Source organism: Ixodes scapularis, unplaced genomic scaffold, assembly GCF_016920785.2.
Source record: "Ixodes scapularis isolate PalLabHiFi unplaced genomic scaffold, ASM1692078v2 PGA_scaffold9__187_contigs__length_104089568, whole genome shotgun sequence".
In the NCBI taxonomy this organism is placed as follows: Eukaryota; Metazoa; Arthropoda; class Arachnida; order Ixodida; family Ixodidae; genus Ixodes; species Ixodes scapularis.
The window spans coordinates 43,396,299-43,537,366 of NW_024609884.1; the positions used below are offsets into that span (position 1 = coordinate 43,396,299).

At 46.3% G+C, this 141,068-nt stretch overlaps 2 protein-coding genes across 2 annotated transcripts; one reads left to right on the forward strand and one right to left on the reverse strand.

Moving 5' to 3' along the window:
• The first annotated feature begins 62,058 nt into the window (after window positions 1-62,058).
• On the forward strand, window positions 62,059-103,635 carry LOC120848453 (adult-specific rigid cuticular protein 15.7). The gene is made up of 3 exons (XM_040504560.2): window positions 62,059-62,143; window positions 97,069-97,155; window positions 101,890-103,635. The coding sequence occupies exons 1-3, from the start codon at window positions 62,132-62,134 to the stop codon at window positions 102,385-102,387; spliced, it is 597 nt and encodes a 198-aa protein (XP_040360494.1). The 5' UTR covers window positions 62,059-62,131; the 3' UTR covers window positions 102,388-103,635.
• Window positions 103,636-119,914: 16,279 nt separating this feature from the next.
• LOC120848454 (endothelin-converting enzyme 1-like) lies at window positions 119,915-121,444 on the reverse strand. Its single transcript, XM_040220433.1, has one exon. The coding sequence runs from the start codon at window positions 121,442-121,444 to the stop codon at window positions 119,915-119,917; it is 1,530 nt and encodes a 509-aa protein (XP_040076367.1).
• Between the last annotated feature and the right edge of the window lie 19,624 nt (window positions 121,445-141,068).

Here is a 141,068-nt window from a genome sequence, read left to right on the forward strand (position 1 = left end):
TTGAATAATACTTGACCGAGGCAGGAGAACGCGAACTATACGCTACGCCCCCTCGACGTATCCGTTTTTGCGTGTTCCTGTGATTGTCTACGGGCAGGCGGTCCCGGGGTCAGACGTCTGACAGCTGCCTCGTTCGATAAACATCTCAGTCGTCACACTCGTTTCGCGCTGGCGGCGAGATTGCGAATAGTGAAAAAGCAAAACGTCAAATAAAAATAAATAGATAAAAAGTCTCCCGAGGAAGCGGACGTGATCAATATACTATCCTCCACGCTTTCAAGTGTCGCGGGCGGCGAGCGAAAGCGTGGCCCGTGATAGACATCGGAGGTCATGCGTTCGCAGCCACGAGAGGCCTCCTTTTGCAGGAATGAAATACAAAGAGCAACCGAGACGATGCACTATATACTAAACTGCGAAGATGCAACGGTGGGCGTTTCCGAATTCTTCAAAAAAATATGCCGCTTCGTATAAGCACGGTTGCCTTATAAAGTCTGACGCCAGTATATATAGGAGCCCGAAAGGATTTGATTGAACCATCATGGGTGAAGCTTGATGTTTGATTCTTACCTTTTTCTTGACTGTCTTTTTTTTTCTATTTACTTGATAATTGTCGGTGTCGCTAGAAGACGCGGAACGTTCCCACACACGTGTTGCAAACGGGTGCATGTTTCACACGCTTAGCTAATCGTGAAGATAAATGGGGAAAAGGAGCGCTCGGTTTGTGCCTTTGCGACATGTAATCGTTTAGAGGAAGGCGATAAAAATTCAATCAGTTTCGCGAAAGCCGGCGGAATAAAAGAAGATTTATAAGTTATCATCGTGTTTGCAGAGGCGTGTCAAGGACGGCATTAGTATGCCTTTCCGAAAGATATCTGTTGTCAGTGGATCCGATAATTTAGAGTGTCACTTAGTTTCGGTAGTACACATTATGCCGGCAGACTGCCAGCAGCCGTTGTCAATATTATTCCAGTTTAAACCTTTTGTCGCAATATATTTGTGTATTCTTATCGCGTCGTCATGACCGCAACCCGAGGATGGGCAGCAAAATTGCTTACAGATGGCTTGAAGCCGGCAAGTTTTCTTTAGTTCATTGTTTGAGAAATTCAATCGCAGAATGTGTGGGATGCCTACAACTTCATGTCATGTGGTGACTATATATTACATTTTCGTGCATCGACTCAGGTACGAATCAGTGATAAAAGTAATAAAACTTGCAGCTGAATTGGAATTTTATGTCATGTAAAACTCTAAAAACCTTAGCAATGGACTTTGGGTGTCCAAGAGGGGTAGCCTTTTTTTTCAACCCTGGAAATGAACTGTAGTGCACAGGGATGATCCCAGGGAAAGGAGGAGGGGGGGCAGTTACACCCCTCCCCCCAAACCTAACTACCACGGGCGCCCATGCCATTGACATAACCGATAATAGAGAAAAAGTTTTCTATAGGGGACAGACTTGTTTATTTGAGCAGTAATTTGTACGTCGGAGCAGTATAGCACGTGGTTTTTAATTGATTCGTAATTGGGCTTAGTGGCCCGTAGCCTTGGCACTGAAAGCACACTGGTGGCAGGATGACATTTTCTAAACAAAACGTCAGGGCACTTATCCTACCCGTGAAATGAAACGCGTTGACAACTGAGGTGCGACGCCGGAGCCACTAAAGTGTCATTTCGGAGCAGATGGACTGAATGAACGGTAAAGGTCCCTGCGCGCACCATAAAGTCCGCATAAGCGATTCGTGTTAAAAAAGCCGAGTAACACACCGGGCGAAAATTCCATAGCGTTTTGGAAACAATGAGGGTGTATTAAGTAGAGATCATTACGTGAACCTGTTATGCAATTTTATTGGACACAATTAATCCAGGACTGCCTTGTGGTAATTCAAGGGCACTTCAAAAATCGAGCGCCCAAGTGTGACATCCAGGGAATGACGAAACTGCATGCGTATGCATGAACCGTTCCCTGTCGTTGGTGTGGCTACCTGAACGTCTTATGCAATGTTATTGGACACAAACTAATACCACCTTGTGGTCACTGAAGAACACTTCCAAATCGCGCACTCAAGTTTCAAGCGTATACACTCCAAAAAAAGTCTGTGCGTCTACTTTCACGCACAACACTCGGAGAGCCAATTACCGCAACCTACAGAGGCAGCTCAGTGAATGACGATGCCGAAACATATGTTTAGACCAAAAAACGCAGTCTGAGTTGTGACATTAAGCAACGCAAGCGTGACGTTTTGCATTGCTTAATGTCACAACTCAGACTGCGTTTTTTGGTCTAAACATATGTTTCGGCATCGTCATTCGCTGAGCTGCCTTCGTAAGTTGCCGTGATTGGCTCTCCGAGTGTTGTGCGTGAAAGTAGACGCACAGACATTTTTTAGAGTGCACTCATATGTGGTTTCACCGCAGTTTGTCTTTTCTTTTTTTAATTATTATGCGGCGCGTTACGAAGTCTTGTTTTTTTTTTTAATTTTCATGTGTACCATCACATTCCTGTAACAGCCCCAAAGGGCTAACAGTATGAATAAATAAATAAATAAATAAAATTACATAGACCACATGTAAACAAAGAAGACGCACAGACATTTTTAGAGTGTGTAAAACGAAAAAAAAAAGCAACAAAACAAGTGCAGTAAGTACACACACACACAAAAAAAAAGACACGGGTTATATGAGGATGACATTCCAAACTGCAAGTGTAAATCTCCGCTACAGAACGGTTGCCAATACACATAGAAAAAAAAAACGGGAAAGGGATGGTTAACTTCCAACGTATACAGTTGGCTCAAGCACTTTTCAAACACGTCTATAATGACACTGTTTACTATCTCAGAAGGCAGAAAGTTCCAATCTAATATTCACTCTAAAAAAAAGCCCGTGCGTCTGCTTTCCCGCACAACATTTGGAAAGCCAATCCCCGCAACTTACGAAAGCAGCTCAGCGAATGACAATGCCGAAACATATGTTTAGACCAAAAAACGCAGCCTGAGTTGTGACATTAAGCAATGCAAGCGTGACGTTTTGCATTGCTTAATGTCACAATTCAGACTGCGTTTTTTGGTCTAAACATATGTTTCGGCATCGTCATTCGCTGAGCTGACTCCGTAAGTTCCGATGATTGGCTCTCCGAGGGTTGTGCGTAAAAGTAGACGCACAGACTTTTAGAGTGTTGTTCTTGGGAATAATAAAAACTAAAAGTATCGTTGTTTGCTTTTTCTAATATAATTTGGCTTGAATGGTTGCTTCTTAGGGGCCTAAATAACCGGGGTGTCATTTAGCGGTTCAAGTTGATATTAAACATCTCATTCTTACGCATAAATAGAAATTTAAACGTGCTATTTTTCAGCGTTGAGAAGGATGTGGAAGTTTCAGCTGTGTAAGCATATCCTGTACTGATTAGGTTCTGCGACATTTTCATAATATAAACCTAGCAGCCATTCTTTGAACTTTTCAATTTTGCTTATCTGATACGCTTTGAAGGGATCCCATATGACGGAGGAATACTCTAAGGTTGATCGTATTAGCGTTTTGTAAGCTGTAAGTGTTGTTTCGGGTGGTTGCGCCTAAAGGGACACTGACAGGGTATTTATGCTCGCCAAGGTTTTTTTTTTTTTTTTTTTTTTTACATGACATACACTTTGAAAAAAGTCTGTGCGTCTACTTTCACGCACAGCACTCGGAGAACCAATCAGCGCAACTTACGGAGGCAGCTCAGCGAATGGCGATGCCGAAACATCTGTTTAGATCAAAATACGCAGACTGAGTTGTGACATTAAGCAATGCAAGCGTAACGTTTTCCATTGCTTAATCTCACAACTCAGACTGCGGTTTTTGGTCTAAACACATGTTTTGGCATTGTCATTCGCTGAGCTGCCTCCGTAAGTTGCGCTGATTGGTTCTCCGAGTGTTTTGCGTGAAAGTAAACGCACAGAATTTTTTTAGAACGTATGAGAGCTTGCAACTACCCAGCACAATACGCGGCTCGAAATTCGTTTTCTTTCCACCCGAAAACCACCTATCGAGAACTGGCCGGTTTGAGTCGCACCCACTCTCTTCTCCGTTGTCCCGTGCCGTTTTCTATGGTTTAGACACAATTAGGGTGTCGAACCGAAATGTTTTTCGTTCCGGTTTTTGCTCCGGTTCAACTCCGGAGTGAAAAAATAAAGGTTCAAACCGGTTTGAACTGGTTCGTACTCGTATGTTTCAAAAACAATTGGCGACAGCAAAGAATAAACTATGCATATTTTATAAAAGTATTACATATAGAAAGCAAAGGCTCACATTACTGTGCGGAACGAACGAGTTAGTGCTAGGGCACCTCGGGACGTGGGTGAAAGCACAGTTCAATATCAGGCAGCTGATTGAAGAAGCAGAACGTCGTCAAGCATATCCAGAGAAAGACGGCACCTGTGAGACGATAGAATGAACTTCGGTGCAGAAAAGGCGCGCTGCTCGCTGACCTGGGTCGCAGGCACTGCTAGGGCTACTTGCGACAATGGGTAAAGTTTTGGATAGCGTTCCCTTCTCTCCTCCCAAAACTGTAACACGTTAGCGTCCCTTGAAACCCGCGGCTCCTTGTCTAGCAATGCTCCCAAAAGCTGTGCGCCTTGATGTTTGTGTTTCTGAAGAGAAAACGTTTTGGTCCTTGCAGTCTCTGCTACCAGAGATCGAAGCTGTTTTGCTGTTTTCTGTAGTTGTAACTGTTGATTGAATTCCCCCTCCCATTCCCGGTGCTAGACTTTAATTTCGGACAGATTATTAAATCCGTTGAGTTATTTTGAAAGCAGATGCGCCGCAGTATGGCAACTAGTGCAAGTTCTACAATATCCATCGGCCTTTGATCGCTTTCTTATCCGATAAGTTGTACAATGAAATCAAGGCGTTTAAAGTAAATTGTACAAAACTCTGCAAAATTGAAGACAAGAAACTCCAAACAAAGCTTAAACTGAATGCGAAAAAAACAAACAAAAAAACAAGGACAAAGAGGTATAGGCAACACTGGGCGTGTTGTCTATACCTCTCTTTGTCTTTTTTGCGTTTAGTTCGAGGTGAAAAACCAACTAGTCCAACTCACCGTTTTGTCACCAAACAGGCTCATTAATTGGTCACTTTGCTGACGTACGAATGGGGTATGTCCTAGTGTTAAATTTTCTTTGATAAGCCATTTCCGGTCCCCAAGAAAAGGTTGGGACGAATGTAAGCATTTATTAAAGAAATACATAAGACCAGAAATCCCGAAGAATTTATAGTTGCTGTGCTCATTTCGTTTTAGTTCTCGAGACGAACTTTATATATTATGAAGACAACAATTATGTGAAAACCTGAGAATGGAACGTTATAGAGCTTTCCGGTACCAATTGTTTGCGCTTTTTGACTTCCCACATGAACGAAACACCGCGAAAAGAATAGATCAGTTTTGCCCAAAAATAATTATTTCGGTCCGGTTCAACTCCGGTCTGCACGAAAATAATTTTTTTTCTTTCATTTTTTAGTTCAATTTTCAGGTTACTATGTTTTTCGCCACGCACTTTTCACGCAACCTGACATCGCGTATGAACCGAAAACCGCATGGAAAACATATCGATTCCACTCCGGAGCGAGACAAATTATTTCGTTCCGGGTCAACTCCGGTTCGCGCGAAAATAACGTTTTTTTGGGGGGTTTCGGTTCACGGTTCGGGTTCGGTTCAATACCCTGGACACAATCACCAAATATAATCATAGTCGTGGTTCATCAAAGGCACACACTCACTATTAAAAATAGAAACGGAATATGATACCCATTCTTTTGTGGCCACTAAAAATCCGCAAATACGTTGATCAAAAAAACAAATAGTTGCACAGCCACGTGACTTCCGCGAACTCTCTCCTCCTCTATATTTCTTCTCCCTCCCCAGTCCAGTTTCGATTTTGGTTCGGAGCAGTTGCGTTTTCTGACTTTAATAAAAAAAAAAAAATATATACGCGACGCTGTAGCAAAATATTAATTTGGTAGTCTTCTGACACCATAATGAATCGACTGGCAAAAATAAAACAAACATTTTGGGAGGTGCCAGTGTCCCTTTAAGGAACCAGAGCTTCCTCCTGGCAGCCGAGCAAATTTTGTCGATAAGCATGGTCCAGTTTAGGTCAGAGGATAATGTGACGCCCAATTATTTAAATTGCGGAACTTGGACAAGAGGTTGATTAAATTCATATGCAAATGGAAGGATATTTTGCTTGTTGTTAGTTATTACAGAGAACACTGTCTTATCACAGTTTATTTTCATTTCCCATTGCCTACAGCATTCTTGCACCAACTGTGAGGAATAATTCAACCCCACCTGGTCATCATGACAAGAAACATTCGAGTACAGCAAGCAGTCGTCTGCAAACAAGCGGGCAGCAACGTTTGGCCCAATTTGTTTTTATATGTCGTTAATATAACATAACAACAAAATATGTCCCAAGGCAGACCCCTGGGGACACCCGAAGGCACGCTTATGATTCTTGAAATTGATTCATTATTCGCCACAAATTGGGTTATAGTTCTGAGATAGGCTTTATCCTACGAGACAATGTTTTCGTTTAGACCAAGCGTTAGTAAATTTTGGATAAGTTCAGCATGAGGCACACGGTCAAAGGCCGTTGAAAGATCTAAGTATATCGCGCCAATCTGCCCTCTGCCATTGATGTATTTGGTGAAATCATAAACCGTCTCCGCAAGCTGCGGTACGGTCGACAGTGATCTTCGAAAACCATGTTGGTTGACGAAAAAATACATTTGAGTGTTCAGGAAAACTATGCAGCTCTTTCGATACAATATGCTAGAGCAAGCTACAGCATGCACACGTAAGCGATATTGGCCTATAATTTTCAACGGAGTGCTTGTCTCCGTTGTGCCGACAGCCCAGAAACACTAGCATAGACTATAGGTTTTCCCGCTCATAATAATCAAAGTGCCAGCTTTTTTAATCCGTATGTCCGTGCATTTAATCCAGATGTACAACAACTTAATTCAAGTGTCGATGAATTTAATCCAAGTTGTCAACAATTTATTCCCAACGCCATTCACTTTAATTCAAGAGTCACTCAATTTAATCTGTCCCTATCTGTGAATTTAATATGAATACTAACTCATAGGTTACAACGGTTTTAGAGGTCTAAGTTGCTTGCAAGTCATGAATGACTTTTCACTGTATACGCGCGTTGAGAGACTGGTTCTCTCGTGAATTTTGAGGAATTTCTTAGACCATAATACGTAAGCTCAGGACTGAATGATAGGGATGTTTTGTCACTTTTAGAATAGTAACGAAAATCTTTAAGAGGCCTGACAGTAAAACCGTGTTTGAAAAATTTGAATTTCAACTAGGTGTATGCATCATTTTCATTGCAAATCAAGGTCCTGATTTTCGACTGCGTGTATTCCACACTCGAATATATGAGTTACATGTCGGTTTGAAGGGCAGGCGCAATGTACTTAAAATGGTTACGGTCATAGGCCGCGTAGTCAACGCGTTGAATTTTCAGCGTCGATTCTTGCGTCGCCATTTGGAGCATCTGCCATCGGTGTTCCTTTAAGGTGGTAGCTTCGGGCCCCGCAAGTACGGCTGTGCTATGCTTGCTGAGGTAAGCTTTCACGTCGGACTTGAACTTGGAAAACATCTCTTGAATTGGGTTGAAGAACGGACTGTATAGCGGCAGGCACTTCAATGAGAGCCCCTGGTATAAGGCGGCGTCTGCGGCTTGTTGGTGTGCGGGATCATTATCAAATATTTACCGCATCCTGGCCAGGGGCAGTTAAAATGATCTCCCTCGAAACTTCCTCCAGAAATTCGTTGAAAGTCAACCAGGACACTTTTTCCACACTTCTCCACAAAAGGACCCTTCATCCGAGGATGTTCATACTGGGCCCTCTGGTACCTGTAGTTCTCGCAGCGGCGTCCTTCCCATGTTTTGACCTCCCAAACCTCCGACTACACTAAATATTAAATTTTGTCCCGTCAAGGTAATATCGAAGTTGAAGCGGGCAGTCTCCCTGCAACCACGAAGCGTTTTTTTTTTTTTTTTTTTTTCACTTTTAACGTTATTGCGATTTCGGTCAACGGGCTGCAGAGAAAGTTGCTTTGTTGTGTAACCGTGTCCACCCAAAAGTCTGTCAATTGTAGATAGGCTGATTTGGACACCTGGTCCAGTTGCTCCAAGTTCTTGTCTGAGTTGCTTCAGCGTGTAGGTTGGGCGTTCATCCACCATAGCTGCCAGATCCTCCACAACATCGGAATCGAATGCCTTCTTTGAGCCTCCTCTGGGCTTCGGGTCATCTCTGTCAGTCTTCGCAATCGACTGAGCAGGTGTCACGTGAATTCCCAGTGTTTCAGCAAGTTGCTTGATGTTACCACCTCGTCGCCAGCAGTCAAGTAGCCGCGCCCGATCTTGACGGGATACCTTTAGATAGGATTGTTTAGGCAGGTTTAGATCCTTCCGAGCTCGACATTGACACCTTGTATTAGACAAGCTCATTACCAAGAGCGTTCACGTGTGTGGGTGACTTGCGTGCAAATCGTCGAACCGCTTTAATCATTTTTATCTGCCTCTGAGAGTTGACAATCGGCTGCCGTCTGCAACCAAGCGGGAGATGCCAGGTTATCGTTTGCAACTGCGGCATGGCACAAGCATACCGCGAATCGTTTGCGGTCGAGCCTGTGGATGAAGCTGCGGCACGGCGCATGACCGCCTCGAAGTTTTTGCAGTCGACCTAAAGTAGCTGAAGAAACCCGTTGCTGAGCCAGCGGTCCTGCTCAAACATACCGCAAAGTTTTCGCAGACGGTTGCCGTAGAATAGCAGACGACGTCCGTCGATGAAATCATCGGGCAGCGCTTCTTCCATCATCTGCAAACACATTGCGGTATGTTTGCGTCGTGTTCTCCACAACATCGACTCATCGATAACATCGACTCCGATGTTGTCGGGAATCTGGCAGCTATATATGGTGGATGAACACCCAACCTACAAGCTCAAAAAAGAGCTTGAGCCTTGAAGCAACTGGGCCAGAAACCCAAATCAGCCTATCTACAATTGACAGACATTTAGATGGACACGGTTACACGTCAAAGCAACTTTCTTTGCAGCCCGCTGACCGAAATTGAGAATGACTTAAAAAGTGCAAGAAAAGAATACGCTTCGTGGCTGCAGGGGGACGCTCCGCTTCAACTTCGATATTATGTGGACGAGACAATCTTTAATATTTAGTGTAGTCGGAGGTTTGGGAGGTCAAAACATGGGAAGGACGCCGTCGTATAGCTACAGGCAGGCACGTAGCAAGAGGGGGGGGCATGGGGCCCGGGACCTTCCGAAATTTTCCATTTTGCTGGGACCTCCTCTTCTCCCTCCCCCTCACACAGCATTTTGTCATGGCGCCTCCCCCCCCCCCCCCCCCCCCCCCTTCCCCGAAACAAAATCCTGGCTACGTGCCTGGCTACAGGTACCAGAGGGATCAATATCAACATCCTCGCATGCACGTCTGCTGACGGGATCCTCTTGTAGAGAACTGTAAACAAAGTGTCCTGGTTGACTTTCAACGAATTCCTGGAGGAAGTTTCGAAGGAGATCATTACAACAGCTCCTGGCCAGGATGCGGTCATTATATTTGACAATGCTCCGGCATACCGACAAGCCGCAGACGCCGTCTCGTCCCAAGGGCACCCTTTGAAGTACTTCCCGATATACACTCCGTTCTTCAACTCGATTCAAGAGGTGTTTTCCAAGTTCAAGTCCGACGTTAAAGTTTACCTCAGTGAGCACAGCGCAATCGAACTTGCGCGGCCTGAAGCTACCACTTTAAAGGAACACCGATGGTAGATGCTCCAAACGGCGATGCAAGAAGCAACGCAGAAAATGCAACGTGTTGATTGCACGGCACCGCAATAATTTTAAGTACATTATGCCTGCCCTTCAAGCAGATGACGTGTAGCTCCCATATTCGGGTGTGGAATACACGCAGTCGAAAGTCAACAAATTGATTTGCAATGAAAATGTTTATGCCATTGAATGCATACACCTAATTGAAATACAAATTTTTCGAACACAATTTCACTGTCAGGCCACTTGAAAATTTTCGTTATTATTCTAAAACCAACAAAACATCCCCATCATTCAGTCTTTAGCTTACGTATCATGGTCTAAGAAATGCCTCAAATTTCACGACAGAACCAGTCACGCAACGCGCATATACAGTGAAAAGTAAATTATGACTTGCAAGCAACTTAGACCTCTAAAACGGTTGTAACCTATGAGTAAGTGGTCATATTTAATTCACAGAGATGAACGCATTAAATTGAGTGACTCTTGAATTAAAATGAATGAAGTTGGGATTAAATTGTTGACAAATTGGATTACCTTCCTTAACACATGGATTAAATTGCTGTACAGCTGAATTAAATTCAGAGGCACTCGGATTAAAAAAGCTGGCACTTTGATTATTATGAGCGGGAAAATCTGTGGTGTTTCTGGGCTGCAGGCAGAGGGAGTTAAGAAAACTAAGTTTAAAACGAATGAACAGATTTAAATATTTCGTCTGGTGGCGGTCTGTGAAGCTCCGTTAGAATGCCAGAAGCTAGAAGTGCGAGCTAGCCCGCGCTCCTGGCTTTGAGACATGCATTTCTAGCGCGAGCGCTCGTTTTGCTGAAGAACGTTTCAAAGCAGTGACCTCGAGCTCTCGTAGTTGTGGAATTGGCTGCAGTTTCAGCTCCACAGTGCTTCTGCAGTGTGCATTCCTCACCATCAAAATCGCTGTTCTTTGCAGACGTTAGGTAGGAGCTTGGAGCTTGATCTGAGCATCTCGGCCAGGCCAGCAAACCCTCCCCCCCCCAATACGTAATTCGCAGGTGTCACCTCTGCTGTGTACTGATGCTTGTTTCTGCTTACTGGTTTCCTCGAGCGACTACTTCTACGGTGTGAAATTAACAAGGTGTACCGAACGCTCGTGGCACATAAAATACCGGTATGACCGTTAATGACGTTACGGGCGAGCTTACAGACCTCGGATATTACTACTCGTCGAAATTGTCACGCGTTGACGCCACCAAGCGACAAGGCTCGCAACTACAGTACCCTTGACTGTTCATGAGCTATTGACGTCACGAGCGCGATACGCATTGTGCTTCTCACTGGCGGACTTTGAAGGGACGGGTAGAGAGCTCGTGCTCACGTCATTTCGTTTCCGTACCCTTTTAAGTTACTCGAGACTCTTTTGCGTCGGTTTAGGGCAGCGCTGTGCAACATATTTTTTCAAAGGTTAACTTCATTGGAGTTTCTGAGTTGGGTGGGGACTGCCTCCATGCGTATTTCCATCGTAAAATGCGGCCTCTAAATCAACGTCGGCGTCCCTTTAAGATGGAACTGCTTTAGAGCCATGGAGAAGTGGTTGGGGCTCTCGTATAAAAACATCTGGATCGTTATGTTTTGTAAGTGTCCAATTAAGTTTTAAAGGGGTACTCCAGCGTTTTATTCATAGTCCCCGATTTGCCTGAAGATTTTTTAAACACACTAACAGAAATCGCTAATATAGTGACCCAAATATTGGGCCAAAATAAAATCTTTCCGCGAAGTTATTAAATTTACAACTTTGAACCTCACCATGTTTTTTGTTTTTGTTTTTTTTTAAGTGAAAGTTTCTACTTGCATTAATGAGAAAGTGACGTCAAAGGAAGGCAGGGGCTCACTCTTTGGGCTGTAGGCTGTTTTCAGCTGATTACAAACAGTTTCATGATGTCAAATGAATGCTTTGAAAGCTCGCTCTAGCTCCCGCGCAGCAGCACGAGACAAATATTTTTTAGTGGAACCAGCTGAACTTACGGAAAATTATAGAGATCCTTATAATTTTCTGTAAGTTCAGCTGGTTCCACTAAACATGTACAACCAACTAGCTCAGCTCATACCCCTCGTACGAAACAAATGCTCGGCATAGTAATCCATATTTAGACTGCCCGCTCGACCCGCAAGCCTGCCTTTCCTTGGCGTCACGGCATTGAAAAGCGCGGGTATATTTGAATCTTGGTTTGGGCGTCATTTTCATTTGCCGATTTCACAATAACTATATTGAATTTTGTGATCCTGAATATCATGACGGAAAGAGTAAAGGCGGGAGATTTCGCAAATTATAGTTAGTTGGGGTAGCTAAAAAAAGTCGCCGGGCCTTGAAGAGCGATTCACACACTTCCGTTGAATTTGACCAAGTGCAACTGCAACGGCTTGCGACGTACAGGTTGCCATGGCAACAGCGGCGTCGGCTCCAACCAAACCGGTTTTGACCCCGCTTTGTTGGAGCCGATGCAACGGTTGCCACAGCAACCCGCACGTCGCAAGCAGACGCACTCGGTCGGGCTCACGCAAGTGAGTGAGCCAACCTTTACAGTCACCAGGATGTGCTATCGCCTTGACAACTGGAATTGATGCGTCCTTTACAGGTAAGGCTATGACCATTCATTAATAGCCCGCTAACTGAAGCTTGCTTTGGTGTTTATGCAAGATTAATTACATGGTCATAAGAGACACGCGGACCTTATTCTTAAAAGTGATCACGGGAGTACTATAAAGGACATTGCAAAAAGGTTTCCGTCTTGGCAAGCGTTTCTCAAGCTTCTCTCCAAGTTGGTTCATAATACGCCCATAATAAGCCACATTGGAGTTCCTTGCGTGGGTGCCCTTGCACTGACTGCGCATTGACCGCTCGAACCACGACAACGCAACGTTCTGGGAGACCGTCAGAGGCCCAGCCCGCCCTGATCGTAATTTCTCCCGTTGCCCAAAGAGACCAAAGAGACAAAGGCAATTCTCTTCGCTGCCCTGTACGCACGTCCTTGAAATGTTCGTTCTCTGATCGTTCGTTGCGTGGGTCGCCTGGTGGCGGTGAGGAGAATGGACACAAACCACAGAATGGCCAAGTCCGGTGACCTTCTACACGATGCTGGAGCCGACTTTGATAATGGCCTCGGAACGCCGATCGTTTCCGGACAGTTCCATTCATTGACGTGTAACGTACGCATCTGGCACGGAGTGACTGATTTTATAACTCAGTATAGTGACCGATATAAGTTGCATCGCTTGCCTTTCTCTAAGCGATTATGGCCCTACTCGAACCAGAGCCGTTATGGCACGCGTTGACATGCCCTATCGGTAAGCTGCACGGCTCGCTGGCGGTGTGCAACTGCGACTCGTGATGACTATAGTTTGATCACTCGCGCCGGTGCTCGTGAGGGCGCGAGGCAACAACAGCAACATATTGCTAAGTGAAGTTAGTTATGGCACCCGATGTCGGCAGAGGATCGTGTGCAATAACCTCATGTGATCAGGTTATTGAAAATCGAGTCTTACGTGCCTCGTGTAAGTTTATGGTTCATCAATGTCTTGCTTCTAATTTCATGAATTCGAACAGCTGTTACACCGACTACACAATGGGGGTAATGAATAAACTCCCACTCCTCTCCCTCCCTCTCTCCCTCCCTCCCTCCCTCCCTCCCTCCCTCCCTCCCTCCCCCCCCCCCCCAATAATAAACGCAATTGACTCTACTGCACAACGAAGTAGAGGGCCTTAGAGTTGCATATTTTTGACCACTAGATACGTGACCTTAAATTTTACGTCTAGATTTTAACGAAGTACCGCACACAAATAATTGCTTATCGATCTTTCATAACAGTACCGACGAGAAAAGTTATGTTTCGTTTGTTTTCAGTCCAAAATGTGCTTTTACGACAAAAACTCGGGCAGCTTCGCAATGCCTCCGCTAGATGCCGTCAGCCGCAGTGCTGTATTTTGGGTTTTTATCGGAGCTAGACACTGATCTCTGGGGCTAACAGTATTGAAAAATAGTTTATCATGTTTTTTTACTGCGATCACAATACAAACCTCGGCTCAGTTTTGTATAAAAGCTTCAGGATTTGTTACGGTCACGTGTCTAGTGGTCAAAATTATACAACATGGAGGCAGCGAAGTGGGGCTCACTTTTGCCTGGTGAACGGGATACCAGTTAATCGCTTTAAGCCCCCCTACCTCGTTGCTACTGTATAATGATGCGAAACTATAGTTTCGCACATTTGCTGAATTTATATGAAAAGAAGGTCAACCAGAGTCGGTGCTTGCTGCTTTGCGAGAAAAGAAAGGAGATAGTGAGTGTGGGAACTAAACGTATACCAAAACGGAGTACGCAATATGTGCATGAGAGTCTAAAAGTCATCTATACTCCGTTAACCCTTAAGCTGAAACTAGAAGCTCCGCCTTCAGCGCGAGCTTTCTGCCCTTACCAACCCAAGTGTGAACGCGCAGGCACGCGCGACCAAAGCACTGCGGAAGCCAGCGATCTCGCGCTGAAGGCCTTCGAGACTCAGCGTAAGTGCGTAAGTGTAAACGGAGTATAGGGCTTTCGTGGCCTAATGAACTACGCACGTATTTTTTTTTTTTTTGAAGAGATCGGTCTTTCACAAAGATGCGTTATAGAGCTTCCTCGTGACTAATTTTTTACTTGCATGCCTGCGGATTTAACACTAAGTATAGGTAATATATGTTATGTTATGTTGCGCGATTTACTAGGAAATAGGATAAAAAAAGAGGGCAATGTATATCATTACCACAAAACAGTGATAGTAAATAACAGTGATGCGATTGCTGTGTCATTTGCGCCAAAGTGCTTCCTGCTACATTCCGCTACATTTCACCAAGTTGGGAGGAATTTGTGCCAACGTTGCACAAAAGCTCATTTCATTTATTCTGTAGGTAAACTAATTGTTCAGGTGCCTGAATCTTGGAACCTTTCAGCCATCACTTTGAATAACATGTGAATTTGTATGATCTTCAAATCGAACAGGACTCAGTACTTGGAAGTTTCATGATACTTCTCATTGTTCGAGGCCCCCCTCGGTCGGTTTCAATTAGCTCAGTTGCATGAGTGCGCTTCTCACCGCGCACAGGCGCTCTACAGTGAAGCCACGCCTGCAAAGTAGACGACATCGCGATTTTGCGTATGTCGCTTCGCTGCGATATACTTAGCGATGTCGTGTAAAGTCGTGTAAACGACTAAAAGACCCTTCTCCAGGGTGGAATGGTAGACGATCGCGCGTCGGGTATTTGAGAAATCAAAATGAATAAAAAATAGAACGTGGTGATTGCTATAGAGTTCCTCGATATGCTCCCCTGAAAGGGGAACAGAGTTGCGCATTTGTTTTCCCAGCGCTGCCACGCAGCTATTGGCCGAGATCAATCATGTGAAGAGCAAAGCATCCAGCGCCGTGCAGGAAAGCCACCGCTGCAATCGCTCCGCTGACGTTGCACGCTCCTCGGCGTATGTTCCCCCGCCTCCTTCTCCTCCTTTTGTTTTCCATGCGCGTCGGCGCGCGCAGCGCCGCTATTCGACGAATTCACTCACGTAACGAGCAAGGCATCCTGGGCCGTGCAGGAAAGCCGGCTGTACGGCCACCTGCGCGTCAAAACTGTCCGATCCGACGTGCGAACTGCCGGAACGACGTTCGGAGTGGGCGAGGGTTTTCGACGCTCTCCGGTGCTACGCAAACCCTCGCCCCCGGACGTCGTTCAGGCAGTTCGCACGTCGGATCGGACAGGTTTGACGCGCATCTGTTAAGCGCTTAACTCTGGTGACATATACGTGACAGTAAAATTCGCAATATAAAACTACGGTCACATTGTATGCCCGACTTCAACATCCTTAAAAGTGAAATGCATTATGAACCGTGTTTTTTTTTTTTAATTTGAGGTTTAAGGGGCAAATCCCACCGTGCAGGACGTTTAGGTCCTTTTTTGAGGGTTTATAACTTTTACTATGTATCCTACAGTCATAAAGTTAATGTCGAAATAAAGAACTGTTTTTTCACGGGAACTTTACTGCAGAGTCTCAAACTCATTTGAGTGCGGGGGCCAGATGTCCCACACCGAAAAGGTCGAGGGCCGATGTAATGCAAAGGGGGGGGGGGGGGGGGGTGTTTGGAGAGGAAACTTCATATGCTTGTGACATCTGCAGGTATTTGTTTTGAGGACTACTTCAGACACTTACCTGATGTGAAAACAATAATTGAAATGACACCGCCTCACTAACATGCTGAAATATTTGTACAGAACAAAAGGGTACGCTCACTATAGTTCCCGTTGCTCAGTTTACGCGGGCACTATTCAAACTCAAGGACGATTTCTATAGGAGCAGTCTGACAAAATACTCGAACATTTATGGTGTTATTTTCTGAAGGCGAGAAATCATAGCTCATATCTTTCCCTTCGGCAGTCGCTCCTGCTGAGCGAGAGCTCATGCAGTTGAGGGGACAAAAAGCTGAGAGGAAAAAATTAAAATGAAACAATATGGATATGTTATAAGAGCAGAGCTATGTATCGAGCCAAAACGAATCGGTGACATTAGATTATAATAATAATAATAATAATAATAATAATCCTTTATATGTACAATGCCCCAGAACAACCTATTGGTTACAGTGTGGTGGCACATAAAAAGTTTAAAAAGAAAAAAAAGAACACCTAAAACAGTACACAATCTCAAGCCCCCCCCCCCCCCCCCCCCCCCGACATATGCTCTCGAAATTAAAACATTTCACAATCATAAACCAAAAATATGCATATCAAGTAGTCGTTTGAACGCAGCAAAATTTAAAAATATGTCTACATGAGTCGGAAATTCATTTAAACAAATTTGCATTCTAGCCAAAGGAGACGGTCTCGTTTGGATAGATCTATAAAAAACGCTTGAGTTTCTAACGACTCGGGCCGGTACATGAAAGTTCAAAGACGACACAAGATTGCTATCAATTTGGCCGTGAACCACTTTGTATAAAAATATAATGTCACGAGCAATCCTTCTTTTTGAAAGGTTCTGGAGTGAAAGTTCTTTAAGAAGGTATTCATAATCAAAATAACATTTTCTATCAAAATATCTATCGTAAACAAGGCGTATAAATCGCTTCTGAACTCTTTCTATCCGTGCAGCGTCGGTCATTGTTAGCGAATTCCACACTGAACTACAAAACTCAAGTTTAACTCGTACAAGGGAACAAAACAATCGAACTACGCACATTATATTTGAAAAATCATGCGTCAAACGTGATATCATCCCCATTGTTCTAAAGGCAGAAGCAACAATTTGTGTAACATGATATGAAAAGGTAAGATTACTATCGAAATAAACACCAAGGTCACGAACTTGTTCCACACGTTCAATAGTGGAATTGCCGATAAAATATTGATGTAAAATTCTTTCGCGTTTTCTGCACATAGATAGCACTTTAGTTTTATCTGGATTGACCAGCAAAAAGTTACATGAGCACCAGTTTGAGATACGGGATACATCTTCTTGCAAAAGAGCACAATCATCTTCCGAATGGATACTAAGATAAAGCTTAATATCGTCCGCAAATAAGAGCAGTTTCGCATTTTGTATGCACAATTCTATATCACTGATGAATATAAGAAAAAGTAGCGGCCCCAAATTCGATCCCTGAGGGACTCCCGAAGTTGGAGTAAATACATCTGAGAAACTATTCAAGATTCTTGTTCTACTCTTTCTATCCGACAGATAACTACGGAATAAGTTTAAAAGAGACGACGAAACGCCGTATAAAGAGAGCTTATACAAGAGTAAGTCATGATTAACCTTATCGAAGGCTTTTGATAAGTCAAAATACACAATATCAACTTGCCCACGTGTAAGAACAAATGGGACAGTATAATCAAGGAGAGAACAAAGGTTCGTTTCTACTGAACGCCCTTTTATAAATCCATGCTGAACGGTGCTTAGTTTTCGACAAAAGTAAAAAGAAAGACGGGCATGTAAAACTATCTCAAAAACCTTTGAAAAAGAACACAACAAAGACACGGGGCGGTAGTTATCTACCCTAGACGCGTCACCGGCTTTGTGTATTGGCACTATCACTGACCTTTTCCAAAGACATGGGAAAACACCATTTCTCAGCGATAGGTTAAATATGTGCATAAGTAAAGGGGCAAACAAATCAGCGCATCCTTTAATAATAAAGTTAGGTATTGTATCATCTCCCGCTGACTTCTTCGGTTTTAATTTTTGAATTGCCTCTAAAATATCATTTATGTCGACCTCACTAAATGTGAAATTGTCGTTGCAACCAGTAGCGCAGATTGAAGACTTGCTTTTGAATTCTTCCTTGGAATAGCATTCACGAAAGTAAGTTTGGAATAAATTAGCTACTTTTTCAGGGTTTGTAACGTAGTCCGTATCAGTACGTAAATAAATATTTCTTGCAGACTCTTTCGTGTGCTTCCTGACAAATCGCCAGAATTTATCAGGCTCACGGTAGAGACTATTTTCTACCGATTTTTTATAAATGAATTTGTCGTGTTTAAACAGTTTCTTTACAAGTGCTCTGTAAACACTGAACTTTATGTGCCATAACTCAATGCCGGTTCTTTTAAACAATTTATGATAGTGTTCTTTTTTACGCATGTAGTGTTTCAGCTCCCTTGAGAACCAGAACTGGTATTTAGAGGGTTTAGACAATCGCTTTGGAATGAACGCATCGATTGCATTTTTCACTATCTTCGTCAAGGATTCAGTCGCAGAATCTACACAGTTATCATGAAGAACCGTTGACCAGTTATTATCACGAAGGAACGTATATAAACCTAAATAATCACCCTTATGATAGTCATATCTGGTAAAATTTTGTCTGTCACGAGACCTCACCGGCAAAGAAAAACATGCGATGAAGGGCGGGTGAAAAACGTCAGGTTTCACAAGAGTATCGCTAACTGGCATGACACTGTCTATAGGGCAGTTTGAAAGAAAAAGATCAAGAACATTCCCGGCCGTGTTCGTGAACTGATTATGCTGAGTTAGACCATTAAAATTAATGAAATCTACTAGACGTGACACTTTTACCACCGTTTGATTATTTCCACTACTGCTTATGCCGGTCGACCAGTTCACTCCTGGTAGATTAAAATCGCCGTACATATGTACTTTAAATTTCGAAAAATCAATTTGCTGTTCAAGCTTTTGTAAATGGTTTACGAACACACTCGAATCCGAGAGCGGAGGAAAATAATAGTTTCCGACGAGGTAATTAAAACCATCGCGTGTTAATAATTCAACCCATACGCACTCTGCATAGGTTTCCAAATCTACCCTTCTGCATGATTTAATGTTATCCCGCACGGCTGTCAACACCCCCCCGCCAAATTTCTTCCCGGTTGCACGGTAATCCCTGTCCCTTCGATAAACACTGTATGATGTTGGAAAGTAACTGGTGCTGGAAATTTCTTTCAATAGCCAAGTTTCAGTTAAACAGAACATGTCAAAATTAGTGGAAACAATAGTTGACATACAGTCATCTGCTTTCGTCCTCAAACCGCGAGTGTTCTGATAATAGCATTTACTTTTTATAGCGCATGCCATTTTTAGCGCGTGAGACATGGAAACAAAGGCACGCAGCCGGTTACTTGCGGACCGCGTGTTTTAGACCTTATCTTTAGTGCCTCGACATTACGATTATTTTTAGTTTGTTTATTATTCAGCTTTTAATAGACCACACTCTCTAATATTGAGAAAAAAAAATTCGAGTTATAACGTCCAACGTTCACGATAGTTTACGTGAACGGTCGGTTGGATATAATGAATTAAAAAAAGTAAGCTATGAGCTGTGCAGATAAGATGTAAAATGAAAAAAAAGTATAAAATGGCATTATTTTATTGTGTTATAAAAACGAAATCACGTCAACTAATCAAAATAACAAGACATTATATTACGCAGCATCCTTCAATATTATATTTTTCAGAACCTCCAAATCGATATATTACACGTGAACAATGTTAGTAGACCTCAAAATTTTCCCATTCAGTTACGGGAAGTTGCAGTTTCTTAATATAAAACACAAATGGCGAAACGTGTTCAAGAATAGCTTGATGTGCATTTGCCGTCGTGTGTCGCTTAGAACGCCACTTCAAAGACAGAAAAAGCGCCAGATGTTAGGGTGTCAGATGCATAGTGCTCGCAGTGAGCTAGCCACAGATGTTAGAACAACAAGCGCAAGGCTGCGGGTGCACCATAGTTGCGTTTGTGCGCGTTCTACTGTGCGTCGGTGCAATGCCTACACATGCCTAACGCGATCCAAATAAAATGGGTGCCATTAAATGGATTCCGCCAGTAGGGATTCCGCCACGTATGCAAAAACAATTTAATGCTTTCATGAATTGCGCAGAAATCAATAGACCGATCTCACTAGCTAGTTTGAGTACGCCCCCGCTGCCGCCATGCGTCGTGGGAGCTGTAGTCTTTCTGCACGCGCGACAACCCTGCTGGAGGTCTGCGCGAGCAGAGCACGAGGCGGCCTGAGCTCTCTCGTGAACTGGCGTCTGCCTCCTACGAACTACAGTTAGGGCGGCATCACGCATGCGTGGAACGTTTGGTGGGATCGGTCTATTCGCAATCGAACTATGCTCGTCAAAATGGTTCGACTATATTTTGTTTCACAACCACCTCGATCGCTTTTAAGTGGCAGTTACATTAACACAAAACACAAAACATTAAAACGACTCGGTGGCTCTGAGCCAACCAACGCGCTGGCCTATGAATCTCTAAAGTGGCAAAAAAGGCGAAAAGGACGAGCGCTCGTCCTGTTCGCCTTGTTTTTTTTTCTGTTTTTTTTTTTTTTTGTCCTCTTCTTTGTTAGCGCTTTTAAATTTTATAGGTTATGATTCTTTTATTGTCAAAAGAGTTGGTCAAAATGAACCGCCATTTTGTTTTTGTCTGAGGGTTGTCAGATGACTTTTGTTGGTTTCGCTTGTAAAACCCTAAGATCAATTAGTTGCTTCGCTTTACCTTAGTTCAGAGCGCAGTCAACGCAACGGGCTGACGAAGCCACAGAAGCAGCGCCGAGAGCGTGAGGTCATGCAGTTTGTTCTCTTTCTGCGCCTGTGCGTTTGGGCTGAACTAGTAGAACCACTGAATAAGCTATGCTTATTTAGTGGCTCTAAGCTAAACCAAGTGCGGTGGGAGATGGTTCGTCGACAGGGTTGGTGCACCGCAGATCAGAGCACGTGGAGAAATGCGCGAGCTCGAGCTCCGTCAAAAGCACAGAGCTCACGCTGTAGAATCTGCAGGGATTTCGGGTTCAATAGACCGATCCCACTAAGCGTTCCACGCATGCGTGATGCCGCCATCACTGTAGTTCACAGGAGGCAGGCACCAGTTCACGAGGCAGCTCGTACCGCCTCGTGCTCTGTTTGCGCAGGCCCTCAGCGGGGTTGTCGCGCGTGCAGAAAGACTACAGCTCCCACGATGCATGGCGGCAGCGGTGGCGTTCTCAAACTATAGCTGTGAGATCGGTCTATTGCCCAGCTGCATCGTACCGGCGGGTGATCGTGTATCACTACTGCGTGAGGCACGTTAAAGACCCCGAGCTAACAGTTGTACTTAACTGGTTAAATTTATAATCTACAACGGGCAACAATGTCGCCGTACGAAACTCCTGCTGTCTAAAAAACTAACGACTAATTTTGAATGCGTCTTGACGTTGCATTTTTAATGTGTGTTCGCGTGTTCGCGCTTTTTTCCTTTTTGGTGTGTTGTCTACACTTTTAATTATGCGACTCTTACTTATGATGAAACAGAGTATAGTTGTCGGACTCCTGGAAAAATATTATATAACTAAGAAAATAACACGTTAGCGCAAAAGACACGAAAAAAAACATAGGCGCATTTAATATAAAAAAAAGGAAATAATAAAATTTATTACAATTCTCTTTTGGAGGCGATAAAGCTTCATGCTTAAATCAATTTAGATTTGAGCGTACCAAAATCTATAAAAGCGAGCTCCGTGCTTTGAACGGCTCCGAGCACGTGCGCTTGTTCACTGGAAGAGTATTTCAGGTACATCGTTCAGGGCAGCATGCTCTCGCCTGCAGGTTCCGCTTCGCTCGCGCGGTGAAACCGAATAATTTACTGGCAAAGTATTTAGTGAAACAAAGCTTAGCTTCTGCATATGTACAATTCCTCAGTTTTCACGTTACTGAACACTGTTCATCATGATTGTTTTCGTTTCCCACTAAAAATCAGCTCGTGCTTTTTCGTGTGCAACGTGCATTAGAGGCCAAAGGAACCCAGGAGCAATCTATTTCGCGGATTGCAAAAAAACCTATGCTACTTAACACGTGTGCCACAATCAAGACAGAATACTCTAAACTTCACATATGGTCGCTTGCGTGGGTAAACAATGTTGTCTGTCAAGAACAACTGCGATTGTATGAAACCACGTGAAAGAAACTCGCTGTTAGCACGCGGCCCTTGGCATGCGGTGAATACTCATAATCGGCGCCGAGAAGATTGGTAGCTTCCAGCAGGTGGAGTTTTTCTATCAACCCAGAGTTAGGATATTTCCTTATTTCTGTTTTAAGCAATCAGGACGAAATTTAAAGGTAATAATGTACCATGAACATTCAAACATTATTGCCTGAGCAGTATATGTGTACAAGCTTTAGCTTTCTCTCCACCCTTAAGTTTCGATACGAATAACGCTATAGTCCGTTCACCATTAAAGGAGCGATGCAAAAATTTTTGTACTTTGCGCAAATACCGCTTAAAACGGATCTCTAACGTTAATGACCGATGAAACACGCGTTCGTTTTTCACCCCACGCAGTAGAAGTCCCAGAAAAAAATTAAAGAAAAACGAGGCGTTCACCCCCTCAACTCGCAACCAGAACAAGCGGCCACGTGATCTGGAGCCGATTATATGCCGCCAGTGTTGATCATAGCCACGCGCTGGGGTTGGCAAAGCGCAGGACACGCGCTGAGTTCCAGACATTGTTATGGCTAGGCTGTTGTCGTCGTTGCAGCGATTGGACACGGGTCACTACCCGAATGCTTCTCGAGCTAGCAATTGTCACGAGCCCAAGTCGAGTGCCCACGCAATGCTCGGGTCCAATCTATGAACCGCATTCAAATATCGTCTCTGGGGGTGTACTGCGATCCCCACGTTACGTCATCTAATTTTGCAAAGGAGAGATTGAATGAAAATGATCGCTTTTGTCCTTGAAATTACACCGCAACAAAGAAGTTTCTTGGCCAGTGGCGTTGCGTGTGAGTATCCTTGAGTCCCAGGTGTGCCAGTAAGCTCGTGTCAAGTGAAAAACATTCCAATTGAATATCGTTGCACAGCTCCTTTAAGCTGAGACCAGAAGCTCCGCCTTCAGCGCGAGCTCACTGGCTTCCGCGCAGTTCTTTGGCTGCGTGCGCCTGCGCGTTCACTTTTGTGTTAGCAAGGGCAGAAAGCTTGCGCTGAAGGCGGAGCTTCTTGTCTCAGCTGTTTTCAATCAGCGTCTGATGTACGCATTTACACCATATTTGATAAACGTCACTCTACCCTTTGCTTATTTTTAATTTTTGGACACCACTGCTTGCGCGCACAAATTATCAAATTAAGTCTGGTACACTGCTTCAACTCTGTGCAAAAGCTCTCCACAGACCCAGAATCTTTGTCCGGCCAGTTGCTGCATTTATCACTGAACTCGTATTGAAATCAATTCTTATCATTTATTGCATGTGAGTGAATTTGTAGTTCTACTTTGGGTTTACCGAGCTCAGTATCTACACCTGAGTGCCATTTTTTGTGTGTTTTCCAGTCTCGTGGTTTTGATTAAAATAAACACCAGCAGTTACCTAAATGAGACACCTGACCAAAAGTAATAAATAGTCAATTTGTATTAATGTTTGAGATATTTCACTCCCGGAGCTAGAATTTTGGAAACGCACGTCTATCACGTTATCACGTTTACCTGGAAATCCATAACGAGCCAAACACATGCGCGACAAAAGATCGGCCCGTCATATAAATCGGATCACATTAAAATAAGTAGAATTGGCCTCCAAAATCCCCGGTATGCTAATTACACACAGGAATTTTTATATTTTTCAACGTGTCGGTTGTTTTGGTGTGCATGTGTCTCGCCGTTAGCTCAGGACGATTTGCGCATTTTGTTCTGACCACATTTGCTGGAGACGAGAGCTCGGAGCGTAGGCAACTAACCCCCTTGCACGAGAACTGGCGCAGGAGTGCGCGTTCCACAAAAAGTTCGCGCAGAAAAAAACAAGAGAAGGACCATGGTTGTCAATTTCAGGATATATAAAAAAAAACAAAAAAAAAAAAAACACTGTATCGATGCGCCACAACACAGGATTTCTTGCATTGTTGTACGGGTCTGGGAGACAATCCTATCGCCATCTGTTGGTTCAGAATCACACCAACCAAGGGTGGGGTTGCACCTTACGGAAGGATACTTCAAACTTGGGTACCTGGAAAGGGTTGACGAATCACGCTTGATTAGCTGGGCTGCGCTATTTGTTTAATCTTTTTTTTTTAAAGTTTTGTTAACACTTTTAGGAGGGCCCCAACTATTCGTGGAAACACCCCAATAAAGTTTAACTTAAAACTAAATTAACTTCAACCGTGAAATGGAAGAGTTTCCACGTGCTGCCTGCATCAATTTCTACATCTAAAATTCCATTGATATGCATCATTAAATTACCTTTGCAATAAAATTACGATTTGTAAAAAAATTCCGATAACACCTAAGCACTGCAGTATAAAGGTTTTTTGCGCGACACAGGGGACAATTACAAGCGAGTAGACACGGACAAGCGTTTGCGCTTGTCCGTGTCTACTCGCTTGTAATTGTCCCCTGTGTCGCGCAAAAAACCTCTATACTGCATCATGAACCAACTAGGCCAACAACAAGTTTTAATTCACCTAAGCACTCCTTACGAGTTGTGAATGCGAAAGCATCCCTGGCTCGATGGCAGACTTGGGAAGTAATCCGTTACTTTTTCAAGTAATTTTGTAATTGCCACGTTACTTTTTGGCGGCAGTAATTTATGATGTAATATCGTTACAAATATTGGTAACAGACTACTTTAATTAATCGTTGCTTTAAAAAAAATTAACATAATAAAGAAACTGGAGCAATATGAGCAGGAAATTCAGGAGCATAAAGATAAGGAAGCATAATAGAAAACCTCGTGAAGAGGAGGATAGCCTTAAAGAAAACACGATTTTTGTACGATCGGTCAATTGAGCCACTACGAAAATGTGCAGGGCATAAAAATATGCGAAAAACAAGAATGAAGGAGACAACGCAGAGTAGGCGTTGTCTTCTTGATCTCCCAGCGGAGGCAGACGCTGATACTGAGCACGGACACCGCTAGCTTTGTCTCGAGAAATACAGGGATCACTGCCGTTCGCCGAAAGGTAGCGGCATGGCGGGTGTGGTTGCAGCTTTCGCTGCCATGTCAGTTTACAAGTGAAAATGGTGCACCTACATTCTTTCTCTTAAACACAATATTTTATTTTTACAGTGACTACCATAATGCAGGCATGTGAGAAATGGAAAGTAGTGTTGCAGAACATTTTTGAAAACATCAAAATTGTTTCTGTTGCTCCCTTTATAGATTTACGGAAAAAGTAGCGTGAAAGTAATTTGTAACGTAACGAGTAAAGTAAACCGTTGTTTTTCGGCGAAAGTTATTTGTAACTGTTATCCATTACATTTGAGGCTCGGTAATTTGTAATTATAATCCATTGCATTTTTCAAGTAACGGGCACAACTCTGCTCGCTGGTGACTGCCTCGCGGGCAGCGGCGGGAGTGCGAAGCTCGGCGCGGCGCGTGCTGAAATCGCGTGTCCTCTCATCATCATCATCGCCCTAGCCACGGGTACCGCTTGACGACGTTAGACATCAAAGCGTAATGTTAGGCCTACCGTTAAGCCTAACGATTGAGGAGAACGCATAAATGAATTGATTGATTCCACACGTGCAAGCGTTGAAGGTTTTGGAACTTGAATACTTGTTGTCACCCCACGAGTTCCCTAAGACTATTTCGCGTTGTTTGTTTTGCTAGACTCTCTCGAACCGCGAATGAGGCAACCGACCACAGAAAATTCGTCGTAAAAAAAAAACAACAATAACAACAACTTAGATGTATCAATTGAGAAGAAAAATGAAGGCCCGCGCCGAGACGTCCTTCACTCTGTCCACGTTTCATCAGTTATGCACCAGGGAGACAAAGGCGTCACACGACTAATGGGAATTTCCACATGAGACGGCGGCATGCCGCGGGTTTTACGCGCCAAATGTGCAAACGGGAGCTGGCCCTGACACCGCACGGAAGTGCAAACGAGGAGTCGTGTCCAGAAAGCTGATGCGGTCTCGGCGATCGCTTAACCGTCGCACTCGCATGCCGCCATCGCGGGCGTGGTGGGTGCGGTTGCCCGCACACAATTGCTTCCCGTCGGAATTCCTACACTTTGTTTTCGCAAGCTCTAGTTCTCGGACCTTCTCGGTGTCCGACATCGTAGCACAAGGATAAGTGTGTCTCATTCTGGCAGTTTGCCCATGGTGAAGCACAAACACGAAACGGTAAAGGAATACCCAGAGTCAATTTTCGAGTGATTTTATACTCAGATGAGGATAAGTTGACGCCACCCTGCTCAGCGAGCCCCTATATGCATGCATCCGGCTGCGTTATCATAAGTGGCTACATTCATGTAATTGCTCCCACTATACACGCTTCTTAGAACCTGCTCGATTTCCTCACGGAAGCGGGAAATGCGTGTGACGCATTCTAGGTACCGCATGTTTTAGTCTGAAGTGCAGGCTCCTGTAACGTTAGCAGCCCGCTAATTTAGAAATCCGTGCGCATATAGGAAATGCATCAATATTAGAACATGCATACCATTGAACGCCCCCTCCATTCACTACCTGCGTTCACATATAGGGGGTACAACAGCCTTTCAACGCGGCAGTATTTCTTCCTCATCGTCAAAATTACATTGAAGTGAATTTTCAGCTTACTATCGACAACGAATGTTTGTTTGTGGTATCGTCCCAAAAGTGATGACAAACTGATGTGTCCAAGAGAGGCCTCCCAGCATCAAAAATATTGAGCCCAGCAAAAGAATGTTTGACGCAACCCGTATAAGAATGCAATCGTGTCCTGCTGTTTCAATTCTGAAATGGGTGATTCTATCAGAAACGATTACGCTGAAAAATTTTGCATTAGGGCGAAATTAACCATTAAACTTGGATCAACTTCTAAACGGCATTCGGAATTGAGATTGCGAACTGACGCAACTGGGTCTTGCGTAATGCTATCAGGAAGTGATTGAACATTTGATTTGTTCTGTTACCCTAACAATGGGGCGATTAAATAAGAATGTTCTTATACAAACCTTGAACGTAAGCGAAAGGTGGACCAGAAATTATGTTTTACTCGGGTATGAAATATGCAAGGCCAAATTTATTTTGTGCTATGCGAATCTTGCACCAGTTGGTGCTAATTTTCAATAACTTCTGAAAAGCTACTAATTTTGCAGTTTCTTTTTACTAATTAAATTGAATTAATGAAAATTGTCATTTGTTTATCAATGCCGTCAAAAGAAACCAATTTTTACTATAGTTTCGATGAAGAGAAAATTGTTTCAGAAGCGGCTTCTTCAGATGTCATGCTCGGTTTCAAGAAGTCCTTATTTCCACTGAAATACACTCGTGAAATACTTTCACGAAAAACACTCGGAGAGCAAATCACCGCAACTTACGGAGGCAGCTCAGCGAATGGCGGTGCCAAAACATATGTTTAGACCAAGAAACGCAGTCTGAGTTCTGACATTAAAGAATAAAAAACGTCACGCTTGCATTGCTTAATGTCACAACTCAGACTGCGTTTTTTGGTCGAAACATATGTTTCGGCATCGTCATTCGCTGAGCTGCCTCCGTAAGTTGCGCTGATTGGCTCTCCGAGTGTTGTGCGGAAAAGTAGACGCACGGGTGTTTTTTAAACTGTAGAACATGTGACGTTTAGACTTCGCGCGAATGTATTAGCATTCGAAGCAAATGAAAATGACGTGTCATTTAAAATTAGTGCAACAGTGCGAATAAGTTTGCTCTTCGAAAAGAGATCAAAACTTTATGCTAACTGTTTGCATATAAAGACGTAGAGATGGCTAAATGCTGAGTATTTATATACCCTCTAAGAAATTCCTGCGCCTCTACTTACCTGCAAAACACTCAAAGAGCCTATCATTGCGATCTAGGAAATGAGCTCGGCGAATAATGAAGCGGAACATCCGTTTAAACCTAAAAATGAACTCTGCGCTGTTGCATTACGCAATGCAAAGCGTCATGCTTGTATTGCGGAATGCAACTACGCAGACTTAATTTTAAGGTCTAAACAGATGTTTAAAGGTCTAAACAGATGTTTAAAGTCTAAACAGATGTTTAAGGTCTAAACATCATTCGCTGAGCTGATTTCCAAGATCGCAATGATTGGCTCTTTGAGTGTTTTGCGGGTAAGTAGACGCGCAGGCATATTTCAGAGTGTAGTTATGTGTTCGTTATTACAGCGAAAAATAGATTTGTCAGCAGCAAGTAGCCTCAGCTTAAAATCCGAAATTGCATTTATATTTTTGTAAGCAGAGTAAAAGTGTTAGCGCCATAGACAAACTTGAGTGCCAGGCCGTCATCAAGATGCTCCTGCCCGCAGGTTTAAAGCAGAAGCCACTTCTTCAGATGCCATGCTCTGTTTCCACCTCTAGAACCCACCTGCGGGTTCTATAAATTCCATCTCTAGAATCCACCTGCGGATTCTAGAAATTTAATTATTCTTCCTACTTAACAGTACCTTCCCCCAGTAAGTATTGCACATATAACAATCTGACCATCGTGAAGACGACGGAGCTTTGACAAAGCTGTTAGGGACCGTATTTTACGGTCAAGGAAGATGTTTAGTGTTGTATTAGTCTATAGTTTCTACGCCAAAGGCCAAACGAGTGTAGTAAATACAAATTGTTCAATATTTTACAACTTTCGTTTTATAATAAAAAGTAAAACCCTTTGAACCTTCCCTCGTGAGTTTTTGTTTAGCAGTAGTGGTGGGGCAACCAGACTATATCACCGTGCTATCTATGATCGGCTTGTAAATACAGAAACTTACACAGAGAAGTAGCAACACTTCCGATTTTCCCCCCCCTTGACTTCATTATATTTTTTGTTCGAATGTGCGAATAGTGGTTCGACTCTAATAGCGCCGCATCACGCATATCGTCTTCACAGTGCAAAAGGATGCCACGGTATACCGGATCTCTTTGCAGTATTGATGCTAGGAATCAGGATGCGACATTCGATTCCAAGTGATGTTCTCACACTCGTGCTATTAGCGACAAGATGTTTCGGTGGCGCCCTCTTACGGTTTCCGTTCGTGACGTCACGACCAGGATTTTCCTCGCCGTGAACCGGCGATTAAGCAGGCATTATCAGCCTACAAGAAGCTATGGTTTGGCCAATCGCAAATGCCGATCACAACGCGACGCTTTTGGCTTCTTGCTTTGTGATTGGCGTCGTTCTCATCGGCCGATGCCGCAATCTAATTGGCTGCGGACCGATAGTGAGATGCTCGGGTCTTGTCATGCCCTGCGAGGCTGTCGCTGATTTTTCGCGCTATTTCCTTATCAGCGATGGCTAATTGGAAAGCGTATCATCGCCACTCGTTGGCCGTGAAGTTGAAAGCGCTTGACCCAACAGTCATGCGAAACTTCGAGGGGGCTCTCAAAGGCTAGAAGAAACAGAAAGCAAGCACAAGAATAAAAGAGCAGCCTGGATCAACTGGCGATAAAACACATGCACACGCACTCACATTCTCATTTTGCCCACTAAGGTATGGCAAAATGAAAAAAAAAAATATTTCATTTCAATAGTAATTTTTATATTTGCTTTAATATTTAAAAAGCACAACATGGGGATTTTCTTAGATGCTTTGACTCTATGCTTAGTAAATATTACTTAACTGGAGCAAGCAAAACGTAAAACAAAACAACACTATCTGAAAGTCACACAATATTTTATTTTGCCCCGCCCTGTGTGGCAAAATGAGACAGTGTAGTGGGGTACAATGATACACACTTAGTAAACCTGATGTGCTTTCAGTTTCTGCAATAAAACACTTGAAACACACTGCGTCAGCTCCAACGCACTCTTCATGAGCTTACTCCTTGCATTCCATGCACTCGATCTATACTGAATGCGGGGCTGCTGGGCTCCAAAGATCTTTGCATAACCAAGCACTGCCAGTCTCTTGTGGTGTGCATCGCACGGTCTGCAGAACGCTAGGACATTATAGTATGTTACAGCTCAAGAAGATATGGCGAGGGAAAGGAAGGCTGGTGAGAAAGAAGCAGACAGAACGCTGGAGAGGAGAGGGGGAAACCACGTCCTCTCTCCAGTGTTCCGTCTGCTTCCTCCTCTCGGCCTTCCTTTCCCTCGCCCTACCTTCTTGAGTTGCAACGGACTATAATAATCTTTCTCTTCAGTTTCACTTTTTTTTTTTGGGGGGGGGGGGGGGGTGGGGGGGGGGGAGAGGGTAGGAAGTGGGCAGTGGAACGCCGCCAGCCTTTGGTTTCTTTTGCCAACATCAGCTTCGCCTTGTGGGGAGATGACGTACAGTGCTGCTCTCCGACCTGCTTGTTCCCTTTTTTTATCCTACGTTAGGTACTTACAGAAGAAATGTTCTTAAAACTTGAAACGTCGGAAAGAACGCGCTTTCTGTAGACCAATCAGAACTACTACTCGTTTCTCCAAGAAAGAAAGGTTCTCTGGACCCACCGAATGTCACCATCTGTATGGAGGGCCACATCATCGTTCCATCTCCGCATATCAAGATCCTCGGTATGACCTTTCAGGCCGACCGCGCGAACACCATCCTGATAAATAAGCTCAAACACACCACAGACCAAGTCACCCACATGATCCGACGTATAACCACCAAAACGAGGGGTATGCGCGAGGTCGATACGGTTCGCCTAATCCAGGCATTCATAATCTCCCGCATTACGTATGCCATACCTTATGCAGTCCTAACCAAGACAGAACTCTCGAAGGTGGATGTAATGATCAGGAAAGCCTACAAACAGGCCCTCGGACTTCCCGTCAGCACGGCCACCGACAAATTGTTAAAACTCGGCCTACACAATACAGCTGACGAGCTCATAGGAGCCCATTTTTCCAGCCAAAGAATGAGACTGGGAGCCACGGGCACAGGAAGACTTCTTCTCTCTCCACCACACCGCATACACGGACGCGGCCTCTTATCCCGGCATAAAAGCCATGACAGCCGTCGTCGTCCAACAAAATCACCATGTCAGCAGCATCACACTACCAAGATACGAACCCTTACAAGCGGAAGAGGCGGCCATTGCTCTTGCCATCGCGCAAACTACGGCCGAAGTCATCATTACAGACTCGCAGCACGCGTGCCGTAATTTCTTCAGAGGAAGAATTCACCGTACAACAGAACGGATTATCTCCCAACACCCGCCGGATAGACTCATCACTATCATATGGACACCCGCCCACTCCTCTGTACCAGGAAATGCAACCGCCCACCTCTTGGCCCGAGAGTTATCCCGCCGCGCCCTGGGAGACGAGCAGGAGCGGCCGGTCCCATTGGTAACATATCAAGAGATCACGCAGCACTATAGGTTGGAGCGACGTACCTACCCACCCCCACATAAACAACTATCGAAAGAGCAGGAACGTCATCACCGTGCCCTACAAACTAACACCTTCCCTCATCCCACTAAATGTCATATCTTTTTCCCTACCCTTTATTCCCCATTATGCCGCTTTTGCGGAGCTCCTGGGACCCTCTTTCATATGGTAGGAGGATGCGACCAAAATCCCACCCAATCGTCTAACCCCTTCCAGTCTTCATACGAGCTTTGAGAGAGAGCACTGACCAGCTCCAACCTCGATGACCAGCCCATGCTCGTGTCGAGGGCTGTGGAAGCAGGGAAGGCTCAAGGCGTCTTGGACTAAGGACTCCTCCCCATCGCTTTCTCATAATAAAGATGTTTATTCTCTCTCTGTAGACCAGCCGTTCTTGTTTTTTTGTAGAGCCGTTGCTCTTCACATTCACCGAGCTGTTAGGCTTGCCTTTGAAGCGCGTCCTTTGGTACGCCCAAATGTGTGGCAACATGAGTGCGAAGGGAGTGACGCTGTTGCTTGACACCTTCAAGAGCGTTGTTCATGGCACTTTCGCTCTATGAGGCCCTTGTGTTTTTATTTTTTATTTTATAGGTTCAGACCATCCTAGACATGGGGAGAAAAAGAATATGGCTCAGGAGGAACCAAGAGACTCGTGCGTTATAGACATGCGTGTCATAGAATGCCAGATTGTCGCGTTTTGCACCACGCAAAACGCGATATTTACGTATCCCGTCACGTAAATAATTATTTCTTTAAAAGAAGTAACCACAGATCGCTTATATTTGGTCCGCATGGAGCTAATAAAGCATACCAATAAAATTCAAGCTTACTTTGGCAGAATAATCGGTGCCAACCGGGTTGCACTTATCGAAGTGAAACCTCTCGCTGAATTTTGCGGCTTTTTGGCGGGGAGTAAACACGTCAACCTTAATTCCGCATTTTGTTTTTCCAGAACACTCCTGCCGAAAGATCTGATTTTTTACAGACGCAAAGTGTAGAGGTCACGGCACCTCTCGGTGAAGTTGAAACGTACCCTGATTGCTAGTCTAGGGGATGGATGGCGCTAAGCACAAACTGTCGCCTTTTGCGCCGCGTCTCATTTTACCCCACCTTACTCTACACAAGCACGCACGCACGCACACAGATACGCACGGACACAGACATACGCACGCACATACACACCTGCGAACCCACGCACGCACGAACACACAAATATTACGAGCGTCGTGACGTTGCACTTTTGGTTCTTCCTGATTGGGGCCCGTGGACTCGCAGCGCCGGCCTCGTTTGGACTCAAGACGCAACGCAGTATGGACCCATTATACGCCCTCGACAATAAATAAATCAGTGCGGTGCGCAGTTGAGAAGATTGCCCATTACCCTAGTTTGCAACTCGAATAGAGTTTTTTTGTTAGGTAATGCGAGTTCACAACGTAGCTTCGATATAACCGAGAAAACAATTCAAGGTCTTATTCTAGCTCAAAGGGCAATTTGTGGACGCTTGGCCTTATTCCTCTCTACGAACCTTGCTACCAATATCACCTCAATGGACTCCGCAGTGGAGAAAATGCGCGCTCACAAGTTTTCTGAATGCATCAATCGCAAAAACCGCTGTAAAAAAAAAAAAAAAAAGAAAGAAACAATAGGCGACTTTTGAAGCAATTATCGAGGCTTCGCCATTTCAGCCTGTGAACGATCGCTACTGGGCAAATGCGTGAAGGAATCTATACTTTGCATTGCCTTGAAGGGGAAGACAGCGCGCGAAGTGTGCGCCTACCGGGGTACGCATTATTTACTAAGCATCGGAAAGATTACACCAAGAGAGGTATGAAGATCAAAAACGCAGCTTGAAGGTCTAATGTTTCAAGAGGATATGCTTTGTTTCTGACCGACGTTCAAAAATGAAGAGATTGCTCCAGGATGATGAAGTGAAAAACAAGAACGGCAGGGATACAGGAGTCAATTACACAGAACTCATGCGGCCAACAATCAGAGTCGACAATCATTCTCGCCGTGTTCATGGCAAGTGGTAGATTCGCTTGATTATTTACAGACTACCGTGGGGTGTTCTACATTTTTTTTTTTGCAACGAATGATTTAGTGGTTTGTGGCACATTTCTTGAAAATCTTATGTCTTTTTTCAATGCGGTTAGGAAAATGACAGGATACTGTTTAACTGCCGAATTATTTAATTATTCCTACAAAATATGTTCATATTGTAACAAACTTTGTTGCACGGATGAAAGATTGAGATACCTCCCCCATTGGAGTTTTGTGAGTGTAGGGGCCCTAATTTGGACACTTGGCGAGAAAGACGGCGAGAAGTCTGACGGCTATGATTGGCCGGCGCCGAGGTCAAGTGCGGCGTCGGCCAATCACAGCCGCTAGATTTCTCGCCGACTTTTTCGCCAAGTGTCTAGATTAGGGCCCTAGTTCTGCATAGGCGACTGGCACCTTTTTTCATCTGACCTTGTAATGCATACGTTGCTGTCGTTTATGAGAAAGAATAGCAACTCGAACAACCGTGTGGTCCTTTTGCCGAAAGTAATTGTCTCCAACTCCACCTAAGAAAAAAAAGAAAAAAAGCGAGGACGTCAAAGGTAATGGAGTCAGTCTTTCCGTGATTCTAAAATTAGCTTTGAATGGCGACAGCTTTAGGCAAAGTGCGAAACGACGTCTAGTCCATCTAGATCGTTTTTGTGCGTCGGTAAGACATGTTCCTGTTTACCTGTTTTTTTGTGTTTTTTTTTTACTGCTGTTTTGGCGTGTTTTTGCTCTGCAGATCGTAATTGCACAGTTAAAAAAAAAAAAAACGCACGCAGAATTACGTCGGTTTTCCTACTTCATTCGAGTTGCCAGCGGTCTCTTCGATAGAGAATCAATTGTGCAATTTTTGGGCACGCATCGGGCGGCGCGGGACCATCAGAACGAGATGCCAACATTCCGAGCCGCGCGCGTGCACCGCTGATCCATCAAAAGGACGGCAGCTCCACGCACGTGGGAGAAAGGAGCCGAGGTTTCGCACGAAGCCATCGTCTGTTTGGCCGGAAAGAAAGCGTGACGGGTGTGTCTCGGAAGAAGAAGAAAAGACACAAACAAAATTATAAACGAACCATCGTAGAAGGGAGTAAAAACAGAAATAGAGAAACAACAGGCGGTACGAAAGCAGGGTGGAGAAATAGGAAAGCAGTACCACACGTCGGTGGCGGCTAGCAGGACGACATGAATCTCTCCATCGCTGGGGTGGGAGCTGTCATTCACAGAACGATGTAGATCAGTCCGATTTGAATGGAACCTTTCTCGCGCGGCGAACAAAGATCTGGTAACGGTATCGACCAACCTTAATGTGTTGTAGAAAAACAAAAATGTTTTGGCTGTGCCGGGGGTCCCCCGTGGTGTAAAAAGAAAAACAAAATGGCACGTCATGTTAGAGTTCTTCGCGTGAAGCTGGTGATGCAATGATGCGGAGGAGCGCGATATATAGTCTCCAAGAAGAGGTCAAGAAGAGCATCTGGTGTCCTCGGGTAGTTCGTTTCGTTGTTTAGCGCTCCAGAGACTGCGGCCACTGCGGCAGACTCTCTGTCTTCGGTGTCGTTTCCACGTCAGGGTCGACAGCAGCTGACGCCAATCATTTCAGGCCTTTGTGTCCGTAGTATAGCGGATGGTATGAGCTGGACTGGGAAGTTTTGAGCGGAGTCTTTGAACTCCTTCGGCAATCATCGAGACATGCGGGCGCGGCGAATTTGGTTCCCAAGGTCAGACCGCTTCTTCCCTCTCGTATTGACCGGAGATGTGTTTGTTGCGTGCGTGTGCGAGTGTGTGTGGTGGTGGTGGGGGAGGGGGCGTTCTTTTAGAACAAGGCGTCTACATTACTTTGTGTGTCTCTGCAGCGCTGTTTCGGGCAAGAAAGCTGTACATCGCGTTGTCCTGATGAGGACTTAATTTTGAAGGCGACAGAATAAGTCTACCAAGCAAACAGGCATTCGTTTTTATGTGAGAAAATGACATTGAACCGTGGCTGCTGTGTCGACTGGAGTGTCGGCGGTCGATTGCCGACATTACAGTCAGTACCCTCCCCTCCCCCTCTCCCCAAAGAAAGAAAACCAAAGCGGTGCCATTTTGAATAGTTTTTTTTTTTTTTTAATTTTTGTTGTAAACGGATTGTCTCTGCATATTGTTTGGAAATGTTTTGGAAGACGTTTCGTAAAGCTGCATCTTGTCGAAGTGAGAAGCGTTCATAATCAAACGATCGCATATAAACCCTATTCAAGAGGTCAAAGTGACCTCTTGAACTCGTGGCAGCCTTTTCTAAAAGGAAATAAATATCTCCAAAACTTCTCTCCTTAAAGCTGACACGTGTGATGGTGTTTGCAAAAGCAACCTTTTGTAATGGTTGGCATTAAAGTCTGATGCGCTCCGATATTTTTCTCTTAATTTGTATCTCAACGTCGTTGTTTGTCATCATAAAAATCATGTTCAGAAATCATGTATGAGTCTGTTTGCTGTTACCATCGTGCAGCACATTCAAGAGAATAGTGGGCACGGTTTTGCTTAGCACAGCAAAGGTTAAGAGCGTACGAAACTGCTTTCACTGCGTGAGCTACATTCCACTCAGGGCTTATTGGAGCGCCTTTAAATCGCAACAAAATGGTGGCTGGTGCAATTAACCTGCCTACGATATTTGCTATTGATCGCGCTGTGTTCTGCCGGAGACTATTTAACGATCCTCAATTCGAGATAATGGAACCATTTTTCTCAAAATGCCGCTTCAGGAGCCGCGCACGATACCTGGATTGCCCGTTTACGTGTAGGCCCCTCGAGCAGAGACCTTGAATCTTATGCATCGCCGTGCACCGAGCAACTTTTTTTTTCTCGAAAAGTTACGTTATACTGATCGTTTATTAAGGTTACATGTGCACTGGTCGATTCTTTCCACTTTCATACAGAAATTACCCCACTTTCCTTTAAATACGCAATATGCTGTACACGCAATTGATTCCTGTAGAGTCGTTTATTTTCTACTTTTTCTCCTCCTTGTTTTCTTCAATACGGGATCAGCAAGTGCCGCGAGACCGGAGCTTGGAAAAGCTCAAGAGCCCTTTCCCGATCCCTCTGGGCACGATGCTGCCAAGGTGAGCGCGGCCCGGCCCCGAGACACAATGGTCCTCGCACCCGACCGCTCCCGCCTTGTACGTTCCCCCGACGGCGGCTACTGCCGCGGCAGCAGTTTCCTAATCGTTCATTGTTTACAGTGGTAGATAGGAAGCACAACAAACCGGGCTACAAAGTGCCGCCTCGCATATTCTCGGAGCATGACTGCAACGGCTGCATAACAAAGAACACCCCTTTTCTTCTGAAAGCAACAACCGCAAAAAAAATGAAAGATAACAACAACAAAAAAAGTAAAATAACACGTAACTAAACCTTCCCGAGTCGGCGCGCGTATATGCGCCGACTCGGGAACACCGTGTTTGAAAGACTCTCCCGGGAGTTGAGCGTCCGTGGAGAACGCGTTCGGGGGTCTCATGATCTTGGTCGTTCTGGTGGATTAGTTTAATTGTCCAAACCGCGTAAAAGAATGAATATAATGAGAACCAATTAGGCCGGCATTAGCGAGGTGGGACAATGCAATCGAAAGAATCGGAATTGATTCGAAAGGCGCCGCCTTGCCCCGCGTTTCGCAGAGAGGTCGACCGGTCGATTGACGACTCGCTATCTCGAGACGTGGTAAGGGAACAGTGGCGGCAAAGACAATGCTGCAATGGCGTCATGGCTTCGTTGCAGTTTTCCTAATTGGAACTCTTAACTCGGAACACTCTCATTTGCTTTCTCCTTTCTATAATCTGTAGTCAAGTGCACTTCGAACATTCCCACGCGCGAGAGTTTGGCGCTAGCGTCGAGGCAATGAGGCCGGAAGGCCCGATACCGTGACGGAGGTAGTTTCTAGTGTCTTTTTAGTACGCACTATTTTGAACACGATATATAATTTCACAACCGATGAGCCAATTTGAGCTGGACTAAATGCGTCTCACATTAGTTGTATGACGCATAAAGTTTACAGCACGGGAGGATTATTAATGCTAAATGTAAAACCGGAGTCACACTGCTCATCCATCATACAAAACACAGTCTGCAAACAAGAGTCACCGCAATATCTGTGGTTCGAACGCCGCTTGTTAAGTTTCTCCTTGAACGCCATGCCATGCAGCACTCGAAGCACGGATCCCGCGGTGACTCGCGTTCGAATCTCTATGCAAATTGTCTTTTGTATGATGTATAAGCACTGCGGCCCCGGCTTAAAGGATGCGATATCCCATTTGAAAAAGACATATAACATTGTATTTTGTTGAGTTTACGTTCCCTACCAACCAAGACCGCTTTAGAAGACCCAGCGAATTACTGGACTGTCTATGTCTCATAAGGGATGCTGAATTCGCCACCAAAACCTCTGCACGGCAGGCGGAGGACCATGCAATCGCTGCAATATACGGAGCACGCCCAGCTGATGCTGGGCGTGCTCCGTACATTGCAAAATTATGATTGACGTGTACACGCGAAGTGCGTGGGGACAATAGCAAGGGGTTTCAGCTTTCCATTACCCCTGCTCAGATCGTCTGTTCAAGTAAAACCGTTATTGGACTTCATCACTTGCCCGGCGGGCTCTGTCCATAGTTCGCACTCGTGCAATATACAGAACGCGGAAGTGCAATCTTTCCTTCACTGCGAGCTGCCAAAAAATGTAAACACTAAATACAAAGGCGCTTTTCTTTTTTTTAGATTTTAGATTGCACTTTGTTTGGGAGCCACTGCGGCCCAGAAGTCTGAACGTCCCATGAATTTTACAAATGAGAGCTACAATAACTCCGCTCGAGCTGATTATGAGTGGTTCCCGCGTGCGATATTGAAACGTGATCTAATTCATCATTACATGCTACTTTCCGGCAGGAACCAAGTGTCTGCCTATTTACAAAGTAAACAACGTAAAGGGATATTACGTTATAAAAAAGTACGTGTCGCCAACAAGCACGCCTTTCTAATTCGAGAGGCGAAAGTCGATTTTACAAAGGGGGCGTACTATAACAAATAATCCGTGCAAAATTTCCCAGGAACGGGGCGCGTAAGCAAACAAACATTGCAAAGCATAAAAAATTCACTTCGGCCATGAGTGTATATACACGGCTTGCACGTGATCTCACAGCACCATGTGAATGGTCCTTCCTACTTGTCCTTGCCGAGAAAAAAAAATTAGGTAGTGCGAAAGGCACTGTGCAGAAGGTAAGTATACGCGTTCGGCAGCAAGGCCATCACAGTGGACGCTAACGTGACGTCATCGCAAGCCATGTATATTGTATACACACGAGCTCCACACCCCGTATGAGAAAAGTCGGCCTCTTGAAATGCGCTACCAGTCGGCGCACCGTGAGCTTTATGTGAGCCGCGTACTCGGTGTGCATTGCCGATCGAGGGTCCCACGTGCCGGACACACCCGTCCGCACAATTGCGGTCTGCACCGCGCGGGGGGAATATGCATGAGCCCACTTCCGCGCGCCGATGCGAGCATACGCGATGATAACAGGTGTGGGAACTCCGCTCTCGCCCCGCGCGGGATATGGTCGCCGCGAGGCTGCGAGCTGCCCTTTCGTCCTGGGAACTAGATTAAGCTTCCGTCACTGGCGGCAGCACCTCGTACCGTCGCTGCCGCTGGTTTCGGGTTAGCGAACACCGCTCTGGCCTGAATGAAGGACGTTCGAAAGAAGAACATGAAAAAAGGGGGCCCCGATCGTGCTAAGTTTAGCCTTGGCTACCATTTGGGCCCCGAGATTGAATTCGGATCGGTGCGTTTGCTTGTTCCACTACTATGGTCAATTGTGGTGGAGGTGTAACGAGCACCCATGGTCAAATTGCTGCTCCATGAGGTGCGAAACGAAGTTTTGTTTCATGGTGATCTGAATACGTTATATATAGGCGCCCGATGTTTAGTCGTACACTTGGGCAAAGGGTGGCATCGGTAAAGTGCGCCCTGTGCTATACGTTTTTTTCTTTGACGGAATTATCTGTATCTTGAGCAAAGAACCATGATGAAAATAACAATTCGTTTATTTATTTTTTTTTTTTTTTTGTCACGGCGGTTGGGTGTGCAGTTGGGGAGTTTTAGCAGATCGTTACGCGCGCCCTCCATCATCGCGCTGGGCACGCGCTTCGGAGCACAGTAGTAGTACCACGACCGCTTGATCACTGACGCTTCGCTACGGAGTGCCGCTTCACCCAGGAGATGCATAGAAACAGGAATCTAGATGATTTTCCTGAGTTGGTCGCTGGAGCCGCGCGGACACGAGCAATGATTTTGTGTTGCTCGCGCCGTGCGCCGCTCCAGCTTGTTCGCCGCCAGCAACCGTTAGACCCTTTCACAAATTCAGTGCCATCTGGTGGATGAAATATCAGTCCAAATTGTTGTATACTAATGGCGGATAAAATCTGTTACCTATCCATGAACGGTAGACATACGTCAGTTACGGTGTTTTTTGCTAAACAGTTATTTCTTTATTTACTGCAGTTTCGATGGTGTCAAGAAACTAACCACTTTCTACGAGGCGCTTATAGTCGAGTAAACGTCTTGATAAAATTAACCTTTCATTGTCTTGAGCTGTCTGGGGCGCGCCGAAACCGAGCACTCCAAGGACTCAAATGACAGCCTCAAATGCGTAGCGCATAGAAGCTTATAAGTCTCGTCACAGTGGCATCGAACAGCAATACAGCGAACTATATAGCGTCTGGACGCTCAGGCTCCGCATCGGTTTCTGTCTTCAAATACTTCCTTCCCCAGCCATCAAAATGCCAGCATTGGCATGTTCAGATGATACACACTATAATACCCCTGTCAGACGGGCGTCTTGAAGGCCTTTGAAGTAAATGATCTTTAACACAAATCTCGTTTAGGTGGTGTCAGACGCGCAAGTCAAATGTCATTCGGGCTGAATGACATTTACGATCAACGGAGTTACAACAGCTCCGTTAACTCCTCAACTGCCTACTCTCGTCGACAGCGATCGCGGGTAACTACGAAAATAATAATAAAAAAAATAGTACTCTTATTTAGGAATTCATCCGTTAGAATCAATTTTAAAAACAATTTATGAAGCTCTCTGCTTACTTTAGAGCGACTTCAGCGTCCTTTTTTTATATGCGTTTTATATATACTCGCGGCACAGCAATCCTCTCTTCCTTTATGTTCGTACTCGTCACTGCTGTCACTGCTGATCACTGTGCTCTCCGTTTTCCTTATCTCTTCGCTTTTGATCTTTTTTTGTGTGTGTGTTCTCCGTTCTCCTTCGCTTGTGGTTTCATTTTATGACTTAACTTTAATTTTGCAGTATTCTTTCTGTATTTCGCTTGGAAGGCCAGCATCTGGCCCTCCAAGCGATCGGCTTCACTTTTTGCCGATGGCACGGCAGCTCGGATGGCAGCCAAGGAGCTTTGCTGCTGCGCGTGCATACAAAAAAGAACATCAACCTGAGTCTCTGGTGCTTCCGAAGGCTCCAAAGTTGACACTACCGGAATCGGTGGGGTAGGCAGGGCGGACCGAGCAGATGAGGAACCGGACAGAGAACAAACTCACAAGCCGAGGAACAATGGAGAGTTTTCGGGCGGGAGCATCATTGTTGCCTTTAGAGCGGCTCGTACCATCCCGTACCAAGCAAAGTTACTTTGCTAGCAAAAACAGCACGTGTAATCATAAAAAAATGAACGTCGTTTACAACTCCCTGTAACGCCGAATTAGAGCGCAGCTTTTGAGGGGGAGGAGGGGAAGGTATGTAGGATGGGGCTATGCCCCTCCTCCTCTCCTGTCCTCCCCTCCCCCATTTAGGTAAAAATTTTCTGCTAAATTTAGCGGAAAAAATTCACCGCTAAATTTAGCAGGGAAAATTTTTCGGTATATTTAGCGGGGAAATTTTCCGCTACATTTAGCGAGGAAATTTCTCCGCTAAATTTAGCGGGGTAATTTTTCTGCTAAATTTAGCGGGGAAAAGTTTCCGCTAGATTTAGCGGGGACAACTTTCCGCTAAATTTAGCGGTGAATTTTTCCGCTAAATTTAGCGGGAAAAATGTTCCGCTATATTTAGCGGGGAAATTTTTTTTGCTAGATTTAGCGGGGAAATTTTCCCGCTAAATTTGGCGGTAAATATTTTCCGCTAAATTTAGCGGGGAAAATTTTCTGCTAGATTTATCGGGAAAATTTTTCCGCTAGATTTAGCGGGACAATTTTTTCGCTAAATTTAGCGGGGAATTTTTCTGCTAAATTTAGCGGTGAACATTTTCCGCTAGATTTAACAGGGAAATTTTCCGCTAAATTTAGCGGAGAAATTTTTCCGCTAAATTTAGCGGGAAAGTTTTTGCGCTAAACTTAGCGGGGAAAATTTTCCGCTAAATTTAGCGGGCAAATTTACTCATCATGCACCGCGCGGTTACGCCGACGGCGACGCCGCTCAAGCTGGAAACGGGCGCCTAACAGCCATGGGCTCTAAAAAGTTCATATAAACACAACCCATGATATTGTTTACAAAAATAAATGGCAATACATCAGCGATTTTTGTTTTATCGAGCCATTTATTTTGCTAAATGGGTGACCGTCGTCTCCAACAAATCGAAAACTACAAATGCAATGAACATCTCCTAAATTGCATTCGAGATGTTTTTCGACACGTCTGACACCCGCAAGCTTAAATGACCTTTGAGAATGTCGAAGGCCTCTGGCCTAGATGGCATATGAGTTGACCGTCTGGCAGGGGTATTAGGCGATGATAGCTATCGAAGTGGTCAGACTGAATTTCGCCACGGGTCTATACGACTCACCAGGACCGTTTTCAAACGCAAGCCGTTTCCAGCGGAGCGGGAACCAGAATCCTGCGGCCGTTATTATACAAAGTGGTTGTGTGGTTTTTCTATATATCTGTATATATCCTCGGAAAACAAAATCTGCTAAAACTCCCCAGTGAGTCTTTGAGGATGATAATGATTATCCAACTCCTGCCAAGTCGGTAGCAGAACACGACCACAATGCGAACCTGATAAAGTTTCATGTTGTGATGCGAGTTACGCGCTTTTACTTTCCGCTGTGCGTTTCGCCATTCTGTTCGCCTTTCAGGCAAAAAAACAACGTACTTTTTTCTTTTTTTAGCGGTTTTTGAATCTTGAGAATCGATTCAATATCACAAACACCACTTTTCTGAGTTTCCGTTAATAACTGAACGGCGTTCCATCGAAGAAAGGCGTAATCACCGAAATGTAGTGTCACGCACGTGGGGATATTCCACTAAACGTCATGCTCAGGGGCTAACGAAATAGCTATAAAAACAAAGTCAAGACAGCACATTTCGATAATTTGGCGAAACATGTTCAACTCGACTGAATGACGCGTCTAAAAGAGCCAAATGTTTTTATTTGCCCGGCTGAATTCACTTGCTGGCGAGCGCGCGCGCAGTGAGCTAGTGGCTTCAGCAAAGTCAGTAAAGACGCCATCGTCTGCATTCGTTTGTGTAACACAGCACCGAGGCGGAGTTCTTCCAACGGAATGCACCTGTAAAGACGGGGCTGCTCGCAGCGCTCTGATTCACCGCGACGAGAAGGAAGGACGGAAACATGCAGTCTTCCGGCTGTCGCTGCAGTGGTCGACGCCGGTGCGCTTCTCGATCTGCCGTAAAAGCGCGGATCCAGGAAACAGGATTTGTCGTCCAACAGTCCTGATTGCGTGCACTCGCAAGACATTGGAGTTTGAAACGCATTTTGGAAATAACAACGCATCAAGCAAATACGAAGTCTCAACGTCGGCAGAGCTCAATACCACGCGACCGTTAAAATTGCATAATTCTCAACCGTAGGAAAACAAACAAACGAGGGGAGAACGAAACTACCAGCTCTAGAAGTCGTATGATCCCGTAACGAGTGGTAGTGGAGACCGGCAGCCCTTAGTATTGCAAAGCTGCACTCTCGTTTCGATAGCACCTTGGAAATAAGCGTTATTTTAACGCGTCACTCTGGTTAACGCCTCGAGTTTCTTGACGTCTGCCAGGATTGCCTGAAAGCCTCAGGATTGCTTATTTCTCTCGTTCATTAACATCTTTATTTTATTCGTATACACTATTCGAGAGTTTTTCGAGGGGAAACAATCCATAGCAATATAAACGATGCGAGGGCCATCGTTATGATATTTAATTACCAACCGCCTAAGGTAAAGTCGTTCATAAAAAAAAAAAAAAAATTATCCGTGAATTGAACAGACTCTTCCGAAGCTATATTCACTTACTTTCAAACAAAATAAAAAAAAAAAATCGTGATTTTTTTTTAAAATGAGTAATTTGATTAAAATCACTTTAGATAGAAAATAAATATTCCTTACCACTAGGCGTATTTTTAAGCATGGAAGATTGATTTATCAATTCGCCCGACCACTGATAACAATGCGAAATAAAGAATTACTGTAAATTCAAAGTACTGTTTGATTAACAACTTTTTATAGGTGCAGTTCTCGCCATATTGGAACAAACACAGCTTGATTTTTTTAGTTAGTTAAAACTCTTTATTTACTTTTGCTTTCACGTTCTGACTTGAATGCAATAAAACATTACTTTTTTTTTTTTGTTTCGATTTTATTGCAATGGGACGTTACGTAACTCGAAGTATGTGGAAAGTAGAAATCAAGTTCAATGCTCCAATTTGCCTATAAGTTTGTTGGAGTCTATTGTTGGTGTTTAGCATTTTTGTCAATCTTTCTTGCTTAATGTTTCTAAGATTTAGATACAAAACAAATGTACATAGAAAGCATCAACTTATAGAAAAACAGTGTCAACTTTCCGAGGGGAGAGGGCCGGTCAGGATGGTGACGACCGATGATGGCGTTCGCCCGATGGAAGTCCCCCGGGAAGTCGAATAAGAAATAAACAAACTAAAAGTTGGTTGATCCCGCTGGACACATTACGACGTCGGTTGGTTTGCGATGGCCAGTGTGGCCACGTTTATTTCAAAACAAAACGACAACAAGTCAACGGTAATTTACATTGCAAAACTCCCAACATTAAAACCCATACTTTAGTCCCCAGTCTCAAGAACCGAATCTCCCTAGAATCCTCTCGGCAGCCCTTTTCTAGACTCGTAGGGGCCTCCTTTCCCTCCAGAGACGGACCAATCGCTTCAAATTTGCCCATTGTCACGTGGTACACTCTTACCCAATGATCAGCGAGCTGTTAACGTGATCCCCCTCCGACACCTCAATGGTCAAAACCAAATTCCTTGTAGAGTCACTACCTGCTTTCCTCGCCGCCTGGCTGGCGCCACCCAGTGAAGTTATTGCGTCGATTAAAAGCGAAGTTTCTACACTAAGCGGCGAAATACACCGGACACAAGCACACCCGCTTAAAAGTCACAAGTGCGGACAGAAGCCCAAGACACGGGTGTTCCGGCGCCCCAAACTGAAACCCAATTCGTTACTTAACGCCAGGGGTTTGACTCGTCTCTACCGAGCCCCGCGGCTGCTCGAAGCCCCCGTGCTTGGGGGCGGAAGACGACTCCCCGTTCATACTATCCCACGAGCGTACCCCCTGCAGCGGGTCTGCGAGCAAACGCCCAAGAATGCCGACACAAACATAGACAGATAAAGAAAAACAATGCCGACGCAGCTATAGAAAGATTAACTTTTCCAAAAACAAATCTTACTTAATACAAACAAAATCCTTCGTTACTTAACAAACGGTAAATAAAAATATATTTTCAAGCTTATTTTTGCGGAAAAGCTGCGATTTAAATCATAGTGTGAAGCTTGTTTGATTTAAATTACGATTTATATTTTGATTTCAGTCACGATTCAAATCATATTGATATTATTCTCCACCCTGCTTTAAACCTCTGAAGAAGAAAAGATGTATGCAGAAGAGTGCAGAAAGAAAAAGGGGGAACCTCACAAGACGCACCAGTTTTGTTAGAGCAGTACTCACGCGTTGCCATCTTATGTGTCTGCCCCCGTTTTTTTCGTGTTGCGAAAAACTTCATTTATAAAAAAAAAAAGAAAAAAAAAGAAAAAAACTGAATTTTCTTGTTGTTTTGTGCAATTTTTCGTTCAGCCGTAAATACATGCGAAATGTCACATAAAACTCTGGACCACTTTATTCGTATACAGTAAAAGAACAAAATGTTGCTCACCCCCTGTTAGCCGACCTTGACATTTCAACTTAAATCGCCTCGTTGGCTGGATGAATCTTCTCTCGACCGATGGGTCAGCTGAGCAGGCTTCGGCGCTGAACTCTGTCCGCATGTGCACCGACGTAAATATATCAATGTCACACTGCAGCGAGAAAATATACCTATAGTTGGTGACAGGTCAAGAATGAAATGAAAGCTCCTGCCACCTCTTTCCACATTAACAGAGGGTAAGCTGGAGAAGAGGTCGCCTCCTCTTCGGCGTTCGCTCTGCAAAAGTGGAAAGAGTTGGGAGGAGCTTCCACTTCGTTCTTGACCTGTGACCGACTATAGTCCAGGTGGAATTCAGCTGCCCACAATCAAATTTATACAGCCCATCATGAGGCACAGTTCTGTCGTTTATTTTACTTTATGAGCCCACTGTCCACGTTTATGAGCTTGCAGAGTATCAGCCACAACGATTAATGGAAAACTTAGTAAATGGGCTAATTTGTCTAAGAGCTCGTCGGAATACATCTCCGTGCTGTACCGTTTTACAGCGAAGCTGTTGAAGGCTAGGGTCCCGTGGATTTTTCGTGTGCGGCAACAAAAATGTCGTCACGACTTTGTGACGTCACGTGACCTCAACACCAATGCAGTTTCCCCACTAAATTTAGCGGGAAACTTTCCCCGCCAAAATTAGCGGGGAAAATTTTCCGCTAAATTTAGCGGGGAAATTTTCTCGCTATATTTAGCGGGGAAATTGACGTCACGTGATCTCAACACCAATACAGTTTCCCCGCTAAATTTAGCGGGAAAAAATGATGTCACGACTTCGTGTCACGTCACCCATGAACAAATTCTGCGGCAGGAGGAGAGGAGGAGGAAAGGAGGAGGAGGAGGGAAGCGCACCGCCCTCTCTTTGTCGTCGTTCCATGCCGCTTGCGTGCCTAGTTTCCTTTCCTTCCGCCAGGTGGCGGTCCCGTCACGCGTGTCTAGTTTCCTCCGGTTCCTCGGTGCGGCGATAGTCCTCGACATGTGTGTGCGTACCGTTCGTCACGATGATCACCGATCAAGACATTAAATGTGTTCGTACCATCCGTGTCGTGTGCTGAACAGCTTCGCTGGTCATCGACCTTCACAGAGGGGAACGGCTCATAATTTTTTCTTTGCTTTTTAAAGGGGTACTCCGGCCGTTTTTTGAGCTACCTAAACAAATTGCATTTTTTGACTACCCGGACTTCAGTCGTCATGGTATGTTATTTATTTTCTCGAAATTCAAAATAGCAATTGAGAAAACCATAAATGAAGATGATGCCGAAACCAGCATTCAAATTTTCGCGCGCTCTTTAGTGGAGTGACGTCACACATGGTACAGACTTTCAGGTCGTGCAGGTAGTCTTAAACAGAGTATGTCGAGTGTTTTTTGCGTGCTTCTCAGTGAATCAGTTACTAAACATTCTTTTCTCACTATAAAAAGTCTTGTAATCAGTTAGGAACATGGCTTACTGCCCACTTTGTACCATTTCTTTCGTCACACTTCAATGTTGCCAGTAGTGGCTCACGGTTTGAGAAACACGATGAAAACGAAATTCGAAGATTCAATAACTTCGTCAATTTTTTTTTTTCTTTTCACACAAAACTTGGGGAACTCGTAGAGCCATGTCTGTCGGTGTGTTGAGCCAATTTTGAGGCAAATCAGTGTTTATGAAGAAATCGCCGGAGTACCCCTTTAATCCTGCGGGAGGGCCTTTAATCCTGCGGGAGGGTCGATTACCAACGATGCAAAATTCACGGAAATCTTAAAGAGTATTTCTCTAGATTTCAAATGATTCCCAAATTTCCGGGAAAAGAAACGCCTCATTTTTTTAGTTGTTTCTTTTCCCGGAAATTTTGCAATCATTTGAAAATTTGCCTTAGCTAGAGAAATCCAGCAATCTTTTGAAAGATACCGACATAGATCAACAACGGCAAGAGTTTTTTCGCCAGGTTTCGTGGTAGTACTAGTATTATCCTCAATTATTTTTTAATGTTTATGAGAGCTTTGTCAATTTTGTAGATCTTTGAGCTCACACGGTGACAACAGCAATACTCTTCATCATACTAAACGCTAGATTGAGTATAATCTGTCAACTTGCAGCCACCATTCGTCGATTATGATGTTATATTACACTAAAGTATGCATATATGGTGATGCAGTAGCGGAAGATCGATAGCGTGTTATACAAGTCCTCTGGTTTTGGCTAAGGGCGTGACAATGTATTAACCGGGAAGTATGCGATAGATGACATAAAAAAATTGTCTTCTTTACATGCAGGCCCACACTTCAGAATAAATCAGCCAGCACTAGTTATCACTCCTCTCTTAGGTTTTGAAACTTTATTTTGATATATTTTTAACATTTATTGCCATACACTCTAAGAAATGCCTGCGCGTCTACTTACCCGAAAAACACTCAAAGCCAATCTCTGCTATCTACGAAATCAGCTCAGCGAATGATGAGACGGAAAATCCGTTTAGACCTAAAAATGAAGTCTGCGCTGTGGCATTACGCAATGCAAAGCGTCATGCTTGCATTGCGTTATGCCACAGCGCAGACTTCATTTTGGGGTCTAAACGGATGTTCCGCCTCATCATTCGCTGAGCTGATTTCCTAGAATGCAGAGATTGGCTCTTTTAGTGTTTTGCGGGTAAGTAGACGCGCAGGTATTTCTTAGAGTGCAGACTAAAATGGCGGATAGAGGCAGGTGACAACCACAAGCGCGTGTGTCTCATCCTATTTGCTCCCTTGCCTCGCCACCGCACCATTTTTTTTAATGAAGTAATGAATTTAATATGGTTCGTGTGTTTAATCTTCCACCTGAACTGTCGAAGACATGACGTGCGATATGATTATTATTAGTTTTGACGTAGTGATTAATGTAGATTTTACCGCATGTTGCATAAATGTGCATAATAGCTTGTTAATAATGAAAATAAATTGAGCGTCAGATTTTGTTTTCGTTTTTTTTATGCGAAGAGAAAAACGAAAAAAAAAAAAGTTTTTCTCTTTAACATTTTTTTTCGAGCCCTTTTATGACGCTTCCGTTTATCGATGGTGATCGTCGACATCCCCGTTTCGTGCTCTGCGCCCTGACCATGAAACGCGCAGTAAATTATGCAGCAACTCGTTTTCCGCGCGACGTTTCCGTGATTACGGAACGAGCAGGGCAGATCGCTTTCTTCTCAGCTGATCGTGGCCGTGTCCCGCGGACCGGTCGGAGCTTTTGTAATGTTATCATACCGCGGCCGCTCTATTTCTGTGATACTTCCCGCCCCGTCGTGCACGCGCGTGCCAAAAAAGAAGAAAAAATTGTGTACTGGAAAAGAGGGAGAAAAAAAAAAGATTCAGAGAGTGTTGTAATATTAGCGATCGTAAAACGGAAAGGAAACGCAGTCTTTGAACCGTTCTCTCTCTTTACTTGAAGTGAGACGTCGTATTCATTTCGGTGTTCTTTCGTTTACTTTTAAGTCCGAGCGCAGCCGAAGATCCTCGGGAGCCAATCAGGCGGCGTCAAAAGTGCATCGTCACGGCGCTCGTCGTCTCCGTGCGTTTGCTCAAACCGATCACGCATAGTGGATGCGCCGCCGCCATCTTGCGCTTTTTCCTGTTCGTGATCGGTTCAGCCAACGATAAAAAAAGAAAAAAAGAAAAGAAAAAAAAAACGCAACGGCAACGAGCGTAGCGACGCTGAACTTTTGGCATTCGATTGGCTCCACCGGATGACGACTGTGAACACACGTGGCGTTTTCCCGATTCAGTTCAGAAAACGAAACACATACGACCGTCATATACATTTATTTCACTTCTTTTCCTGCTGTTGTTTCGTTACGCGAGTGTAGTGTATCTTCTAGTGTAAAAACTGTAAAAAAATGTAAAAAATGCTCATCGCATTTTTTTTTGTTCTTTTTTTCAGGCTGCGCGTTGCCTGGCATTGCGCACCACACTTCCGCTATATAGGCAAAAAAGATTCGCGTAAACCGCGCAGGAGTGCGGCTTCGGTATTGGCCTCGTTAGCGGAGCAACCATCGCTGCATGAAGCTAGGGCTTGGTGAAGAATTTGTTCGCATTTTCCTGGTCGTTGTTTTAGGTTGGGCTTGTCCGGCGAGCTCATGAACAAGACGCGAAATCCCGAAGCCAACGCATACGCGTGTGATCTCAAGAAGATTGCACCCCTTGGGAAGGACTGAAATATTTTGAATATGCCGCTAATATGGAGATAGACTCGTAGTTCTCACTGACACGCACCAAAGACGTGAGAATAAGAGCAACCCTTAAGAAGGGAAGGAGAAAAAAAAAGGAGAAAACAAAGACAGTGGAGAACTGCTGCGTCCTATACCGCTATCTGGAGCAAAGAAACGGAAGCACTTCCCTCGCCAGTGGCCACCCTTTGCACTGTTTAGAGATTTCCTGATTCGGAAATAAACTTAATATCCAGGTCCTGTTCAACATTTCAAACCGCCGAGCTTTCAAATTGGGCCCATGCCTCGGGCGTCCTCCCGAAAGTTTGATTTATTTCTTTTATGTCAAATACGCTCGTGGTGAGAAAAAAAAAATTAGCTATACAATTTTGGTTATTCTTTATACGCGTTATTAATAGCTGAATTAGTAAAAAAAAAAAAGGATGTTAGATATTAACAAGAGAAGTGGGAAGTCCGGAGTTGATTGAGGTACAATTTGGTACTCGGTTTTGGAATGCAGCCGGGCTGCCATTTGGACTAGCGATATTACGAAGATGATCAGCGAAAAGGACGATGTAGGTGGTGGACGAACTTGTTTATAATCAAATATAGGGCTTTGATTTATGTAAAAAGCATAGAAATGAGAGATTATACGGTGATAGGAAAGGCAGACATTTTCATCGCAGTGAAAATGTTCTTATCAACCACGTGTGAGGTTACGCGTGCTATACGAATTCAATCAGACTGAAATCCCACGACGGGGTTCCTTCCTCGCCGAGTAAAGATGACAACGTGGGCTACTTGGTAGACGATTTAGCGGCAAACAGCGTACAGACCACATGAATCATAGGAGGTGACACAGGTGCGCTGTGTCACCTCCTTTACGCACTCAATTCTGCATGTAAATGCGCAGCACAATTCTCCTCTTTGTTCCTCTTCTACCCAACATGGCCGTCAAATTGCGATTCCATGCGCTGTGCGGTCACATCCATGCAACAGCAGTCCCGTGGTCTACGCTGTTTGTTGAAAGCATTGGTGGTACAACACCGAGGATCCACAAGAGCCGGGTGCATACTTTTCCGATATTTTGGTACGCCAAGAAAAACACTGTTTCGTGCTTGCTATCATAAACGAAGGCTCATTTGCTGCATAAAATGTATTTATATTTTCCGGTCTTCCTCAGCTACGCGGAGCATAATATCTGGCAGGTGATGTCAGCGGAGTCACCTTTCGGTAGGCGTTTTCTACTCAACCTTTGACAAAAATGAAACTACCGTTCCAGTAATGGCTCTCCGAGGCTCCCGGTACCTCGATACCTCGAGACTTCCGGTACCTCGATCGATGCACACATCTGGAAGGAACCCGAGTCTTCAGTTGGAGTATTTTTCCAGAGCAAACATCGCAGAGTGTCAAAGTTCGACCCCCTCCCCCCTTGAAAAAAAACAAAAAAACATTCGATGTGACGCGGTCTTTGTGGTACGACCGCCGATGTCGAACCACAAATAGCGCTTGTTCCGGGCGAACGCGGTTTGTGTTGCGCTTTTCCTGGAAAAAAATACGAGGCATTACTAAATCGCTTCTTTTTATCCTTTTTTTTTTTTTTCGCATTTGGCTTTCGTGCCGCGGTCATCAGGTCGAAAAGCAGACGACGTGGAGACAGTGGATGTGGCGTGACGCTGTGATCGTTTGTTAGCCGCATGTTTAATGGCGGGAGACAGGTTCCATTGGTAATAAACGTAAATAAATCAAACAAACAAACACATAGACACATGCACGCACACACAGAAGAAAAGTACAATAACGGAAAAACGCTGAAACCAATTGGGTCGGTCTTTGGTGCTGAGAATCACATTGCGTTTCCCGTCCAAGTTGAGAATCGCGCGGCTATTGTATTAAGTCAGAGTCATGGTTGATTGGACAATCGATTCTTTCGTCTTGTGTTTCGTTTGAACAAGAAGGAAATAGAAGTGTTTTTTTCTTTAAGGGGTTTAGAAGAAATTAATTTATATTTTTAATACAATAGTCGACGTTTTCAACAGAAGAGGAAACTCAAATCATTTCTCTTCCCTGTGAAAATCGAAGGGTCTTCTCTTCCCAATAAAATGCACAAAAGCAGCGCACAAAAGTAGATAAGGCAAAAAGAAGCGTAGGAGACAAGCCCTATAGCGATGGAGGAAAGCCGAACTTAATTTAATCGTATGTCCCGGTTACGCGTCGTCAGCCGATGAAATTAAACACAAAAACGTCTGGTAAAAAAAAAAAAAAAAAAAAAAAGCCATTAAAGTTTACCACTCACAAAAAAAAAATCGCAAAATCTTCGAGATTGTGACAAATCAGTAAACTTCTGAAGTAGCTGGAAGCAGGAGCTGAAATTGGTTTGTGAACGCTTATTTTGATTGCGTAAGCAATGTAGAGGGCTCGCCTTCCGGGCAAATAAAAGTCCGTCGACGGTGTACCGCATTTCGGGTGAAAAGGGGGAGGGAGGGGGGGGAGGGGGGGGGGGTGAGGCGGTGGCGCTCTAGTTTTTTGTTTTGTTTGTTTTTATTTTGTTTAAGGGACACGGAGTTTTTTTTTGCGAAGTGAAAGGATGCGTGCGCACTTGCAGGAAGCCCGCCGCCACGTTACGAGACGGAACGGGGCCAACACTCCAACCGCATCAAGCTCCTCACACGAGAGGCGAAAGGGCTGAAGCCACGCGCGAGTCAGTGATACATTCGCACCTTGCACCGCCGAAAGAGATATCTGCCCGAATTAAAATACTACTTTTTTTTTTTTCTTAAGGACCTCCCGGATATGTATTGCCGGCGCACGCTTGTATGCATGAATTTCGTACGTCCCGTTTTTCACTGCGCACAGTAGCGTCGTAAAATCAGGTTATGCAGTAGCTAAAACGCTGAGCGCGGAACGGCATAATGCGCCCAAACCGACTTGCCGGGGATGAGGCTTATTTTTAACCACCGCGCGGTGTATTTACGCCAACGTCCACTAAAAGTGGTGTTCTCCGTCGTCTCAAGACCTGTCCGAAAGGGTCCGTGAAAATGTCATCGAAATCAAAGCTAATACGGGATATTTCAGCAGTCCAAAATGCATCAACACAATCCGGTATTGACTTCTTAAGAACGTCACGGTATGGTATAAATTTATGGCAGCGTTCGTCGTTTTGCGATTGATTGCTGATTGGTTAACGGGCGGTGCTGTTATCGCACGTATAGACGACTAAAAAAAAAAAAGAAAATCCGAAGCGCCGATTTTTCTGCAATGCACTTCGGGGAGCCCGTTGTAGCAATCTCTTGTGGGATATCGGCGAATGTAAAAGGTTGGAAATATGTATAGACCCCCCCCCCCCCCACCCCCCCTCTTTCAAAAGAAAAAAAAAAACAAAAAAAACATCGTTGTGGCATCGAGCATTGTAAAACGTCAAGTTCACTGCCACAGCGCAGTGTGTTCTCTGAGGTAATGTATCAGCCTTGTCATCCGCCGATATCCCACCGTAGATTGCAGTGCTATGCGGGAAAGTAGGAAATGCACCTGTGAATTGACAACTTCATCGCAGGGCACGCCGATCAACGGAGTGTGCCTAAACCAATGGCGATTGCGGGAAAGCGTTCTGACCTCGAAAATGCTGCGCTGCAGGTACGCGGTACGAACGTTTCGTGCTCGCGGTGTCCCAACGCGCACGTTATTTTTGGGTCGGACCATCTTCTGGGGTTCGTCAACCATTCATCACAGTGGTTAGCCTTTCGCGTGCTGAGAAAGGAAAAGGACGCGCGGGCATTTTTTTTTAAGGGTCTATTGGTTATGGACAGTTTAGGAAACGCAGGGTGCGGCCTATTATATTCATGCGTGCTGCCTCGTGATTGGTTTTCATGAGTTCTTACCGGCTGATGCCGCAATCTGATTGGCTTAGGTGCGATAGTAAGATGCTCGGGATTCGCCGCACTCTGCGCACAATTTGTTTGTTTGCGCAATCTCTTCTTGTAAAAAGAAATATATATATATTGTATACGGGCCACGAAACGGCAGCAATAAAAAAACAACAACAAAGGAACAACGGAAGAAACAAAAAAAAAAAAGGAAACAGAACACGCCTTTGGGTCGTCTCGTCACATAGAATTGCCATCATTCACTCCTTGGCTCTATACTTTTTTCTTTTTTTTTCGCGTGTCAGGCTTAGCCGGGCAAAAAACGCAGCTCCAGATACAATCACAGTTCGGTTAAAGAGCTTTTCCCCCCATGGATTGGATCCGCTTCAACCGGACCGTCCGGCTGCGGCCAAACTTCGCGCACAGTCCCGTCCTGACCTGGAACTGTCGCCGAGGCTGTGACCGGAGCAGGCTGTGCCAACAAAGGAGTGTCGTCGGAGCCCCGACGCACCTTCGTGCCGAAGAGGCAGGCACGAGAGCGTGCGCGTCGTCAGTGAGTCACGAACTCCGCGAGACAAACCTCTATTGCCGCTCACGTAAACTTAGTTTCCGTTTTTCATTTTACTGCCTCCCGCCCTTCTTTCTGAGAAAGAGCTACACAGAAATCGCGAGAGCGAAGGAAAAAAAGAAAGCAGAAAGAAATCAGCTCCCCTTGTCTGCGAACGGGACATTACTCGACCAGAGGGCCTTCTGACTCCACACTCCACGGACCAAAAGGAATGAGGTGTCCCTGTAATAGCCGCCATTATGTAAATCCATCTCTAGGAGCGCAAGCCCTCTTGAGCAACGCGTTTTGTCCTTTCAAGCGTCACAGTGGAGGGGATCGTATCTGTGACACCCGCGCAAAAACACATTACGGTATGCACCATAATTTGTCGGTGTCGGTGGCATTGTATGCTAATGCCCCGACGCGCGGCTTAAGAAAGAGGAGCGCGTTTAAATAGTGCTGTCGGCACCGCGACTTTCACTGCAACCTGTGGCCGCCGCTGAATATGCAATGCATCGAGAACTGTGTCCCGCCGCAACTGATAAGTGCTGCCCATGAATAACTGCCGCCACTCACTTTTGCCTCTTGCTCGTTAACCATCCGGCATAAGGGAATCGGTGACCAGAGCGCACACCAGCTCGGAGCACGTGGAGAAAATGCTCTCGCTGCAGAAATCCTGGGTTCAGTCCCCACCCCTGCCCGTTTAGATCTGGATTAGCATCGTACCGGCGTGCAGTCATGTATCACTACTGCGTGGTGCACGTTAAAAACCCTAGGCTAGCAGTGTTACTGCACTGGCCAAATTTCTCATCTAGAGCGGGCACACCAGACGCCCCCCCCCCCCCCCCCCCCCCCATTGGGGTTTACTAACTTCCTGCTGCCTAAACATTAAAAAAAAACAGCGTTGTGCGTGCGGCTGTTGCATATCGCGTGTGGAGTAAAACTGTTAATGACGAGTTTCTAGATTTTTGCGGTGCAAGAATTGCAATAATCAAGAAATAATTGAATTACAGTCTAGACTATGTAAACACTTTTTTTTCTTCTCATCTACCTGTTCCGATAACGAATTAATCGGTTTATAGAATCAACCTCAGAAACCGTTACCCATATTTGTTGGCGATGAGACCCAATAGCCTCCTCTAAACGAATGCTACGAGAAAACCCGCACGGTGAAGCACAACAGTGTAGTTAACTCGAAACGGGATACAGTTTTAGAGTTCGTCTGCTTTAACGACCAACTTGTTTGACCTATAGTTTGACCTAGATGACATACGCCCGCACCGTTTCTTGCTACACAAAATTTATCCTCGAGGTAAACGCTATGCGACGAATAAGCGAAATAACAAGAACAAACAACGTAGGCCGGTTTGATCGCAAAGTGAAAGTTTTAATTGAAACTGCGCAGTGCTTACGCCGCTTAAAATGACCGACTTCCGTATCGTGTTCGGATTGCGCAAAGTGGCTTTAAATCTCGCGTGCGCAGTATTATTTTCCCCCTCGGAGGACTGTGCATTTAACAACCGTACGAGGCTCTTAGTATCGCGGAAAAGAAAGGAATCCACCTCACTTTAAGGATTCAGTATATACACGCGCAACAAAAGCAGCTCGTCCCACTCTCCTTTTTTTTTTTTGTTGCTTTTACGAGAAAGAAAAAACAACAAAAAATATCATCAAAGGGGGGTAAAAAAAAAAAAAAAAAGGTTACAAGAGACAGAGAATAAAGTACGAGGCGATCGTGTTGTTTTTGACTCTCACTGCTGCTTTCGTGCACGACTGAGTGCGCCATTTACGTTGAAGCAAAGAATCCGTCGCGCGCCTTCCGTGTCACTTCGCGCGTGCGCCCGGAATGTCACTTTATTCGGTGCGCACGCTCGGCCGACTGTAAGCACATTCTTATGCCCGTGAATATACCCGGTACTTAAAATTGGTTCACCGAGATTCTTCGCATTCAGCATGAAGCTTTGACATTCGAATCGACATCACGGACAAACGGAGAATTAAGGCGGCTTACAGTACGAGCAATGTATACTGGCAAGCGGATATCGACTCGCCCGTCAGTGGAAGCCCGCCTCTTTCCAGGCTATTCCTTTTATTTGTGTATCCTAAAGAAAAAAAAAAAAACATTTCTGAGTACAGCACACTACTTTTTTGGTGATTTCGTGTCTCGAAAAGACGCTTCGCACTTTTTCAAAGTTTTTAAAATGGAAGCCGACGTTTCACTCAGAAACAGCGAAACGTCTGCTGACATGCATAAACTTTCGTGAGGTTCGTTATAGAGGTCTTCCTGGCATACCATCGTGGCTGAGGGAATGACAAAATGTGGCCTTTGTGATCATCGTCTACGGTTATATATTATGCGCATGTTATTCTAGTTTGCCTCGGAGTGATTGTTATACGGAGTGACTGTGACATGACCGCCATACAAGAAAGGCCCCAGACAGTGTCTGCACACTGTCTTGTACATGGTCAGTCTGACCGCCACTTAAGGGCCTTCGTCAGTGAGGTGTATATTGTACGCAACAGAGGTCGAATGTGTTGCACTGCAGTTTTGGCACTGGAGCCAAAACGCCCCCTTAGGAGGGGGCGTCTTGGCTTAGGCGGTACGACTGCCTGGGATTTCTAACGTACGTCATGTGCATTATAGTGATTAAACCTATGCATACGCCGGTATAATTCCTGTTCATACCGAACCATCGGACAGAAGTGAAAATGAAAGTCATGATCTTCGAGTCTCAAGTACAGCTTTCGGTCCACATGCTGTCCAGAGCCTCCATCTCAGCGGCCTCCCACTTCCTCCCTCTTTCTCCTACTCCCTCGTCCCTCTTTCTCTCTGTGATATTGTTTCGGGAACATGACCGAGTTCCAATCACTTGAGTGCCATGCAAAGCAGGAAATTTCAGTCGCTGCATTTCCACACCTTTCACTCACAGAGCGAAAAGGCAGTCTCTGATTCCCACAGTCGTCTTTTCTGGGTGCGCGAAGGGGCGCGTAGGGTCTACAATCAAGCAGCTACAAAATTGAAAACTACCACGCACAACGCCATGGATCCCCGGTGTCACGAAGCAGATACGTATATACAACGAAAGAGAGAAAGAGAGAGAGAGAAAAAAAAATAAACGAAGAAAATACGCTTAGTGTTATTTCCACAGTGGCAATAAACAAGAAACACAAAAGAGCAACCACTTCCTTCGCAAGCAGAGCAACAGTCAGCACCCTGCCACGTTCCACTTTGCTCGCCTTCCCTTCCTTTAAGTCATGTTTTTTCGTTTGTTTGTTTTTTGCCAGTTTTACCTGGAGTGAACCAGCTGGTTCACTCCATGTTTGACGCTTTCTTCAGTATGGACTCTGTGGATCTTCCTCGTAGATTACGCGTTGCGAACAACCTCATTAAGCGAAAATACAAAAGAGAAGAGGGAAAAAAAAAAGAAGAGTTTACGAGCTTATTTCCGATTCCTACCCCCTGAACCACTTGTCCGCCCGTCCATACTCGCTAGCTCGTTAATCGGTGTAGTGCAGCTTCGAAGATAAACTGAGAACATCGAACAATTACGCCACCCCGGTGAGACAGAGGCGTGAATAGTAGTAGCACGTACGCGTCTGCAGCGTGCATTCACGATGTTCCTTTTTACGGCTTTCGTGGTCCGTTAACCCTCTTCTCTAACGGCGGCAGCACAGCAGCGGCCCTAATGAAGTGGACTCGACGTGTATACCAAGTCTCGTCTCCGTGATTAGTTCAAGTAGCTAATACGCTGCCGCTTCGTCCGTGAAGTGTTCATTAGACCAATTATAAGTACTAGAAACAAGGTATCTTTCACGATGCTTCCACCCCTTGTTACGGAGAGAAAAGAAAATAACATCACTACTGTATTCCCCTACATAATGGGTGTGCACTATTTATGAAGAAGGGCACGCGTGCCGACTTCATCGCCGACCTTGCGATGGCAATCCTAAGAAGTGCAAGAGAGACTCCGGCTCTGAATTCCTAGAGAAAAACGGTGTCCTTGTCATTCGCTGGCCGCACCGACTACAACAACGCAGTAATTGATCCTCCGCTTGCAGTGTCAAAAAATACACAAAAAGTTTTTTTTTTTTTTTTTTTTTTTTTTAGGGTGTAATTACGGTGTTTTAGAGAGTGTGATGGATGGACCGGGAAATGCATTTACCGCAAATATGAAAAACAGTGCCGTCTTTTCAGGATCATAGTCCGCAGACAGTGCATGTTTAGAAGTTGAAATTTTACAGGGTGTAGACTATCTACAGGTGTAGGCTATACAATAATTTTTTTTCGAGATAAACGTTTTTGAGGACACATAAAGGAGTTTTGTGAATGTATGTTATGAGGATTTATTTGTCATATAAGCTTGTGTGCTAAGTGCTAATATAGCAGGCATTTGTCAAGGTGTGCTGTGTATGGTAATTTTTTACGCGCGAACAATGCACCATGGCGGCAAATAATATTTTAAAAAAAAGCTTTTTTTGTTTTTGTCTTTCAGCCACAAAATGCGTTTGCAGTATATGCACCGGTTGTGAACTCTAGTCCGGAAAACAGGGGTGAATGAAATTTGCAACACACTTAATAGCAGCCGAAGTACACTTGGTGATATCAGGGGTTTGAAATACGAGATCCCATTGTCAGGTTGAGAAACGTGACACACACACACACGTTCTTGAGTGTCTCCGTAAGACTTAGCCATCATGCCAACTGTTCTTTTAGCGAGCTGACTAGGAAGAGAAGAACTGAGAAATAATCCCAGTGCGGACGGCAATATTTTATGGATGACGACGAGGAAATGATTTATGAATGCTTCGAATATTTTCTGTTTACATGAACGATACAAGTGACGTGAATAAGGAAGCTAGCTATATGGATTGCGCCCTTTGAGAACGCTTCCGGTCACTCGCAAAAGTATTTGGCATAAAAGAAAACGGAGATTAAGTTAGACCAAGATAATATATGCCAAATTTTTGAAGAGTATCTAATCCTCTGATGGACGTGGTACTATTTATACGTAATCCTGCAACTTCGCCGGCTGAATTTGGGTAAGGCTAATCGTGAGCGCGTGCTAAAGGTATAAAAAAAGTTCTACATTTGAGTTATAGACTTATAGTGTAGATGTAGTAAGAAAACAAAGAAGAAAAACACAACGAGCTGTTTGATTAGAGGAAAATACAGTTTCGCTGGAATAAATATCGACACAGCAATCTGGTGATCGAGGAGGTCTCCGACTTGTTAATGAGGAGCTTCTAAGTAACGCATTAGCACCATTAAACCGGTGTTTAAAAAAATTGGACAGACTGCTCTTTATGGGTTTTGATCTATCATTTCTGTAGAAAATATCAATACCCCCAAAATATCAAACCACTCGGAAAGCTTTTGGTGATTTCAAGCTGTATAAATCGATTAAAAATCAGCATTTATTCGAAATAAAAGCTCCATTAGAATAATAACCGTTTTGGGCAACGTGAGAATAGTTTCTAAATCCCATTTGAATAATAGTCTATATCGGTAGGAATATCTGCATATGCTCATGGACAAGGAGCACGACGTTTCACTTGCCCACTGTTCCTGCGCACGACGCATTTTTCGGGTGTCATTGCATTCTGAGCTTCGTCATTTCATGGGACCCTTCCCTTGCTTACAGTGACTGACTACCGGCTTGTTCTGCAGGGAAGTAAACGCACTGACTTTTTTTTGGAGTGCATATACTGCATCAAATGGCAGATGGTCGTAGATGTAGAGGACTTGAACGTCTGAGTAAACTAAACGGCACAAGCTCTCCGAAAACAAAAACGACAATATTAAACTCCGAAAAAAAAAAAAGAGAAAAAAAAAAAAAGCAGCAGGCGTTGAAATTTAAAACACAAGACTCTTATTGACTTTCGTTTATGAGATACTTGCAGCTTTGTCCTCATGGCTCATGGGTTTTTGGCGTGTCTGTCAGCACCGTTTCTACACTCTCAAAATTTCTACGAGTACAAGTTTACTTCCCCGTGATGAGCTTGAAATACCGATCACTGGCCTTTCTTTAAACGTTTTTATGGTTCTATAGACAGCTCGAATGAGAAACACACTGCGCAACACTCTTTGCACGAACACGAGATTGGCGCTCCTTCGCATTTTACTTCGGTATTTGTGGGAATCAAATTTTACCCCTTAGGTTAATATCCTGAAGGATCACTTTCCACCACACTAGTAATTTTTTTTTTGACACCTCTTTCATACTAAGAGAAAAATGGACAAAATTGCAATCGCTTCTTCGCGCTAACAGTTGTCGCGCTCTGTAGGTTATACTGCGCCCCAATGGTCACGTATTCCCCGAGGGGAAGATGCGTACACCCGTGTTGCCACCGAGGTTGCACGATTATTGAAGCGCTGTACTGCTGCTTTACTTAGGAAAATTAGGAAAATCAATTAATGACGTTCGAAATGCGCGAAGCCTATGCATGCAGACACTTGAGTAGAATTTTGTTTAACGACCAGCAGACCTGAGAGTGGATTGGCACATCCGGTATTACTACGATCGTCTTGAGTTGCCCTCTCGTATTCCGTGCAAAGTCATTGCTTCGTACGGCGTGGAGAATGGGACAACTTCCGTGCGTGTGCCTGCGTAGTTTGGGCGGGACAGTAGGAAACCAAAGCAGCATCCGCCCATTTGCGGACACGCTGGGCTCGTCCGAGCTGTATACCAGTTCATTTCTGCAGTATTGTAGTACGTACCCCAAACCCTAAGATGGAGGTGAGAGAAGACCAGAGAAGGGAGGCATTCACGCAGCCTCCGATTGAACAACGTACACCACCAAGAATGAAAGTGAAATCTCGACACGGAAGGTGGTTTCCGACGTCCGACTCACAACTTCAAATGCAAACAGCACTAGCCGTATTACCTCGATGGAGCTAAGAAGAGAGTAAAGAAAGCTGCCGGCTCCCCGCAGAGTGTACTCGTCAAGGAACGACTTTATCGCGCACGCGGTCGCTCGACAAACACGACCAGCCCTAGACGGTACGGCACGTCCGTCCACCCGTCAGTCAATCCCAACGACGGGGCGACCTCCGCCCACGTCAAAACAAACGACCATCACGACATCAGACGACAACCTGGCAATGAGAAAGTTTATTTCCTGCGCCGTCTCGGGGAGTTGTCGGGAGAAGTCCAACCGAGTTACCGCTCCGGCCAATCGAAGAGGCGCGAGAGCGTGTCAGTGCAAACAAAACCCGAGTTATCCCCGAGAAAGCCGAAAACAATTTGGGATGGGGAGGAAGAGGGCAATCTGGCGCTGGCCGACGGCCGTCGCGCGGGTGGCGTACCAGGACCGCTCGTCTCCCGGACAACGGCGGCGAAAGGGCTGCAGGGCGTGGACGTGTCGGTCCTCTCCGGCGCCCCCTCGCAGGGTCCCACCTCGCCCGCACGCCGGTCGGCAGGAGAAGCACATGGCCACGCCAGAGACGACGACGAGGGCGACCTAGATCGCGCTTTCTCTCGCCTCCCTCGGCAGCCCTTCGTCGGCCCCTTGGAACCGCAACTCTGGACTTCGCGTCCTCGCCAAGGAGAAAGCGAGCACCGCGTGACGTCACGGCCGACGCGTTTTTCTGCGAGAAAATCCCCGGTTGCCCCCGCCCCCGGACAGGGCCCGACATCCAGAGAAGCCGCCGGCTACCGGGGTATATAAAAGCGGGCCGGAAAGAGAGCCGCCTGGACGTGCCGCACATCGCTCCGTTCCGAATCCCAGCCCTCAGTGTGGTTCCGGATTACCTTGTCGTCGCCGCCCCCACGGGAGTATTCCGCCATGATTGCCAAGGTGAGACCCAACCCGGGTTCGGACCCGGAGTCGGGACCCGTGCAATTGTTTTCTTCTAGTTTGTGCATCATCGCTCGAACCTAGGGTCAGAACTCTCTGACCGGAACTGATCCCTAGGTTTGCCGGCGAGATGTGTTATCGGAGTCGTGTATCTGGTGCATTCTCCCGCTGGGCTCTTTATTTTTGAAATTATTGTCCGAGTTCTGTTTTTTTGTATTGTTGTTATCCATTGATTTGTATTTTCACTTTGGTCACTTTGCAAGTGACAGGAATCGGTGTTTTTGGGTTTGTCCTGTGCAAAATGCGGCTCCTCCATACTTTTACCCCTGATTTTTTTTCCCTTTCAAAACTCCGCCATCACTGATATTTTTCTACGAAGCGAACTGACCCCGCAATTAAGTAAGTGGTAGAAACTACGTAAGAAAAATATTTTTTTTTTTTTCTTGCGAGTGGAGTCACAGATAGGGTAGATTCGGGGATCGGCGGCTAGTCGTTAATGCACCATAGCCTCACGAGCTTTCACTCGAAAAGCGAAAGCTCATTTCTGGGTTCGATCCCCACCCCTCCACGTTTTGATCTAGATGAGTACATCGCACCGGCGTGCAGTCGTGTAGTCCCTACTGCGTGATGCACCTTCAAACCTCAAGTTAGCAGTCGCACTGCACTAGCTAAATTCGTCTACATAGCTCAAGAGCAGATCGATCGTCCGCTGTCTACCATTGGACGTCTAATTTCAATATTGAGGATAATCTTCGCCAATAGGGAAACATCTAATGTCCAGAAATCACCGAAAGGTTATGGTCCTTTTTTTTTTTAACGCGAAAACCTTATAATATTGATTATGGGCACTGACAGGAGAGGAACGGCAGTGACTCGTTCAGTTGTCCCGCCTCCAGCGTGCAGACCTTCCCTACTTTCGATAATGCTTCGGTGTCTCGTGAGCCTCGAGCGTGCATGCGGAGTCAAAGCACGGTGGAAGGCAACGAACGCGTGCAGGAGGCCAGGCATCTGAAAGAGATGCCCTGCCGTTCTCATCTTGTCAGTGACTAGAGGAAAGCTTGAAAATTCAACGCACATTTTGCTCCTATTGATTTTGATTGGCAGACCTTCATCGCGCTTAAACGGATGCTGAACCGAAATCTGGATTCCACAAAACATGGCGGCCAACGCGTGCAACGAGATGCTACAAACACCAAAACATCACTCATAGAGCGATATTTCAGACGGATGACCGCATTTTTCAAAAAAAAGGGGGCGCATTTGACAGATATATTTACGTCTTGTTTCCCCGAGGAGGAAAGGGAACGGCCTCTTCTCCGCCTCGCCGCCTTGAGGGAGCGAAGTGAAGAGAGGAGGAAACGAGATATGTTGACGTCACGCGCCTCGTCGGCCTCGTTCAATCTCAACTTTTTTTCCAAAAATACGGCCGTCCATTCGAGATATCGCTTTACGAGTAGTGTTGTAGGGATTGTTGTATCCCGCCTATACAGCTCCTGCTTTGTTTTCTGAAATCCAAGTTTCGGTTCACCGTCCCTTTAAAGGAGCCATGAAACGATGTTTCTACTTTCGCTCAATACTACTTAGAATCACTCCCTAACGCTAATAACCGAATAAACTTGCCTTAGTATTTCCTTCTGCACAATGGCAGTCGCCAAAAAAAAAAAAATTCAGAAATATGAGCATTGAGCATCGCTCATCCCCTCAACCCGGAGCCAGAACAAGCAGCCGCGTGTCCTGGTGCCTATCCTATGCCGCCAACGTGAATCATAGCCACGCGCTGGGGTTGGCAAAGGAGAAAACGCGTGCTGAGCTCCAGGCATTGATAAAGGGTGATTCACACGCTTGCGTCAAGTCGGACGGAGTGCGAGGGTTGCTATGGCAACAGCGGCGTCGGCTCCAACAAAGCCGGTTTTTACCCCGTTTTGTTGGAGCCGACGCAGCTGTTGCCATGGCAACCCTCGCGCTCAGTCGGTCTCAACGCAAGTGTGTGAATCGCCCTTTGAGCCTGGTTCAGACAGTTGCGTTTGACTGCGTTTGACTGCGTTGCGGCTGCAAGAAACCAGGACATCCCTGCTGCTAATATCGCGTGCCAAGATGAGTCCTTGAATTGGATTCCACGCTTCATACGAAGCACAGATGTGCCGGTGACTGGCTTTCGGTTCTCGACGCAACGCAGTCAAACGCACTCAACCGCAAGTGTCTGAACCGGCCTTTAGAGTTCGGCTATTCTCATCACTGCAGTGGTTGTACACGAGCCGCTACCCGAGTGTTTGCCGAGGCATGGATTGTTACGAGCTGAAGTCGAGTGCTCACGCAGTTCTCGTGTCCAATCCATGACCCGCGCTCGACTGTTGTCAGGCAGGTGGTTTCGATTCCACAATTACGTCATCACCCTTTGCGAAGTCAAGACTGAAAGAAATAGCTTCCTTTTATCCTCGCAATTTCACCGCGACAAAGAAGGCTCTGAACCAGTCTAGGACCAGTACGCCTCTGCAAAGTCATGAACATTCCAACTCGATATCGTTTCATGACCCTTTAATTCACGCACCCTGATAATTGCGAGTTAAAATGCAAATAATGTTAACTTGGGCTGGTGTGAAACGCGATTATAGCTTTAAACAAAAGAGGACGTCCAACCAAGACCAAATAGACCTCTAGCCGAATTACCGAAACATAAAAGAGAATGCCGGGAACGTAGGTACACGCGCTGTGCTTGCTGGCCTCTGCAGCTGGAACTGTTCGAAAGTACAAATCTAAACCAAATGGAACTTTGCAAACGCGTTCCACAAATGCTTGATTTTGGTCATTTACTTCTATTATTTTCTATAGGGAAGGCGAGCGCGTGGAGCTCGTGTACTTCCATTCCCAACATTATCTTTGATGCTTGGGTTTTTAGCCGGTGCAGTACGACTGCTAGCCTGGGGTCTTTAACGTGCATTGCGCAGTAGTGATAAAGGACCTCACCCCGGTACGATTCTCAATCAGATAGAACGGAGCAGGGGTGGGGGCTGAATCCAGGATTCCTGGGCTCTGCACCGCGAGCTTTCGCTCCACGTACTGTAGGAAGTATTCACTGGCGGCTATAGCTGCGTGCGCTACTGCTGAGAGCGTCCTGACGACGACCTTCCGCAACTCTTTTGCAACGTGCATTCCGCACCATCAAGATTGGAGGTCTTAGCAGCCTAGTTCTGAGCATGCGCTCTAAACATTCCCCTCAAATATGGCATTCGGTGAATACCCCATATATACTCCGTTCACCCTTAAGATGAGACTAGAAGCTCCGCCTTCAGCGCGAGCTTTCTGTTTTTGCTAACACAAGTTTGAATGCGGAGGCGCGCACAACCAAAGCACTGCGGAAGCCAGCGAGCTTGCGCTGAAGGCGGAGCGTCTCGGCTTAAATATGGGTGAATGGTGTATACGAGCTGCGGTGCGTTAACGCACTCGGCTACCATTCCCCCACGAAAACAAAAAAAAAACTGCTCCACAACGGCCACCGCCACAGTCAGCCCTGAAGAGGAAGCCAAGTAGGCTTTGAAACATTGGGTTCTCAATAGACCTATTGCTATATTACCCAAGCATCAAGGAGAAAGCAGGGATTGGTGTTCCACTCGCCACACGCGCACGCCTTCCCTGTGTAAAAGATTCGAAGTAAATAACCAAAATCTGCATTTTTTTTAGGCATTTGCTTTAGAAAAGTTACTACTGCTGAGGCTAGCACGTGCGGCGCGTGGAACACCAATCCCTGCATTCTCCTGATGCTTGGGTAATTTAGCAATCTGTCTTTAGGGCTTGGTTGGACGTCCCTCCTTTGTTTATTTATTCCACCCAACCAGACAGATATTTGTTAAAATTCACGTTAGAGACTGAGCATTGGCCTTGGAAGCGCTCATTTAGCACTTTCCAGGGCTATCCACGTAGCTGATAGTACAACAGGGATCTAATTGATGGATTGGACACGCATTACATTAAATTACAAATATTTCTTATGGAAAACTACAAAGCTTCGGCTATGTATAGTTTGGCCATAAGCATGCGGCTATATGGTGAATTTGTTTTTGTGAAAATGCTTATGAACGAACCTCCTTCGGTCAAAACATGAAAAAGCAAAAGACATTTCTACGTGCCAATATAAAGCTAAGCTTTTTTTCTTCAATTTTTCATCACCTTAACAAATTTGAAGCATCTAATTTCCCGCAAAGCACTTGGGAGACAAAATCGGTACAATATACAGAGGAGCTCAGCGAATGACGAGACTAAAAATATGTTTAAAGCTAAAAAAAACAAACAAAAAAACTAGATAACAGAAAGTATAAAACAGAGAGAGGACGAAACACAGACGAGTATGAAAGAATTTACTCGTCTGTGTTTCGTCCTCTCTCTGTTTTATACTTTCTGTTATCTAGTACATCTTACAAACACGCTCGTTAGGAATGTAATATCTAAAAAAAAAGAAAAAGGTCTACGCTGCCGCATTGAGCAGAACGTGTCACCAATCTCACTTCTCCAACGCAGATTTTTTTTTGTTTTTGTTTTTCTAAACATATGTTGAACCCCGTCAATCGCCGAGTCAAAACGGGGGCCCGTTTTCGCCCGTTTTCAGTAAATGGCGTAATTCAGTGCCATGCATTCGAGAGCTTCGCCGGCTTCCATTTTCTCATTAAAAAATTCAGAAAGCCACTTATGACTTTTGAATACAATAACGATTCGTTCTGAAATTTTGCCGTCTGGTTCGGACCTCCAGGGCTACGTTTGGCCGGACAATTGGTGTTCGTGCGATGCGTGGTTTATTTTTGCGGTGAAAAAGAACCCTGCAAATTTGTTTGGGGACACCCTGTATTGTGACGTTCTGAAAGGAACGTCCTTGTCACCTTGCGGTGTTCATTTTAAAAGAATTCAGAACAGAAAGGGGACAGGTGTTCTAAGTTTTCTCCGCTATTTGAGTCAGACACATCACTGCCCCAAAGCGACGCTTTTTCACTAACATTTGAAATAACGTAAACCCATTAAAAAAACGTGTTTTTTTTTTTTTTTTTGGGGGGGGGGGGGGGGGGGTGGGACGTTATTTTTTTTTTTTTTGATTCCCAAACTAGATACACTTGTTAGGTCCGCATTTACGGTAAAGTTCAGTGTTCTACTTCATTACACAGATTTGTTTTTCTTTTCGCTTGATCTAAACAAAGTTGGAGTCCGTGGCCCACGATGCATAGTTGGAAGATCTCTGCTGACATTTGAAGCTTCAGTAATCATGGCTAGAGATGGAATACACTGAAAGCCTATGAATTGTGCATTACGTTATTAACACTGGCCGTTATATCCTCATTGTCTGGCCTTAAAAAAAGGACCTAAAAATCCAGAAAAAAAAAAGCGAGTTTCAAGTGGATTTTAGCGCATTTTCGTCCCGTGAATTTGAATATTATGAGCATTTGACCCGAACCGAACGTATCAATAAACGCAAAAAAAACAAGAAAAAAAAACGTTGAGTGCGAAAAACCGAAAAAGCCAACCTCTGGGTTGAGGTGCCTTTTACGCGTGCCCTGCGCGTGCCGCGCGTGAAGGAGCGCGTGCAGCTCTTTTGAGAGCTCGGGTAAGGCTTGCGGAACTCGCGGGAATGTTGAGATCCCTGTATAATACATAATGATTCCCTCCTTGCCGCGAACGCCACGGGAAGGAGGGGCTTCAACGCTATTTTGAAAGCACGCTGCTGTGGCTATACTTGGCGCATCAACCTAAAGTATAATTTTGATATTTGAAATCTTGGAAGCCAAATAAAAACGACTGAAGTGTTTTTTTTTTTTCTGAGATTTAGAACCGTTTTAGTTTTTCTTTAAATGCGATATTTCAATAGATACAGTTTGTATCAAACAAAAGTGTCCCTCGTCGTTGAAGAGACAAAAACTATAAATTCGTATAAGATTCTCAACTCGCAAATAAAGCGCATAGGGATCGCTGACAAAAACAGCAATGGGGTGATTTATTCCCAGCGTGAACCGCTAAGCTGACAGGGCGGTGTATGCTGCATGCTCGCAGGATTAATCAACAGCTTCCCTTTCATCACCTGACCTCTCTTTCTCCCTCTCTCTCTCTCTGCGCGTGGAGGTGTGGCCGAGTGCTTTATCGTGTGGCGAGAGATGGACGTATGACTGCTCCAACAAGCTGAACGAGCACGTATAACTTTCACCACCTTCTCAGCCAAGGGCAAATGTAAAAGTATAGTGCGTCCACGCAGTGACACAAAGAAACTCCTCTACATTTCTGTAGCGCTACCAAACGTGAGTTTAGCTAACTAAAATGCGGGAACAAGACAAGGATCAAATAACGAAATAGCGCATGCTCAGAACGAGCTCACATTAATAGCCTGCTAAGACCGGCAACCTTGATGGTGCTAAATGCACGCTCCAAAAGGACTGCGGAAGCTCGCCGTCAGCACGCGCTCAGCAGCAGCGCACACGGATATGGCCGCCAGTGAATACTCCCCATACGTCTTTTCTTTTTTTCGGTTTTTTTTTTTTTTTTGTATTTTCTATTTCTTTCACCTGCCTATGGCCCATGTATGTATGTGCAAAAAAATTAATTAACTAAATTAAACATCTGCTACTGGACTCCATTAAGCGAATATGCTTCGAAAAACAGTGGAACTTCGCTCGATGGCACGTCTGCTTCGCTCCGTGCCCGGATGCGCTGCACGCAGTTGCGCGCCGGGCCGTTCGAGTGCTCCGGCAGTACCCGATGCCACGCGCTCCCGTGTCCCCGCTAACTGTGATTAAGACAGTACGTGTATTTACAGTTGAAGCTATTTACAGAGGTCAGTATTGTCGGGACAATACATGGTAGATGAACAGTTCGAGTGGTAGCTCGTGCTGTGCGAGAGCTTGGGTGTTTGGTACGCGATTCGTCGTTGTGGTCGGATAACGCGCAGCCGCACCCTGTTGGCGCATACATAACGGCCACCGGACGAAATCTGTCGCGTTTTTCGCTCCACGGAGTCCATCCTTCAGATGGTGCCCTGGCTGGACGCGCGTGTATACGAGGCTCGTACGGGCTGCGAAGTACAGCACACGAGAGGCGTTCTGAAACACCTGAACGCAACAAACGCGTGCATTCAGAACACGCTCGTTGGTTTGCTTCGGCTGCGAGTGCAGGCTGACGCTGGAAGCTCACGAGGCGTGAGACGCCAAGATGTTGTGGAAGGTAGTAAGCTCCTAGCGGAGGTGAGACGTCTGGAGGACCTCTCTGCCATTCTCAGCCTTCCAGTGACTATAATGTTCGCGCGAGAAACTCAGAAACCGATTTCAGACAAGACACGCGATACGTTTAAAATCAAAGCTACCCTATTCGTTATTTCAGACAAAAAGTAAATATAGGAGGGAAAAAGAATCGGAACTTTACTCGCGTATTAATTCCTTATTATTATTATTATTATATTATTATTATTATTATTATTATTATTATTATCATTATTATTATTATTATTAATATTATTATTAATATTATTATCCTGCAGTACCTTCATATGGCGCTGGATTATCACTAGACAAGAGAAACGCGGTCGTCTGCTGCAACATGACCAGACATATAAGAAATATGCTAGGGTCGCGCTTTTTAGATAACAGCTTTTACGTTTCTTTAAATAAAAAAAGGAAAACGAACGTTTTCGCAATTTTGTTTAGAATGTGTTCCAAGCGCATACTTAAATTTTACTTTGAGCTTCCTTCCATAAATAACATGCATATACTTAATCAAAATTGAGAAATCGCGACAAAAAAAAAAAAAAAAAAACGAAGACCGGATTAATTCGAAATCAGCGCGAAATTCGAGTCGTTCTTAAAGTGAACCGTCAACTGATTTCTCAGCATACAAAAAGAGAGGCGGGGCCCGCATTATAAATGACATGCTTGCTCCGAGTTCCACGTTCCCAGCACTCGTCGACGACGTCAAATACTTTCGCGAGCTAGCCCTTCTTGTCCGGAAAAGAGAAGCTATTGTCGGTCCTTAGTATAGACGAGTATTTCCACCCACTTCCTAAAAAGGCGTTATTCAAATGTGCTTTCTCATTTGATGCCCTCAAAAGGAAGGCCAAAAATAAAATGCGATGAATGGGAATGCTGACAACTGTAAAATGCGACGCTGACACGCTTCGAAGGATAAACAGTAGACACCCCGGGGGGAAGGAGGGTCAAAAACGCGACGGAGAATCAGGACCGGCGGTGCCCCGTGTGGACGAGGAGCAAACAACAAGAACTCTGGACAGCGTCTGCGATGACCACGCGGAGGAGAAAACTAAACTGCGATTTCAGACAGACCGAAGAAAGATTGTTTCGTTTTGTTTGTTTGTCATGGCTGACTGAGAGACGACGCTCTCGATCGGGCCATTTTATTGCGTTTCCTAGTTTTGACTATTTCTGTCGTATACGAAAGGCATACCTCGCGACGTCCGTTAAATTACAGGCTCGATTGTGCTTCAGAAGTGCCACAGTTGATGTTCCTTCTCCGAACGCACTGTTATATTGATATTGTTGTTATGCGTAGCCGGAAAAAGTCTTCGAAAGACCCGTCATCGGTCACTGCTATAATCGATTTGTGGACATTTTAGAAATCAGTATCTAAAATAACAACCGCCTCGCAGGTTGTTTTTGTTATTGTTGGTGTTGTTTTGTCCTCGAGCCTAACCAGATATTTTTATTTGAATGCTTGACGTGTGGTATAATGCTGGAAGAAAGCTATTACCTGAAATCTTTTTTTGATTAGTTTTTTTTTTCATTTTCTTAAAAAGAGTCAAAGAATGCGGCCAATAGACTATGTAATAATAAAAAAAAGTTCCTATAACGATGTAGTTTTTTTTTTTTTTTTTTAAAAACAGGACAAGAACGCTCGTCTAGTTTCATGGCACTGTTTTACAAAACACACGCACACAAATACCTCCAGTCATCTTAATATTCCGAGGCTAATATTTTAGCCTGCCTCTATCTCAACAAAACATGCTAATAAAAATATGTATAGTACTCTTTAAAGTCTTGAGGGGCCCGCATAATAGCTACAGCCACAAAAGTGCGGTGAAATTAAAACCCGAAAAGCCGTAAGTGTACGTGTACAGCCATGGTCCATTCCTCTGGTGGCCCATGCGACCGAAGATAATGAAGTCAGTACGACCCATTTGCACCACATGTATCTTCCTTCGTTAAGGGCGCATGTGTGCCAAGAAACCTTTTGACGATTATGAGTACAGTACTATTCGCGTATTGGCTTGTTATAATTGCAGCCGAAAATTGACCTGCTTTTTATCTCTAAATAGAAGGGCTACTTTTGAGGAAAACGAAGATCGAAACCAATTACTCCAATGCCAGCCAGGCGATGAACATCTTGACACCAACCGCTAGCTTTCTCGACGATCCCTCATCAAAGAAGACAAGGTTCCAGGCTAGCGAAAGAAACCACTTCCACCAAAAATAATTTTAACACGAGCTGCGACCGTTGAGCCCCCCAGCTTCCACCACGCTTCTTGTGCCACACGAACGACCGTCGCGACTGCAAAATCGCAAGTAAAATCATATAACACGTGAATCAGGCATATACGCGTAGTGCTCAATTTAGAAACGTCGACATGCGCGCCGACGTTTCCTTGACTGATTCTTATTGCATTTAGCTTACGTAAGGCCTCGTAGTATGATAGACAGTTTTAGTGGACCGTGCGCTAAAGCTTTCCGTACGCAAAGAAATTGCGGGTCAAGAGTGCGCATGTGCAAAACGCTATATAAGGGCTAGCGCATTGCGTACGCACGCAACGCTGGGGATTTTGCGTTGCGGGCTAGCAGGATTTACGGAATGGTCTCGAGAGATCTCGGGCCCAGCGAAAGCAGAAGTGTCAAGATGGCGGTTACCTCGACTGACGCAGCAAGGGCGACGTGGTGTTGGTGAAGTTCAGTGTTACTTGAAATTGCGCGGTATTCAGCTCGGCAATTCTTTGCGCGGGACCTTCCGCGGTCGAGTCAGATTGCCGTGCAGCTGAAGGAGTGTATGGTGAAAATGTTCACCGTTCGCAATGCGCGTGAACGCTGAGATCTGCTCAATGCTAAGTTTGTTCGCGCAGCTCATCGCCGACGGGCGAACTATACTCTTCAAGAAATCGCCCAAGTTGCCGCTATGCACTGGACATCAGTAGGTCATGAATTTCTTCCCCGCGATAGCATTGATAAAAGGTGCCGTTTCCACGGGACGAGTGACGAAGGCTCCGTGATTGAATTTGGCTACGCACTCGTACTCGTAGCCTCCGTACCCCGCAGAAAAGTGCACTTGACCAGGCAGCTGCGGCTTGGTTTAATTTGAAATAAAATGATAAGAAACGTTTTCATTTTCAATATTTCTACTGAGGAGCATGGTTGCGCTATAAGCACGCAGAAGTCTACGGCTCTGGCGGATTTGAACAAGATCATGCGAGATGTTCACTCGGCAACGTACGTAACGCACAACTAAAACCGGTCCGAGCAGGTCGTTCTTAGCGTACGCTATGCTATTGCATATTGCGTACGTAAGAGCCAGCAACGCTATACTAAAATTGTCTAATATGTGGTCCCCACGGTACGCTCACCTTGACGAGCATAAAAAAGAACGAAAGAAAACATAAAAAAAAAAAAAACTTCAACATGGTCATTCATGAGAGAAAGCTGCTCGTTGTTGTATACATTGTCTCGCAATTTTCTCCCCTGCTACCGATCGAGAAGTGTTTCTGCAAACCTTTCGGGCGTTCACATGCACGACCGACAGACGAAATTACACTTCAAAAACTCCGCGTGAAAACGCAAGGCAGTGAGTGACTTCCCGGCCACATAATGCCCGTGAGTCAAGGTTGGGCGTAAAAAACAACGCCGTATAATTTTTTTTTTTTTTTTTTTTTTTTGCAGCGGCGCCGCATTGGAAAAAAGTGTTGACACTCTTGACACGAGCTGTCCGGCCCAGATTAAACAGCTTTCGCGGGTGCGGGCCTCCCCACGTCTCTCCCCTTTTGATTTTCTTAGGCTGCGCCTGGCAAAAATGTTCCCGTAAGACAGCGCCCGCACCTCGACGTGCAAATTACATATCCACGCTTCTCAAGTGGACACACGTAAACGTTGCAACCACCGACGGGGAGTTTCGAAACTCACGATTATACTTTGAGGGGTATACCGGTCGAAACAGACCACGACTTTCTTTAGACGTTCGAGACCGCGTCGAACCCGCTTGCGCCACACTTCGCCGCTCGACGGGCCCTTGACCGCGCGACTGAGAACTGCGACGCCCCGCACGAGTCATAGGACGCAATAGCTTTTTAAAATACGGAGTTCTGCGTTTCGTGGTGCTGTGGAAAGACAAAACAAACAATACGCGAAAACAACTTGAAGCATAATCCGCTCCCTCTGTCAATCCGCCTCAATGCCAAAGTTCCGCTACACAATAGCTCTTAAAAACCGTAGCCCGCGTTCTGGGAAAAAAATCGTGAGAACGAAACTTGAAAACAACAACAAGCGCACTATTAGTATTCACCGCAGGTGGACAATCCAGGCGCGGTTCGAGGTTTTTGTTCTACAGCCGGACAACACGAACCCGAGACAAGAAAAGCGTTATCTCGGGGAGCCCTTAAGAGAAACACATCTTAGCCGATTACCGCGATGCCAACCGCGCTTAAGCGGCGACGCGGACTTCGGTCGCACGTTTCAATTTCGTTTCTGTTTTCTTCTTTTTTCTTTTTTTTAACACGAGGAAGGAAGACGCAACGAGAGCGTGCACACAAAACAACGGCTCAAGGATTCCGTGATTTGTTGACGCATTCAGGCACCAAGAAACGTGGTTGTCGGTCCCACTGCAATTCTGTTTCTGCCAGCCTTGCGCCGGTGCTTTTCCGCTTGATCGCGAATGCGTTAGCAAACTACTCGTATGGAGGAAATACGTCGCACAGGGGGCGGAATTCACCTCTGCAAACGTGCCCCCCCCCCCCCCCCCCCCCCCCTCGCTTTTCTCTGCCGTTCTTCCTCTAGGAAGCGCGGTCATCTCGCTCGTGCTCCAAGGGCAGTCTTTTCAGAGGCGAGTTGCGGATGCGGGACACGTGAGGTTTCCTTGGGGAGCGGTTTAGCGTAATTGTTTCCACAAAAAAAAAAAAAATAATAATGAGAGAAGCTTCTTTTCCGCAGGGGAAGCCTCAAACAAGAGAACGAAACAAGTTCTCACTTTTGTAGAGCCGTTTCACTTTTTAAAGGACGCGGTCACGACATGGCACGCTCTTCATTCCCTTTCCCTTTTATGAGCTCTACACGGAACGCGGAAAACGACTAAACGAGAGCGTGTCCGGCTAACTGAGCGGGTGTACTTACACGTTGGACTCGTGTACCGAGGAGACAATGTAATATAAGCATTTTGATACAAACTAACGTGATTTGAGGCTCTAACAAAAAAACGACATGGGTCAGTTGAACGCGTCTCTACGGAAGTGAGTCACTGCGCGGATAGTGAAAGAAAACTTGGAATGTATACCTCCTTTTTTTTTCTTCGTTACAGGGTTAATCTTTAACCGCTCCAGAATTTTTAACAAAGAGAACTTGCGCTATGGTTTTTTTAGCCAGGGCCGACTCTAGGGGTGGGCGACCTGGGCGGGCGCCCAGGGTGCCATCAAAAGAGGGGCGCCACTGTGCCCTAAAAGAAGGGGGGGGGGGCATCAAAAGAGGGGCTCCGCCGCATGTTGGGGGGGGGGGGGAGGGGGGGGGGGCGTAACGGCCGCGGTTCGCCCGCGGCGCTTGATGGTATTAGGGCCGGCCCTACTTTTAGTTCCGGGCCAATTTAACTAATGGTCATTGGTTAGCTAATTAGCTCGACAGTTTTCATAGACTTTTTTTTTATTTTTGCAGTGCCGTGAATCTTGCAGTGCCGTGAAAGTTTGATTAAAAAATTAACATCTAGGCGTCACGGGGCGAGAAATGTCACCCTTGTACACGGATAGCCAGATAGCGAACAAAAAGTGCCAGTGCACGTCAATCCCTCCACCATCCGCCGGCTCCGCAACAACACCTCCTGGACAGCAAAGCCTGCGCGTTACGCTACATGACGTCACGTCCGGGGGTCCCGCACTGGCGCTGATTGGATGCGAGTGCCGCGTCAGCGTTCGCGTGGGGCTCGTTTCCTATCAGAGTCCCACGCGAACGCTGACGCGGCACTCGCATCCAATCAGCGCCAGTGCGGGACCCCCGGACGTGACGTCGTGTGGCGTAACGCGCAGGCTTTAAAGCTGTCTAGGAGGTGTTGCTCCGCAAGCGCCGCAGATGACGTCAGCGGTGCGATGCAAAGCGTAGCGCAGAGGGATCGACGTCAATGGCGCTCTTTGTCCGCTTAGGTTCGGTTGCAGCCGTGTACAAGGATGAACAATTCCGATCCTTTCACGCTAACTACGAATTTTCTAATGGTGAATTCCGCTCGCAGATCTCGAGCGCTTCAAAAGTGCTCCATTTGGAGCGCACATATTCCGCTCGCAGATCTGGCTCAAGTTGGTCATCTTCCGCTCGTAGATCTCTGGCAGCGCCCGCTCCACGGAGCGCCCCAAACTCCGCCGAACTTGCTCTGCGGGATTTCACGGATCTCTCCGGAAGCTGACAGAGCGGCCCACGTGATTTCCGTCTAAATCGGCGGTGCGCATGCGCGGCGAGGTTGGAGAGATCGGCGGGCCGGTCGGGTCGTGGAGTTGGATCTGTACGGGTGCGTCGGTTGTTTACTCTGGATTGTGACGGCTCGAACGCTTCTACCTCGCGTAGATCAGGGATAAAAAGCCGGGAATGTGGAGCGTGGCAAATCGTAAGCGCTGACGTCTGTGATCGTGAGAGGAAGAACGAGAAAAAGAACGACAGAAAAGCCGGAGGCAGACGCAAGGTTAGGCCTATTCATTCTGCAGCTAGTGATTGTTTACCTTTTTACACTGAATTCCGTCGGCGTTTTCCTGTGAAATAAAGCAAGAAGTGGTTAGGCAACGACCGCGAAAGTGATGGTTTGTTACCTCTGTGTTTATTAAAGTCGTACTACAAATCTGAACTCCACCGCTCGCAATCGCTGTCCGTGCCCCGCCGCTTCGAGGCGGCCGAAAGGTATGTGACGGTGCCGAACGCGGACGTCTTCATTATTTGTGACATGGGCGCCGTGGTACGTATAATTTCGCCCGGCCTGTGTCGCGTGTTACGTCTGCAGCTAAGCAGTGACAGTCGTCACTGGTCGTCGGAAAGATCAGCCGGCTGAGGCGTTGGTGGGCTGGTTAAGTTCGAGCAGCGGCCATTTTGTACGGCGGAGGGAGAAGGGATGGGGAGGGGTGTGGGGGAGGTCGCTCCAAAAATGCAAGTTTATCTTCCCCTCGTCGATTCGGAGCGGGTCCCACGGAGCGGAATTTTGCCTCCCTCGCGGATTTTGGAAAGCGCTCCAGATCTACGAGTGGAATTCACCATAAGTAAAATTTAACGGCACGGCTCCAACTACATTATTTTATCAAAAATTAAGATTTTAAAGTTAATTGATACTGTTGAGTTAATTATTCTCGTGGTCACACCAATAACATTATGAAATTTTAAGTATTATTCATGCGCTACGCGAAGTTTATTTATCGTTTTTTTTTTTACAAGGTTTGATTGTTAAAAGAAGAAAGAAACAGTGTTTTTCGCGTTTGAAACGCGTACGTTTTGATAAAATAACATTTCTGCTATTTTATCTTAGATTAGCTCTAATCTAAGATGCACCGGCACATATCTTAATCCGACACATGAAGGGGAAATGAGTAATGTTCCGCCAGGAACCGGTCTTCTTTTTTTTTTTTAGAGCGCAGCTCTTAGGGGCCCGTTCCCGGCTTGAGCGGCGTCGGCGTCGGCGTAACCGCAACCGTCGTAACCCTCGTGAGGGTTACGAGGGTTAATCTCATGAGGGTTACCCTCACGAGGATCACGAGGGCCACGAGGGTTACTTACCCTCGTAACCCTCACGAGGGTTACGAGGGTTAGTTACCCTCAAAAGGGTTACCTTCACGAGGGTAACCCTCACGAGGGTTACTAACCCTCGTGAGGGTTACGAGGGTAAGTAACCCTCAAAAGGGTTACCTTCACGAGGGTTACCCTCACGAGGGTTACTTACCCTCGTAACCCTCACGAGGGTTACGAGGGTTAGTAACCCTCAAAAGGGTTACCTTCACGAGGGTTACCCTCACGAGGGTCATGAGGGTTATGAGAGTTACCCTCACGAGGGTCACGAGAGTTACCCTCACGAGGGTTACTAGGGTTACCCTCACGAGGGTCACGATGGTTACCCAGGTCACGTGACCCTCCCCCGGGGCCACGTGACCTGGGGATACCCCCCGAGGTCACGTGACCCCCCGTTGACGTCATAGCCACTGATGACGTCATCAGTGACGTCACTGATGACGTCACCGACATCCGCATTGTCATCGTCATCATCACTGATGACGTCATCGGCATCGTCACGTGGCCCCAGGTCACGTGATTCCCCGACGTCACGTGACGCCCCAAGGTCACGCGACTCCCACAAGGTCACGTGACCCCCAAGGTCACGTGACCCCCCGCCCCCCGAGGTCACTTGACCCACCCCCCCAGTACCCTTCCCTCCTCCTCCTCAGGAGCTGCGCTCTAATTCGGCGTTACAGGGAGTTGCAAACGGCTTTCATTTTTTTTTTACTACGGTTCTCGAGGTGAATATATTGCTAACTAATTAACTCATTTTGCCTCTTTTCTAGTAGGTGGCATGGCCACCAACTCGACAACCCTAGTGGTGGCTGGGAAGTGTGACGGGCGGGAGCGAAAGGGCTGCACAGAGTTCCGATGAAAACGACTCGCCTGCAGACTGCAGTGCCCCTCGCGGTGGCCAAGATTTGCATCGCAACTTTCTTCGCAACGATCCCAACACACGCACTGCCCGCAGCGCGCGTGTGACAGCTTACATAAGTTCTTCATCTTTTGACTCGGGCTTCGGCAATATTGAAAGTCCGACTGCTACCATGTTCCTTTGATATCAAAACCTGTACGACTGTATTTTTGTCGACTATACCGGAATTGCGAACGTTTCACCCGTTCAATGGGAATTGCGCGCCTGATTTCCGCGATGCAAAATCAGCGATGAAAATTTTACGATGAAACTTTTGGGAACCGCTAGGGGCGCTGCAGCCAGCAGGCGGTGTCAGCGGTTCCCAATTTTTTTTCTTTTTTTTAGGGTGAGCCTAGATTACAGTTATGATGATGTGCAATAATGCAAAGGTGCAGCAAGCTGGACCATCATAACGATAATAATAATCCCTGGAGAAGGGGAACAAGAGGGACAAAGGACAAACACAAATCTCCGTACACAGCTGGGTGACCGGTCCGCGACCGAAAAAATCCGCCTGGTCCAGGTATCGAACCAGGGACCTCTGTTTGTGTATGTCATTTGTCCCCCGTTGTTCCCCTTCTCCAGGGATTTTTATCGCTACATTACAGAGACTCTCTAACTGCTCGATCAGGGTCACGTGATGTACGGGCCGCGTTTGCAATACGAACTGCGAGGAGGTGACAAACGCTTTGGTCGTCTGCGAGCGTCTGATTTGCGCCTGCTCTCCTCCTTGCCTCGCGAAAACGCAGCGCATGCGCAATTGCGACCAATCTTCGCCGGAAACGTCCGACACTCAGTTGCAAACGCCCCCCATGGTTTCAGATGCACCCTCTCTACAATCTATGCTCTCTAAAAAGATTTCACCGTGCCTCGCGCCCATAGGGAGTTTTCGTTGACCGCGTTGCCCCCACCGCTAAGCGTTCCGCAACGAAGACGTTGCTACTGCGTCTGCGCGCCGATAACCTTGACTGTGGAGTTCCCCCTATCGTAGCGGGTTGCGGAGGGCCTTGCGGGACGGCGAAAACGATCTACGAAAACTCCCTTTTATCACTGCGCGCATACGGCGCCCGTCACAGTTCCCCTTCTAGCCGCCATACCGGGACTAGAGAGAACCTAGCGCACGTTTCCCCGCCCTCCCCCCTTTATTTTAAAAATTCAGGAGCGAAAAAACAATAAGAACCCTTTATACTTTGCTCGTTCGTAATGCTCTTTTCGCTTTTCCTTTCCCCAATTTCGTAATAACCATATAGACGACGCAACGGTATATGAACAATATTACGGTCGTGTATTTTTATGTCAAGTTAAACAAGGGTTGATTGACTCTAGGAGTTCAGTCGCCGTTCAAATCTTTGTTGAGGTTCGAACAACTCGTGACGACTACGATATCATCTTATTTTCATCGTGCCGGTTCCAGGATAAAATACGATTACTCAAGGTTCTTATGCTATGGGAACGTAGTGCGGTAATTGTCTCGATATCTGATTCACGCATCGCCGGTAATGCCCCGGCCATTTGAACGGCGACTCCGACTCCCTGGCGTGTTCAGGAGAAATGTGAATGCATAGACTCATTCATGTTTTTGTTTTTTTTTACAAACTTTTTAGGAGATGGCAATTATCTACGAATTAGTGTTCCCAGCTACAGAACGTTTGTGTTCCAAAACCTTTTGGCGGTCGAAGCGTCCATAGTCAGGTCCCCCATAGTCAAGGTTACATGTCACCTTTCCGTCGTGGGCTAAGCTGAGTGAGAAATTTGAATTGAGGGAGGGTGAACGTGCGAACCTGTCGAACAGTCAGTCACCTCGCATCGAGCGTCGACAATGGTTTCCTTCTTTGTTTTTTTCCCGTTTTAAAACACGAGGAAGGCGAGCAACGTACTGGCCCATGTCGTGCCCCGTCTATGCCCGTCTACGATTTCGAGACCCTGAACCGTTTGCGGCGGTCCCCCATCGTCAAAATTTCCGAAGAACAATAGAAAACGAGGCCCCCGCCCCGACTGCCCTCCGCCAGAGAAGAGCTGTTAGAGTCGAGCGATTGAGTGAAGCCGATCGAGTTACCCTTTTGAAGTCCTGTCAGCGCGGCGGGTTTGGGAATATAATGGCCGATAAGTCCACTCTTCGCATTTGTTTACCTCGCTCCATGCGCATACTTCCTTCGAGCTGTAAAACACACACTCCTCCACCCCCATTGTTAGGGGTTTTAAAGCCCCCCGCACGCGCTATGACGTGACCGCGCCTCGATCAACAATAGACGCGTCCCGCGAAAAAAGTGCCAACTTTCGCTCTGATCGGTGGGAGCGGGTTAAACATGACGCCGCGTTAGAAGGGCTGTCGATATTCACGCGGGCGATAACACTTTGAAAGGATGCTCGACATTTCTGAAGGTCCCGGATTGATTATGGTGCGAGTGTGTCTGTCAGAGGCGCGGCAGGCGGATACCAGTATTTGGAATGCTTTTTTGTGCAATCTGCAGTGTTACGCACGCGGCGACCGATCGGCTGATTATACGGCAGCAAGCTTGTTTTTTTTTTTTTTTTTTTTGTTTTTACCAAGCATGTTTTGCCGTCAGCACTAACGCAGCGTCATGTGTAGCTTACCGAAGTTCTATACACGACTATTAATTTCCGCACAACGCTGACTTCCAGATCGGGCTACTCACTAATTACAAAAGATCATCTGTCCAGTTTAAGTGATCACGTGATTCCGAACTGCGAAGGCTGCTGTGCTAGGATTCAGGAGTGTTGTGATCCTGCAGCCCTGTTGAACAATGAGAGAAATGCCAATACGCAAATATCTTCATAATATACGTATAAACTTTATTCACAATATACATAGAAGCCGGGTGTACCAATCGTAGCTTTAATTGAAAGTAGCGATGGCGCAAGTTCCGCAACGTTCCGCAACGCGGAACGCGTTGCGGAACGTGGCGCGTGGCATAAGTGACTGTTTCAGCTCATATTGTCCGCGATAGTACTATCAGAGACAATATGGGCGCCACTTCGTAGCAGCTGAGTAGACGGCCGAAAGGAGCTGAAGACGGAATCGTTCGTTTATCTTAGTTTTGGGGGAGAGGGAAAACGCTAGAACCTAACAAGGCGAGTATCGTCGGGTGAAGAAAGAGTTGGGCCAAAGGTTAGGCCCGTGGTTAAACCTTCCCTGCTATGTTTTTTTTTTTTTTTTTTGCTTTCTTTTTGTTTCTTTTGTTACGTTGTTTTTATTTTCTGCTGCAGTGTAACTCCAGCCATAGCCTTCTCTAGTGTGCCCGGTCGCAGATTTGGAGCGCGAGGATCTGGTAGCACAGGTCTCGGGGAACCTGGACGTCAGCGCACAGCTTTTCCAGTGGCGAGGACCCGAAACATGATTTTCAAACCCGACAAGAAAAGAAGCGGTAGCGCGAGGAACGCGAGGAGCACGAGCGGACATTCCATCGCTCGGGAGAAATGTGTTTCGGCGTCTTGCCGAAGCACATTTCTCGCCGTCACGTGGCTCTCCTCTCATCCGTTGTCTGCCGCTCTACCTTTTCCATTTCGGCGGCCCTCTTGTCGTGGCGATCTTCCAGGCTTTGTCAGTATAGATAAGGCAATGCTCCAGCATGCGCCGTGTGAGTTTTACTTTTGATCCCCCCGCTCCCCGATTTCACAGGTAACGAGAGGAGCAATTCTATTATAGCCTCTCCTAGCGAGGTAGCTCATATCGCCTCTGACTGTATGTCTTGTACAATGTTGATGCTGCGGATTGTTTACGAATTGTTTCTAGTAAACAACAACACAAATTTATACCGTTCTTTTGCGCTTTGATTGCTCCGAAGACCCAGATTAAGCTGCCGCCTAAGCCGCCTCGGTTGAGCGAAAAGTTCATCTCTGCGGGTTCACACATCCCCTATACGAACATTTCGGGAGTTTCGCTCGCGCGTACTCCCATCATCAGGCGCCCCTCGGGGGTCTAGGCTATTATTAGAAGCGAGAATGCTTATGCACAGCTCCGAGCACAGATCTCCGTGTCCCATCGGAACACGGATGCAGCGAGTGTGTACGCCTTCACGCGTCGGCCTCCGTCGGATGCAAGGCGCGGCTGTCGGGCAAAGGCAGGTCCTCGCGCGCGTGCGATCACGTAATTCATTTCGGAGCGAAGAAAAGACGAAGACGGCAGAGCGGAAGGCGATACGCAATCGAGATGAACCGATATGATATTATTCTCGGCTGCCTGCGTTCCGCCACTTGGAGAGCTTACAGGTGCACACGCGGTGCCACCTCCTCTCTCTCTCTCTCTCTCTCTCTCTCTCTAAACACACACGGACAACATTCGATGGAAGACAGCCGCCAGGCACGAGCTCAGCTCTTATTTTGGCAGCTTGTAGGACGCGGCCTTCCGCAACCATGAAGTGTACAGGGCCGGGTTGGGGACAGCGTGGTACGCACAGGATGAGTTTTTTGTTTTTGCCTAATAAAATGTCGTCAGCGATGAAGCGATGCGGAAAGAGGGCGTTGATGCAAAATGGGGCAACTCAAGCGTGCTTCTCGGCAGCATTCTCTTTGGAGGTTCGCGTGCCGATAATTCGTTTGTATTTTCGTATCCTTTATTTCTTCGTAGTTTTCTTCCAGTGAGTGGGCATTGTGCTTGTAGACTAGAGTATGTAGGCTGGGTGAAACAGAGTTTGTAAATTAAAACAGAGCAAAGGGCGAGGGATCAGATGAAGAATGACACAGACACAGCGCTGTGTCTTTCTTCGTCTGGTCCCTCGCCCTTGGCTCTGTTTTAATACTCAAATATGTCGTACCGACTAGCCCAAGCCTCAAGTTCTGAAATATAGTTTTTTTGTTTGTTTTTAAAATTATTTTCTCGCAGGCCTCTACTGCCACTGTACAAGATGTGCTTTCGTGTGTGCGTGTTTCTATTTTTTAGGCTTCACTTTTTTTATATATATTTTTTTTTCATAAAAGCCTCGAAAGCTACACTAATGCGGTCTGTCTTCGCATGTGAGTTATACAGCCCGGGAGACGCAATATAGACGCTTTGCAGCAGCTGTGCATGGGCGCCGCCATAACTGATCTTCAGTTTTTGTTTCCCCTCATTACGTTTACTTCACTTCATTATTACCATAGCAGGCTAGGTCATTGCCATCCTATAGATTTTATTCTGTCTTTCTCCCCAGCATTGGCCTTTGTGGAGGCTCGTCCACACCACATTTTCAGTGGCTCGGTATCTCGGTAAAACAAGAGAAGGTCAGCAATGGCGGCTGTATTCTGGCACGTGTGTAAAGCGTCTAAAGGTGGCTAATCGTCACGACCCGTCGGATGGTTACCTTTTTACTTAGTAAAAATAGACCTATGGTTTCAATTAGAAACTTGCTGCGCGTTATTGAAACCCAATAAATAAGTGAATTTTTAAAATATTTGGGGCGCGTGAGAAGCGCAACGGTGCGCTAAAGTTACCACTCTGCATCGGGCGTAATGCTGGCAGTACAAAACGCGGATGATACAAGACAGGCAACCGCGCGGACCCGTTTTCGCACCACTAGCGTTGCGCGTGTTACACGAGTTACTAAGTTAATTAACGGATCTTTGTTACTTAACTGACTTATCGTGACGGTTATTCCCGTATACATTATGTGCCTCTAGCTCTATAACTCACTTGCACAGACCGCATCAGTGTATCTTTCGTTGCCTTGATTATAACAAAACTGTGAAGCCATAAAAAAAAAAAAAAAAAACTGTTTAAGTTGCGTTTAAGACGCTAGTTATGCACCCATTTGTTCAAATATAAGTTTATGTGTTAGAACCATACCGACTTTTTGTGAAACAAAACATACGAATGTTGGGCAGACTGCCGCGAAAATGGAACGCCTAAAGCACACACGTTTCGAAATTTCTTAGACACGAGTAAAGTTTGCATTTGGAACTGAGAAAGTAATGCACGGGTTTTCTTCAGACAGATCATTCATGCCCGTGAAACATATGTTGTTATGACGAGCTGTGAATCTGATACTAACTTCAAATAACATACAAAAAAACGCACATTGGAAGTGAATTGTTATTTTAAACCAGGAATCTCAACACGCGGCACGCAAGCAATCCGCGGCTGCGAGCTGCGAGCCCCAGTTCTCCTACCTTGTGCCATAAGTAATAGTTTCATATCGTCGATTTATTTCCGCTCAAAAAAAAGCTCTGCTCATGTAACGTGTTCATATATTAAACAATATTCTGTCTTCTTTTGGACGGAGTACTGCTTCATCTAAATATTTGCTTCTCAGCCCTTTCTCGTGTAAATCAACCTGAACTAGGGCACCCTAACCTGAACGACAACACCACTATACTAGCTAAAAGCGCGAGCTTTGCACAAAGAGGCACCTCGGCAGCACGAACTCTTCCTCAGCAGAAGCAACTGCCGAAGATAAAGCTATGTTCTCGGGCTTCTGGCCGTTAGAAACTATACAAAATGCAAGTATTTTCTTATAGCGCTGCTATACAAATTCTCAGGAAAGTAAAAACTGCCGTAAGAGGAGATATTTGTTTCGATGACATGGTGAGCCTAGTGAATTGTGTGTCAGGGCAACGACTGTGTGGTTGCTCTTGTTCTATTAAAAACAGGCCACACGTTGGCGTTTTAAATATTATCGAATCAGTTGTGGGCCCAAAATAGGAGTATATGCAAATCAAAGCAAAATATGTCACTGGCAAAGCGGTGAGCTTATAAGCAGCGGAAAGCACGAGGTCCCTTCTCTAGAAAATCCCTGAGGTGTCCCAGGGAGAGTCTGCTGCTTTCCAACACAAAACAATATTACTGTTTTTTTTTTTTTTTGTCTTTTTGCCTTGAAATACCATAATATTGCCGCCCCCCCCCCCCTCCCCTCCCTTTTCCGGTTGGCCTTTCGGGGGTATGCAATCTGGCCCCACACTCCAATGAGTTTGAGACCCCTGTCCTACAGAGTGCCGCAATATCTTTCTGTTTGTGGTAATGACATTCTTAGTACACGATGCCAACAGCACGTGCTCACAAGAAAAATACAAAGAAATCATCTGAAACAAAATGCTGCCGTAGCGCCGTCAACGGCAAGAGCGTGTGTCGGAAGACGCTCTTTCACGCGCTCCAGAACCAAAAAGAAAAATAAGTGTCCGGAGCGAAATGGTCAGATGTCATCACCCTATAATCAAAGCGCTCATAATAGCATCTTGAGCACGAGATTGATGCTCAATCTTGTGCTCAAGATGTTAGACCTAAAGTCATTTGTTGTGTTCGCCTTGCAAGTAGCGTCAAATGCGCCTATGCTCGAGGCGCATGCCTCGTGCGCAGACTTGTACGTAGCGACGTGGAGCTCCTGTGCAGACAAGCCGACCATATATTTCCGATTGGACACCTCATCCGACGGGTGTCCGATCGGAAAGGGGGCCTCAGTGAACAAGATACGCTGCGAATCTATCAAGCCCTCATTGTGAGCAGGTTCAGATATCATGTGCCCTTTCACAACTTCACCATCACCAACATAGACTGGCAACTCACTGCGCTCCGCAAGGCGATCAAAACAGCCCTCGGTCTACCAATAAGTACATCAACCAAGCGACTTCTGAAGCTGGGGTCCACAACACGGTGGAGGAGCTAGTCGAAGAGAAAAAAATAGGACAGCTCACACGCCTTAACGCCTCCCGACCGGGCCGAGCAATGCTGCGCAGACTTGGTTACACCGATCTCACGCAGGAACAGCCAACCGCCCTAGTCCGCCTGAAACCGGCCATCCTGAACCGCGTACAGGCGGCACCTATCCCTAAGAACATGCACCCAGACCTCCACACAGGGCGAGGAGAGGCTAGGGTCCGGGCCTTAACGAAAGTCTACGGCCCAGACCCACAAACTACGTACACAGATGCTGCTCTCCACAGGCAAAGAGCTGGAGCAGAACCATCGCAGTAACAGACATAGACGACACCTTCCACACCACGGGCTCCATCTCAAACATCGCATCAATTGAGGAGGCGGAGGAGACGGCCATAGTGCTGGGCCCTGGCCACCTCACACGCAATCCCACGCAGAGACACTACTGACCTCAAACATAAGATAGCTATCGCCACCGACTCGCAAGCAGCTTGCAGAGCGCTTGCTGGCAACACCCTCTACCAACGGACAGCACACCTCATCAATGCCATAAGCACCGACTGGTTACAAATACCGGTCATCCGGGTTATCTGGACCCCTAAACATCTGGGCTTATCAGGCAACGAAAGTGCTCACGCACTAGCCCGAGCGGTAGTGACGAACCGGGCGTTGTCGGATGGGATCAAAACGCATCGAGACCCAGAGCCCAACGCACCCGCGGACTACCAGTCCCTCCGCACCCCAACTGACACACACCTTAACACCTACCACCTAGTAACGGAATACTACCGAGCAGCCCGCCGGGTCCTGCCCCCTCCGCATCGGGAGCTATCCCCGGGCGGAGGCAGCGGACTGGCGACAACTTCGAAGGTTTACGTTCCCTAACCTCCACCAGCGACATCGCTGGTTCCCCAACCGCTACCCAGGCACCTGTCCGGGATGTGACCCCCAACGTCTACCACTCCATCTGGGAATCCCCCCGCCCCCCGGTAAGGGTATCACCCCAATTCCTTCCCCCACCTTTACCTCCTGGGAGGCGGCCCGGTCCGGCACAGAGCTCAATGACCAGCAGCGACTGGTTGCGCGAGCCCGCCGAATCTGGGCGGTCAACGGAGCTCTGGACTATAAAGGCACCGACCAAGGACCGCAAGGTCCTTTCACTTTTCGAATATTAAAGTTTACGATGATGATGATGTACATAACGAGTTAAAAGTAATTGATTACTTCTAATCAATTACATTTCATTGTAACTTTTTAACGCTTCAATTACATTTTTCTGCAGTAACGTTCGCTATAATTCAATCACTATTGTTCTGTAGTCAATTGCAAGTAATCAGTTATAGGATTCCAAACGAGCTAAAAATATAGAGCCGACAGTTGTTTTTTTTTTCTTTACGTAAAAAATTGCTGTCTGCCTGTGCGTCATTCGTCTTTGTTGCACCAACGTTGGACACTTTTGTTTTGACCTTTGAACAACTAAAAAAAGGTACCAAGATACCAGAAGGATTAGAATGGCAGCGACGTTTGCCTATCGAGCTGTCAAGAGTGCCTCGTTTCCTGTGTACGGGTTGTTACGATCCAGGTTTGCTGCAGCATGGACAACTGTGTTCTGAACTGACCTCATCTAGCCAGGACAAAGCCCCCCCCCCCCCCCCCCCCCCCCCATTCCCTCCCCCGTCCTCACAATTCTGTCTCGAAAGAGTTCGCCAGCGCGTGCCTGTACGTGCTCTAGAATGCCGTCTCTGCGGAAGCTTCGGGGAATCCGACCACGGACAATTTTTTCAGCTTTTCGCTGCCCCCCCCCCCCCCCCTTTCCCTGAAACGCTTTCAATAGGCGGTCGCAACAGTGAAGCGCTTCGCTTCCTAGAGGACTCGGAAGCGTCCGTCGAAGCGCAGCGCAACCACGAACTGGTGCGCAAAGTGTTTCGTGCGCTACAACACCGCTCTTCCCTCAAGCGCATTCGACGAAAGGGTCTTCAGCGTCGCGGCAGATATCTACACCAGGAAAAACGTGGGAAGATGACTCACGACAATTTCGAACGATAACTGCTGTTGAAGCTTAACAAGGTGTAAATGACAAAGAGAAACAAAATGTAACCACATTGAACATATGTATGCGTTTTTGATTTCGTAATAAAAAGTTTGAAAAAAGTAACGCGAAAAATAATTAAATATTTTCTGGTAATTTTTCAATTACTTTTGTGATGCAGTACTAATTGATTACTGTAATCAGCTACATTTTTAATAAAGTGTATGTAATTGTAATCGGTAACATTTTTGTTCCTTCAGTAACGCGAACAAGACTTGGACTTGGAAGCACTTGGAAGCAAATGGCGGCGCAGTATTGAAATAAGCGGCCCTAGGAAACGAACGACGACGGAGCACCCGCTCGTGGCACACGCCTTGCGCGTTTGCAGAACAATGGTTGATGGTACTTTCAAGAAACGCGAAGCGTGAATTTAATCAAGAAGCATCTAACGTCTCTATGGATGAACGCTATGCGAGGTAGCGACAAGTCCTCCTCTTCCCCCGGTTTTCTCCCCTCGCTCCTGTCGTCTGCTAGCGCGCCCGATCCGCCATGTTCTTCCTAACTCATGGCTGTGTTCGAAATCTTCCGAGTTACTCCAGCGGGTCCTGTCACGTGACAGTCCGGAAAGAGCAACGCTGGACGCGGGTAGGTTTTCGAACGCCAAGTTACGAAACCGTTACTCGAGAGTGAGGTCCAGTCATGTTCTTCCTGGCCGAAAACGGAACGCGGGCACGGACCAATGGGAGAGCGCGTCGGCACATCAGTCGCTGTCGCCACTTAGCAAAAAGTTCATTCAGGGACTTTAGTTAGACCCATCTCGCGTACGTACTCGACATGTCTTCATTTCGTTCAACTTGGCACGAATAGAAAATGAAAGCGGTTGATTAAAAGGCAAAGAAATTTGTTCCGGTTCACGTGTTAAAGAGGCGACGCAATACTTGTGGTTTTACTTCCAGTAATTACTGCACCGCTTAGAATTGGGGGGGGGGGGGGGGGATAAAGAAAAACATCGCGTGTTTCATAGGTTATGAATACGTAAGAAACATGCGTTGGTTTTTTTTCTCCGCGCAATGGCAGTCGCAGAAAAATATCGAGAAAGACCCGAACAGCGTTTACCCCCTCAAACTCGCAGTCAGACCGAGTGGCCGCGTGATCTGGAGCCGATTAAATACCGTCAATGCTTAACATAGACACGCGCTGGGGTCGGCAAAGCACAGGCTGGCGCTGAGCTGCTACCCGAATGCATGTTGAGGCATAGATTGTCACGAGCCCAAAATCGAACGGCCACGCAGTCCTCGTGTCCACTCTATCAGCCTCATTGAAATATCGCCACCGCGGTGACTGCACAGCTTGATGACGAAATCATTGTTGGCGTTGTCCCCGCAACTTCGTCATCAAGTTTTGCGAAGGAGAGACTGAAAGAAAACGTTCGCTATTATCCTTCGAATTCCATCGCCCAACCGAAACGAACGCGTCTCGGGTTTCTCCCTTCACAAAAGGGCTGGTTCCCAATGGGTACTGATAATTTCGACCAAAATTACTAGCGCCGGAAGTCCAGAAAGGCCTCTAAGCAAAGTGATAGACCTATACTTCAGAAACCTGCGGCGACGCATTGAGAGGCTTTTTTTACTGTTTATCTTTCCTCGTGTTTATTTTGAGCCGACAGAATTACGGCTTGGTAATGACGTGTACGCGCACTATAGCACTGATTACGGCGGATGTATAGAAACGAAACACCGATTATAATTACGAAATCTCTTCCCGGCAGCCTATATCGTTAAAACGAGCCTTGAATACACCAACATGAATAGCTCTTTTGTAATAGGTAATTATACATAACCAAGAGGAAGGGCAAGAAGCTCAAAGTAAGATCTAAAGAAAGCACGAAGAACAGAGCAATGCGCCCTAAAGCTACGTGGTCGAGAGAAGCCCGATTACGGGAACAATTTAAAAAAAGCCCGTGCGTCTGCTTTCCCGCACAACACTCGGAGAGCCAATCACCGCAACTTACGGAGGCAGATCAACGAATGACGATGCCGAAACATATGTTTAGACCAAAAAACGCAGTGTGAGTTGTGACATGAAGCAATGCAAGCGTGACGTTTTGCATTGCTTAATGTCACAACTCAGACTGCGTTTTTTGGTCTAAAGATATGTTTCGGCATCGTCATTCGCTGAGCTGCCTCCGTAAGTTGAGGTGATTGGCTCTCCAACTGTTGTGCGGGAAAGTAGACGCACGGGCATTTTTTTAGAGTGAAGATACGCGTTGGATACTGTGTACGATAAAACCTTGATGTTTAAATACACAAACTCGTATTTAATTTTTGTGCTCTTTCGCGGAAAACATCGAATAAACTCGAACACAGAAATTGTAGAAGGGTTTGAATTTGGGTTAGTTGCTTGAACATGTTCAGGGAATAAAAGCGCTAAAAAACGACGGACGAGTAGAAGAGACACACTCCACAAAGAGCGCTACTTGTAGCTGGTTTAATCATGGGAAAACACACCCACCGCGAAACCGACAAGACACACATCCCATTCACTTCCAATCGCCACTCATCAGATGTTCTGCTTTCACACTGTGTATCATCGTAAATACGATAGCTCCGATTCAGTAACCCTGCATGAATCGGAGCTATCGTATATTTGCGATCATGCACAGTGTGAAAGCAGAAAATGTGATGAGTGGCGATTGCGTAAAAAATAAAACAAAAGCAAACGTACTTAAAAAAAAGTCGGTCTTATCAGCATTACGTGTTATATGCTCACGTCACATACGTAATTAACGGGCCTTGAGTTAGGTCAAAATCGTTTAATGACCCATATGAACATACAAGACCGGCGTTTCCATTGCACGCCATCCGGCTAGCGTTATATAGCAGGCGTAATCAGGAAAAATGCCCGGCATGCGAATGAAAATCGCACCGACTTCGAGTGCCTTCGAGAAACGGGCGTACGCCACATGACGCGAACCTCAAGCCCCGCGAGCAATGCATGCAGTCACGTCGGGTCCCGTTCAGTGGCACGCACGGGCGCCGACGTAACCCTGCTGTCGTCCCCCGACCTTCGGAAACTGGCATCGAAAGGCACCCGACCAAAGCCCTTTCCCGCCACACGACTCTGCACGCCGGACCGAGGACCACCAAGCAAACGCGCCGTGACCGCGAGCAGTCCGCGCGCACACCCGCGCAGCGGCCGGCTCTACCAACGCGTACTCCGCCACGAGCGACGCAACGGACCGTCGCACACATGGACGAACCAGCGGAGCGCGGTCGTCCGTCAAACTCGAGAAGGTTCGAAATCCAGGGGCACGCGGCGCAGACGTCCGTGAGGCCGCCGCGCACTGAGTTACATCGCAAGTAAGCAGCAGCGCGTGCGTCAAAGTTCCCCCGAACGCGCGCCCCGTGTCCGGCCGCGGGCTCTATTGTTTCGGCGATTCAGTTAATAATGCAGTCTCTATCTTATACGGCTTCAACGAGCTGCAGGCCGAAGGTTAGGCAGGTATGGAGAAACAAAAAGGCCCGCGGCGCCCAAACGCCCGAGACACCCTCTGCGGGCGGTCCGTGCAAATGCGGCGGTGACTTCTCGGGGCTGGACGTCCTGTCGGTTTCGCCCGCTTTATTTAAATGAAACGTGACCGGCGGTCAAGCGAACGTACAAAGGCTGACGCGAGCTCGGAGCCGGCTAATTGCATGCCGTGGTGTCTAAGCATCGCCCTCCCGCTGTTTGCCGCGGATCGAGCTGTCGGCACCTCGGCAAGGGGGTCGAGAGGTTGGCAGCTGTTCGTTATGAAGAAGGACCTGCTGCAAAACTGGCAGAAATTCTTATTCTCTCTTCATTTTTTTTTTTTTGTTTAAATTTTACTTCCGGGTGATTATTTCAGCAGTTCACGCGCACTGCTCGCGTGGCTTCGCTAATATCTCATGCTAGTTTTCTTGAGCATACGCAAAAAGAAGAGAGAAAAAGAAGGGAAAAAAAAAAAGGAAATATGAAATTGTTGCAAGTGCGTGCAATTCACACACGCTTTTTTTTTTTTTTTCTTCTCGGGTATGCTCCAGTTTTATTTAATGATTGTCGAAATGAGACGAACAAAAAATGAGCAACACGAACCGCTTCTAGTTTCTTTCCGTGGTTCTTCAGTTGAAAGGCCGGAGTCGCTTCGTATGAGGGAAAGAGTAGAAAAACCTTTTTATAATTCTTTTTTTTTTTTCTCGGAGCGATAACGTGTGAGAATTCTGTTTTCCAACCAGATGAATAATTGAGCTTTGTTGGTATACCTTTCTAAGTTTCTAAGTTGCAAAAAGAACCGTCTAAAATTACAAACAAATGAAAAAAAAAAAAAAAAAACGCCAGACATAGTTTTTACGCACTTTGTCCCCTGGACAATTTGTGTTTGTACGTGTTTTATCGCCTCTCAGTGTAGTTTTCCGATTTTGTTCCTGTAAAGTGGCAAGTGTCGTTAGTGTGCCCTTAATCTGACTTATACTCTCAATATATATGTACTGCTACGTCTCTCAGATTCACACGTCGACGAATAGACCGATCTCACAACTAGTTTAAGTACGCCACCGCTGCCGACATGCACCGTGGGAGCTGTAGTCTTTCTGCACGCGCGACAACCAGGCTGGAGGTCTGCGCGAGCAGAGCACGAGGCGGCATGAGCTTCCTCGTGAACTGGCGTCCGCCTCTTACGAACTACAGTTATGGCGGCGTCACGCATGCGTGGAACGCTTGGTGGGATCGGTCTATTTGATGGCATAAAATAAAGCACGTGAAATTTGCGCGCACCTTAAAGATAAAGCGTCCTACATCTTGTACCTGGATGCAGTTTTGGTTCGCATGCCACGCGGCGAAAATTTGTGTAAAAACACCAAAGCTTGTTTTCTAAAGTTGAAATCTGGGGGTACAATTCTATTTAAGGCGTCATATTCGAGTCCAAAAGCAAGCATATTCAGAGATACGCTCGTTCGTTTTGGCTTGTCTGATTATTTTGGAATTTTTCAAATAAAATATTTACCGTCTTTATTAACTGTAATCTATTTACGCAAATAAAACTACACGATTTTTTTTTTTTTTTTTGCTTACATGGTTGGTTGATATAGTTCGGTTCATTCTTCTTCATATGTTTCGTGGGAGAGTTGCACCACTGTCTCGGCACCACTCTCAGCTGAAAGGCGCTGGGTATGGCGAGTGCCGAACATCTCAGTATCGCTCCTCAGCCAATCAGAGCGCGACATTAGCCGATAAGAATGCCTCATAACCAATCAGGAAACAGCAAGCGTGAACATATAGTAAGGTACGCTCTTTGATTCTAGCTGTGTCGCACTCCTTACACTCTTGATTTGCTCGTGACTTTACTTTCACAGTGATGCCCGATCTTTCACGCGACTGCACTTCGGCTTGCTCTAGCTATGAACGAAGTTGCACTGGCCTTCTCACTTTTGGGTTTCGACAAAACGTCCACCAGTCGGTGACGGCGGTTCTCACAGGCCTATTCCCTTCGGCGCCTGTCCGGGAGGGCGTGGGATGCGGGGCACGCGACAAGCAAGCGCTCCAACCGAAGAATATAGTACGCGTCGCCCGCGTTACGAATGAAACGAAGCTTGAAGTGGAGAAACGGGGAAGTAGAGACCCCCGTTGTTAACTGGAATGCGCCGTGTTGCTGCTCGCGATTACGAAATGCGAGCATTTCGTGCCAAGCGCAATTCGGAAGTGAGCGCAAACACGTGAGGGAGATGAGAAAAATTAAAATTTCTCGGTGCGCCTCCGTAACCCCCTCCCCCCTCATTTCTCCCTCTTCCTGGCTCTTTAAACTGTATCGTGTGGAGGTTCCATACCACTGTGCGAATCGCTCCCTCGTATATATATATATATATATATATATACGTCAACTTCATATATATATATGAAGTTGACGTGGCCTTTCACTGGTTCGGCACGCGAAGTTCGACATTTTAGATTATTTTGACGCGGCCTTTGTTTTATGACAATTGAATGCTGCGAGAGCTTGTTCCCTTTCCTTGCACGTTGCGTTCGAGATGTCAACTTTACTCACTTCACTCAGCCACATATGCAAGATAGGAACGTTTTTCCCTTTACACGAGCTTACTGGCACTAGTGGGACTCAAGGATACTCGCACGCAACGCCACTGACCAAGAAACTCCTTTGTTGCGCTGTAATTTCGAGGTCAAAACCGAGTGTTTTCATTCAATCTCTCCTTCGCAAAACCTGATGAGGTAGCTGGGCGGTAGCAGTACCTCCCAGTGAGTATTTGAATGCGGCTCAAAGATTCGACCCGAGCATGGCGTGGACACTCGATTTGGGCTCGTGATAAGCAATAGCTCGAGAAGCATTATGGTAGTTTCCTGTGTCCAATCGCTGCAATGACGACAACAGCCGAACCATAACAATATCTGGAACTCAGCGCGTGTCCTGTGCCTTGCCAAGCCCAGCGCATGACTATGATCAACATTGGCGGCATAAAATCGGCTCCAGATCACGTGGCCGCTTGTTCTGGCTGCGAGTTGAGGGGGTGAATTCTGCTCATTTTTCTTTATTTTTTTTCTGCAACTTCGACTGGGTGTGGTGAAAAACGAACCGGTATTTCACAGGTCATTAACGTCAGGGATCCGTTCTAAGCGGTATTGGCGCAAAGTACAAAAATCGTTGCATCGCCCCTTTAAGCTGAGACTGCAGCCAATGCTACAAGCACGAGAGCACGAGGTCGCTGATTTGAAAAAAAATTCTTCAACAAAGCGAGTGGGGGATCGGTGGCCGATCGGGCTAGCGCACACCATCTCGGAGCAGGTGGAGCGAAAGCTCGAGCTGCAGAACCCACGGATCCTGGGCTCAATCCTCACCCCTGCCCGTTTTGATCTGGATGAGCATCGTATGATATGATATGATATGATATGATATGATATGATATGATATATTTATTTTAGCTCAGGAGAGCCGCGGCGCCACAGAAAGAAGAATCGCCCGTACCTTGAAGGCCTGCGGCGCCGCTTCTAATGACGATGAAGTAGACCGATCTCACCAGCCAGTTTGGCTACGCCACCGCTGCCGCGATGCATGCAGGGAACTTTAGTCTTTTTGCACGTGCAACGACCTCGCTGGGGCTTTGCACGTGCAGATCATGAGATGGCACGAGCCGTGTCGTGCGTTGACGCCTGTCCCCTGTGAACTAAAGTTATGGCGGCGTCACGCATGCGCCGAACGCTGGGTGAGATTGATCGTGTGAACGACGATGATGATGGGATGATGAAGACGATGAAGAAGAGCGTCAGGCCTAGTAGCGGTCTTCGCGATGGTGGTCTTCGCGGGGCCGCCATGGGCTGCTGACTTCTGTTTACGTGTACACTCTAAGACTGCGTGTCTACTTACCCGCAAAACACTCGAGGAGCCAATCTCTGCGATCTACAAAATCAGCTGTTGCATTATGCAATGCAAGCATGACGCTTTGCATTGCGTAATGCCTAAGGGCAGACTTCATTTTTAGGTCTAGACGGATGTTCCACCTCACCATACGCTGAGCTGATTTCCTTGATCGTAAAGGCTTGCTCTTTGAGTGTTTTGCGGGTAGGCAGACGCGCAGGCATTTCTTAGAGTGTAGGAACAAGTATCTCGGAAGCTGAAAAGCTCGCCGGTTGTTCGCGAGCTGCCGTCGTTAGCACCTTTCAAAAGTGGAAGAGTGACGACAGGGGCAGATTTTGGCCCCCCCCCCCCCCCCCCCCCCCCAAGCTCCCTAAGGTCAACTATGTTTTGATAAAATCTCTGATATACACCAGCGAAAAGTTTAGTCTTTGGTGACATAGCAAATATTGAGTCAGCAAAATATACCTGGGCAACGTTTCGACCGTAACGTCATATTTTAAAAGACCCCCTCCTCCCCCTCCCCCTCCCCCTCCCCCCCCCCCCCCCCCCCCTTCGCAGGCCTGACCCATAAATCCGCCCCAGAGTGACGATGAAACTGTTAGTAGACGCCGAGGCGTTGCACGTCCACGCATCATCACAGAATGTGTGCGTCGGATGCTTTACCGCTTGGTTAGAGTGTACTAGAAGGAACGAGTGGGACGAGCTACAGGCTCCGCTCATGCTTTCAGATGCACCTCAAAATGTGGAAAGCGATCAGGTGGACCCAAACCACTTCGATCGCAGCGCCACCTCCGTAGAGTGTACTAGAAAGTACTGAGTGAGACGACCGAAGCGGTTTTTTTTTTCTATTGTTTCCATGACCGCGACTTGTGGGTCGGTCGATCTTGGCGTTGGAACATAACGTGTTTTTCATAAAACCCGGCTAACCCGAACCGCTTCGCTCGTAGTGCCCGAGAGGGCGCTACGAGCGAAGTGGCTTGGATTAGCCGGTTTTTTCCACATGCGGAGGTACCTAAATGGCACTCCGGTCGCCCCACTCGGTCCTTCTACTACGCTCTAGTTTGATGAAGCAAAATAGGCGGCTACCTGTGGCTCAACTGACAGCTACACTCCGTTTCCCCTTATGTTGAACCGCAGCGAAGGCTAGAAGCGCGAGCTCATAGCGTTGGCAGCTGCCCTTGGTGCACGAGAGCTTGTGCCGCCGAGATGTGCCCTAGAGCAAGGAGCTCGCGCTTGTAGCCTTTCCTGCGGTACGACACAGGGTGAAACAGAGTATAGATAGGATGCAGGTCAAGGCACCAGCATTTCTGAGCACACAGTTAGTCGGATTCTGTTGGATATGGAATTCTGCAGCCGATCACCCTTGCAACTATGCTGCGTGCCAAATGTAAATTAACACGGTATTGGGTAGGGGATCATAACGTTTTGGCTGATCAGTGCATGTTACTTCGCAATTACGATAAGAAATTGATGAAGCAAAAAACGATGCCATCTGACTGAGCTGTTGATCTGCGAACGCTTGAATTAGCAGTAAACGTACATTTTGAAAGATACGAACAGTAAAAAAAAAACTTCCTAAAAGTTTGTGTGATCGGCCCCTCTCCTTGCCGCCCTTCGCCGCTCTTTTTTTTCTTTCTTCTTTTTTTTTTTACGAGGTGATTTTTGCGGCGGGATATAATCGTAGAAAACGTGACTTCGAATGGCCGTCCAGGTAAATAAAGCGCGAGACGATTAATCGAGGAGCCCACGGTATATCCTGAGCGTGTACCCGAGCGAAGAAAGCTTTCTTTCACAATTTACTTCCCGCTTGACCACTCACGGCGCGCAAACACCGTCATGCCTTGTTTACTTTTACTTACGAATGTCGACGCGCAATTCTCGCGTGCCAGTATGTTATTGGAATGTTTCTGAGCACGCGCAGTTAGTGTTTGTTTTGTTCTAGATACATCGTGCTCGGCCACTCCCTCGTTCCCAATGTCTATCATATCCGTACACAATCAAAATACGCCCTCTGATTGTCACTCTTGATGCGTAATCGATGCTTAAGAGCAAATGCCGTTCTCTTTTAGTTGCTCGTGATCTCGGTGGCGCTGGCCCTTGCGAGCGCGGGCGTGGCATTGCAAGGGGGAGAAAGCACACAGCACAGAGCACAAGACGTGAGTATGCATTTATAATTTCTGGTCGCGGCACACGCTCTACACGGCGGAAAGTTGTTTGCCGGGCAGACAGGCCTTCATTAACTTTTTTTCGTCTCACGTCAAACAAGCTTTGCTATGTAAAAAAAAAAAAAAAAAAAAAAAAAAAAAAACGAAGCTGACATTACACTTTAAGAAATGCCTGCGCGTCTACTTACCCACAAAACACTCAAAGAGCCAATCTCTGCGATCTACGAAAGCGAATGCTGAGGCGGAACATCGATTTAGACCTCAAAATTAAGTCTGCACTGTGGCATTACGCAATGCAAGCATGACGCTTTGCGTTGCGTAATGCCTCAGCGCAGACTTCATTTTTTAGGTCTAAACGGATGTTCCGCCTCATCATTCGCTGAGCTGATTTCGTGGATCGCAGAGATTGACTCTTTGAGTGTTTTGCGGGTAAGTAGACGCGCAGGCATTTCTCAGAGTGATACGATTCGGTGCACCAGTCAAGCAGAGCAAGAAGTGTATCGTCACAGCGTTCATGTCCTTGTGGGTCTGCTATCTTCGGCTAAACCAATCAGGCACAGAAAAAAAAAAAAAACGCAGTATCGCGGTGGATTTGCTATGCGTGATTGGTTTGAGGTAGGGTGCCTGTTTGTCTCAGGGTGAAGACATACATTAATTGAAGTGAGTGGGCCAGTGCGTGACGTGCTCGCGCAATCAGTGCTTGACTTGTGCGGTAAAATGGCGTCTAAGCATTAGCCAAGGCTACTTGCTCGAGCTGAGTCACACCGGATTGCACGCACTTCAAAAGACAAAAAAAAAAAAAAAAAAAATTCGGCAGAGACATTTAAGATTGCTTACATGTAGGAATGCGAAAGCTTTCTACACGCAGCGCATTCCTACAAGCAGCGCGCCACGTCTTCCTTTCGCACATGGCGCTCCAATGATGACATCACGCTCCCCCACTGCGCAGGCGCGGCGAACCCTGCCGGCTTCACGACGGCTTCCGTGACGAAGCATTGCGCTGCCGTGCTTTTCTTTGTGTTTTTTTGGGAATGAGAATTTAGGTGCCATTTTTCTGCTATAGACGGTGACAGACAACGGTTACAGACAACGCCAGCTTCGCTCCATGGGACAGTTAATGATTTCACATTAAAACGATTGATCGTAAATACTATGACTGAGATGTCGCCACTCAAGCAAACGCGCGTGTGTGTATGAAGGCACTCTAGTTTGGGGGGAGTTTGGGGGGGGGGGGGGGGGGGGGGGGGTTGAGTCTGTTAGCGCACCGCAGCTCGGAGCACCGTAGATCGGAAGTTCGCGCTCCAGAACCCAGGGGTTCGCGATCGCTCGCCGCGACCTTCGACGATGCTAATCCTTTAAAAGTCGACAATCGCGGAGGAAGCGGCTGGGGACTCTGAAGATGGGACCCAAGGGGAAAGCACGTAAACTCCCAGAGTACGTCACTCGAAAGTCGACGTGGAGAGTTGAGAGGCACTTTGACCTTTGATTTGTTTAATTTTTTTTAATAAGATCTAGCGATCGCAAGAAAATACGGTTTTCTGTTTTTCGTTTCATAGGTGACGCAGATTAATTTCAGCAGTTAATTGTCCAAAGTCTGAAAATCGTTGCACCGCCCCTTTAAGGGGATGGTGAACCGAAATTTGGATTTCAGAAAAACCATGCAGAAGATGTAGGCGGGACGCTACAATCCCCACAACATTACTCGCAAGGCGATATCTCGAATTGACGGCCGTATTTCTGGAAAAAGAGGTCGAGATTGAACAAGACCGATGAGGCGCTTGACGTGAAGATATCTCGTTTCCTCCTCTCTTCGCTTCGCCCCCTCAAGGCGGCGAGGCGGAGAAGACGCGAGGCCGTTCCCTCTCCTTCTCGGAGAAACACAACGTGAACATACCTGTCAAATGCGCCTCTTTTTTAAAAAAAATACGGTCATCCGTTCGAGATATCGCTGTATGAGTGATGTTTTGGTGTTTGTAGCATCCCGTTGCACGCTTTTGCCGGCGTTTTTCGTGGAATCCAGATTTCGCTTCAGCATCCTTTTAAAGACTACCCGGGCTAGCGGTGATACTGCACTGGCTAGATTTTTCATATACAGCTGAGAGACAAGTCGCCCGTTGAGGCGGACATCTTCCGGCTGCCTAAAGATACATGGTTTTTAGTCGGTAATAGCAAACTCACAAAGGCAATAAGCGCCCTGATAATGCGTTTTTTTTTTTTTTTTTTGCTGCTTAGTTAGGTGCATTTGATCATGGCGTTGGCTGCCGTCCGGAAACAGGGCATCCTTTCTATGTCTGCTTATGTGAGCGAGTACGTTCAGTCGCAAGCCTGTCGAAGTTATCTTAACCTGAATTCTGCTCGTGTGCTTGCACACGCGGGGCATCCACTGATATTATTTTTTTTAAGGGGGTGGGGGACTGAAGTAAACGGTATTGGGGAGGAGACCGAACAGTTCCGCCTCTAGCGGTACGTTTTATCTGTGGGGACAACAAACCGAATTTTATTGTTCGCTTTTGATCCTAGAAATCAAAGACGACGATTAGAAGGCCTCTTCTTTCGCAACGTGCATTCCACACCATCAAGATCGCCGGTCTTAGCAACCTATTAAATTGAGCTCGTTCTGAGCATGGGTTCTAAACAGCAGCAACAAGTATGGCGTCCAGTGAATACTCCCTATTAGCGCCGAGATGTTTCGGTGGCGCCCTCTTATGGTTTCCATCCGTGACGTCACGACTGGGATTTGCCTCGCCGTGACGTCACCAGTTGTTATCCTGGCTACTTACCATCAGGTGCGACGACGAGTTCGGTGCACTCAGAAAAATGCCTGCGCGTCTACTGGCACGCAAAACGCTCAAAGAGCCAATCTCTGCGATCTACGAAATCAGCTGAGCAAATGATGAGGCGGAACATCTGTTCAGACCTAAAAATGAAGTCTGCGTTGTTTCATTGCGCAATGCGAAGCGTCATACTTGCATTGCGTAATGCCACAGCGCAGACCTAAATTTGAGGTCTAAAGAGATGTTCCATCGCATCATTTTCTGAGCTGATTTCGTAGATTGCAGAGATTAGCTCGTAGAGTGTTTTGCGGGCAAGTAGACGCGCAGGCATTTTTTAGGGTGGAGTCTGTCTAAAAAGCACACTGGAAGCTAGGAGCCATCGCAATCCGAAACAAACACCGTCAAAGTTGACAATCTGGCCATCATATGCCCATGGTTTTGCCAATCGTTGAAAGTAAAGCCCCTTCATGTTTCAAAAGTAGCGCAATGTTCGTCGATGCACGAGGCACGTGCAACGTGCAGCCCTTGGGAAGACCATGGCGGCACAGCGCAGCACTGAGCTGGATTTCAGTCGCCATGAATTTCCCAGAAGTGGCGCGCGGCACGTGCCTCGAGCATTTCTACAACAATGAATGGCGCCAGTTTTCCCAGGATAGAGGGGCTTTAGTGGAAAGTAGGGTGCCTACATGTCTGTCTGTCTCAGGGTGAAGACATCCATTGTTGCCCTGAATGTGCCAGCGCGTGACGCTCTCGCGCTCTTGGTGCGTGACTTGGGCGGTAAAATGGCGTCTATGCATTAGCTAAAGCTACGCGCTCGTGCTGAGTGACACCGGATTGCGCGCACTTCAAAATGCATAGAAAGAACGATTGGGCGGAAAAATGGCCGAGATGTCACCACTCAAGCAAAAGCGCGCGTGTGTATGAAGGCACTCTAGTGGAAAGCTGACCGCAGCGACGCTTTTGGTCGCGCACATCGCTAATTGACGACGAGATGTTTCGGTGACTTCTTCTTATGGTTTCTATCTATGACGTCACGAGCAGGATTATCACTTGTCGGTGACAATTTTGATTGCGTGTGTAAAAAAAACATAGTGCAAAGCTCATAGTCATCGCGTCCTTAAACCGACACCGTCAAAATGGAGAGTACGACATGCGTCTTATTTTCACGAGTGAAAGTAGAATTCATCATGCTCGAAACGTCATAGTGGGCATTTGGACAATCGTGGAAGGTCGATTACAGCACGCGCTCAGCAGTCGCTCACGCAGCATGCATGTGAAGATGACTTTGACAAGCTTGCGATTGAACGTGCTTTGGGTCGCGCACGCGTTGCTAATAGCTGCGTTTCAGGCAGTGTAAGTTGTCGAAAAGAAGGCATAAATTTATTTAGATGCCTCAATTTCTACACAAAGCTAGGAGCTGAGCCTTCGAGACGCTGCCATGCATGCTTCCACTTTTTAAAGCAAGCACGAGCTGCAAGTTTACTAAAGCTACTTGCTTGATCACTACCGGCTGCAGAACGCCTACCGGTAACCCGGCCTTCCGTCCAGGAGAGGAGCTCGCATTTCTTATATCAAGAAACTTAAACAAAAGATGAACAAATTGTAATGAAGACATTATAATTTCCGTCTTTCATCAATTAATTGAGACACTATCTGGGTAACTTTAGTCGCCTGTAGTAGAAGGGCCCAAAGAGAAAAAAAAAAATAACTGCGAAAGAATTGATCGAGTTTCCACTGCAACCTACTCAGTTAATTTTGCTAGGCAATCATACGCATCGGTACGTCCGCTAGTCTGCTCAATGTAATTTATCGTCGTTTGCTAAAGCGTCTTTCGATAAGACGGCGTTCGCTGAGATTATAGGACCTGCCGCATTTCTCTCAAGCGTGCTTCGTCTTCACTTTACGCGCTCTTGGAGCTCATTTCTCCAACGTACGAGTGCAATGTCCGCAGGACTACGGCAACTACCAGTTCAGCTACGATATCGTGGATCCCCTGGGGGCCACCAACGGCCGCTGGGAAGTGGGAGATGCGTTCGGCAACAAGCGGGGCGGCTACACCATCACGGATATCGACGGCCGCCAGCGACGCGTCGAGTACGTGGCCGACCAGCACGGATTCCGCGTCATCGTGAACACCAATGAGCCCGGAACAGCCGCCAGCGCCCCGGCCAGTGCGGTCTTCAACTCGCCTTACGTCGGTGTCATCGGTGGGCTCGCCGTCGCCAAACCCGTTGTGGCCGCGGCGTCCACGGTACCCATCGCCAGGGTTCCAGCTCCGTACGTCAAGCGAGTGCGCAAGGTGATCCGTGTGCCCGCCAGGTCTCGTTACCTTGCTAGGGCTTCGACGCCCGTCGTCCTCGCGGCTCCGAGCCCCTACCAGGGGCCCTCGTTCCACGGCCAGTTTGGGCAGCGTATCGGTGCCAGCAGAAACTTCTACAACTACTACTGAGGCTTCAGGGGTTAAATACGGGCGCCACATGCGCCATGAAGTGTTGCTCACTCGCGCGAGCACAAGATGGCCACGAGGGCTGCGAAGACCCGAGGCTCGGCTCTTCCTCGCCTTTCACTGTGCGGTTTCGTCCGCTGTTTTTGGATAAGAACTGGGAGGTGCGCAGCATCCAGGACAAGGACACCGATATTGTGCCGAGCATGCTCCTGTCACGTTATTTTAATATTGGGTCTAAATCGGTTGTCCATCTGGCATAAATCATTAACCGTACAGTCTGGCGCCTGCAGCAATCGACGAGGAGTTGCTTTGTGTTCTTAGAGAACGAGAGGTGAATAGAGGAGTTCGCCAGTAAACCTCCAGGTTGTTTATATTTCGTGCGCCGCTAGTACGGCTTGTTTTGTTTTTATTTCGGTCTTTGGGAATAGAACACTCACGAAGTCTTGTAAAGGTGCGGCAGGTTCATCCTGATCATAAACTGTACGTTATCGCGTCTTGTTTTCATCGCAAACGAATTTTCGCGGCCGTGCACAGAAGCCAACTTCTATCCAGTTGTGAGTTGTAGCATCGTTATTTGTTTTATGTACTGTTTGTCTGCCTTTTGCCTTTATGTAGCGCTTTGGGTCTTTCACTGTTTCTAGTCCATGGTGTGTTGTTTTTGTGTGTCCCATCGCAATGGACGGAGTCTCCGTGGGGCCTTGGAAACCATCCTTTTGAGCTGGCCAACGGAATGTGTCCCGTCCATACTTAGCTCAGAGTTAAATGTCCTTTAATAACAGTTTTTAAACTGCCATTTAGCAGCTGTGTTGCGATCATGTCCTTATTATCCGCGGAGAATAATTCATATTATGTTCGACTAACTCAGCTCGAAAAGGATGATTTGCAAGGGTGCTACCGTCGATAAAAAGTGCAGTGTGGCTAATCTATGCTTCATGTTTCACGCATAGAACATCGTCGTTCACATTTGACTTTGCTCTCCCTCGCCTTGAATGCTACAGCTCAAGGGAAACGATGGAGATATATTACACCCAGGAACCCTCCTTAGTCGCTTCACATATACTATATTTATGAATGTACATTGCAGAAAGTATTAGAACTGAACAAAATTGGTTATCGTTTCATGCGATAGAAGTAGGCTTCCATGTAGGTGCTCCTAACATACATTTAAAATAAAACGCGCGTATGTTGCGCTTACTGTCAAGCGTTTTGTGTGACTAACAGCTGTACAAATAAAAGCAAGATTTTTTTTTTAATGTTATACGGCGTTTGTGGGATTTAATATTATTTTGATCTTACCACTATAATGAACTCTTTTTTTTTAAATATGATGATGTGTTACATTGTACTTCGCAGTTTGCAGCACAAATGTCTGGGTGCCTTTCTGCGCATTGAACATGTTCGCGTAATGTGAAATAATACACTTGGTTAAAAAAAAAACATATTTCGTTTTGTGTGCTTACAAACTGATTAACGAAAAACGAAGAAACTTAATAGGTTATTTATGTGTAGAATCAATACAAAAAAATACCATTAAATAAATGAAGAAATAACTTTTTTTATTTTGCTCTCTAGTTGTATTTTTTTATTACTTTGATGGGTCTCGTACGTTGAAAACTGTTATACTTCGTCTCACTCTACGATGGACTAAATGCAAAAGCTACGGGCCGCCAGGTCCAATCACGTGTCACAAAGAAATTGCGTGGTACTGCACTTCGGTGAGCCTATCGGTGCCCGCGTCTCAGATCACTGGTGGGGACGGGCGGAGAGTGGTTCGAATACAATAGGACTAAGTGACTCATCACTTTTACAGTGCAAACAAAGCCACGACATTCAAGTTCTTTTTACTGTCGAAGCTATAAACATGATGCAGCGCTTTTTGATTCTGAACATTATTTGTCCACCTCTGATCAGTGTGGGATCATGCCATAGTTTAGCGTGGAACGTGATCGGACCTGGCGGACTGTGGCTTTGGCCTTAAGTCCATCGTAGGATGAGACAAAGTATAGTTCTAATTTCAAACCCAGGAATAAACTAAGCATGCACAATAAAAGAAAGTTGTTAGACATCGATCTGATTTCATATATTTGTTTCAGTACAAATCTGTGTGTATACATAGGAAACGAAGAAACTTTTAGATAAGCATGAAAAAACTTGGGAAGAAAAGATAGTCAGCGTACAATGTCTCATAACTAAGAGAGAAAAACTATTTTAACTGGTGGCGTCTTCACAAACCACAGCTAATTGGAATCGTTCTAGGGTTAGTAATTATTCGTGACACAAAAAAATTCCGAATCATTCGTCTAAGATACCCCACTATCTCGTGCAGTAAAGCCCTATAAAGCAGACACTTTAATTTTCCAAAATTACGCGCCCTTCTTGTTGAATATAAAAACTTCCTCAATGTGATGATCGCTACCGGAGGTAGCGGTTACACCACCCTTGGGGTCCCTTTTGGGGTAGAGAGGAGAAGAAATGCCACGAGACTCGGATTTAAATTAGGACGTTTATTGTCCGACTGGGGACGTAAGGTGTCCGCTCACCCGCTTGGGCCGGCGCTTGGAACCTGGCAGGTTGCACGTCATTCTCTCGTGTCGTGGCCTCTTGTCACACGGCACGGGCTGGTGAGGTCGGGCTGTGGCTGCTTGTCACCCGGCACGGGCTGGTGAGGTCTGGCTGTTGCTCCTTGTCAGCAGGCACGGGCTGGTGAGGTCTGGCTGTTGCTCCTTGTCAGCAGGCACGGGCTGGTAGGTCTGGCTGTGGCTCCTTGTCAGCAGGCACGGGCTGGTGAGGTCTGGCTGTGGCTGCTTGTCAGCAGGCACGGGCCGGTGAGGTCTGGCTGTGGCTCCTTGTCAGCAGGCACGGGCTGGTGAGGTCTGACTGTGGCTGCTTGTCAGCAGGTCGCTCGCCGACATCCGTCCCGGGACAAGCTTCAGTCGCCGAGCCCTGACGGCCGATGCCTTTCAGTCCTTCCTTTCGTTTCCTCCCTGGCAATCGGGGCAGGCCTCGATTGGGACGCTCTTGATCTCCTCCTCGTTCTCGAGCCTTTTCCCCCTTCCGGAACCTTGACGGACGCCAACCTCTAAACCCGTCAGGGTCACCAATTTTTACAGTCCCCGGAGACGCCACCCGTCGAAGATGATCCGCACGTGCAACACAAAAAGCGCGGAAACGCGCCAGACAAAAATAAGCCTCGCGTCGCCAGACAGCCGAAAGTTAGCCCTCTCCTTGACCCCATACCTCGTCTCCTTGGAACGGAGGGCGCGCTGAGGATTAAGATTAGCCACGGTGTCCCCACGTCCGGTCACGGATAATCCACCAAAGTTGTTCTCGGGGAAGGTCCCCAGTTTGTGCGCACTTCACATCAAGCGTTCCTCCTCCTAAAAAAGAAAAAAAAAAAAACAAAAAAAAAATGCTGAAGCAAACATTGTTAGAAAGGGCCCATGAAAATGCAGCTTTGTTTTAAAAGTTCACTTTAATCTCCTGTAGCTTTCTTTGCCCCCTCACCTTCCTGGTTCTGTTGCCGCCAATAACGATCAGGATACCATTTTCCTCAATTTATTACAGAGGAGATGTGTGTGTGTAACGTTATTGCACGAACATAGTTCCGCTTTCACGCTTTTACCACCTCCACCGTTTCTTTACAATGAAACGAAAAAAAAAAAAAACCCAGAAACATATCGCTGAAACGTAAAAAAATACTGGAGGAAATATCCGGGATCCCCGATACCCCTGCCGCACGGACTTTTTCAAATGATGCTTCGCCAAATGTCAATTGTCCGTGAAACAGGGGTATTCGGTAGATGTCGCAAACTCAATATATGAAGAAGAAGAAAAAAAAAGTATTTCCTACATTACACTGCCGACGGTAGTGTTTTGGACACCCGTTAGCCAAGAGGAGGACGGTTAGCATGCAGGCGAACTGCTGATCTAACGTCCCCAAGCGCCAAACACAAGTCAAACACGCTCGATTTGGGATTTCTTACCGTGCTTGCATTAAACGCGATCGGCTTCCAGGTGTTAGACAAATGTTCTTAGGTTTTCGAATGGTTATCGCCGAGGACAATGGCTGCCCGTTCCGCGCTCGGGATAAAAAAAAGACGAGTCGATTTGGGCTGTCATTCATAATTTACTGTTGCCCCACGACCTTGAATGATGCCGCCTAACGCAGTGTAAGGTTAAGGCGACATCATTCGAGCTCGTCGTGCAATGTTCCAATTGTGGATGACAACCCAAACTAACTCTTTTTCTTTCCCCTTTTTTATGTACTGCGGTTGCTATTTGCAACTCTAACCTCGTGTCCCGTTCCTGTTTCACATTTTCCAAGTCGCGGACGTTTTAACTGCATACTTAGACAGGCGCCAGCTCCCCGCTTCTACAAGTCTCGTCTTTTCCGCTATATATTATGTATAATTATTACAGTCAATGAGGCGGTCAGTTCGAGTCATTTTAAATTACAAGAGAAGTGGCACCACTCAGTGCAAGACCCCAACGCCTCCTTGGCGTTGAGGTTTGGTTTCTACCTCAGGAACGCAAACTCAATGGTTCGAATCTCGGGTGGTCTCTTCGGCGAAGACTCTTTAGGGCGTCGCTGATAGTCTTTGTTACTTTTGGACGTAGAGCCCCAGTATTTCCTTCCCTAATGAAGTTCGACGGCTCCTCTAATTGCTAAAGTATGTGGTAGAAGAGAATTCTGACAGAGGAGAGCGCTACTGAGACCCATCCAAGCAATTTTTTTTTTAATATCAAATCACAGTCGTCACTTGCAACGCTACTTCCAAGGACCAAGGCTGCGTCAAAGGTAGGGAACATACCGAAATCGGTGAGTACCGCTCTCTGAGAATCGGCCGTAGGACATGATCGTGTCTATGTCGCCGGAAACAGTTGAAACTTCCGTGCCTCGAGTGCTTTCCTCGCCGAGGCCGTGTAATAGTCCTTTGTGTAAACCAGTGTAATGACGTCGACTTCTCCGCCGTTTTGCGGGCCAACAGTTTCAGCAAAATGGGGGCGAATTCGGTCGTGATTCGAGGATCGCGTTTGTGCCAAGGAAACTCTACGAAACAAACCGAAGCAGCCGAGCTTGGGGACGTGTCTTCTTTACTCTCTTTTTATGAGTTTCCTGCAAAAAGCTAGTCAGATAAGTAAACGATTTCCTCTCCCTACTAGCTTCTTTGTGTTTGGGACGTCATGATGACATTAAAAATATATACAACCTTATTCTCTGCCAAGGGAGATGAAGCACGTGTTTTAAAACCTGTCTTCTAAATATTTTTCGGGGAGCAATTTCTCAGTTGCTTGCTTCACTGCAATACAACTTGGACCGCCTCATTCAAAGCGCACTGTTACTCTGCCAAGTTTGAGTCTTTTTTTGTTTTCCTTATTTTGTTTGTAAGGAGATGATAGTATTGTGATCAAGTATGTTTTAATTTTCACTCGTTTTTGTAGGCACATTTGTTGGTTGCTTGCTTCACTGCGATGCACATTCGACCACGTCATTCAGATCGGTCTGACGCCATCAAAACTTCAATTCATAGGCTTTTTTTTTTCCTCTTGAAGGAAGTATTTAAAATACCGTGAAACAGTACCTCATTACAGCCTTTGTCTGTGCCTAGTGCAATAAACGGCGCTGTGGTCAAGCATGTTTTAGGGTATATCCGACGGCTCTCTGTCTTAGGAGGGAGACATTCTTTACCACACCGAGTGCCGTCAGCGCGTGACGAAGCAAAGCTAGACAGAAACTTTAAGCGGTAAAATGGCATAAAAGCATTAGACAACGCTACACGTTTCAGCTGAGTCACGCCGGGTTACGGGACCTCTGAAAAACATAGAATACAATTGGGTGGTAAAATGACTGAGATGTCATCACGCAGCAAAGAGGCGTGTGTATACGACACTCTTGCAAGTTATTTATTTCTATTTTCACTCATATTTGTGGACCTCTTTTTCAGTTGCTTGCTTCACTGACTAAATTTAACTACATTTTGAAGCAAAGTGATTCTAATGACAGTCAAGTTGTACATTTGAAATTAATTGACCCAAGTATGATGCAAAGAGACTCGTGCACGTGCAGGTCCCAAGCTTATCTGGGAGGAGGCTTTTCCTCGCATACAGTCGTGTACTCAGTACCCCATAATCGCAGGTGGGATGGAAGCGAAACGACCGCCCGTATGCTGCGTAGTCATTACTTGACCTATATACTACATTACGACACTGCTAATGTCGGTTTGAACTTACTTTTAATACGAGCAAGTGCAAACAACTTTCTTTGGCGTAATTAATTTCGGTTTCTGGCACAGTTTGTCACTGCTAATCTCAAAAATGTTCCATTTGACGGCAGATTCTATGTTTACCCTGTGATTTAGGTTTACACTCACTTTTTGTCGCAGCTCATTTTCTTCGGACCAAGCAGGAGAAAAAGGGTATACATGCCGATTGTCTGGACGAGAAGCGGCCATTTTTCCTCCGCTTTCTTCGATTTACTTTTTAAACAACACCACAGGAAAACCCTCGCCTTGAAAGGTAATTTGAGAACTGTCTCACCAATCCGCGACCGCGAGCAAGAGATCTGCTCCGTAGATACAATCGAGTACCAACATCAACGGGCAAAACAGGGCGGTAATGACTCGTCTCCCTCTCCATGGCGCTTGCCAACCCCATTTACTACGATTACCTCAATTGATTCTTCCAGCTGGTTGCCCAGCCCTTAGACGCCAAGCAATGGAGGACTCTGAAGAAACACCAGAGAAGAAACTATGTCTGCCGTCGGACGGAGCAAGCACTTCCGACTACTCAATAGGAGACCAAATTGACGTCCATCTTGACGAGACACCTTTCACAACAGTGTCATACCGCAAAAAGCACTCGAAAGGCATCTCCATCGTCTTCAAGTGAACGAAGGCACAGTCCTTCTAGAAGGTAAACCGTAACCGCATCGCAAACGAGATTGTCACCACAACTCAAGGGAAAGTGAGCTCACGTAAAATCACCAAAGATGGAAGCCTTTTTGTTTTCTTTATTTGTGTCTGCGAATACATGTTCCGAAGAGGGACTCTGAGGCTAAAGGCACGAGTGACTGACAAGGCCTTAACCCCCTCTTTGGTAAGCAGCGAGCATCAACATATACATACAATACATCATTTACATATAATACATCATACACATATAATACATCATACATATTAAGTACATATACATTAGATTCATATAAGTTCAGTAGCCAAATCTTAATACTGTCAAATATACAGTTTTTAGCTTAGACATACTAAAACAGATAATTATTAGATACATATACGTGGTATGATCCAAAAGTCTAGATCACAATAGTTTTACACAAGTTTATACGAGATATAATTTGACAAAATTATGTCGAAAAACATGAAGCTACAAAAGAAAGAGTTTCAAAATACAAATAACATTTTTATAGAATAACTTTGTATAGGTTGAAAATACCTAACAAAAGACGAAGTAACGAGAAAGGTAAGATCATTGCTAACAAAATATGATTTCAGTTTTAAGAAAGACGAGCAGTATGTAACAAATTGTGAGAGCACAGCACAGTAAATTTGTTTTACAATCTCTTTTAAATTGGGATATTGATACATCGAAGTTTAATTCGAGTACGTCACGATTCAAAATTGTAGCAGTCTGGAAGGCTAAAGTTTGTCGTCCGTAATTTGTTCGTATTATAGGCACTTTACGTTTCGGTAGTCGAATATCGTACACTGGTATTAGTTCACTCTCCAGCGCTAAGTAGCTTCTATTTCTGTGGATTAATTGAAGCAGTTTAAAGTAACCTATTTGATTTGCTCTAAGCATGTACTGTTTTAAAAACAGAGGTTCCGTACGTAGATTCCTGTAATCCCTCTTGTAGTCCTTGAGCACACGTAAAATTAGTTTTTGAAGGACTATTAATTTATTATAGTTTGAGACCGCTGTTGTCCCCCACACCAAAATTGTGTAGTTTAGTTTTGAAAGAAACAAACAGTTATACATATTTTTAAGCAGCCAACACAGGATAAAATTTCTGATTTTATGCAAAGTGTGTATAATTCTGGACAAAACACCCTTTGACTTGGTAATATGAGTACTCCATGACAATTCCTCACTGAACCAAATACGAAGAAAATTTTGCTCGCTTACTTGCTCCAGTTTCAAGCCTTCAAATTTGATGCTTAGAGACTATCGGCTTCCTGTTTATTTACTGGTTTAAAAATTACGTATTTTGTTTTGTTTGAGTTTAATTGCAATCTATTTCCTTGAAGCCATTGTGACAGTTTTAAGAGATATGCGTCTGCGGCTAGTTCAATACTTTGTTTTGTTTTTTCACTAAAGAATATGTTAGTATCATCAGCATACATGATTACTTCCTGCGGGCCAGATATTTTGGTCAGATCATTTGTATATATTAAAAATAATAAGGGGCCTAAAATTGATCCTTGGGGAACACCATGTTGTATATTTAAGTGGGAGGAGGATATGTTATTAATAGTTACATATTGATAACGATCGGTTAAATAACTTTTTACTTTTGGTAAGCGTTGCCTCTTTGTCGTCCGCAAATAAGCTTCTAGCCTTGAAAACTGCAGCTGGAATTGATGTCGCGGCAAAGTTACCGCAGTCTTACTCAAAATCTGGGAAAACGGGTAGACAGATGAACAACTGGAGTATCTCACCGACAAAGGGGTTACCTCTGTCAAACGGCAAATTGCCTACGTACCACAAGTCGACGGAGGTGTCGTCAAGCATCCACGGGACAGCGTCATCTTAAAACTTAGAGAAGACTGCGCAATGCCCAAACAAGTTTTCCTAGGATTCACCAATCACCGTAGTGCTAGACAACCACCTGAGCTTCGCACCTCACGTCCACAGCACCGCGTCAAAGGCCAGACGACTGCTAGCCTTCGTTACTCGGGTCACAAGAAGCATGACACCCGACACCTTCCGACATTTGTGCATTGCACTGGTACTGCCCCATTTGGAGTACTGCTCCGCGGTGTGGTACCCGCAGCAACAACACCTGCAAACGACGCTCCGGGGTGTACAGCGTCGTGCTGCGTACACCTTCTACCGTCGCATTGTTCCCCAGTCCCTCCTGCTCCCCTACAGAGAAGCACGCACCATCGACCTTCTGAGCGCCGCTGCCTGGAGGAGCCTACATCAGCGGCAGCAAATGGCTTCTGTGCGGCTCCTATGCAGGGTCATGGGACCTAACCAGCAAGATCTCTATGGTGCCCCCCGACTGAACTCTCGAACTGGCAGACTCCAGTCAGTGCTATCGAGAACTCTCCGTCATCAGGAGCCCTGTCTGCTGCGGGCGGCGACGCTCTGGCGAACCCTACCGGCTGCGCGGACACAGAATATCCCCTCAGACCCTGAGGAAGTGAAGGCAGTGGCGAGGGAGCTGTTCCGCGACCCCCATGGTCCCCACGCGAGTGCATGATTACTTCACTTTTCTACCGCCCCCCCCCCCCCCCCCCACACACACACACTTTTCTTTGTTTGTGTGTTTTGTTTTAACTACCTGTAAAAACTGTACAAAGAGAACGTGCGGGTTGGTGTTATGGGCATACCCACTGCATGGGCGAGCCTTTCCGTAACACCTGCACACCCTGCACGTATACCCACCCAAAGTGCAGTAAAATATCAAATATCAAGAATACTTTGGACAGGCGGTGCGCTGTTTCCGCTGCCAAAGGCATGGACACGTGGCTAATGCGTGTAGCGGACCAAAGCGATGCAAGGTGTGCGCAGGCTCACATAACCATAAAGAATGCAGTTCTAGAAACCATCCCAAGTGCGCAAACTGTGGTGGACCCCAAGCTGCATCATCCGCGGGTTGTGTGCGATACAAAGAAATAGGAGCATTACGCAAACACGAACTGATTCACGGCAAGACAACTAACCGTCATTCGCCACCACCAAATCCACGGTGGCAGTGAGACCTGTGTCTCCTGCGCCTCCTAACCCAATACAAAGAAGATCAATATATACCTACGCTAAAGCCATCGGAGCTGCCGGACCTAGGGTGCCTACATGTTTCCGCCGCTCCGAGCGGAAACATGTAGGCACCCTAGCCGGACCAGGGGCACCACCACCGCCGGCACCGACCGCACCACCAATACCACCATGACTTCCTCCACGGATTGCTCCACGCAAGTCAGCAATACGCGGCTCAACGCAGACGCCAACGCCTCTGACAGCACGAAAAGTTGCGGCACAGACAGCCGACACCAATCCATATTCAATGTCTCTCCGACAAAACACAACTGCCCGATCCGAAAAGCTGGAAAAGCTGCTGCTCCCGATTCTGTTTGCTGCATTGAAGGCAATTGTTACAACACTACCAGAGGCTAGAGACCTTCCTGAAGTGCAAATGCGCAATCAATCAATCACGATCAATGGAGCATATCTATGCACGTTGGAGTGCTCCGATTAACTCAAATTCTACAAATGAATGATCCGTACCGACAGGCCTTTCAGTTCCAATGGAACGCCAATAGCCTGCGATCAAAGAGCGGCGACTTTCGGCAGTTTGTTGCCCTCCATCAGTTCCAAATTCTCGCCATCTCTGAGGCACCAGTCACAGCCAAGTTCCGACTGCCCAACTATGTGACCTATCAAACGATACGACCTTCCGGCCGCAGTTGGGCAATTTTGTGTGTGCGAAAGGACCTGACATCAACTCTCGTATCTACATCGAAAAAGGATGGAACAGAATATGTGGCGTGCAAAGTTGACATCGGTAAGGTATGCCTAGTCATTGCAAGTGTGTACTTTGAAACCCTTACACCTATCACTCTTACAGAGGTTTCCCGTATGATTCAAAAGCTTGGGAAAACATTCGTAGTTGCTAGTGACTTTAACGCCCACAATGCTCTCTGGGGATTGTGGAAATTATATATCCACGAATATCGATGCGATATTCGTGGGGATATGATCTCCAACGTTGCTGAAAATCTTGATCAGCGATATTGAATGATGGACCCGCAACATTCTTACGCGGTCCTACATATCCTAGTTGTTTAGACCTAACACTCTGCTCCCACAACTTATCTTCTGGAATGGATTGGCGCACAGATGTCGAGACAAGGGGAAGGGATCATTTTCCTATCCTCGTGTGTCAACCTAAACTTTTGCACTCTCCTCGCAAATGTAAAACTCAACTAAACAATTGGAAAGTTTATCGACACTTGAATACTAAAACTATAAATACAATTGACTGCACACTTTAAAATTTTGTTACAAACATTCGCAGAAATATGGAACGCCCCACGCGTGTAATATCAGTTCCTCTGGGATGTATTGGAATAGGTGCCATATATGAGAGGCTAGGGGCTATACGACGAAGGGCTGAACGGAAATGCAATCGATCAAGGCAAGTTGAGCACTATTTAATCGCCCAACGAATGCAAGCCCTCATGCGTCGATAACTAAAAAAGCTAGGAAATAAACGCTGTCGCAGTAACTCCGATCCTCTTTCGACTTTTACCTCAATACCTAAAGTCTGGAACATACTTCGAGCACTTAGAACTTCTGTCACCCAGTTCACCCATACCGGGCTTTGGCATTACATCGGGGTATTTCTGTTGTCCTCGTTGCAGATGAGTTTGCCGGCACTATGACAGAACAGCACAGGACAAAACAGCACGCGACAAAACAGCACGGTCAAAACAGCACGCGTCCAAAAAGCACATCGTCAAAACAGCACGACGACAAAACAGCACGCGTCAAAATAGCACGCGACAAAATAGCACAGCGTCAAAACGGCACAACGACAGAAGAGCACGTGCCAAAACAGCACGGCGTCAAAACAGCACAGCGACAAAACAGCACATCGTCAAAACAGGACATTGACAATAGAACTACGGTTTGGCGTTTTCGGTTTTAATTGTTTTAATTATTTTGAAATTCGGCGTACATTTTTCGGTTTTTATTTCAAGCAGAAGTTTTCTGTTTATTACTGAGTTAATTTGTAGACTCATAAACTTTTCAGTCCTTTTCGATTTATTGACGAAAACCAGTATACTGACGAAAATACAATATTTAAAGGCGTTTGTTTAAAATGAATTGTGAGTAAACCGGGTACTGGATTTCTTGTTTGTTACTGTCTGTGGCAGCCGACGCGACCTGTTCTGCAAGACGCACCGGGGCCCTATCGTGATCTAACATTATCGTCGTGGGCTCGTATTTGTACACAGGACGAACATGAACTTTATTGCTACTGCGGTCGGAGAGGAAAATATCAAAATCCAAAAATTTGCAAGCATTGTACTCAGTGCGTCTTTCCCCCATTTTCACGACTGCGAGAGGTGGCTAATTCGCGCAGTCCAAGAAACGACAATAAATCAATTGTATTTATGCCCTCCTCTAGTAGACGGAAGCTAGGGGTGTTAAAAAAATGTGCGGCATTTACGGATGCACTTTAATTTTATTGTTCAGTTCACGATTAAACTCTCTTCTTTGAACAAAGAATTCGGCACACAAATCCCTAGCAAGTAAAAAACCCACATTTCGTCCTGAAGACCATTGCGTCTGTTCAACTTTTGTTGAAAGTTGAACCGATCTCGGAGACAGGCTAAAAAGTGCGGAACGAAGTGGTCATAAGGTCAGTAATGAAGCACATTCCCACACCCACCCCTCCAAACGCCCTCGAAAATACTGACCTTTTTCAGTTAAAACCTAATTTTTGAAAAAGATGTTGTGGTACTTTTACCGGTTTTATTTGCTTAAGCCGAAAACGCTGAACCCTAAATATAGCGAAGGAGTTAAAAAAGTGCATGTCTCAAAGTAGGCACTGTAAAGGAATGGAGGGTCTCGGCCAATTCCTCGAAGGTCATCTCGTCGACGGCCAATTTGTCGAATCCGTTCTCATGGGAGCAAGTTAAGAGTGGGGAGTATACTCGATGCGCACATGAAGGCTCCCTGGGCAGTACCGAAGCCCCTGCTGTTGCGTATTCTGGCTATTTCTCGAGCAGTTCTGCTAATATTGACGATCAAGTTTGCTGGTTATGTCGTCTACAATAAATGTATCAATCGCACGGCAATGTGCTGTTGTTAGTTGTTAAAAAAGAAAAAAAAAACAGAAAGTGTGTGCGGCCACAATGTGCTTAGCCCGTGCTGTACGGCAACAGCATTGAGGCTGTGACATGTTTCTGCTTCACCGGTTTCCACTCGGTCGAGGCCTTCGTCGGCAATAATCTGTGAATTTAACTCAACACAACTTCTCGCCTGCAAGCTGCAGCCGCGTGTTTCCGGAACATTTTAGTGTCGCGGTAATCGGTGTAATCGGTGCATCTCCCGCTATTTTTTTATTTTTTTTTTTTTTTTGGGGGGGGGGGGGGGGGGGGACGTTTTACGCTTAGGTGGTAATTACGAAACGACGAGTACTGCGGGACCTCACCGGATCGCCGCCAACCAGACGGTTCATAACTTGAACTTACGGATTTCGTTTTCACAATAACTTTTCGTCTTTCGTTAGATCTAAAAAAAAAAAAGAAAAAAAAAAGAAAAAAAACAGACAACGCGTTCAACATCGACGCGAAGATATCACCTCTAACTACCCAATCTCTTCAGAGATCAGCGTAGTTAAGTAGTAGTAACTGCTGCTAACTTCGTGTGTTTTTAGCAATAACATAGCAGCACCAGTCCGGACACTGACTTAGCAATGAAATAGCCAATAAATTACTTTATAACCTAGCGACAATAAATGAAAGGGTTAAGGAGGTTCGAAAATATTCGTGCAGAGAGAGGTGAAGAGCGCGCTCGAAGTTGCTACATGCGTGCTGTTTTGTCGCTGTGCTGTTTTGACGCCGTGCTGTTTTGGCACGTGCTCTTCTGTCGCTGTGCCGTTTTGACGCTGTGCTGTTTTGTCGCTTGCTTTTTTGACGCCTGCTGTTTTGTCGCCGTGCGGTTTTGACGCTGTGCTGTTTTGATGCGTGCTGTTTTGACCGTGCTGTTTTGTCGCGTGCTATTCTGTCGTGTGCAGTTCTGTCGCGTTCCCGTTTTGCCAATTGCTCACGCGGCCGGGCGCTGCGACATGTACTATAGAATTCACAACATGATGCAGCGCAGTACAACAAACAATAGGTGCACAATTTTGGTCAGCTCATTCAGATTTGGATCTCCCATTCACAATACCCGAACTGGGGACTGCCTTACAAACAATTTCCGGTAAAAAACAGCCCCAGGACCAGATAAATAACATACGGAGCCCTTTCAAGCTTGGGACCTAAAGCAACCATTCTTCTTCTCCAACTATTTAATAACATATGGCAACAAGAACATCTACCACAGGACTGAAAACAAGCGAAAGTTGTCCCTCTTCTAAACCAGGAAAATCGCCCATGTCACTGGAGTCATTCCGTCCCGTGAGTCTAGCAAGCTGTATTGGTAAAGTTATGGAGAAATTAGTAAACAAGCGATTGCATTGGTGGGTTTAAGAAAACAACGCGCTTTCACTGCACTTAACTGGCTTTAGAAAACGATAATGCACAATGGATTGTATACTGAACCTAATTACTCATGTGGAACACAAAAGAAGCCGAGGTAATATTACCGTAGCCCTATTTCTCGACATCAAACAGTATTTTGACACAGTTAATCATAGTCACATTTTACATGGACTTCTTGAGCTCGGTGTTCGGGGTCGCACCCTGCGTTGGATAGCAGACTTTCTCAACGAACGCAAGATTTTCGGGGACACAAACAAAGGCAAAAGCCAGGAACATACTCTTCGCAATGGGGTTCCTCAGGTCAGCGTACTAAGCCCCACTCTCTTCAACGCGGTTATGAATAAGCTGTGTCGTCTCCTTCCATCACTGCTATAGTATTCCATCTACGCAGACGACATATGCATCTGGGCGTCAGCACTCTCTATTGATATTGTTAAAAGATCATTCCAGAACGGGTCTAGACATTATTGTGTCAATAAGAGAGCATGGAATGGACCTCTCTACGACGAAATCGGCAATTCTCCCTTTCGCCTTAAAACGACTATAAGACTTCAGTCTCTCTGTAAACGGAGAACCACTAGACATTGTCAAGACCGACCGATTTTTGGGTACCAAGCCCTAACGTGGAATACCCGCGTGACTGCGATCGAACAAAAAGTTAATAGGATAATTAAAACCCTACGCTGCATTGTAGGAACCAAGTGGGGAGGCTCAACATCATCCCTTTTCCACCTGCACGTAGCACTTTACACAAAACGCTAGCCTATTCTATACCAGTGCTTCATGGCCTCTCACGCACCTCCGAGACTCGTCTACATTACTTGTCGGCTCAAAGTCTAAGAGTTTGCCTGGGTGTGCCATGCACAACATCCGGTGTTAAAAGGCACGGGAGCCGCCAATCTCGGTCCTTCGAATACAAGGAACCTACAGGCATTTCTTTCGATTAAAGACACAACATATCGACCACCCTTTTTTTATAACCTTATGAGCAGAACAGGCGCACGAGTACAAAACGTTATTTTAGAACATCAACGCCACCTGCCAAGTTAAACTCAATGGGAAACACTATAGTCTCACCTGCCCCTGGACGTTGACGATGCCGAAAGTTCAGACGACAATAAATGGAATGGAGAAGAAACGTTCAGTGAGCAGTATGATGGCAGCACAACTGGCTTTTTTCGACGTATACAATCAGTGCCCCAGTTTCACTCAAGTGTACACAGAGGATCTACCGACGATCAAGGATCAGATTCTACATTTGTTATACCATCCTTAGACACACATCGCTCATTCCGGCTATTACATCGATCATCCTCTACTGCGGCTGATTTACATGCTATACTGTCAGCATTACAATATATTCTGCAGGCAAGCATGATAAAGAAATGGGTCATATGCAGTGACTCTCAGGTGACTCTCCCATCTATACAATCAATGAACTATAAAAGTAACAACTGCGGATACATTTACAAAATTCTGATTCAAATGACGGCGGCAATGAAGGCAGGCCACGACATTGCATTTCAGTGGATCCCAGGACACTGTGGTCTCACGGGCAATGAAGCGGCAGACTGCCTCGCCAAAAAGGCACACTGGGATGGGCAATATCAACGAGACCCCCTTTCCCGTGGAGAGACTCGGGAAATATTAAGGACAATAATACGCACAAAGTGTAGTTCTACGTGGTTTGACGAACACTCTAAACGCTGCATTCTTTACGAAATCGACCCTCAGATAAAATTCCCCGTGCCCGTTTCTCTCACACGCAGCATAGAAACACTACTACATAGACTTCGTCTCAATGTCGCTTATACCGCTAGATTTTTTATACCGCATCCATCGCGCAGAATCTCCAGAATAATCATTGGAGAGTCGGTCGAAGATGAAACTCATCTCCTACTAGAATGCTAGAGATACGTAACATGTCGAAAAGAGCTAAATTTACGGCTCATGGTACTTGGCGACCGCCCCTTGTCGCTAGAAAAGACGCTAGGACCTTGGCCAACCTAGTTCTACAAAAGAGGGTTCTGTTTGCCTTACGCGATTTCATCTTGGAAACTAAAATAGCGGACAGTTATTGAGAGTTACATATCTTCATCAAGAAGAACAGAAACGAGGCATTAATGTAGAAACATTATTATATGATCAATTTACATTACATACATCCTTCAACTGTGAAATTATGTATATTATATATACTCATATACCTTGTTTTTTATATTATCGCGCTAAAATGAGCTTTTAATGTAAAAAAAGTGTTTGAAAAATTTAATGTGCATACCGGCCCCTTTAGTGAATATTGTACAGTACACCACGTACGTTTGAGTGTAGGAAGTATATACAAATAGCATGACAAATCATTGCACCCTCATGTAAATAGTGTACTTTTATAACTTGGAGTGGGTATATTTTTAGGGTGTTCTGTGCAGTGTTTAATTTATGTGACAACTGTGTACTCTCAAGGAAATGGACACTAATCACTCAAGTTCAAAGGAAGTAGCCGGCGCTGCTATAGTAGCAGACAATGTCTCCTTTTTAGTTATTTTTGTATTAGTTATTAAAGAAAAGGTATAGATGCCAATTTCATCACAGCCGATCGTGTTCAGAACAAGTTACCACCAGCGCGCTTCTCATTTTATGAGAGGCTATGTACGTTCTTAGACACCAACACTATTAAACGCACACACGCAATGCGATGGTAAAGGTTAGGAGCTTTAATTTCGCGTCTTTTTAACCATGATTCTCATATACACAACTTGACACAGTGACAACCATTGCAGAACGCCTAACGCTTTTCAACGTGTACACCAAACAGCTAGGATTCTACTACTGCGGTTCTGTTTTGTTTTTTTACGACACCTTATTAATCTTTTGCAAATTCTCAGGACTTCAGCGTCCTAAAAATGGCATCGCAAGAATTCCTTCAAGTTTCAAGGAGTATATATCTTATCCACGCGGTTGCTGTCAACGCCGACACTACTGTAGCTGGGGTAAAATAAAGATGTTCAAGCAAAAACACACCGACGAACGTTCACAAAAACCAGATGGGGTATGCTTGCACTCAATCCAGCTTCTCGGACTACCTAGTGAGCTTCCCGCCAGAGAACGCACTTATTGAGAGGATTCATGTTGGAACCAACAGGACAACGAAAAGTCTCCTGAAACTGTCGGTTATTCCAGAGTGGCACGTTGGTCAGATAACTAGCCACCTCGGTGGCGTTGTCCGATTTTGACTCCTGACAGAAAGAAAGGGCGTAGTAGACAAAAAACAGGTGCACGGCAGTGAAAGCTGGAAGCTTCTCGAAGCGAATATCGATGCGCTTGTCCTGCTGGTACAAATCCATGGCGGGCTTGACGGCGGCCGTGTACTGGAGCAACTCTAGGGAGCTGACATGTGGCAGGCCGTACTGTTGGAAGCAGAGCTGGGAGACGGCTAGGAACGAGCTCGCCATATCGGGCCACCAGAGGCGTCCACCGGCGGCAGTCGCACCCTGAGAGATGTTCGCCAGGAGCAGCTGCAGCAAGCAACGAGTAAGGCGCACGCCGGCGTGTGGCAACTCTAGGTTCAGGTTAGCGCCACGGTGGAACGAAGAAAAGTTAAAAAGGAGGACAGGCACAAACACCACCTTTCCGTCATAGCTGCAGTCGTGGTCAAAAGCTGAACCCTGCCACCGGTCAGACTCATCGCGACGAAGCCTCTGGGCGAAACTGTGACTGTGAAGCGCGTGAAAGGACCGCAGGTTCTCACCTCGCACGACTCGAGGCAATGCGCTCACGTAGCTTTCCAATTTTTCCTTGTCAGTCAGCCATGATGGCCAAAACAGTCGAAACTGCGTAACATTTAGCAGTGACAGAGCCTGGGCGCGCGATTCTCGATCAAGCACGGCCAGTTTGGCCAAGTCACCGGCAAGCGACTGCCTGACGGAATCCAGCAGCCTCTGCACAGAGTCCATGGTGAACTGGGTCTTGTAGGCGAGCCGCACTGCGTGCAAAAACAACTCGGGAATCGCCCTTTCTACTGCACGGATGCACAGTTTCCAGCGGGGCAGTAAGGGTCGTGCTTTGCCATACTGGTGTTTCACCATAGTCTGTACGAGAAGACGGCCTGAGGAAGGCGCGAAAGGAGCCACCGCAATCATCAACCTAACTCCGATATAGTTCAAGGAGATGTACGGTTCAGTAGAGTGTACCAGGCTAATCAGGGTGTCGAGGAAGGCCGGTGAGCGGACCATGACTTCTGTGAGGCTACCAGTGTATAGCGCCGAGCCGCTGCTAGGAAAAATCTCACCAAGAAAACTAGAAACTTCGGGTTGCGTCTTGAGAGGCTCTATACGGCACTTCGGCAGTCCAGACATTACAATGTGCGTGTCGACGAGCTGCTCGAGACGCCATGCAAGAGAGGCCACTTCGAGCGAGTAGATAGACGGGTTGCGCTGTTTTTTGAGCGCCGTCATGCAGACGAAGGCTGTATTGTTGTAGAACACCGTTGCCTGCTGCTGAGAGCTGCCTTTAGGCGCCAACATATCGGGCGGACCAACGCTGATGATGCTCGCGTTCACCTTCGACGGATGTGCCAAGGTGGACACGCTCAATAGCGGTTCGGCTCCTGTCATCTTCAGCACTTTGGCGGCCACCGTCCAGATTGAGGTACTGTTTCGGGGTATGGAAGAGCTAAATGGAAAACCTTCCAGGCCGACTAGCCATAGTAGTTCGACCATCGGTGCCCAGTCATCAGTGTCCAATTGGCGCGTATTCATGCACTGATAGAAGAGTCGTTTGAGTGGTGTTAGGCCATCCGCAGTGCTGCTTCTTTGCAAAAGTGTATGCACGCTGTATTCCATGTGATAGCTACGATCGTCCCAAACTGTGGCTGAGACATCAAGTTTCAGGTCAGTGTTGGTGGCCCTAGCGACGCTTTTCCAGCGACTGCAGACGAACCGAAAAAAGTTGTCACAAGGGTCTAGATGCCAGGACAGCAGGCCATACAGATAGGCTCCAATCCGCTTGCAAGGGATGGTGGAGCACGTATCATAGTCATCTTTGGAAGCGTTGTGATATCCCGTGGACAATATTCTGGATGTATGCTCAGAATGATTGCGTAGAGGCTCAGTAAGTTTTGAGTTCTGAAAGAACGTGGATGTGCCAGCATATATTAATGCCAAACCCAGTAGCGCAATGAATGGGTACATCAGCAACTTTCGCTTGAACAGTGTGATGAGTTTGAATGGCTGCTGTGACCCTACAGTCGGAGGTTCTTCAAGTGTCCTAGTGCTGTTGCTTTTCTTGAAAACAACGCTAGGAGAATCCATAACCCCTACTTGAGGAGCTGATTGCGGGCGTTTTGCATTATCTGCCTTGTACAGTGGAAGGGAGTCGCTGATTCCTGTTGGTCTGAGCACCTTATTCAGATGCTTTCCGTCTTGATTTATGTTGACCATCGTGCAAGAGGCAGATCGTTCAAGTAGGGGAGACTGCGAATCATTCGGCCCTTTCGAAGATCTAGAGAGTATGTCAAAGCTGAAAGAGGTCTTAGTTTCTTGGCGCACATTGGCCGGCACCTCACACCGGGTGGCGTGTGCTTGCCCAGCTTTTTTGGGGAAGCCACCCTTTCGCACACTGTGGCTGTGGAATGTGTAGGCCTGGACAGGAGGAAGTTCTATACAACACTCTCCGAGTCCAGGAGATGTTCGCTCGTGCATCGGTTGCAATGATTTGCCCGATTGGGAAAGAACGTGCGAGTAATCACCGACACCTTGATATGTTTCCTTGCTAATGTCGGGAGCATGAGCGCAGTCTTGTAGAGTTGAAACGGTTTCAGCTTTATCACTTTTACGCGGTAAGCTCGCGGGAGTATCTAAAACAGTTTCAGGGTTGATAGATGTTGTTTTGGCGCCTTCTGTTGTTGTGGCACCACTAACTGAAGAGAGCGTAATAAGAGCAATGTCCTCATCAATATTCCTAAAAGGATAGAACCCCGACCCCGAGAGTTGCGACATACCACCAGCTGAAGACGCGGAAAGACTCGTGTCGCTGTCTAATTCAAGCCACGATGGTAAAGTTTGTCCCGGACCGCTGTTCGATTTAATGAAAGCCTTCATCGCTTTCTCCATCCTGAATTCTAAGCTATCCGACCATACTGGTGAAACACATCTCGAGGTGCCAGTGCAATCATTTGGCGTGCTTGTCCATATTATGTCTGAAGTCAGCTGTCGATGGTCGATGTCGAAGAGATCTGACACTGACAGCTGGCTTCTCGTTTCTTTTCGATCATTAGAAAGTTCATGATAGTAGTGTCCTGATTCCACACACTTTCGAGGTTGAGACGTGGACGCTGCTTGACTGTTGCTTTGAACGGAATCCACCTGGTCTAGTTGAATTCCTTGAACGCTTAAAGTTGAATATTGGAATTTGTCCTTTCTGGAGCGGGAGGTACTGACGTTGCCACTTTGGATTGCTCGGGGCAACAAAGACGGCTCCGCCAGGGTCTGTCTTTGGCGAATGCCTGTTAAACGTAATCTTGCGTCGCTCCTCTCTTCATGCTCAGTGGCTGCGGACAGAGTAGTCATGTCTGAAAACGCAGTGGCCTCGAGGCTTCGACAACGTCTACGCTTTTTCAGGCTATGCTCGACAGTGTCCAGGCTTTGCGACTTATCACATGTAGCTCTTTGGTGCTTTGGATCGGTACATTCACGCCGTGACCACGTACTCTCGTAGCTGGCTGATCTGGCACGAAGGAGCGTGTTTGGTGATCGAGAACGAAGCAGCTGCGCCTCTTCCTCGGGAACTTGGTCGGATTGATAGTGCAGTCGACCACACGACCTGCGGCGACTGGACGGGGGTCGCGTTTTCGCCTTCTGCAGCTTCTTGCTGGGCAGCGGCTCCACGAAGTCCTCGTCGACTGCTGCCCCGTTGTCCACCTCTCTGCCACTAGCTTCCGAGCTGGTCAGCAGCCTCGAAGAGTTGTGAAGGCGGCTGCGGTGTCCGCCTGAGGCCCCACGTTGTCCACGCCTCCGAAACGGTGATAGCGATCGGAACCGCCTCAAATCTTCCCTCGGACTCCTGTCGGTCACGACCCTAGCGAGACTCATTATACCGGCCTCCAGACACACGGATGCGTCCTACTGATTCCAAGGGCCCTTTTCTTCCTCTTTTTTGGGGATTAGGCACACACTGTAGTAAACCTTGTCTTTTCATTGCAGCAGGTTTCATTGTATCAGGTTTCATTGCCTTTCCCCTAAATATACTTGTAATTTTTAATGTTCAGTGATACGAAATAAAATAGTAACTTGGCTCCTGATTTTTGTTAGACATCGACCGATCTTTGTCTTCCTCTGTAAATTCGCACTTGTGTCCGGTGGAGTGAAACTATACGTCTTTTAACGCGATAGCGTTAAGAAAAGCCGGCGTGACGCGAAAACGCGATAGCAGCTCGTGTCGCGTCGGCCTCGGTGCCGTGCCAGAAAAGCCCGTGCGACGCGAAAATCTTGATTGGTCGATAGGGTCATGACATCACAGCCACATCACCTAGGCTCGTCTATCTGGAGCACGGTGTAAAGGCCCGTTCACACGATGCATTTTTCTCGCGCATCCAGTGTCGCGAAACGTAGTTTCGTGAAACGGTTGCGCCGTCTGAACGAGCCCGAAAAGGACGCGCGCATCTAAAAAAAGTTGCGCGCACACCTCGCTTCTGGAGCGAGCTTTTGCTGAAACTTTGCCGAGTCCTGTCAATCATTCTGAGAGCGCCGCCAATGGCCGCTCAGAAACGCTCTCACGTGGCCTTTGAGGGGGGAGCGAGCTGTTTGAGAAGACCACTTCACTGTCGGTGTTGTAGCCAAGCCAAATCCGAAAAAAAAAACACAAAAAAAACGAAACCACGAACGATGGATACTGCCGGCGCTTGCGTAAGCACGTCAAGCACCACTGAAGAAAAAGTGAGTAGCATATCGAAAAAAAATCCAGCGATGGACGAAGACGTAATTGGTGATGATGATAATTCGCGTCTATTTTTAGTCATAATTAAGAAATAAAACCTTGATACAAGGAAACAAAAAGGGACGTACACAGTACCGTCTCAAAACCAGCACAGCGTATAGCTCTCATTTACTTTCACAACAGACTTCTTCTTTGTCAACCTCCATCCAAATTATACGTATTCAACAGTAAATAAAGTAAATGGCAGTAAATGACAATTCAACAACTACTAAATGACAATTTAAGAGTAAATTAAGTAAATGGAAGTAAATGACAGCTGTATGCTGTGCTGGTTTTAAGACGGTGGTGTGTATGCCCCTTTTTATTTCCTTGTCTTAAGGTTTTATTTCTTAATTATTATTGTTCACCAGCTCGCCTGCGTTTTGACTCTTAGAATGTGGCGGGAGATGGAGAACACGACGCTGAATGGCTAATGGTGATGATGATGATGTTGGCTTTGAACTGAAGCGCCACTTTATGGTCAACACGCAAACTATTTTCGTGAGTCTAAACGTCATCGTTGTTGCACGTGAAGCGGTACGTGTGAACGAGCATATTTCGCGAAACTTGGGTGTCGCGAAACTGTTGCGCGCCTAAAAGATGCACCGTGTGAACAGACCTTAAGGAAGAAGGTTAGGTGAAGACACTCCTCGGCGAGGGCGACCAAAGAATGTTCACTCCTACTCTCGCCTCCAGTACTCTTCAATGTAGGTCGCGCTTTACCGAGGGGGGGGGGGGGGAGGGGAGGGGAGAGATTCGTATTTTTGAAAATTGCGCCAGGAATGCTCCTGGAAGCTTCCGTATGTGCGATTCGGTCGGAAAGAATAGGAGGTTTACAAACTCTTTTGAAGTGCCCCGTTCTGCAACGAGAAGAAAACATCGTCGGCGGAGATTCGAGTGCAAATTCAATGTTGAAGAGTGCCTCTGTCCACTATCAAGTGCTCTGTTACCGACAGGGAAGGGCCTTCAGCTTCCGAGAGGGTCTTGCAACGCTCGCTTTCCGTGCACACCGTGCTCGCGAAGATGTTCTCTTCCTCCGCGGCCTGGGTCACTGGTGGTTATGCTGCCGTGAACACCGCGCCCGCGACGATGTTCTCTTCCTCCGCGGCAGCGAGTCACTGGTGGTTCTGCTTCCTAATTTTTCCCCACACCTTCCTTCGCGCTACTTGTTTTAGTGCCGGGAAAGGTCGCCGGAGGCACGGCTGCTTGGGTGGTGTCGACGTGTCGACTACCGCCGCCACGCTAGACTCAATTTGAGAAAAACGTCATTTTGCAGTTTTACGAAAAACGAGCGTCCGCTTCTTCGGCGCCTTGGCGGCTTGGAAGACGCCCACAGGACAAGTACTTTGGACAGTTAAAAAAAAATCGATGGCACCGCCTGCCGAGAGTACTGACCTTTTCGGTGAGTTCAGCAGTACATTTCCTTCGTGTTCCACGTAATAGGTCTTGGAAATCAGGAATGGACTAGAATGGTTTTCGCAAACACAATCGCCGGGCTGGAGCTCGCGGTCGAAGCGGGGGATTGCACGATTCCATATCACGAGGCGATTGGGGTCCGCAAGCGCTTTAAATAAGGAGACTTGCTCCTTGATCGAACGGTACGCAGAGCTACAATTTGGTACAAACATTTCTTGCTCATTTCGAGGCACTCGACAAATGCAGATCGAGAGATCCTGGCATGCAAGCATGCGAGTTGCGAGAAAGTCGAAACTGGCGGTTTACAGGTTTCTCGCGAAACTTTCTCCATTTCCCGCCAATTTCTCTCATTGGCGAGAAAGCGGTCACACGCGCAAAATTTGTCCAAAAGTACTTCGTGGAGGGGCATTGCGCAACACCGTGTTTTGGGCGGTGCCATAGTGGGAGGCATGCACTTTTCGATAAGCATCCGTGAAATATCAATATTACACCCAACTCTGACAAGCTACAAGCTTGTTCAACCTCCGAACGTTGTATGACAGTAAGGTGGTGAGTGATTGCGTTCTTTGTATAACGTGAGCGACGTTTAAAAGCATCGTACAACGTTCCATCAAGTAGACGACGAGGACATCGTCCGCTCACCGTGCCTGCCCTGCCCTGCCCCCCCCCCCCCCCCCCCCCTTTTTTTTTTTTTTTCGGCAACAGCACCACTGCGGCCGCCCGAGGAGAACAACACAATCAGGTCGCGCGCTTGCTGGTGCGCGTAGGAGAAGTGTCTTTACCTGACCTCCTTTCTTACACCGTGGTCTGGAGGAGCGTAAATAGAGTCTTTGTATGGGTTCCCAGAGTGACGCATTTCTTTTGTTTTTGCGTTTTGCCGACAACATACTCACTCTAGCCGATCATGTTTTGACTTGGTGAGTATCATTGGACGGTAGCGATCACGTGACACAAGCACCGCTCAACTCACCTTCATCAGCGCTTCAAGCGGCTCTAATCGCCGCCATCTTGGGTCCAGCAAACAACTGCTCATCGAACGCGCGTTTACGCGCCGTCTTTTCCGAGGAAATTGTGTACTTAGTGGCACAATGCCTGCTTGTTACGCTTTTGGATGCAGCAGCAAGTCGGAGGATGGAAAGAGACTCTTCCGGATCCCGTTTGGAAAGAACGCAACTGCAAGACGGAGGAAGAAGGCTTGGCTGGCCATTCGCAACCTTAAAGGCCTATAGGGGGCGCACTGGTGCCTATTAAAAAGTCTGTCTTTTGGATGATCGTCATAGAACAGCGGTACGAGGCTGGGGATGCGACGAGTAAGTAATTCTAGTTTTGGTATATAAGAGCAGTATTGGAACCTTACGTTATTTTTTCACTCCAAGAAGGTGTAGGCAAGGCCATTTATTATAAGGCCGATCATCCAGGAGCTAGGGAAAGCGATTCTCACACCGCGATACCACTATCGCTGAAAGTTTCGAATAGAAAGATTTCGAGACCACTGCGACAAGCAAGGTTTGTGAGGTGAGTACCAATTACAGCTGGTTCATTCCGCGTATCGCGGAATGAACCGGCTCCTTCAACACGCTCCAATGCATGTCACTATTGCCTTCATACCTCCGTCGACGCGTGGACCCAAGATGGCGGCGCCATGGTTTCGATTTCAGCGCCGCGCCGCGGTTCTAAAACGAACCTTCGGAGTTTCGTTACTCTGGGAACCCATACAGTGACTCTAAGCGTACAGTTTCCATCCAGTTTCCGTCCGTCGCAGAGTCCGCCCAGTGGCGCTGCGATCCTGCCGTCATCAGAGCCGTATATTGGGAGTGTTCGGCCAGTGGGTGTGGCGACCAAGGCGCCGGAGAGGAAAAAAGTAAATGAAAGGGAGGAGAGCGCCGAAGGAGCGAGAGAGAAAGAAGGGAGCAGAGAGGAGACGACCGCCATTTTTTAGCAACGCTGTCGCAGACTGGTCGGAGAAGAGCACTGTTGAGGCTACGCGTCGTCTGCTACGGGCCGACTTCTTTTTCGCCTGAATAAAAGTTTGCGGCCATACGCCGAAAAATCTTCATTTATTAGCTTTTTAACCCACCGAGGAATAACAGAATGTCATTTTCTTCCCAGAGCCAGCGATATAAAAGGCAATAATCGAGATTTAGATGACGATCCCACGCATTCCGCAGGGAGAATGATTGAAGATGGCGGCCCTCCCCACTCAGGTGGGAGCAGCCGGGAGTTCACGCGCAAGCGCTCATGCCTCTCGCTCTACGCCGCGTGCTGATTGGCTCACTCGGGAGGAGAGCGTTACGGCGGCGAGATCATAGACTGACCAAACTCTCCCCATATACGGCTCTGGCCGTCATCAGCCCGTCATTGTTCGTCTGTGGAGAATGCATACCCCGCCGCGGGGCCGGCACTAGGACGCCAGGAGAGAACACTTGTGTGATGGATACGCTGTCGTCTACCAGTGCTGGCCGCTCTTTTGAGTCGTCGTCTTCTGCAAGTGCGGATGCCGCGTCTACGTCTGCTCCTGCTCGGCGACGGGATCGGCCACGTAAGACTGAAGCCGAGAAAACGGAGACGAAGGCTAGGCGTGCAGAAGCGATGCGCCACAAACGGGCCGAGGATTCGATAGCGCTATTGCGTTCCACTCTTAAAGGCGAAGCTTAAGCGTCCTCAGACTTTTAATGCAAAATCATTAACTGTCCCATGGAGTCAACCGGCGTTCTCAATTTTTTGCACCTAAACTCCCCTGCCCTAATGGAGCGAAGCCTATCGTCTGTAGCAACAATTTAATGGATAGGCTCCCATTGGATGGCGCGCGTCATAGCTTCGAGGAACGAGACTCCCATTGGCTGCAGCGCGGCGTAGTTCCAAGGAACGCCGCCCCACAGAGAAGGCCTCTCCATGGCGGCGCAGCGCTGCGCTAATTCGCGAGAAAATTTCCCTGCTCATTTTAGCGGAAACGTCCCCCTAAATTTAGTGGAAAAAATTCACCGCTAAGCTCCCCGCTAAATTTAGTGGGAAAATTTCCCCGCTACCCTCTCCGTACCTTCCCCTCCTCCCCCTCAAAAGTTGCGCTCTAGGCGTTACAGGGGATTGTAAATGTCTTTCATTTTTTTGTAACACGATCATAGTTTTTATTGCTTTCGAGACCACACACAGTTCGGTGAAAATTTTACGCTGATAGTATTCATAGTATAACATGGTAAGGGGTTCTTCCACACGTTCTGTATGCTTACTTAGTAAACTACAGAAATTGAAGCTATTTTGAATAATGTTTAAACATTATCATATCAAGTTAACAATCAGTGATGGAAGTGGCATTTAACCTTTTGTAGCAGGTTCTGTAGCAGGCAAAATAATGGTTTGGAGCAGCCACTCACACTTTTAGAGCATCTGCCAACATATATTAGCACATCACTTGAGCACTTGAGAATGAAAAAGTGATTGCATCTCTAAATGAGTTCATTTGTGATAGTGATCAAGGGTTCCTTTTTGATACTCGAGCATATTACGTATTACCGTTTGTGATAAGGATAGATAGGGCATAAAAGGAACACAGTCTTCTTACATAAGGCTCTAGTCAGAGTAGGTTCTAATTTACAATGGGTATTAAAAATGGTTGAAAGGTGAATCATAGCGCAACACTTCATTGAAATGAGTCCTCTCTCCCCTCCCCATTTTACACTCGGTAGTTTGTTTAGCTTGTAAATATATATTCTGTAAAATGCAAGCAAGAACCAGTATATTTGCTAACCTGTTTAAAAATAAAAAGGCGTCCCGTAAGTTTAATGAACCTACCAAAATCAAGACTCTTAGATATCATAAACTAGGAAAACAATCACCCAAAAATATTATAAATGCCTACACTGAGAAATCCGGGGGATTTCTCCCCCGCCCGCGCGCATCACGAGACGAAAACTCGAGACTTTTGCACATCGCAAAGCCTGACGTTTTCGTCGCGGGATGCGCATGCCGTGCAGAAATCCCCGGCATTTCTCCCTCGTGTGAATGACAGCGAAGGAACCAGAATTGCGTTAAAGTTCGCTGCTCTTTCGATCGACAGCTGCACGGGAACTACCGCGACTACCGTATTTATTCAATAAACATAGACCCGTGTTGTTGTTTTTTCTCTCTTTCTCTGCTCCTTTTTTTTAACTTAAAGATTAACTTGCAATTTGGACAAAGAAGGTCGACCTGTAATAATCCTGAGCATAATTTGCGCTAAGCCAGGCGCACCCCAGGTCAGTCGCTGCCCCTAACACTCCGGTGCAAAGCAGTGAAACTCGACGCGCGCACGCTGATGAGAGGCGGTGAAGGATGACGCGAGAGGCGCAAGTGCCTCAAACTCCGCGATACTCACCAAGAGTTTGAGCAGATGTTAGGCCTTGGCATCATCCGACCCTCGTCTAGCAGCTGGGCGTCTCCATTACGCATGGTGTCGAAGAAAAATAGACTGGCGGCCATGTGGCGATTATCGTGCCCTAAATAAACGCACTGTATCGGACTGGTACCCTCTACCCAACATTCAGGATTTCACGGTGAACCTACAAGGCGCGAATATCTTCTCAGAGATTGATCTGATACGGGCCTATTACCAAGTTCTCGTGGCCAAAGAACACATTCTGAAAACGGGGATCACAACACCGTTTGGACTTAATTTCTCCGCATGCCCTTTGGCCTCAGAAATGCGGCTCAGCTAGTCATTCCAACGGTTCGTCAACGCTGTCACGCGAGGGTTACCTTTCGTCTCCGCATGCGTAGACGATTTTCTCATGACCAGCAAGTCACCTCAAGAGCACACGACCCACTTAGACCTCCTCTTCGAACTATTGCGCAGCCACGGCATTCTCATCAACGCCGCGAAAAGTGTGTTCGGAGTTCCGGAATGGGAATTTCTTGCTCATTGGCTTGACTTCTCGGGCATTCGTCCATTGCACTCAAAGGTAGAAGCCATCGAAGATTTTCCGAGGCCGACTTCGACCACCAAGCTTCGCCAGTTTCTTGGTTTGTTAAATTTTTACCGACGCTTCGTTCCGAACTGCGCAAAAACTGCTCGAGGATCTTGAGATCCTCCTAACAAAACAAGAGCGACAAACGTCGTCCCTTCCCTGAAACGAAGATGCAGAACGCGCTTTCAGCTAGGTGAATAACTCACTTGCAGAAGCAGCAATGCAAGTACATCCAAATCATGACTCCCCAACAAAACTGATGACTGACACATTTGCCACAGCCGTTGGAGCGGTGCTACAACAAAAAAGTCAACGGAGAGTGGCGGCCGACTGGTTTCTTTTCTAAGAAGCTCAAGCCAGCGAAAACGCGCGACAGCGTTTTCGGATGTGAGCTATTGGCTGTAGGGTGACCACCTTCCTGCCGGTGGAATGCGGGACACCCTGACTGGGGGGAGGGGGGGGGGGGGGGAGGGGGAGGAGGGAGGGAGGGGGAGGGGGAGTAAGAGGAGGACGGTATTTTCACAACTCAAGAAATAAATATTAAGAGAAATTCACCACCGCGCACACCCCGCAATCCCGTGCTGTCCGAAAGCGCATTATACACCTGAAAATTGTACGCGGCAATTAAACTAAGATAAGTTTCACTCACAGTCATATATTTTTGTTTATTTGTAATAATAAATATTTTATTAAAAGTATTTAAGTTGAAAACATAAAGATCGACTGCACCAGACCCCAATGCATCAATAGGAAAGAAAAAATAGTAAATATTTTTCCGGCTTATTGTTTCCTGACGATACTTACTCTTATAACATGCTCCTACACAAAAATAAAACCTTATGTTGTTTTTCTTTTTACCGTTGTGAGTTGCAGGTTTTTTTGCCTTCTGTGGCAGTCTTCACTAAAAAAAAGAAAAAAGCTTTCTGGAACAACCCTTTCGCATGATACAATATGATTTGCAACTAATTACAATAGTTTATTTTTCAGCTTTTGGCGAGCAATTTTCGCTTGCAATATTTTGCCACCAAGGGAAGAGAGGCACAACGGCGCATGTGCGTCAGTCTCCTGTATGCGAGAACGACGGTTGCTTCCCGCAGTGCTTGGCGAGAAAATGACATACCATCGAGATTCACACATTTATCAGCGACCTCCGCGGTTCCCCGTTGCCCGTTGTTCGGAAGCGCCATAATTTGCGCAGTGAATGCTACGACAGTGTGAAATGCGGGACATTTTGAAGATTTTGATATTTATTGCGGGACGCGGGACACGAGCCCACAATGTGGGACAGTCCCGCGAGTCGCGAGACGGGTGGTCACCCTAATTGGCTGCCTACTTGGCTGTACGACACTTTGGGCATTTCGTCGAGGGTCGGCCATTTAGCATATGGACTGACCACAAGCCTCTAACTTACGCCATCTACAATTCGGGGTCTTGTTACACACCACGTGAGATTCGCCAGCTAGCCTTCCTGGCTGAATTCGCAACGGACATTCGTCACGTTAAAGGAGTTGACAACGACCCCGCTGATGTCCTCAGCCAGATTGACGCCGTCAACACCCCACCTTCATCTGCTCTAAACTTGGAATTGCTGGCCCGTCTAGACCACCGACGAAGAATTGCATGCCCTACATAATTCATTCACGTCACTGCAACTGCGAGATGTAAGCTTTCCAGAAGGCACCACCGTGGTTTGCGACCTGTCAATGGGAACGCCTTGGCCTTTTGTACCACGTGAGCTGTGACGGCAGTTTTTCGAAGCGGCTCATCGCTTGTCGCACCCGGGTGTACGAGCATCCCAGAAGATGACCGCTAAGGGTGAAGCCTGGGCGAGTTGGTGTGACATACTTAAAAGGTTAAAACAGCGAAAACGACAACAGACAGGGTAAAGAAGGACACAGACAGAGCGCTGTCTGTGTCCTTCTTTACCCTGTCCGTTGTCTTTTGCGCTGTTTTAACCTTTTAAGTATGACCGCTACGTTTGGCCCCCGATAAAATCCGACGTTCCCGACTGGGTGCGTTCGTGCATCGTATGCCAGTGCACGAAAGTCCAGCGGCATCCGGTACCACCAAGTCGACAATTTCTCCAATCAGACAGCCGTTTCAACAAGATACATCTGGACCTGGTGGGACCCCTAACAATTTCTCAGGGACAGTGCTACATTATAACGTGCGTCGACAGATTTACACGATGGCCAGAGGCAACCCCACTGCCCGATATGACCGCCGCTACCGCCGCGGAGGCGTTTTGTTGTTACATGGGCATCCCGTTGTGGCTCCCCCTAAAAGATTTTTACCGACAGGGGTCGACAATTTGAATCGACACTCTTTGCCGAGCTCACTTGATTGCTGGGAATCAACCACTTGAGAACGACTGCCTGCCACCCACAGTCGAACGGGACGGTCGAACGATTTCATCGACATTTGAAATCGGCCCTTGCAGCTCACGGTGGTCCCTCGGATTAGGTTCGTCCTCTTCCCCTTGCGCTTCTCAGAATCCGAACAGTCTTGAAGTTGGACATCGGATGCCCCACCGCCGAACTTGTGTACCGCACTGCACTTCGCTTGCCACCGGATTTTTTTTTTTTCAATGCAATTGCTTTTACAACAAAGGCAGTTGGACTATGTAGAAGAACTCAAGCAAATGTTTTATCAATTTGCAACCGGTGCCCACATGGCAAGTAATTATGAGCTCTCCCTACGTGACTCAAGACCTCCAAGATGCCACTTATGTTTTTGTGCAAAAGGCATAAAAGAAGCCACTGTGCCTAGATTACATTGATCCTTTTTTGGTGATCGGAAAGAGAAGCGACACGTTTTTTTTTTGCGTGTCAACGGCGAGAAGTGCCCCTTGGCATTGGAAAGACTAAACCCGGCACATACTGAGCAGGCACATGTGCAAGAAATACCGTTGCCTCCCATCGATCAGACGACACAGAAAAGCCACTTTCGTTGGCACCCCGGATGCTTATATGCTGTGATCGTTCGTCCTACCTCCTCTCTAAAAAAAAAAAAAGGGGGGGGGGGGGGGGGAGGGGGGCAAATCTGTAGGGAGAAGCATCGCTAAACGCGTCCGGCCTCGAAACAAGAAAGAAAAAAAAAAGACACACGTGAGCTATACGTTTACGAGGATCAGTTCCTTAGACGCCACCGAAATACAAGGCCTTGGATAGCCCGTCTTCTACCTGCTCCTTTCACCACAACAGGTTTCAACTGTACGAGATGGCGAAGAGATAAGAGGTGACCAAATTGATTTTTTGAGCTTCTGCGCACGGCAAAAGTGCGTGTTAGGCGTGGGGGCAGTCCTCGAGCACCAAGCCTCCTTGCACAACCTCAGGTCGTCAGAACTGGAAACCATTGGAAGTGCTGATGATTTTGCTCGTGCAGTGGCCCTAAAAGTGCCTGGAATTGTCTTCTCATAAGTGAACCAGCATGCCTCGCCCAATACGGTGACACAAATAAAAGGGAATGGAATTGTAAATATATCAGTTTGAACTTTAGAATTAAACTAGAACACAAAGAAAGAAAGGATAGGATAGGACATCCAGATGACTACCAACGATGTTTCAGTGTAAACTTCTTCCTTGTGCGTTTGATCCTTCATTTATAGTCCCAAGTAGAGCACGATGACCTATTATATAAATTAGCCTATTCCACTAATAAAGATCACTCCCGATATTTACACTTATACAAAAATATACAAAGCATTTACACAGAATTCCTAGAAAATTATTGTTTTTTAAACTAACCCGCCACAAGCTCGTGCTGTTGTTGCTTGGGGAGTGGCATTACGTAGGTATTGTCTTTCTTTTTTTGTGTACGGTGATTGATGGGGTGCTGACGCAATCCTTCGCGTGCTCCTCAATGGCGAGCGCCTCGAGCATTTCGCGTGCATGAGGATTGTTGTTTCTGGCAAGAATGGTATTGCCGGTTAAAAGCTACACTGCACTGGCATGTCCTCCAATGAGCTGCCAGATGTCCTGCCGCTGTTCCCTTTGGAGACGCTGCATGCTCGCGGGCTCTGTCGTTGATACATCCGCCCGTTTGGTCGATGTAGCATTTCCCACAAGAAAGTGGAATGTGGAACACCACTCCTGTTGTGCATGGGAGATACTGCGTTCTATGGGCCGTGTTGCAGGATTTTGTCTTTCTTCTTCGGTTCACTTCACTGCACATAGAGTAGGCTTTGTTGGGCGCGGAGCATACTACTTCAAAGTCATTTCTTGCTGCAATCTTTTTCAATTTGTGCGTAATTCCATGGGTGTAAGGTACCACCACGATCTTCCCTCGAGTTTTGTCTGCATTTCCGTTCTCCTGCCTTGTATGCTTCAAGTTTTTAAAGATGTTTTCACACACTGGTACCAAGCGACTAGTTGGATATCCTGAATCTCGTAGGCGGCACATCTGTTTTTCAGAACTTTGCCCTATTTGATGATCACACGATTTGTGCAGGGCAGAGATTAGAGCCGTGCTTGCGACACTTCTCTTGATGGTTCTTGAGTGTCCAGATGTGAACGGCAGACATCCTTTTGCTGACCGGGGTTCGTACCTCCAGCACACGTGTCCTTGATTGAAAGTCAGATTGAGATCTAGAAATATATTTTTGTCGACAGGTGATTCATAAGTGAAAACCAAGTCGGGGCAACTTTCTTGGAAGCATCTAAGTACTGTATTTCTGGATCCGTTTATCCGGTCGTCTACCTCCGTGGCACTTAGTATTAAGAAGTCGTCCACGTAACGGAAAATCGCCTTGATGCTTGTATGTTTCAGGTTGTTTTTGATGATCTTGCCGCATGCCGCCAGGTACAAATCACATAGCTGCGGCGCCACCCGAGATCCAATGCATACTCCGCTTTTTTGCACCATTTGTTGGTCTCCGTATACTAGCACAGTCGCGTTTCGATATACGCCTAATAGTTCTAAAAAGGTGTCTACATTTATTCCTGCAGCGTTCTGAAATGCTGTGGTGCCTTGGTTCTTAATGGTAGAGCGGAGAATTGCTATAAGGTTTGTGTGCGGAATCGAATAGTACATATCTTGAATATCTATTGAAAATCCAGATGTGACGCCGGCTCCATTTTCTTGAAGATATGTAATTAATCGTTCCGAATTCTTGATTTTGTATGGATCATCCGATTTTATCAAGGATAGGCGATTGGATAGGAACGCCGACAGATGGATTTGCCAGGTTTCTTTTTCCGACACAATGGCCCTAAACGGCATGCCCTCTTTGTGGGTTTTCGCAGAGAAAAAAACTTGCAGTTGTCCTTTCTTTGTCTTATTTTTGTGCAGAGAATCAAGAATTCAGGACAATTAATTACATATCTTCAAGAAAATAGAGCCGGTGTCACATCTGGATTTTTAATAGATATTCAAGATATGTACTATTCGATTCCGCACACAAACCTTATAGCAATTCTCCGCTCTACCATTGAGAAGCAAGGCACCACAGCATTTCAGAACGCCTCAGGAATAAATGTAGACACCTTTTTAGAACTATTAGGCCTATATCTAAACGCGTCTGTGCTAGTATATGGAGACCAACAAATGGTGAAAAAAAGCGGAGTATATATTGGATCTCGGGTGGCGCCGCAACTATGTGATTTGTACCTGGCGGCATGCGGCAAGATCATCGAAAACAACCGGAAACATACAAGCGTCAAGGCGATTTTTCGTTACGTGGACGACTTCTTAATACTAAGTAGCACGGAGGTAGACTACCGGATACACGGATCCAGAAATACAGTACTTAGATGCTTCGAAGAAAGTTGCAACGACTTGGTTTTCACTTATGAATCACCTGTCGACAAAAACATAAAATTTCTAGATCTCACTCTGACTTTGCATCGAGGACACGTGTGCTGGAGGTACGAACCCCGGTCAGCAAAAGGATTTCTGCCGTTCACATCTGGACACTCAAGAACCATCAAGAGAAGTGTCGCAAGCACGGCTCTAATCTCTGATCTACACAAATCGTGCGGTCATCAAATAGGTCAAAGTTTTGAAAAACAGATGTGCCGCCTACGAGATTCGGGATATCCAACGAGTCTCATGGTACCAGTGTGTGAAAACATCTGCAAAAACTTGAAGCATAGAAGGCAGGAGAACGGAAACGCAGACAAAACTCGAAGGAAGATCGTGGTGCTACCTTACATTCATGGAATTACGCACAAATTGAAAAAGATTGCAGCAAGAAATGACGTTCAAGTACTATGCTCCGCGCCCAATAAAGCCTACTCTATGTGCAGTGAAGCGAACCGAAGAAGAAAGACAAAATCCTGCAACACGGCCCATAGAACGCAGTATCTCCCATGCACAACAGGAGTGGTGTACCACATTCCACTTTCTTGTGGGAAATGCTACATCGGCCAAACGGGTCGATGTATCAACGACAGAACCTGCGGGCATGTAGCGTCTCTAAAGGGAACAGCGGCCGGACATCTGGCAGCTCATTGGGGGACATGCCAGTGCAGTGTAGCTTTTAACAGCACCACCATTCTTGCCAGAAACAACAATCCTCACGCACGCGAAATGCTCGAGGCGCTCGCCATCGAGGAGCACGCGAAGGATTGCGTCAGCACGCCATCAATCACCGTACACAAAAAAGAAAGACAATGCCTACGAAATGTCATGCCCCAAGCAACAACAGCACGAGCTTGTGGCGGGATAGTTTAAAAAACAATAATTTTCTCGGAATTATGTGTAAATCTTTGTATATTTTTGTATAAGTGTAAATATCGGGAGTGATCTTTATTAGTGTAATAGGGTAATTTATATAATAGGTTTATCGTGCTCTACTTGGGACTATAAATGAAGGAGCAAACGCGTAAAGAAGAAGTTTACACTAAAACATCGTTGGCAGTCAGCTGTGTGTCCTTTCCTGTCCTTTCTTTGTGTTCTAGTTTAATTCTAAAGTTCAAGCTGATATATTTACAAGTATGTACCAACAAGCTAAACTCTTAACCGGAATGGAAATCTTTGAGTCTTGTGAAAAAAAATATTCAATCCTGCCACTTGTGAATGTCAAAAAAGACGGTTTTTTGAGGATTAAAGTGTACATATATGATAAAAAAAGGCAAATCCTCAAGAGTAATATTAACGTCACTTAAAATCACTTTTTTTATCACAATAAACATTACTGTGAGCTTATAATACTAAAGGTGCTGTGTAATATTATACATTTCCCCCGTTTATCTGTATTTTTGTTATTGTCTCAAATGAAAAGAAAGTAAACATGTTTTGAACGAGCCTCGCCAGTGTGAGTGAAAATGCGGCCGAATGAAAGCAAAATTTCGCACTGGGCCCGCTGGGTTTCTGAAAATAATTTATCCAGCCCCTTCACTGCCTAACATCAAGCATTGTGAAACTTCATTTTACAGCGAAGCTGTTTATGGCTAGGGTTCCGTGGATTTTTCATCATGTGCGTCAACGAACACTCGCACCGCGCCCTCTCTTTGCCATCGTTCCAAACCGCGCATGCGTGCCTAGTTTCCTTTCCTTCCGCTCTCCCGGGGTGGTGGTCCTGTCGCGCGTGTGTACTTTCCGCCGAGTGGCGATCCCGTCGCGCGTGTCTAGTTTCCTCCGGCTCCTCGGGGCGGCGATAGTCGTCCACGTGAATGCATATAAAAAAAACCAGAAAGACAAGTTGCCGTTCTCCGTTTTCAATTTTACTTCTCTTCTCTCGTCGTAATGGGGAGGCCGCGTATAGTCCCGACTCCCGAAGAGCAACGCGCCTACGAAGAGCAACAGCGGGAACGGCAACAAGAATGTCAGCGGCGGCGGCGGGCGGCAAACACCACCGATGAAGATCGTGCACAAAACGCCAAGCACATGCGGCAAACCAGACAAGACGACGAACGTCGCGGGGCAGAGAACGCATCACAAAGACGCAGGTCCCATGCTGCTAAATTGGACAGCTTTAATGGAGCATACTCTAAATTCAAAAGGGACTCTCTGGAAAGACAGTTTGGGTGTAGTTGTAGGGTGTGTGATCGGCTATGGTTCGACAACGACTTGACCAACATCGGCAACGTGCGGGATCCCGCAAAGCGGACTCGTGCGCTGCAAGTGTTGTCGATGACCACTTGCACTTGACCGATGACCACCGATCAAGACAATAAATGTGTTCGTACCTTTGTTCAAAATTCTGTGTCACGTCTGTGTCGTGTGCTAAATAGCTTCGCTGGTAATCCACCTTCACAGAGTAGAGTGGCTCATGATGTTTTATTGAAAAAAACGTTTAGTAACTCTATTTAAAGTAGAGTTAATTTTTTTTAGATTTTATAAGTAAACTGGACATGTGCATGAACGTTTTTTATCATAACATACCAGTCACGCCTAATTTTTACGAAATGGTACATGACCTTAAATATCATAAATACTGTTCTTCTTCGTCAAGCAGATAGATAAGGTTCTAAATTTAACGCCATTTGCCAGTTATCACACCAGTCGGCTACCTTTAAAGAATCATTTAGTAAATGTTTATCAGGTTGGCCTCTAATCTCGCGATAAATAAGACAATCATCAGCAAATAGTTTTACATTTGGTTCGATGCCACCTGCGATATCATTTATAAACAGCAGGAATAGAAGTGGCGCCAAACCAGAGCCTTGCGGGACACCAGAAAGTACTTCAACTGGTCGCGAGATGTGCCCTTCGTAATAAACAAACTTAAGGCGCTTTTCTAAATAATTTTCGATCCAGGATACTATCTGACCTTCTCCTATATGCATGCCAGTTTTTTTTTTTTTTTTTTTTTTTTTTTTTTGAGGGGGGGGGGGGGGGGAGGGAGGAGTTTAGTATGAGAAACGTGATTAAACGCTTTTGAAAAGTCTAAAATGAGTACATCTACCTTACTTCTGTTATTTATGCCCGACGCGAAGTCACGGAGAGTTTCAGCTAGCTGCGTAACTATGATCCGCGCCTAAATACATACTGATCTGTACATAATATTTTTTTTTTCAATAAATGCTCCCATAAATTAAAGAACAATGTGCTCCCATGCAACCAATTGAAGAAGCCACAACAGCGGCTTGTCTTGCACTTTCCATAGTTGTTCCACTTGTTCAATGTGTGAAGATGTTGCTTTTTGTGGAACAAGTAGAACAAGGCGATGTGTTTTCCCAGAATTTTCTCAGATCAGTGAAAACAATGTTCCTGGACGTAATCACGCAGGCACATCACGCCCTTGCCACCTTCCTTGATCCTTGATTTAAGGACATCTGCTACAACAAGGAATAAAAGGAGAATGTACAGTTTTTACTCACTACAATACTTGACGATGTGCCAGGCTCAAGCGAACTGTGGTTTTTTGTTCGACAACCGCATTTCTTTTCAACCAGTACTTTAGCAATTTTTTTTCCTGGTCCACGCATACAAACGCCCGTTTATTCTGACCTTACGTAAGTAAGAAAAACGTTTTCTTGCTTATCTCAGTTAACATCTGTGTTGGTCTAGACCACGGTGTAAGATACACTCTTTAGGTGAGGACACGGCGGGGCAGAACGCGCGGCGCGAGGAATCAGATAGTGTTCGTTCGACGGGCATCCGAAAGGCTGCATCATTCCGCTGCTACCGTGCCCGCGGCTGACAGTGTCGCCGGCGGCCAAACGGCGAAACTGTGTGAGAGCGAAAAAAATGACCCTGTTGCCATGACACCCCGGTACACCGTGGTCTTTCTGCACGAGCGACAACCTCGCTGGAGCTCTGCGCGTGTGGAGCATGAGGCGGCACGAGCCGTCTTTGCCGTGCCCACTAAAGCCCCTCGATGTTTTTGCGCTTGTTGTGCAAGTAGCGTCAAATGCGCGAGTGCATGAGGCCCATGTCTCGAGCCGCCCTTGGAAGCAAATGGCGGCGCAGCACTGAAATGAGCGGGCCTAGGAAGCGAATGGCGGCGGAGCACCCGCTCATGGCA

What these genes read in the sequence shown, in the direction of transcription:
- LOC120848454 (XM_040220433.1), bottom strand. Translation starts at nt 121,444, where the DNA reads ATGACAGGAGCCGAACCGCTATTGAGCGTGTCCACCTTGGCACATCCG.
- LOC120848453 (XM_040504560.2), top strand. An exon ending in CACAGCACAGAGCACAAGAC is followed by an intron (nt 97,156 to 101,889) that starts GTGAGTATGCAT and finishes CAATGTCCGCAG; the next exon opens with GACTACGGCAACTACCAGTT.